At 43.7% G+C, this 144,179-nt stretch overlaps 1 protein-coding gene across 2 annotated transcripts; it reads left to right on the top strand.

Moving 5' to 3' along the window:
• Positions 1 to 37,551: 37,551 nt before the first annotated feature.
• SRFBP1 (serum response factor binding protein 1) lies at positions 37,552 to 138,907 on the top strand. Of its 2 annotated transcripts, XM_068247068.1 has the most exons (8): positions 37,552 to 37,688; positions 67,400 to 67,488; positions 70,861 to 70,933; positions 86,933 to 87,004; positions 113,010 to 113,091; positions 129,483 to 130,473; positions 132,500 to 132,534; positions 138,649 to 138,907. In XM_068247068.1, exons 1-8 carry the CDS (start codon positions 37,659 to 37,661, stop codon positions 138,831 to 138,833), a joined length of 1,557 nt encoding a protein of 518 aa, XP_068103169.1. In that variant the 5' UTR covers positions 37,552 to 37,658; the 3' UTR covers positions 138,834 to 138,907. The 2 variants fall into 2 exon arrangements, with proteins under 2 accessions (XP_068103169.1, XP_068103176.1); XM_068247075.1 differs by lacking the exon at positions 67,400 to 67,488 and having other exon boundaries at positions 37,553 to 37,688.
• The last annotated feature ends 5,272 nt before the right edge of the window (positions 138,908 to 144,179 follow it).

Genomic DNA, 144,179 nt, shown 5'->3' with positions numbered 1-144,179 from the left:
GTGTGTTTTTAAACATTTTCTTTCAGCTCTAGGACATGGCGGACAGGTGAGCGGTTAGGGAGGGACCCCTGTGGGAGGGATGCCTGCACGGGGCGGTCCTGCTAGCGACGCAATCTTGCGATGGCGTCCAACTGAATCCTTCCACCTGAATGCTAATGGCTGCTAGATGTGGTATGGCAGGTAAAGGGTGTATGATAGTGCATCCTGATTGGCTGACGAGCACCTGCTGACCACTTTAAATGTACCTGGATGCATGTACTGCTGTGTTCTATTGCTTGTGTGTGTTGAATTTAGCATTCAGTATGGAAGCAGTGTTGGTGGGTTTTCTGGATGTGAGAGGTCCAGAGCCTGGGTGTGAGAGGTCCAGGCCCACCTGCACTCCCCTCCAGGTATCGCATGTTGGCCTTGGGGCCCCGGCCAGTGAGAGAGGTCCGGGGCCCCTGGCCATAGTGCAAACCAATTGTGTGTTTTTAAACGTTTTCTTTCAGCTCTAGGACATGGCGGACACGTGAGCGGTTAGGGAGGGACCCCTGTGGGAGGGATGCCTGCACGGGGCGGTCCTGCTAGCGACGCAATCTTGTGATGGCGTCCAACTGAAGCCTTTCACCTGAATGCTAATGGCTGCTAGATGTGGTATGGCAGGTAAAGGGTGTATGATAGTGCATCCTGATTGGCTGACGAGCACCTGCTGACCACTTTAAATGTACCTGGATGCATGTACTGCTGTGTTCTATTGCTTGTGTGTGTTGAATTTAGCATTCAGTATGGAGGCAGTGTTGGTGGGTTTTCTGGATGTGAGAGGTCCAGAGCCTGGGTGTGAGAGGTTCAGGCCCACCTGCACTCCCCTCCAGGTATCGCATGTTGGCCTTGGGGCCCCGGCCAGTGAGAGAGGTCCGGGGCCCCTGGCCATAGTGCGAACCAATCGTGTGTTTTTTAAGGGTGGAGGATGTCTGTTTCCCTAGTCTGACAGTTTGAGGGCGATTAGTAAAGAAGTCCAATAACCAAGTACATATGGAGGGAGCAAGACCTAGTGCATGGAGTTTTTTGGGCAGCTGGCTAGGTACAATGGTGTTAAATGCTGAGCTGTATTTAACAAAGAGCATCCTAACATAGGAGTTGGGTTGGGCTTTTCCAGGTGTGAGAGGGCAGCATGTAGAGCTACACAGATGGCATCCTCAGTCGATCTATTTGTTCGGTAAACAAACTGGTGTTGATCTAGATTTTCTGGGATGGAGGCCTTGATGTATGTGGCTACCAGTCGTTCAAAGCACTTGGCGTTGACAGGGGTTAGAGCAACTGGCCGATAATCATTAAGACAGGTTATCCTAGGATTTTTTGGGACTGGCATAATGGTTGTAGATTTAAGGCATAATGGGACTACACCCAAGAACAGAGAGAGGTTGAATATTTGTGTAAACACTTTCACTAGTTGACCAGCACAGGCCTGGAGCACACGTCCTTGCACACCATCAGGACCTGCAGCTTTCCTGGTGTTGATATTTGTGAGTGCTTGCTGCACTTCATGTATGTGAAGGATTAAAGACTGTGAGTCTGTAGTGGGCCCAAAGTTGACTGGAGGCCATACTGTTGTAACTATTTTTATTAATGAAAAGCATAAATTAATGTTTGAAAAGCAAGTGTACACAACTATGAAGTACCCCTTTACAGGTCAAATGGTACTTTGGATAAACAATCTACTTTAGACTAGACTGTTTGAAGGTGGATCAGAAGTTTTTGTTATATTTTGAGAAACTTTACAGCACAGTCCAGGAAAAAATGGTCGGGGAGAAAACAAATATAGAGATTTCTGTCTTCTATACTCTTTACTTCCAGATTCCCCTCCATTCAGTAATATACAGAGTGAAGTATTGTCTGGAAACAGAGATTGCAGCTGCAATCACTACAGTGTGACAGTGCCAGAAGCCAGCAGTTGAAAGCTGTAAAAAGCAGTGCAGGAGCCAGGCATTGAGGGAGCTGTTACACAGCCAGGCAGGAGGTGGAGATCATTTACTCTCTCTGAGAATAATACATCTTTACAAACTGTTTTTTTTTAAGTTGTAAGAGTATGTTAATATGTAAACTTTGAATAAGGTACAGAAGTTGAATAATCACTTGGAAAGCAGTAACCTCACCAAGGCAGATATAGACCTTCAAACCATGTCTGCAGATCTATCCGCATCATCTGATATACTATTGCTGCAGTTATATTTCAGGTCATGATGGCCTTGTGCTGTTGCTGTTATTGTTGGGCAAAAAGATAAACATATAAACAAATAGAACATATACAAACATGTCAAGACCTATCATTTCATGAGGCCAGCTTCTGCTTACAGTAAAATAAATGACACTTCATTCAGGTAGGATGTCATCTCTGTAGACAAGCATTTAGCATGTCATCTTATGAATCCAGTCACAGCATGAAACCCCCGTTGTGCTTTTAGTTTTCCGTGTCTTTGGAAGAGAGCCACAATACTGTACTCTAAATGCAGTCTGAATTATTCTCTGCATTTTTAGCATGTTATGACTTTCTTATGACATTATTTTAATTTTTAGAAATATCATTGTTCCATAGTAGCTATTTTATTGAATGATATTGTAATACCAGTTTGGGCAAAATTCCCAATGTATTGACCTGCGTTGTCATTGGGCTACAGGGCTTTGTTACTTGTAATTAGACACAGAACATTTATACCACGCTTTTCTCCTGGCGGACTCAAAGAGCCAGAGCTGCAGCCTCTAGGATGCGCTCTATACGCAGTAGCAGTGCTAGGGACTTGCCCAAGTACTGAATAATTGCTGTCTTACTGAACAGGAAGAGCCGAGATTTTAACCCAGGTCTCCTATGTCAGGGGAAGAGCCCTTAAAGGATACCTGAGGTGACATGTAACATGATGAGATAGACATGTGTATGCACAGTGCCAAGCACACATATAACTATGCCGTGTTTCTTTTTTCTTTCTCTGCCTGAAAGAGTTAAATATCAGGTATGTAAGTGGCTGACTCAGTCCTGACTCAGACAGGAAGTGACTACAGTGTGACCCTCACTGATAAGAAATTCCAACTATAAAACACTTTCCTAGCAGAAAATGGCTTCTGAGAGCAAAAGAGATAAAAAGGTTCAATAGTTCATAGATTTTAGCTCTGGCATACTTCAATGAATGTGTCATTACGCAAAAACAATAAAACAATTAAAACTTAAAAAGTAGATTTAAACATAAAATAAAACTGTGGAATATCCTAAAAAGTCATTTTTAGGAGAAGGAAGATAAATACAATTGTTTATTTCATTAGTTTATTTTTGCCTCGGGTGTCCTTTAATAGAGATGGCCCGAACCTCCGATTTTTGGTTCGCGAACCGCGTTTGCGAAATTCCGCAAACATGCGAACTTCCGCAAACCGCAATAGACTTCAATGGGGAGGCGAACTTTGAAAACTAGAAACATTTATGCTGGCCACAAAAGTGATGGAAAAGATGTTTCAAGGGGTCTAACACCTGGAGGGGGGCATAGCGGAGTGGGATACACGCCAAAAGTCCCCGGGAAAAATCAGGATTTGACGCAGAGCAGCGTTTTAAGGGCAGAAATCACATTGCATGCTAAATTGGAGGCCTAAAGTGCTTTAAAACATCTTGCATGTGTATACATCAATCAGGGAGTGTAATTAGTGTACTGCTTCACACTAACATACCAAACTCACTGTGTAACGCACTGCAAACAGCTGTTTGTGAAATGACAGCCGTGCTGGACTGGTGCGCACCATGGCTAGAGTGCAGGTGATAGCGGTTTTCAAGCCCATATCGTCGCCGGGCTGTGGTAGCTCAATGACAGAACAACAGTGACTGAGTGTCCAGCTGATTGAATTTGGTCTGTCCACAATGAAGCAACAACCTTATTATCTATTTTCTTGGGTCAGGTGTGCCCTCCAACCCCAACACACTCATATAGCCGGCAGTCATTGCTTCATTGTGATACGCAAGACCCTTCACCGCGGCAAGGTAACGATCATGAAGGGGAATGGGCACATGTACATGCCTTTTGTTTTGTTGTAGCATCCGCAGTGCAGCCAGAAAAATTAGGCAGCCATGTACACGCACCAGAAAAACTATTTTAGCGGCCGCTGCTAGCAGAGATGCTGTGTGGGGACTGACTAAGTTTTGGGGCAGGCAGTCACATGGCGTGCTGGCAGAGATGCTGTGTGTGGGGACTGACTTAGTCTTCGGGCAGGCCTGAGCGTGCTTTACAGACCAGGCATCCATGGTCAGATGGACCCTTGACCCAACGTTGTGTGCCAGAGATGTCACTACCTGCCTTTCAACATCACGGTACAGTTTAGGTATCGCCTTTTTTGAGAAATAATTGCGGCCTGGTATCTTCCACTGCGGTGTGTGGCTTTGCTTTTGTGTGCTGCTTTTCCTCAGGTGGTCATCCCATTGCAATTTGTGCTTTGTAATCATCTGCCTTCTTAAAGTAGTTGTCCCTACGCTGGTCTTGGTCTTTCCACGGCTCAATTTTCGGTGGCAGAGAGTACAGATGGCATTGCTCTCATCTGAGGCAGACACACAAAAAAATGTCCACACCGCTGAGACCTGGGGTGATGGCACTTTGGTGGTGACGGCCCACTGAGTGTTAAGTGGGGTGCCAGAATCAGAGCAGGAGGAGGAAGATATGTCACGTTTCCGTGCGGAAGCTGAGAAAGATGAGGTGTTCTGTGTTAAATAGTCAACTACATCCTGATAATATTGGGGGTTGATGGCACATGCCTTCTTTTGAACACTGTATTTTGGTCGAGGGCCACAGGAAATCACGACAGCGTGGCCTCAAACAGACCTACCAGGTGGCCTGCCTATGTCTCTGCCTTTTGTTTTGTCCATATTGGAGGGGATGAAGTGTATGCACTGACTTGACTAATACAATGTACGGTTACACAGGTGCAGTGAACAGGTTGCAGTGACTGCTGGTACAACAATGTGCGGTTACACAGGTGCAGTTAACAGGTATGCACGAACTGGTATATAAAACAGCGTGCGGTCACTCTGGTGCAGTGAACAGATATGCAGTGACTGCTGGTACAACAATGTGCAGCCGTCACACACATAGGTACCATGAACAGGTGCAGCGACTGGTGGTGGTATATAAAACTGCGTGCGCTCATGTAGGTAGGTAGGTAGGTGCACTGAACAGTGAACAGGTGCAGTGATTGGGATTACAAATGTGCAGCTGCCTGTCACACACACACACACAGGTACCATGAACAGGTGCAATGACTGGTTGTATTAACAATGCGTGCGCTCACATAGGTAGGTAGGTGCATTGAACAGTGAACAGGTGCAGTGATTGGGATTACAAATGTGCAGCTGCCTGTCACACACACACACACACACAGGTACCGTGAACAGGTGCAATGACTGGTGGTATTAATGCGTGCGCTCACGTAAGTAGGTAGGTAGGTGCACTGAACAGTGAACAGGTGCAGTGATTGGAATTACAAATGTGCAGCTGCCTGTCACACACACACACAGGTACTGTGAACAAATGCAATGACTGGTGGTATTAATGCATGCGCTGTCGTAGGTTGGTAGGTGCACTGAACAGTGAACAGGTGCAGTGATTGGGATTACAAATATGCAGCTGCCTGTCACACACACAGGTAGTCACTGAATGTGCTGGGCCTGGCAGTGGCACAGTAGGAATTACCACCAAGGGGCCAAAGGCCAGCTGCGACTGACTGACAGGGCTGTATATAATGCAAATGGGTCACACACAAAAAAGAAAATAGATCACAAGAACAAAATTAGCTCTCAAAAGAGCTGTTGAGGGGTGCTTTTTTAGCAATAAGAATCAGCAAGGAGCAAGCTAACAAGCCTACAGGAGCCTAACTAAGCTTTCCCTATATCTCTCTCTGCAGCAGCAGCAGCTCTCCCATCTCTAATTACTGCAGGCACACGAGTGAGTCCAATGCCTGACACTGCCTGCCTTTTATAAGGGGGGGGGGGGGGGGGGCTCCAGGAGGGAGTGTAGCCTGATTAGCTACAATGTGCCTGCTGACTGTGATGTAGAGGGTCAAAGTTGACCCTAATGGTGTAGTATATGGGCGGACTGAACTTCTGAAAAAGTTTGCGGTTCTCCGTGATCACGAACCACCGAAGTTCGCTCGTTCCCATTTGCCGGCGAACTGTTCGGGCCATCTCTATCCTTTAACAGTACACAATCTAAAAAGTTGAGGGAGGTTGATGTAGCGTTCAATGATGCACGTCCATTCTGGAGACCTGGTGGTATGATTATTTCCAGATTTTAGGGTCTAAAAGCGATGCAATTGTTACACTTGCTTTTATGTTGGGTACACATCATGCGTTTTCCCGCTCGATCCGCGGGTCGATCGGGATCGATTCGTGCTTCGTTCCTACCATCAATTTGCATGTTAAGTATGCAAAATCGATGGCAGGAACGATCGAAGCCCGAATCGAGCATGTCCGAAATAGTCGAATCGATCCCGATCGACCCGCGGATCGAGCAGGAAAACGCATGGTGTGTACCCAGCATAAGACCCTAAAAGCAGAAATATCATACTGCAGTGAGATCTCTTATTACTTCCCTGGGATCCATGGCTACAATTCTCCCTCCATCCTCCGGGTGGCACTGTACCCCTATAGTGAGATCGGCATCTGTCATCATGACGACAAATGGCAATCTCACATGAGGGATCCAGAGCCTCTGAGAGCCGGAAGAAGAATTGCTGCCACGGTCTGGATTCTAGGGGAGGTGAGTTAAAACACCCACTGCGGTCTCGGGATTACCACTCCTGGCTTCTTTTTTCCACCCTGAGCCCAACTCAAAGTGGTTACTGCCCGAAGGTTACCTCCAAGAAGGTTATGAACACATAGCACTTGCAGTGGATTTCATACATTCCACATCATAGTGGTGATAGCATTTGCATGCCACTAACAGCAGCCCAAATAAGGAGTCAAAACTGCACCTGTCGCTTTTACTCATGGCTGCTGTATGAGTCAAGGAAACCCGGTTGTGTGGCGGTGGATGCTGCCACCACTTCAGCGGCTTGTCCCGCAATCTAGCCACAACATGTGCCTGACTTGCGGGGATCAGCTTGGGGCCTCTAGAAGCAGATCTCTATCTTTCCGTAGCTCCTCCCAGGAGCACTATTATTACCCTGCAAATTCAGGAAGTCTTTCACACTGCAAGCCTTCATCTCACACTTTAGTCACATCTGTCACAATCTGTAAAAGAAATAAAGGATACAATGAGCTGATTTTCTCAACATCATGCACTTAGGGACCAATGATGACACTGACAAAATTTCATCAATTCACCATAATAAGTGCCAGGTGATAACTAAAACTTTACGATACCCCTGGTGTATAAACATAACCACACAGACTGAGGCCCCATTCACACTAGAGCGCTTTGCAGCAATTTTGGCAAAACGCTCAAACGCTAGCGCTTTTTAAAAGCGCTAGCGTAATGAAACCCTATGGGCCTGTTCTTACTTGGGCGATTTGCGCTAATCACAGCAAATTGCCCAAAAACGGGCAAAAACGCGAAACGCAAACGCGTCGCCTGCACCATTTTCAGGCGATTTCCCGGCAATCGCGTTTCAGTGCTATAGAAGCGCTAAATGCAATCGTGGCAAAATCGCCGCAGTGTTCAGTGATTTTTCCGCAGGAAATCGTGGAAAAAAATCACTCCTGCGAAACGCCGGAAAAAATCTCCGGCATTTTGCATTTCTAAGTGTGAATGGGGCCTTATACAGATAATCATAGTGATCCACTGTGGATTAGCCTCGGAAACGGCTGTTAGGTTACCCATTATTTGCCCTGCAACCTCACCTATGGTAGGACTTTATCTGCTGCACGGAGTCATGTTTGTTTGGCTGGCAATGGCGCCATTGTGCCCTACATGAACCTTGCATGCAATTTTGAATGTGTTTGTGAAATATGGATTTTGATTAAATGCACAATTCCCCTGCAGTGCCAGATCTTTGTTTCTTTATGTGTACAGTCATATATGCGCCTACGGGAATAGACAGGCACTGAAAAAAGTTTTCTCAACAATATATTTTTTCATTTCATCCAAAAAAGGCTTTTTAGCACCTAGCAAGTGAAAAGGTTGTAAAAAGTAGTCGAGAAAAGTAACATCAGACTTAATTGATTTGGGAAAACATATTTTAACCACCTGGGCGGTATGGACGAGCTCAGCTCGTCCATCACCGCCGGAGGCTGCCGCTCAGGCCCTGCTGGGCCGATTTGCGCCAAATAAAGAGCAGCACACGCAGCCGGCACTTTGCCAGCCGCGTGTGCTGCCCGATCGCCGCCGCTCTGCGGCGATTCGCCGCGAGCAGCGGCGAAAGAGGGTCCCCCCAGCCGCCTGAGCCCTGCGCAGCCGGAACAAAAAGTTCCGGCCAGCGCTAAGGGCTGGATCGGAGGCGTCTGACGTCAGGACGTCGGCTGACGTCCATGACGTCACTCCGCTCGTCGCTATGGCGACGGTGTAAGCAAAACAAGGAAGGCCGCTCATTGCGGCCTTCCTTGTTTATTCTGGGCGCCGGAGGCGATCGGAAGAACGCCTCCGGAGCGCCCTCTAGTGGGCTTTCATGCAGCCAACTTTCAGTTGGCTGCATGAAATAGTTTTTTTTTAATTTAAAAAAAACCCTCCCGCAGCCTCCCTGGCGATCTTATCAGAACGCCAGGGTGGTTAAAGTGGCTGTTAACGATACAATCCCACAGCGATTGATCATTTCCGATCACCGCGGTAATCGATTGAAAACAAACAGTCATGTCCATTAGTGGCTGAAAATCTGCTAACTAATTCAATCAGATTAATGAAATCAATCCATCTTTCAGATCGAGTTTATCAATCTGATCAGATTGGTTAGTAGGTTTTCAGCCGTTTATGAGTAAGACCAATCACTTCTGAACGCTTACCGTGGTGAAATAATTGATTGCATCGTTAATGGCCAACTTAAGTAGTTCTTGATTTGCAATTGTTGTTGATTGTTGTGAGTGAAAGACTCACACACCTGCTCGTGTAATTGGATGGTAGGACACATCATTTGGAAAGATGTACTTTATGAATACTCTTAGAATTTAAAATGTAAATTGACTATAGGGCTCTTTTCCACGCAGAACGCTAGCGATTGCGATTCAGCAAAAGGTAAAAAATTCCCGTCGATTTCCCGACGTTTGCGATCGCGATTTTGCTATGCTATGCACTGCATAGCAAAATCGCGGCAATACTCGTTCCGCCGCGCGATCGCGATCAGGCAAAAAACGAATCGCGGTAGTGGAAATGACCTACCGCGATTCCTATGTTAAAAGCAAACTGTAGCGATTTGGAAAATCACTAGCAGTTTGCTTTTTTGCGATTCAGCCATCGCAAACGCCTTAGTGGAAAAGAGCCCTAACTGAAGTAAATAAATCCCCTCCAAGACAGAAGTATAAACATTTCCTTGCCTCTTGACCCTGTCCATCAATGTAAGCCAATGGGAGTTGCTTACATTGATGATGGGAGAGCGTGTGAGCTGCGGAAGGGAGACAGCGACAAGATCGGCAGGAGCGATGAAAGTGGCGAGAACGCGCGTCAGCGTTGATGTGAAATCTATGCCCTGGCAGGTATTGGAGCATCAAAACAGGGCGTAGATTTCAATCACCGCCGTCCAGAAGTAGACAAAAACAATTACATTTGGTATCCCCCTAGATGAATATCCTATTTCCATAGTAAACTTAAAGGGCTCCTGTCATGGGCGCCAGGGGGGGAGAGCAACTTGGAGGAAGTTCTATTTTACTTACCTACCTGGGAATTCTTGCAGTACCTCGAAGCCTTACAGGTCTCTTGGTTTCCTCCTGCGGTGCCTCTTTGAGCAGTTGAGCCCCACCGAAAAGTCACTAACTCACCAGTCCAGAGCTAACATGCATCTGCGGTCCTACCCGAACTCGCTCCCCACACGCTTAAAGAGGAACTGTAACATCAAAATGTCCCCTGGGGGGTACTCACCTCGGGTGGGGGAAGCCTCAGGATCCTAATGAGGCTTCCCACGCCGTCCTCCGTCCCTCGGGGGTCTCGCTGCAGCCCTCCGTACAGCGGCGACGTAAATATTTACCTTCCCGGCTCCTGCGCAGGCGCTCTGGTGGCTGTCGGCTCAGAAGTAGGCGGAAATACCCGATCGTCGTCGGGTCTGCTCTACTGCGCAGGCGCAAGTCTCCAGCGCCTGCGCAGTAGAGCGGACCCGACGGAGATCGGGTATTTCCGTCTAGTTCCGAGCCGAAAGCAGCCACAGCGCCCCCGCTGGAGCCTGCAAAGGTAAATATTGAACTGACAGTCGGGTCTGTCGCCGGCTGTTCGGAGGGCTGCAGCGAGACCCCCATGGGACAGAGGACGGCGTGGGAAGCCTCATTAGGATCCCGAGGCTTCCCCCACCCGAGGTGAGTACCCCCCAGGGGATCTTTTTGATGTTACAGAGTCTCTTTAATGCTCCAAGCAATGTGTACCTGTCAGTATGTCACCGGTCAGATTGACGCAGGGTAAGCCAAATGAAGGCTCACCCTGCTATCGCAAAACTTGCCAGTGGCGTTGAATATGATTTCCCTTCCGTCTCGTAGCAACTCACGGGAAGAAGTAATTCATGGTTCAGCGATCGTTGGAACCGCAAATTTCCTGTGTGCAGGATGTAGACTATAGCATTGCTGCTACAGTGGCACCTAACTCAGGCCCTACCTGTAAGGCTTCAAGGGGCAGGAAGAAGCCCCAGGTAAGTAAAATAGAACTTGTTTCCCTGTGACAGGTTTACTTTAAGAGCTGGGATACTAAATGTTTACCTACTGCTCCCTGCAAAGTTTTTAGTAATAGAGATAAGAACTCTGAAAAGTCTTCTATGCCAACCCATGTGCTGTTGTCATGGTAGCATCATTCAAATTATGCAGTATCTTTAAAATAGGGGAATAAAAGTTTCAAGCATGCATTATTTTTCAGTTTATTCTTTTTTCGTAATTTATCAACCAAACTGGAGTTTTTCTTTGGACCATATTCTGTGCAGCATGTCTTTTATGCTATATATTGATGGAATATTAAGTAAAAATGTATTAGCTTTAATGTTTTATTTGAAGCGTACACATTATTTCCTTCATAGCACACTGTTTTTCAACATAAAGTACTGATAATCTGAATACTTTGAGATTACGCCACTGAATATTGTCTTTCTGTGAGATAACAGTGCCCTCTTATGACCAGTTAATAAACTACAATCCAATTTTGCTAAAATAAAGCAGCTACCCTATTGCCCACTGAAGGTGATTACATTACAACCTAATTCAAGTTGATTACATTTTGTACATCTGTGATCTTGCAGTCAGTCCTGGGAATTTGTAGCTGGCTGCAGACAGAAATGATAAGATAATTTTTAATAACATAATATTGGAAAAACATTTGTACAGCCCAGATCTACATAGATAGCTAATATTTAGGGAGCCTGGAATGTATCTTTAAATTGAACCTTAACTGAGAGGGATATGGATGTTTCCTTTTAAACAAGACCAGTTGCTTGGCAGTCCTGCTGATCTCACTGGCTGCAGTAGTTGCTGAATCACACACCTGAAAAAAGCATGCAGCTAATCCAGTCTGACTTCAGTCAGAGCACCTGATCTGCATGCTTGTTGAGGGGCTGTGGCTAAAAGTATTAGACACAGGATCCGCAGGAGAGTCAGGCAACTGCTCAGTTTAGGTTCCCTTTAAATGCTATGGTTCGGTAAGTCGGCTTTGAATGTGACCAGAAAACACTGGGATGATAATCCTTTTCAATACCAGCCCCCTGCAGCTGCCCTATGCCCGCGCCGTCACTGAGGGATCCTCCAGTTCCCTGCAGCGCCCCTCTTCCTTCTGGATATGCGGCTCTGGTCTGTGCACCTCTTGATCGCACTCCTGTACATGGGTGAGCTCTGCGCATGCGCAGTATAGGGAGATCTCTACTGCACACGCTCCTGGCAATGGGAGTGCGATCGAGGCCATGGCCGCACATGCGCAGTGCCCGTCAACTGGCTGAGTCGCCTGGCCAAAAGATGAGCACTGTGGGGGACTGGAGGATTGCTCAGTGACGGTGCGGGCACAGGGTGGCTGCAGGGGGCTGGTAGAAGCCCCTAGGTAAGTTCTTTGGGATTTAGGTTCCATTTAAGCCTCCTAAACAACTACCAGCTCTTACATGTGAGTTTTTCTTTAACTTTTTTTTTTCTCCTTCCATAGTTACGTCCTTGTGTTCTTATTATGCAGAAGTTGGAAATAAAAAAAAAATGTTCAGCATCTGAGGAAGATAATACTCCGGAAAGCTGCTGTAATTTTTGATGAAACTACTGGTAGTGCAAATGAAGTGCAAATGAATGAACACACAATACTCAACATCTTTTTTTGATGCCACAAGTGCATCAACTTGCCTACAATCCTGTAACTCAGCATGTGTCAAAACAGTAGTTGTCCGGCCCTTGTTACATGGAGATTATGGTATGCTCTAATACTAAAAAGTGTCAGTGCTGAATATTCACCAAAAACACTTAAAGCAGACCATGCCTCCTTTGATCCTTTTTGTATCCAGCTTAGATTGTCAACCGAGCAGCACTATTTTGGAATGTTTCCAACCTCCTGTGTTTTACAATAGCCCAATTTTATCCTACCATCCTCTTACCATACTTTTGAATCACAGGAGTCAGACAGCCAGGTCTTTTGACAATGTGCAGAGCTGTTACAGGGTTACAAAGAGGCATTAAGGAGGGTAGGGGTGCAACATAACCCCTTGCAGTACAGTTGATAAGGATATTAGCGCTTGGCTAATAACTAAAGCCCTGTAATGCCTGGCAGATCTCTTGTTTTCCTTCAGCCACTATACCCCAATCTAGTGCCGTAGCTTTGAGCTCGGCCTACGGTCTTTACCTATAGACAAGTCCCCGCTTGAAGAGGTCACTGAATATGTCTCCTGACTTCGGTTACCCCCAGGTCTTAACGTGCAAGGTATAGCGGCTGAGGCTGGGAAAACCAGAGTACCACCAGAGCAAGCAAGACTATGCAGCTGGGTGATATTAGGTAATAGAGTGGAATGCCCTTGTGAAGGAGATTACACAGATCACACCAGGAGCTATGAACAAGGGAGCAAGATTGCTCAGAGCGACCGCAGCTCTGAGCTTCCGATAACCGCCACAATAAACAGACACAATGGTTGCTCAGTGCGACCGCAGCACTGAGCATCTGATGTCCACCACACTGAGTAACAAGGACAGACAACAGACAGACAGAAGGAATGATTGCCAATCTAATCGCTGTCTCAGCGATAGCAAGCACCCATGCAGGCATAGACAAGACAAACAAGTAGGAGCGTAACCAATAGCAACCGTTGCTATAGTTACGTCCACAGGGAAAAGACCAGCAGGAACAGACAGACAGAAGGAATGTTTGCCAATCTAATCGCTGCCCCAGCAATAGCAAGCATCCATACAGGCATAGACAAGACAAACAGGAAGGAACGCAACTAATGGCAACTACAGCTATAGTGAAGTCCACAGAAACATTACTAGTAGGAATACTACCAGTCACCAACCTGGTGAAGGCAGTCTCCAATCTATCAGGATAGTAAGACTTCACTGTACCCCCGCGGGTGAAGTGAACGTCCAAGCAAGCAAAGCAAGGTAATGCAATACAATTCAAATTTCACACAAGGAACCCAGAAGTCAACTAAGGCAAAGCTGAATGCTATGACAGGCAAGGTGTGAGAGGAGGAGCAGGCTTTTCTATGGACATCAGCCAATGAGAGCAGACATGCAAATTCCCACACATTGGTAATCACTCAATCCTGTGTTAGGCTGACTGAAGGCTGCAAGCTGACTGTAAATGGAAAGGACTCTCATTACAAATGCATGACAAATTATGCAACACCATGCATGTAAGAAATCCAGAGCCGTCTGGCTGCAGTTCAACTGCAGCAAGCCATAGGTGGATTCATGACAACATCCTGAGCTGCTCTGAACTGCAGAGTGATTGCAGATGGCAATGAGACTTATTGCAAATGCAATCAAAACTAAGTAACCAAATGCAAGCAGAGAAATCAAAACTGCTCGGTTGCAGCTCCACTGCAACCGACAGGACATGCTACAGGAGGGATCGATACAAGCCTCATATGTGAAGATTATGGGACTGCTGCTTTGATTTGTTGCTGGGTGTGAAGACAATGAGAACTGGAAATCTGAGTTATTGCATAAAGAAAACCTGTAACTAAAAAAAGTTCCCGCGTGGGGTACTCACCTCGGGTGGGGGAAACCTCCGGATCCGATTGAGGCTTCTCCCATCCTCCTGTGTCCCACGGTGGTCTCGCTGTGCCCCTCCGAATAGCGGGGATGTAAATATTTACCTTCCCGGCTCCAGCGCAGAAGCAGTATCGGCTCTCTGCTCGGAGATAGGCGGAAATAGCCGATACCTGTCGGTCCGCTCTACTGCGCAGGCACAAGTCTCCTGCGCCTGCAGAGTAGAGCGGACCCGACGGAGATCGGCTACTTCCGCCTATCTCTGAGGGCTGCAACAGCTCTCGTGCTGAGAGCCACAACTGCTCCCCCGCTGGAGCCAGGGAAGGTAAATAAATCAGCACTTATCAGGGGAGGATTCTGGGATGCTTCGAGGGAGCCAGCGCTGGACTGCCTGCAGCTACAGGGATGGGGGAAGCCTCATTGGGACCCTATGGCTTCCCCCTCCCAAGGTGAGTACCCCCCAGGGGATTTTTTTTTGTTACAGAGTCGCTTTAAGATTAGGCATGGCTTAGGGGGTTTAATGTAAGGGGTGTGGGAAGGGGAGGGGGTTAAAATTACTGCGTAGTGTTAGGAGATTAGGTTAAGGATACACATCAGGGAGTTGTTAACATGAATGTGTGTGTGTGTGGTGGGGGCCTTAGGATTAAGCATTAGGGCTGGTTCAGACGGACGTCTGCGTAGCGTCGCGTCTGGGGGCGTTGCGGCAGCTGCGCGGTCAGGCTTTCAGTAGCCTTCGGTCGCGTTCTGATGCGGCCGCGTTTTTTTTTTCCCCTAGGGGAACATTAGCCGTCGCGGTTGGCCGCTCCCTGGAAGCTACATGTTGCTTCCAGGGGCAGCCCGAATGCTCGCGAAAATCGGGACCCGAACGCCGCGTTCGGGTAAAAGCGTGCAAAAGCTCGGTGTAAACGCTCCCATTCACTTGAATGGGAGCGTTTACCGCGATGTTCCGAACGCTTGCGGTAAACGCTCCGCAAGCGTCCGTCTGAACCAGCCCTTAGAAAGGGGTTAACCTCAGTGGGGGTGGTGGTGGTTAAGGTTAAACGTTGTGATTGTTTCAACATCTGGGGAGGGGAAGTCAGGTTAGGCATCAAGAGGGGGTTTACATTGGCTGGAAGGTTAGGGGTAAGCATCTGGTAGAGGTTAATGTTGTGTGATGAGGAAGGTGACTTTCAATAAAATAGATGAGTCAGAGTTGGGGAATCAACAGGGGAGAAACAATAACACTGCCAAAAAAGTGGTGTATCACTAGAAATGCCCATAAGTTGGCAAGGGCTCTGTCAATACTTGCCACTCAGATGTACCAGAGAGGGTGGGTCTGTCTGCATTTTCTATCTGACTCCTTAAAGGGGTTCTGTAGGGGGAACCTGAGGATAAAAACCACCACTTACCTGGGGCTTCAATCAGCCACCTGTAGCAGTAATGTCCCACGCCGTCCTCCTCCCATCTGCCGTTCCCCGCTGCCGGCCCCAGTCTAGTGCAGCATGCAATCCAACTGCGGATGCGCGGCCTTGGCCTGCTCGCTCCCGCCCGCGTCATCGGAAGCTTACAAGAAAACTTCGTACTGCACCTGCGCAGCAAGCTTCCGATGACGCGAATGGCAGCACGCATTATTCGGCTATGTCAGACGAATAATTGCTGGTCTGCCGGTGGGGAATGGTGGATCGGAGGAGAACAGCGTGGGACATTACTACTACATGGGGCAGAGAGAAGCCCCAAGTAACTTTCGGTTTTTATCCTCAGGTTCCCCCCCTCCCCCTACAGGACCCCTTTAAATTCTAGTCAGATCTTAACCCAGAATAGGACAACTGATCCAGAAAATGTGAGAAAACGCCTGGCAGCTGCTTGGATACCATTCCGTGGACCCATAGCAATCCATACCATGCACTGATGAGAACCAGTAAATCCGAAACAGGCTGTACATATGTTGGATTGTTGTGGCACTGTCAAATCCATTAGCTATAGGCTCACTTTGCACCAGTGGTTCTGGATGTGAAACATGGTTTCAAGGGCATAAATAGATTATTTGCATATTCAGGAGTGATGCATCTTGGGAAACCACAGTTGCTCACTTACAGCTGAATGTTTGCAAATACTGTCTATTTTAGGAAGGCAAAATTACATCTGAGGAAGATAATACTCCTGAAAGCTAATTCTGACAAGATCAGGAGCAGGTGAGACTTTATATCACCCAAGCCACACAATTCTGCAACAGGAAGGGGCCCATGGAGAGGGAGAGGTGAAGTCAGGTCTCCCGCCCCATTTCGTTGAGCTAATTCTGCTGTTAACTGAAAGGAGGTGACACTATTTGTGTCAGTGCATTACCCCTCTCATGACTGCAAAAAAAGGTATATATACAAAAGGTATGAAACAAAAAATAAGTTTGTAACAGAAGGTACAGAGTCTTCAGAAGTTTAAAGATGGGAAAGAAGTAATTGCCAGCATCGCAAAATTTGTACTTTTCAAAACTATTTTGATAGGTGCATGTCATGGTATGTCAGTCACCTGTAATAAACATGATAGCATTTCCTGTGTGGGAGGTAACGTTTGTCATATTTCATATGGTGGAGGTAACGTTTGCTGCATTTCATGCGTCAGTAGTAACTTTTTCCGCATTTCATGTGACGGAGGTAACATTCCCTGCATTGCATGAGGCGGAGTTAACGTTTGCCACATTTCATGTGTCGAAGGTAATAGTTGACGCATTTTCATTTTATTTGATGGTCATAGTGGTTGCAGTTCATACTTTGGGGTTATTGATGCAGCATTTTGCATTTTGGGGGCTCATGATTAGTAAGTGGTATGCTAATACATGAATCAAAAAAAATGCAATGACAGAAAAATTGATATATTGCACTGACCACTTTATTAGGTACTGAGTTTGGTGGTACTGAGTTTGACCCCTTCCTGCCTTCAGAACTGCCTTAATTCATCATGGCATCCCTTAGAGATTTTGATCCACATGGGCACAATAACATCACACATTTTCTATCATCTGCACATCCATGATGCGAATCTCCCGTCCCACCACATCATGGGGGACACATTGGTTTCTTATGTGGGTTTTGTTTTTGTTTTTTTGTGGGGGAGAGAAACACTGCCTTATTATGTGTGTGGGTTTTTATACTGGGGGAGGGGGGGGGGACTTTTTCTAATTACCTCTATAGTGACTTTGCCTAACTGTGTTTTGGGAGGAAACTCGGGCCCACTACCTTTGGGTTACATTACAGTTATCTCCCTCTTACTGTCTCATTCCAGATCAGCAAAATGACATTCATAGGAATACCTAGCAGCAGAATTTTGCAAGGACCACACAGCCCATGGTCTAGCAGGGATGCAGCACAAATGGTGGATGCATATAAGAAAGGGTGGCTGCTGCCATGAAAGAGGGGAACTGCAAGTGAAATAAGAAGTGTGCACACAGATGTGGGTGCTCACATGTTGAACTCCGAATGGAAAAAAGAATTACTGCAAATGGAATAGGTGGCTGCATGTTGGGAGTGACTTCACATAGAAGAGAGAGCTGCAGGCACAGGGGTGCTGCACACGGAGGAAGTAAGTTGCTGCATATTAGAGAAGGTTCTGCTGTACATGAAGCAGGGAACTGCCCATTCTGGTGTGGGGCACTGGGCCTTATGGGGAAAAAAGTATAAATATCCATCCATGCCTAGACTTCAACATATAAATAATATGTGTGAAGATGTTCAGTTCTTTCATTAAAAACTACCAAATACGTGTAGATGCTCCGTCACATGAGATGCAGAAACTACACTTATCCAGCATCAGCCAATCCCATTAGTGCCGGATAATAGGGGTTTTACTGTATGCATGTTTTGGGGATTTGGCAGAAAATGGATGATCTTGGAGGAAACCCATGCAAACACAGGCAGAAGATATGCACATAATGTCCAGGACACTTACTGTACAAAGATTGAATGTTGCATGATACATTTATACATATAATTGCTAATTTGCCCCAAAATGAAATGAATGCTACCACAAATTCTGACAGTAAATTTTGCCCAGTCCCATGCAGGTGTGATGGTTGTGGCAGCAAATCCTATATACTAATACACAGGTGTAATTAGGTGGACACACTGCAGCCCGTTGACATGACAGTTAAACTGCCCAGCTAGCAGCCAATCTGCCAGGAATCCTATAGTACCACTGGCTGTAAATATGCACAGACCCAGAAGCAACTGGGGGCGGCAGCTAAGTGTGTGTGGCGCTGTTGTAGGCAGCAGTTTAGTGTGTGCAGTGCAGTTCTGGGCAGTAGCTCAGTGTGGGTGGCACAGTTGTAGGCAGCAGCTTAGTACAGTGGTTGTGCGGTGCCGGCTAAATGCACAATTCTTTTGAGAATCAGGGGTTTCCTGGTATTGGAGAATACATAAAGCATTAACTGGCAGCTTGCCAGCATCTGTGACATCAGCTGTGGGTGGCTCTTTAGGGGTTCTTACACTTATCAGTTGCTGTCCTTTATAACTGAATGGACAACTGATGCCCATAACTGAATGGACAACTGAAGGTCAGCTTGGGTGAAGGTAAAGAGGAACTTTAAAGAGAACCTGAACTGAAAATAAAGTCAAAATAACCATACACAGGTCATACTTACCTCCTGTGCAGTCTACTCCTCAATCTTTTTCTTCTCTCCTGCGTCCCATTTGTCCACTGTGATCAATGGAATTTTCCGTCCTCCATTTTAAAAATGGCCATTACCCCATAACAGCTTCCTGGTCAGCACACTGTTAAACTGTAATATCACCCATTTGAGCCATAGGAAAACATGGACATTACCTTGCAAATTCAGTTGTAACTGACAGCAGCTGATATTTAACTGACAGCAACTGGTCGGGCCAGTAAAAAACAGCGCATATGGCTAATGGACAAAAAGGGCGCCGCCATACACTGCAATGCAAAATATCGTCTATTTGGCGCCCGACAGGAAATAAGGGCACCCAGAGAAATAGAGAAATTGCAGGGATCGTGTTAACAAAAGTTTTCGTTTACAGTATAAGGTTTATTACAAATATTGTTTACACGTTTGTTTTAACTTTGTGGTTTACTTATTTTTTTGTTTTTAAATTTCGCTTATAGGAGCTTTTACTTATTATTCCGTTTTTAAATTTCGCTTTCAGGGCTGTAACAAGTAAATTTTCGTTTACACTTATTTTATCATTTAAAATTATTTTTCATTCGTATAATGCTTAAATATCGTTTTCAACCTTGTTCTATTGGAAATACATCGCTTTTGGTATTAACTTTGGTTTTTACACTTATAATGCATTGATTATAGTTTTCTAATATATCGCTTTTAATATTACCGTTATTTTAAGATTTTTAATGCGTACGTGATTGTAAGGCTATCTATTCTATTTCCTTTTTCTATTTATAATATTATTAATGTGTACGTGATATTAACGCTATTTATTCTATTACAAATATATAAATTATTCTATTCATGTTATTTATAGTGAAGTATTTTAAGGATTAAATATATTATTGTTTATATGTGTGTAAGGGTGTTTGTGCAGTGGGGATGGTTAGGGCTAAGCACGACCAGGGGGATAGTTAGGGTTAAGGACGACCAGGGGGATGGTTAGGCACCACAAGGGGAGATTTAGGGTTAGGCACCACCAGGGGGGTCTTAGGGTTAGGCACCACCTGGGGGGGGGGGGGGGTTAGGGGTTAGCACCACCAGGGGGGTCTAGGGGTTAGGCACCATCAGGGAGGTGGTTAGGGTTACGCACCACCAAGGGGGTGGTTAGGGTTAGGCACCACCAAGGGGTGGTAAGGGTTAGGCGCCACCAGGGGGGTGGTTAGGGTTAGGCCCCACCAGGGGGTTAGTTAGGGTTAGGCACCACCAGGGGGGTCTAGGGGTTAGGCACCACCAGGGGGATCTAGGGGTTAGGGATAGGTACAGGGAGGGGGTTTGTGTGAGAGTAGGGATAGGTATAGTTACAGTACAATATTTGTAATATATACAATTTATTAAATTATGTATATTTACACAAAGGAGGGGTCTAGGGGTTAGGGATAGGGAGAGCCTACAGTTAGGTATAATTGCAGTAAAATACCTGTAAAATCTACCATCGTATTACTATGCTTAATACAAATGTAAATATCGTTTTTTGTTATAGACGCTATTTGACGTTTCATTTCCGAATTCGTTTGTTGTTATAGACGGTATTTTGCCGTTTCATTTCCGTTTATTTAACCGATTTAGCACTATATTTTCGTTTATAAGCTATAAACGAAAAATATTGTTTTACATTACAACTTATAATTTCGGCTATATCCCGCGCCCTTTTTTCCAGGCGCCCTTTTTTGATATACACGCAACTGGTATAATTCAGTTCTGACAAAATATTGTCAGAACTGGAAGGGATCACTGTAAGAAGAAAATGGTGAGCTTCTGAGAGGAACTGACGGTGAGGTTAGTATGTAATATTCATTTGCAGCTACGTCATGTGTTTATTTTAAATAATTTTACTCACTTCAGGTTCCCTTTAACCTAATAAGTAGCCAATACCACCTTTCCCATTTGAAATATTTATCTCTTCAGGTATAGATCATCAGGGATGTTTGTATGGCTGGTATTGTGGCAAAACCCTTCCCACAGTTGTAGGTAGCGGTTTAGTGCAGTGGTTGTGGTGTGCAGGCTAATAGAGATGTCGTGAACCTCCAATTTTCGGTTCGCAAACTTTCGCGGAAGGTTCGGTTCGTGCAAACTTTCGTGAACCGCAATAGACTTCAATGGGGAGGCAAACTTAAAAATTTCTGCTGACTGGAAAAATGATAGAAAAGATGTTTCAAGGGGTCTAATACCTGGAGGAAGAAAAAAAAATCTGGATTTAATACAGAGCAGTGTTTTAAGGTCAGAAATCTTATTGAATGTTCAATTGCAGGCCTACACTGCTTTATGACATCAGGAATACCTCCTCCCTCACTCCCTTCTCCCGGAGGGAGGAGGGTCTCATCTTCCAGGGAATTGTAGTATTTCAAACGCCAGCTTGCATACCATGGCTGGGAATTGAACCCAGGCTGGGCTGGGAATTGAACCCAGGTCTCAGTGTGTGGTACGTAACTCACTTAACCACTACACCACCAACACTACATGCTAGAGATGTAGCGAACGGTTCGCCAGCGAACGGTTCCAGGTGAACTTTGGTGGTTCGCGTTCTCCTGCAGCAGGCGAACTTTTGCGGAAGTTCGATTCGCCCCATAATGCACTATGAGGGTCAACTTTGACCCTCTGCATCACAGTCAGCAGGCACATTGTAGCCATTCAGGCTACACTAAGCCCTGGAGCCCCCCCCCTTATATAAGGCAGCCTCCGTCGGCCATTACAGTCACTCGTCTGCCTGCTATTAGACAGACTAGGGCGAGCTGCTGCAGATTGTTCTCCTAGGGACAGATTAGTTAGATTCTTGGCTGCTTAGCTTGCTCCTGGCTGATTATTATTGCTTTTATAGCACCCCTCAACAGCTCTTTTCAGAGCTAATCCTGTACTTTTTTTTTTTCTGTGTGTCAAACTGACACTTTTGTTGCATGCACAGCCTTGCTAATTCATAGTGTGTGTGCCACTGCCAGCAGCCCAGCACATTCAGTGACTACCTGTGTGTGTGACAGGGAGCTGCACATTGTACTACCCAGTACTGCATATACCCAGTACCTGTTGTGTTTACTTAACCCACCTCATCACTGCATATACCTAGCTTTGTGTTGAGTGAACCCAGCTCACTGCATCTAACTACCTGTTGTGTTGAGTGAACCCAGCTCACTGCATCTAACTACCTGTTGTGTTGAGTGAACCCACCTCACTGCATCTAACTACCTGTTGTGTTCAGTGAACCCACCTCACTGCATCTAACTACCTGTTGTGTTCAGTGAACTCAGCTCACTGCATCTAACTACCTTTATTGTTCAGTGAACCCAGCTCACCGCATCTAACTACCTGTTGTGTTGAGTGAATCCAGCTCACTGCATCTAACTACCTGTTGTGTTCAGTGAACCCAGCTCACTGCATCTAACTACCTGTTGTGTTCAGTGAACCCAGCTCACTGCATCTAACTACCTTTACTGTTCAGTGAACCCACCTCACTGCATATAACTAACTATATAACAAACTACCTGTTGTGTTCTGTGAACCCACCTCACTGCATATAACTACCTGTTGTGTTGAGTGAACCCACCTCACTGCATATAACTACCTTTACTGTTCAGTAAACGGAATCACACCAGGAAGGGTTCCCCCGCCATTACCCATGGTCAGTGGTCACAATGGCAGACTTGCCCTCCATAACTGATTCCTGTTAAAGGATTTAAAGTCAACTCATTCAAAAAACAGCAGGGCCTCCCGAGTCCCGTATTGTTATTTTTAGTCACTACCTCGGGGTGGGCATGCCTGCTGCCCTTCTTGCCTGGATGTGTGGTGGTAGCCGTTTCTTAGGCTCCAAGTCCGGAACGCAATAGAAACCGGATTCCCCGGCCATTTCCCGTAGTCAGTGGTCACCTGTCACCATGGTACTTAGACTATAGTATCATCAAACGGTTTCACACAATTGAAAAAAATGGCAAACTTGCCCTCCATAAAACATTCCTAGCAAATGCTTTCGACTTGGTTTGTCTTCCGCTGGGTCAAGGGTCCACCTGACCACAGATGCCTGGTCTGCAAAGCACGGTCAGGGCAGGTACAGCATGGGTCTCAGCAGGCTCCCACTTCGGGCCATTACCCGTGGTGACAATGGCAGACTTGCCCTCCATAACTGATTCCCGTTAAAGGATTTAAAGTCAACTCATTCCAAAAACAGCAGGGCCTCCCGAGTCCCGTATTGTTATTTTTGGTCACTACCTCGGGCGGGCATGCCTGCTGCCCTCCTTGCAATGGATGTTTGGTGGTAGCCGACCGTTTGTTAGGCTACAACTCCGGACCGGAATCACACCAGGAAGGGTTCCCCCGCCATTACCCTTGGTCACAATGGCAGACTTGCCCTCCATAATAGATTCTCGTTGCAGGTACTGAACAGCAAGTAGAAAATATAATGTAAAAAAAATAGATGTAAGCTTTAACAATGGTAGAGAAAGAACCATCGACAGTTGATAAGGCAGACAGACATTACCTAACCAGACATCACTGAGTTAGGAAGAGCAATCCTTGCTATGGTGCGCAGTAGTCCAGCAAGGCCGTCACTACACAAACAGCTGTTTGCGGTGCGTTACACAGTGAGTTTGGTGTGTCAGTGTGAAGCAGTACACTAATTACACTACCTGATTGATGTATACACATGCAAGATGTTATAAAGCACTTTAGGCCTGCAATTTAGCATGCAATGTGATTTCTGCCTTTAAAAGGCTGCTTTGCATCAAATCCAGATTTTTCCCCGGGACTTTTGGCGTGTATCCCACTCCGCCATGCCCCCTTCCAGGTGTTAGACCCCTTGAAACATCTTTTCCATCACTTTTGTGGCCAGCATAAGTGTTTCTAGTTTTCAAAGTTCGCCTCCCCATTGAAGTCTATTGCGGTGTGCAAACTTCCGCGGAGGTTCGCGAACCGAAAATCGGAGGTTCGCGACATCTCTAGCTGAAGCCAGCCTAGCATGTACTATTATGATCAATTCAAGAGAAAAATTAGCTTGCTTAATCCACGGAATTGTACTATTTCAAAAGCCAGCTTACATACCGTGGCTGGGAATTGAACCCAGGTCTCAGTGTGTGGTAGGTAACTCACTTAACCACTATACCACCAACAACACTACATGCTGAAGCCAGTCTAGCATGTACCATTGTGATATACCCAAGAGAAAAATGAGCTCTCTCTCTCTCCCTCTCTCTCTCTAGGACTTGATGCCATTAAAGTGAATTTTCAGCTTAAAACCATCAACGGACGCCGGCAGAATTTCACAGGCAATTTTGGAATTCCGCCAGATTGAAAACGCAATTCCGTTCCGGCCAAACGGAACGGAATGACCAATTTCCACCTAAAATTGCGGAAAATACAATTCCGCGGAAAGCGGTGACCATCCCTACTAGAGAGAGAGAGAGAGAGAGAGAGAGAGAGATGAATCTACCTGGCTATCTGGGGTTTTCTTCGGACAACTGTTGAACACAAAAAGCCAGGCCATGCCTGGGTGGTCTTGAACCACCAACCTTGCAATTAACAGCCAAACGCACTAACCAATTGTGCCACACAGACTGTCTACCACAAAGACTGTGCATGTAGTTGCTGTTGAATGATTTTATGGGGATGTATGTGTGTCTTTTGGAGGGAGGAAGTAAGTCTGCGCCAAGAAGTTTCAGCATGTAGTGTTGGTGGTATAATGGTTAGGATAGCAGCCTACAGAGCAGTAGGCCTGGGTTCTATTCCCAGCCAATGTGAGTTGGCTTTTGACATGCTACAAATCCTTAAAGGGACACTGTAGGGGGGTCGGGGGAAAATGAGTTGAACTTACCTGGGGCTTTTAATGGTCCCCCGCAGACATCCTAAGCCCACGCAGCCACTCCCCAATGCTCCGGCCCACCTCCAGAGTAGGGAGGGAGGGAGGAGGGAGAGAGGTAGAGAGGGAATGAAAGAGGGCGGGAGGGAGGAGGGTAATATAAGGAATAACAATCAGCTAGGAACAAGCCTACAAGAGTCTAATTAAACTCTCCCTAGCAGAGTCTGTCAGCAGCTGTCCCTTAACTAATTACTGTAGGCAGACGAGTGAGTGAAACGGGAGGAGAACCTTGCCTTTTATAAGGGGGGGGGGGGCTCCAAGAGTGAGTGTAGTCTAAATGGTGACAATGTGCCTGCTGACTGTGATGTAGAGGGTAAAAGTTCTGCTCAATGGAGCATTGTGGGGCGAACGCGAACCACCTAAAGTCCGCCTGGAACCGTTCGCGGGCGGACCGTTCGGGACATCTCGACAGGCTAAGTGCACAATTCTTTTTAGAATTGGGGGTTTCCTGGTGTTGGAGAATACATGAAGCATCAACTGGCAGCTTGCCAGCATCTGTGACATCAGCAGTGGGTGGCTCTTATGGTGCCCGTACATGGTACAATTTTTTTCTTCCAATCTTAACATTTCCATGTAATATAAGGGAGATGCCTAAATTATCCTTTCAGTATATTCACTTAAAGTGAACATCCGGACTAAAAATCGACTCAGCAGTGCTGAAAAGGCTTTCTGTTTCTTAAACAGTTTCACAGCATCAGAACTTTGTTTCTCTTATACAAACCTCATTTTTAGCTGCACAGAAGAAAACTGCCCGGGCATTTTTCCCCTGATGCTGTGCAAAGCATGATGGGATTTCTGATTTTGTTGTTCTCTTTCTGCTGTTTTGGTGCAATTTTTTTTTTTTTTTACATTTTGAATTTGACATTTGAAGCCTAGCGTGTGCAGCTGGGAGGGGTAATCAGGACACAGGACAGTTGAAACTGTGTCTCCTGCTCCTTGTCACCTCCTTTCAACCAAAAAGATGGCTGCCCCCATGACAAAGATGGCAGCCCCCATGAATCACAAACATTTGCCTGTTCTTTTAAAACAGGGTGGGTAAGAGATTATATTACCTATCTATTCTAATTAACATAACTAATGTAACTTGATGACAGTATGTTTGTTTAGGCCGAAGTTCCTCTTTAATTTACCCTTACACTACATAGAAATAGTAAGATTGGATGAAAAAAATTGTACCATGTATGGAAACCCTGGGTAAAGGCAAAGAGAAACTTTAACCTATTCAGTAGCCAATACCCGTTTCCCTATGAAATCTTTATCTTTTCAGGTATAGATCATCAGGGATGTTTGTATGGCTGATATTGTGGTGAAACCCTTCCCGCAGTGCGATGTCAGGGTAATGGCCGGACGGACATGCACGGGCAGCTACACACGCTGGAAGTCATTCTAGCACCGTTTTTGGAACCGGCCTAAATACCTAGTGTGTATATATATATATATATATATATATATATATATATATATATATATATATATATATATATATATATATGCAATCCAATAAGAGTGTTATGATCGCTTCTGCAGCGTTTACTGCTGACTGCACTAGTATTGCAAACCAAGCAGTTCTAATGTCATTACATGCATTTGCTTGCATAGTTTGGTTTGCACTTAAACTAGTTGCTGATTCCATCTGCAGTCGCTCTGAAGTTTATGACAGTTTAATATGCTTTTGTGTAAACAAACATTGTCTGCTGCAGTGGAGGGGCGGTCCCTTTCCTGCAGGCTGCATATCATTGTCTGCCTTTTCCTGCTATCAGCCTGTGATTAATTACCATTCACTTGTGTGGGAATCTGCAGGTCTGCTCCCATTGGATGACCTCAGTATAAAGAACTGCTTCCTGCAATGCCTCATGGGCTATCATAGTTTCAGACTCTATCTGTTACTCTGCTCGTGCCCCACCTCGTTCCTGGTCCGTGTGGACTGCGCTGACTCCTGCGAAGGGGTCAGCGAGTCCTCCTAGTTCTGCTCTTGTTCTAGAAGTTGCTACTTGCTTGTCTTGTGTCATATATTGGTTCATCGCCAATATATACGCATACTTGCGCATTTTGTTATTTTCCTTGTATTCGTGTTACGTTAATATATCAGTGTCGCTGATATATACGTACACGAACTGTTTATTTCCTGTGTTCAGCTAGTCAGTTTTCCAGCACGTTTTGGTAGTTTGCGCGTATCGTGAACACCCGTGCTGAGCTAGTTATCCTGTTCCTGGTCCTGTTGGTGGATTGCGTTCATCTCTGCGAAGAGATAACGAATCCTTCTGAATCCTGTTCCTGGTCCTGTTTGTGGATTGCGTTCATCTCTGCGAAGAGATAGCGAATCCTTCTGAGTCCTGTTCCCTGTATTACTTCAGTCTTAGTCAGAGTTCCTGCTTATGTCATATATCGGTTCATTGCCAATATATACATATGTTAGTCAGACGTTACGAATAGTTTCATTGATAGCTGTAATTGTAATACGCTAGGAAAACATACTTATTGTATATTTATCTGTGTTACGTTCATCTATCTCGATCCTGCTATTCCTGTCTCTCCTGTCCTGTCTTTGTGAGGCACGCCATCGCCGCAACGCATTGGCTGCCTCATTCCAGTCTGTCTGGTCTTGGACGCTTGCTGTCGCTAAGTAATCGCTAGCTAGCAAGCGTTCATTCTGTCTACCTGTCCTGATCTCCTCAGTCCTGGTTTATGCGCTCAACGCTACTTTGCGCTGAGACGTTATTACGAAAGTGTTTGTGGCTGTTCAGATCTGCACCGGCTCTGTGCACCACAATCTCCTATTGGAGTCAGTCCTCTCCTCCACTAAACTGGGGATATCCTGATCCCTTGTGCTGGTGTGTGTACCTCCTTCACGTCAGCTTATGTGTTGTATGCTGACTGTGGAGATTACACCCCCAAGCTTAACATTATGATAGCCCCATTACCAATCCCCATTGTGGGGGGGGTTCCCAGCAAAAATGACACTGTTTGTTATGGTTCCTGTTCCTTTAAGAAATTTGAGAAGCTCAATTCTGAAACAGAAAATGAGTTTTTTTTTGAATGTGCCAGGTTCCTGGCCAATCCTGAGCTCCAGGCTACTCCTGTTTCAACGTGGGCCCCCCAGCTAGTTTATGTTTTATTTAAGGGAAGATTGTTTCAGTGGGCCTACGATGTCTTGGATCATACCAATTTAAAAGAAAGACCACTGGAATTTCTAGCGTTTGTGATCCATAACTGGCTGCGCAAAACCGATTTGCCTAGCCCTTTTGATAAGCTCCTGGCAGCTTGTCAATCAGCTGCTCCTTCTACTGCCTACAAAAATAATCAGCAAGCAGATAATTGTTCTGATAACTTTTCTTCTGCTAAGGCAGCAGGGTCTAAAGCCAAACGTAAACGCTCCAAAAGAAAAGCGTTACAATCAGCGGAGTCGTTGTCCTTGGCGACTGCGCATCAGATCTGTAACGAGACTCCACCATTAGCAGATAATGAAATTCAGTCACCATTCAGGGGAGTCAAATGGACCTATGAAACTACTAATGAACTTTCATTGCTAGCCAGGGAAAATAAAGGTTCTTGTTTAAATGAATTATCTGAATATGATTATGAAGATATATTACAGAGTATTGAACAGATCAATTTATTCGTGCAGCAAGGGAAATTTGCATACACTACAGTTCAATACTTGCTACAGGTATTGGAGATCCTTAGGAATAAGAAATCGGCCAATCACCTGCTAAATAACCCAATGTATGTTTCTGCCACTAACACATTTGCAAACTATGATCAGCCGGAATGCTCAGCTGTTAAATATGCATGGGATCCTCCATTTGAGAAAGGAGAGATGGAAGCTCTGGTCTATGAATGGAAGAAAGATGCAAGTTCATTTTGTCAGTTTTACAGTGCAAAAAGTGAATTAGTATTGAATGCATGCATTAAGTCTGCTTATAACCTAATAAAAACTGGTGTGTGTGGGTATGACTTTGTGGCTCCATTGATCGATGTGTGGAGAATGATTCTGGACGATTTTTATGCAATTCAATCAGTTGATACCAGGGAAGACACACTGTCAAGTGGAGATTGTTCCACTTCCTCAGTTCCTGAGGACTCGCCTGCTTCAGCACCTTTGGCTGATTCAGCGAGTGATTCTGAGCTCCTTTTGTGTGAAATTGAAGTTCCTGTAATTCCACCCTGTACCATGGATAACTCAGTGTTACTTCCCAGTAAGACAGAAATTACTAATACTTCCTTAATCTTGCCCTGCACAAATTTATCAGCAGAGGACCCAGAGGTCCTGCTGACTTTCGAGTCCAGCCTAGCCAGTACTCATGACTCTTTGTTTAGTGAAACAGACACCAGAAAAATCTTGCCTGTCTCTGCAAACACTTCTGCAGAAATTACCTGTGTTAATAAAGTTCAACTCCTGTCTGATCCAGCAGATGCCAATAGATGCACTACATCAGTTTCCGAGTCCCAGCAATCCTGTCTAGTAAACTCAGAACCCCAGCATCTGAATTTTCCAATTTTACAAATGAATGGTGATTCAGATGCGCAAACATTGTGTCTTGATCTTCCTGTTTCTACACCTCGCTCTAGTTTCGTGAATAGCTCAGAGCATCTGCTATGTGAACCTGAAATCGCAGAATTATTACCTTGTTCAGAAAATTTTCTAATAAATTTGCCCTGTACCATGAATTGTGCAGTAGATCTCTCCAATGAAACTCAGGTCACAGAATCATTATGCTGTCCAGCAGGTGCTTCCATGGTTTTGCCCTGCAATATGGACTGTTCAGTGATCCTGTCCAGTGAAGCTGTGGTCGCAGAGTCTTATGCTTCACCCAGTACTTTGGATACTTTAAACCCTTTAGCAGAGGAGGCTGAAGCACTGCTTACCTCAGTTGGTGTTGCAGTAATATTCACTTGTCTAGCAGCTGCTTTGGAATTACAGTCTGCTCTAATAAAACTTGATGAATTTCTGCCCAGCGAAGCAGAAGCCATTGAAATATTGTCCTCGTCAGCAAGTGTGTTAGATACCTTGCCCTGTACACAGTCTGATTTAACCAATGTTGTTGAGTCCCTCTCCAGTGTTGTAACAGCCGAGGAACTCCAGCCCTGTCCTCTGAATGTTTCAAAAGTCTTGCCCTGTAACATGGATAATTCTGACTCGCTGGAAAAAATAATAGAAATCTCAGAATTTCAGTCCGGGTTAATGAGTGTTTCTGAAACCCAGCCCTGTATCCTGGAAAATTCTGGTTCTCTGGCCGGTGTGGCAGAAGTTCCAGAGCCCCCTTCCTGTCCAGTGAGTTACTCAGTTTTGCCTAGTTCAGTGGGGATTGCTGCAATATTGACTTGTTTTGCAGCCCTTCATGAGCTCCAGTCCAGTGTATTTGATGAGTCTCTGTCTAGTCCAGAAGAAGCTATGGGAACCCTGTCTAGTTCAGTGCATACATCAGAAGATTTGCCCTGTCTTGTAAATGCCCCTGAACATGATTTGTTAATAACCCTGCTGGAATCAGCGACATCTAAGTCTGATCCTGCAGTTTTTAGTGAGAATCCAGTAACTATGAAGTCTAGTCATGATGAATTTTTTTTGCCCAGTTCTGGTTTCGGTCCTGTCTTGACTGACTTTGAGGTTCGCAGTTCCTTGACATGCCCAGAGGTTTCTCTTGTGCTGGTGTGCCCAGATGTGCTTCGTATGCCAGACTGCCCAGATGTGTCTGTGTTAGCGTGCTCACGTGCTTCCCTAGTGGAGACATGTTCTGATGTTGCCGGTTGGCCTGCATGCCCGGAGATGGTTCTGGTCCCTAAAAGCCCTGATCTTGATGTTTGTCCTTGTGACCCTGACTCTGGAGTTGCCCTGGGTTCCATAGGGGTTCTTGATAGTTCTCCATGTGAGCCTAAGGGGCGTTCTGACCTGTGGGGATCTCTTTGGAGCTTCCAAGTGTTCTGGGAGATCTCTGAGGAAACTTGTCCTGGTACCTTGGACTGGTTCAACGGTGGGTTTTGTGTTGGTAGGGACAGTTCCGGTGGGCATTGCAAAGGCTTTGGCGTTTTTGGACAGTCCTTGGAAGGCGGTGGGTATCGCGCAGAGAGTTTCTTGGGGTTGTTTTCTGGAAGTCGTGGTTCTGATGGGTGTCACACTGAGGCTTGTAGTGCTGACGGGCATGGTTCGGTAGGTTCTGGTTCCAATTGGTCTAGTTTTGGTGAGACTGATTCGGGAATTTGGTTTTGTCGGACGGATCCGACCTTCATGAATTTTCAGTCAGATCAGTTTGCTGGATTTCCCACTTCTGATTTTTTGGTTTGGGTGGTTCAGGAGAAATATGTCAGTTTTCATAGGCGTCCAGAGGCCGCGTTTAAGGGAGGGGGTACTGTTATGATCGCTTCTGCAGCGTTTACTGCTGACTGCACTAGTATTGCAAACCAAGCAGTTCTAATGTCATTACATGCATTTGCTTGCATAGTTTGGTTTGCACTTAAACTAGTTGCTGATTCCATCTGCAGTCGCTCTGAAGTTTATGACAGTTTAATATGCTTTTGTGTAAACAAACATTGTCTGCTGCAGTGGAGGGGCGGTCCCTTTCTTGCAGGCTGCATATCATTGTCTGCCTTTTCCTGCTATCAGCCTGTGATTAATTACCATTCACTTGTGTGGGAATCTGCAGGTCTGCTCCCATTGGATGACCTCAGTATAAAGAACTGCTTCCTGCAATGCCTCATGGGCTATCATAGTTTCAGACTCTATCTGTTACTCTGCTCGTGCCCCACCTCGTTCCTGGTCCGTGTGGACTGCGCTGACTCCTGCGAAGGGGTCAGCGAGTCCTCCTAGTTCTGCTCTTGTTCTAGAAGTTGCTACTTGCTTGTCTTGTGTCATATATTGGTTCATCGCCAATATATACGCATACTTGCGCATTTTGTTATTTTCCTTGTATTCGTGTTACGTTAATATATCAGTGTCGCTGATATATACGTACACGAACTGTTTATTTCCTGTGTTCAGCTAGTCAGTTTTCCAGCACGTTTTGGTAGTTTGCGCGTATCGTGAACACCCGTGCTGAGCTAGTTATCCTGTTCCTGGTCCTGTTGGTGGATTGCGTTCATCTCTGCGAAGAGATAACGAATCCTTCTGAATCCTGTTCCTGGTCCTGTTTGTGGATTGCGTTCATCTCTGCGAAGAGATAGCGAATCCTTCTGAGTCCTGTTCCCTGTATTACTTCAGTCTTAGTCAGAGTTCCTGCTTATGTCATATATCGGTTCATTGCCAATATATACATATGTTAGTCAGACGTTACGAATAGTTTCATTGATAGCTGTAATTGTAATACGCTAGGAAAACATACTTATTGTATATTTATCTGTGTTACGTTCATCTATCTCGATCCTGCTATTCCTGTCTCTCCTGTCCTGTCTTTGTGAGGCACGCCATCGCCGCAACGCATTGGCTGCCTCATTCCAGTCTGTCTGGTCTTGGACGCTTGCTGTCGCTAAGTAATCGCTAGCTAGCAAGCGTTCATTCTGTCTACCTGTCCTGATCTCCTCAGTCCTGGTTTATGCGCTCAACGCTACTTTGCGCTGAGACGTTATTACGAAAGTGTTTGTGGCTGTTCAGATCTGCACCGGCTCTGTGCACCACAATCTCCTATTGGAGTCAGTCCTCTCCTCCACTAAACTGGGGATATCCTGATCCCTTGTGCTGGTGTGTGTACCTCCTTCACGTCAGCTTATGTGTTGTATGCTGACTGTGGAGATTACACCCCCAAGCTTAACAAAGAGTGAGGGCTCGTTTCCACTATCGCGAATCCGCATGCGTCCGACGCATGCGGATTCGCACATGTAATGCAAGTGGATGGGCCTGTTTCCACTGTAGCGTTGTTGAGTTGCGTTTTTTTCAGCGGTGAAAAAACGCACAAAAGAGCCACAGAATTCACCTGCGAGTGGAATGCATGCGAATCGCATGCAATGTATTTAATAGGGAAATCGCATGCGATTTCCCCATGTGTTTTTTGCCGCGAATTCGCATAGGTACCAATGTAAATTCACACAGGCAGTGACATGGTTAAAATTGCATATACCCTCACCTATGCAAATTCGCATGCGAATTCCCGGCAAAAAATGCATGGGGAATCGTCAGCGGTGGAATCCAGGCGATTCCGCACCGCAATAGTGGAAACGAGCCCTGAAAGGTGTGTGCTTCTGACCAGTTTCACCTGACTTATATACTGGCTACCTCAAGTCTAATGACTCATTCAAATTTAAACTTTCTCTCATCTAATTAAAATGGCAAAGCGTTGCAAGCTGCAATCGCCTACCAGATTGTGCAGAATCTAGGCTACCTTCCTGACATTCCTGCAAGAGTTGGCCCACACAAATTCTTGCATCTCAACAGGGGCACTTCATCTCAACAGGGGCGTGTTCTCGCTCCCCCCCCCCTTTGGGGGGCAGTTGCGGCGCTCCCGGGCAGTGGTTGCTTTGTGGGGGTGTTTGCACTGCCCCTCATTTCCTGGGGGTACAAGGAGGCTTACACGCGGCGCCCCTGTTGAGATGCAAGAATTTGCGTGGGCCAACTCCTGCAGGAATGTCAGGAAGGTAGCCTTAGATCCTGCACAATCTGGTAGGCGATTGCAGCTTGCAACGCTTTGCCATTTTAATTAGACGAGAGTCAGTTTAAATTTGAATGAGTCATTAGACTTGAGGCAGCCAGTATATAAGTCAGGTGAAACTGGTCAGAAGCACACACCTTACACTCTCCTTGGATTGCTATATATATATATATATATATATATATATATATATATATATATATATATATATATATATATATATATATATATTATATCTTTCAGTAAAGTTCCTGTAAAGGTGCCCATAAATCTAGTGATGTATAAGCAGATCGACCAAGAGACGGTTTTCTCTCTGATCAAATCGGAGTTTGGTTGGCTGCCCATACGCCGCAGGCCAATTCCCGATCGATTTCAGTATCGGTCTTGTGACGCCACATTATTATTATTATTTATTTATAAAGCGCCAACATATTCTGTGGCGCTGTACAATGTAAGAAAACAAACAAGGGATACATAATGATACAGACAATGATATACATCAAATATGAACACTGATACAAGATACAGCACTGCTGATTACAATTTGATTTAACATGATGACTAAAATGTATAAATGTCTAACAGTTTGCAAGCAATTAAATTAATAACAGTTCATGACACAAAAGGGTGAGAGCCCTGCCCTTGCGAGCTTACAATCTGCTCCCCCCCCCCCCCAATGTTAATGTATACAGGCAGCCCCGGTGCCTGTGCATTCAAATCAAAATGTCCAGCTGCACCTTCCTCCTCATTTGCATCCCATATGGCTGCCGTGAAAAGCAGGAGGAAGCCTCAGGTAAGTAGATCTTATTTTTTATCCAGCTCGCAACCTCCCTTTAACTATGGTGACCGCTTTACCCGCTTTAAGCAGCGGGACGTCCCGGACTCTGGCCACTGTAATTGCAACTGGCAGCGGCGAATGTTGCCCACATTGCGTTTATTTTCTGCTAAAATGTTGCCCACATTGCGTTATTTACTGCTGAAATGTTGCACACATTGCGTTTATTTTCTGGTTAAATGTTGCCCACAATGCGTTTATTTTCTGGTGAAATGTTGCCCACATTGCATTATTTTCTGCTGACATGTTGCCCATATTGCTTTATTTACTGCTGAAATTATGGCCACATTGCATTTATTTACCGCTGAAATGTTGCACACATTGTGTTTATTTTCTGGTGAAATGTTGCCCACATTGCGTTTATTTTCTGATGAAATGTTGCCCACATTGCGTTATTTCCTGCTGACATGTTGCCCACATTGCGTTATTTACTGCTGAAATGTTGCCCACATTGCATTTATTTACTGCTGAAATGTTGCACGCATTGCATTTATTTTCTGGTGAAATGTTGCCCACATTGGCTATCATTCATAAAGCATTTACGCATGCGGAAATGCTTAAAACAGCTGACTTTACCGCACACGTAGCAAAATCTGCATTCATAAAGGCTCCTTCCGCATCAAAAGCTGACATTACCGAGCACAGCGATAAATCACCGCCTTGTGCGGTGATTATTGTAAAAAATGTAGCAAAATGTTAATTCATAAAGATCACCGCAAGCGGTGTGAGGTAGGGAAGTACCGCTCCCTCTGTGTGGCGATAACAATGTAAATGAATGGAGACACACAGACCTCCCAGGCAGCTGCAGCAGAGCGGAACACGGAGAAATGTATCAACTCGGCTGCTTCCGTGTCTACGCAAGCCTACCGCCAGCTTAGTTCGGGGAATCTCCGCACTGCTACCGCAACTGGATACATTTTTATGAATCAGCAACCAGAAGTCTAAAACACCGGCAGCTGTGTTTTCCCGCACTGATTCTCCTTACCGACAGCTCCTTTATGAATGATAGCCATTGCGTTTATTTTCGGCTGAAATGTTGCACACAATGGCTATCATTCATAAAGGAGCTGTCGGTAAGGAGAATCAGTGCGGGAAAACACCGCTGCCTGTGTTTTAGACTTCTGACTGCTGATTCATAAAAATGTATCCAGTTGCGGTAGCAGTGCGGAGATTCCCCGAACTAAGCTGGCGGTAGGCTTGCGGAGACACGGAAGCAGCCGAGTTGATACATTTCTCCGTGTTCCGCTCTGCTGCAACTGCCTGGGAGGTCTGTGTGTCTCCATTCATTTACATTGTTATCGCCACATCAGAGGGAGCAGTACTTCCCGACCTCACACCGCTTGCGGAGATCTTTATGAATTAACATTTTGCTAAATTTTTTACAATAAGCACCGCACAAGGCGGTGATTTATCGCTGTGCTCGGTAATGTCAGCTTTTGATGCGGAAGGAGCCTTTATGAATGCAGATTTTGCTACGTGTGCTGTAAAGTCAGCTGTTTTAAGCATTTCTGCATGCGGAAATGCTTTATGAATGATAGCCATTGCGTTTATTTACTGCTGAAATGTTGCACACATTGCATTTATTTTCTGGTGAAATGTTGCCCACATTGGCCTCTATTCATAAAACTGTTCCGCAAGTTTTCCGCTCAAAACAGCTGACTTTCCCGACCATTTAGCACAGTGTGCATTCTTAAAAGCTGTTTCCGCAAGAAAAGTTACAATTTCCCAGCAGAGCGATACATTTCCGCTTTGTGCTGTGATTTTCTAGATTTACCTAGAGAAGGTAACAAAATGTCCATTCATAAAGATTAGAGGAAGCGGTATGTGAACGGGAAATACCACTTCCTCTGATGTAGCGAGAACCATGCAGAGACCATGTAAGTGAATGGGACAGACCTCCCAAGCAGCAGCAGAGAGAGCAGCGCATGGAGGGACTCTGCCTGCTTCTGTGTTTCCGCAAGGCTCCCGACAGCCTACCGCCAACCTACAGCGGGAAATCTCCGCACTCTATTACAGTTGTCAAGGTTTTTTTATGAATGACCACCCAGAAGTCTAAAATACCGATGCGGTATTTTCCCTCCACGAATTTTTTCGCCCCAAAGGTTTTATGAATAGAGGCCATTGCGTTATTTCCTGCTGAAATGTTGCCCACATTGCATTTATTTACTACTGAAATGTCGCACACATTGCGTTTATTTACTGTTATGTTGCCCACATTGCGTTATTTTCTGCTGACATGTTGCCCAGATTGTTTTATTTTCTGGTGAAATATTGCCCACCTTGCGTTTATTTAATGCTGAAATGTTGCCCATATTGCATTTATTTACTGCTGAAATGTTGCCCACATTGCATTTATTTACAGCTGAAATATTGCCCACATTGCGTTTTCTTTTCTGGTGAAATGTTGCCCACATTGCAGTTTCTTTTCTGGTGAAATGTTGCCCACATTGCGTTTTATTTTCTGGTGAAATGTTGCCCACATTGCGTTACTTCCTGCAGACATGTTGCCCACATCGCGTTATTTTCTGGTGAACTGCTGCCCACATTACGCTTATTTTCTGGTGTCTGGGGAAACTGTTGCTGCATTTATTATTTAACGGTCATAGTTGGCTATATTTGCTTCTTTGGGGTTACGGCGGGTATACTAATAAATAGCATCATACAGTTTCTGCACACCCATGATGTGAATCCTCGTTTCACCACATCATGGCAGAAACACTGCTTTCTTATGCCTCGCTGTTACATCATTGCGTTCGCCCCGCCCACACAATGTCATGGCCATACCCATTTTTTCAGCACGGCGCAAACGCCCCCAATTTTTTTTGCCACGGCCTGGTCACTCTACTTTAACTGAAAGCTTTTTCACAATGCAGTGCTATGGAACAACTGATCAGTATGCATGTTTCTCCGCGTATGGTGTGAAAGCGGCCATGGGCTTGTACGAATCTCAGCAGTGCAATTTAAAAATACTGACAAATCGCAAATTGCAGGAGAGAGCAAATCTAGTGTTTGTGAAATGCCCCTAAATGAAAGACGTGGATAGTTGCGAGGAATGATGTTTGTGTCCGTCCATGTGAACATATATGCACAAAACTTATAGGAAGCGCTGTGTTGTGGAAGTACACTTCCCTCCCTCCGCATTCACTGGCGCTGCAGTAATCTGTAGCGGAGCTCGGCTATATAGCAGCATATCCCGTCCAAAGCCAAGTTGGTAGCATTGCGAGCAGGCCAGGTAAGCGCTACGCTTGCTGTGTGTGTATGATGGAGTTGTCCCACTCCCATACACAGGAAGCAAGCGTAGCGCTGCCTGCTCGCAATGCTACCAGTTTTACCCCTGGGCGGCTTCCGTAGCCGCACATGCGCGCCTCGTTTGTTTCGAAGGAACCCAGGAAGACACGTGGGTATCGGTGTGCTTGGAACAGGCAGTGGGGCTGTGATTCGGTGACTGTCAGGCGGAACCGGAGTGGCGATACGTCATGGCTCCCGTGCTGAACCTGAATAATGAGGTGAGGATGAGCGGAGCAGAGTGTGATCCTGTAACTACTACTGCACACCTAATACACTTCTGGCAGATGAGAGAAGCAGTGTGATCCTCTCTGCTACTGCACTTATCATACACAGCTGGCGGATGAGAGGAGCAGTGTGTGATCCTGAAACTGCTGCTGCACACATTATACACATTATACACTGCTGGCAGAAGGGCAGCATGCAGCCACGGCTCTGTGACACAAATTTCAATGCAAGCATTTAGCTGGCAGGGAACCAGAAGTGTGGAAACTCACTTCAGGTTAATCTGTAACCTAAAAAACATCCCCTGGAGGGTACCCACCTCAGGAGGGGGAAGCCTCTGGATCCTAAAGAGGCTTCCCCGTTCCTCCTAAGCCTCCGGGATCCAGTGCTGGCAGCCCCTGAACACCGCCAAGGTAATTATTTACCTAGCGTGATTTAGCACAAGCGCAGTAGCGACTTTTTTTTGACGGGGCTCAAGTGGAAATAGCTGAACTCAATGAGGTACGCACAGTAGAGCGGACCCGTTTGGGCTCGGCTATTTCCACCTGAGCCCAATCGGAAAGCCATTACTGCACCTGTGCAGAATCATGATAGGTAAATATTGCAGATATCGGCATCCTTGTGGGCTGTGGTTTTGGGGGAGCCAGCGCTGGATTCGTAAGGCTTAGAAGGATGGGGGAAGCCTCATTAGGATCCGGAGGCTTCCCCCTCCCAAGGTAAGTACTTCCCAGGGGGATGGTTTTTAGGTTACAGATCCTCTTTAAGGCCAGAAACCTACTAGGAGCGATTTTCTGAGTACTTTGTGATTTGAAAACTCTTGCTAATGTAATGCTATGGGTGTGATCTCACTTGAGCGATATGATTTTCTAAAAATCCCCCATAGCATGGCATTAGCAAGAGCTTTTTCAAATCACTAGTGCTTAGAAATCGCTCCTAGTGGGTTTCTGGCCTAAGGTTAGTTTCACATCAGGTTAGATACATATCTAAGTAGCAGGAAGGCTTTGGATACCCTAGAGCCCTCTGCCTGGTCAGACATTCCAGTGCCTGCTAGATCGAATACCTCTTTGGCACTCCGCAGAGTTTGGAAGTACTTGCATCCCTCACTACTTCAGACGCTGGGATGGACCAAGGACTGGTAAGGCTCTATGCTATCCAGAGCCTTCCCTCTACATGAGTATGCATCTAACCTGAAGTTAGATACCTCACTTTAAGATTGTTTTTAACACAACTGTTGCAACTACAGCAGAATCACATTAGGGTAAATTCTGATATAGTAAACTTCTGGCTATTGTAAACTCTCCCCATGATCCTGACTATGTGCCTGTATGACATCCTGATATAGTAAACTATTTGGCCAGATCCCTTGGGGTTTACTATATGTGGAATCTACTGTATATAGCTCAGTTGTGACATTTGTTTTCTCAAAGACAAGACAAGACAAGACAAATAAGACAAGACAAGTCAAATAACACTTATATCGTGCTTTTCTCCTGGCGGACTCAAAGCGCCAGAGCTGCAGCCACTAGGGCACGCTCTATAGGCAGTAGCAGTGTTAGGGAAACTTGCCTAAGGTCTCCTACTGAATAGGTGCTGGCTTACTGAGCAGGAAGAGCCGAGATTTGAAGAGACAGAGCCCTTAACCATTACACTATTCAGCCACTGACAGTACCTTCTGTTTTAAAGCAGCAGGGACAGCCATACTATGCCAGTAAAAAACATATAAGTTGATAACTACTTGTTCTACTTAAATAACGTATGTGTTGTACTGTCCATGTTTTGATTGCAGTGAATTTTATATAGTAAATAAAGAAAAATATATTTCAGGCGTTTGCCAGCTTGCTTCCCTCTGACTGAAGCCAATCCTGATGTCATTTCCTCCTTTGCTCTTTTTTTTTTTCTCACCTAGAAACTCATAGCTAGCTTGCTTTGTAAACACGAGAGCATAGCCAGCATAGATCGTATTTCAGCTTCACACTGAACTGCCCTTAGCCAATCAGTGAGGAGCAGAATGTGGGATGGTTATGACAAGCTTCCTTCTCGTTGTCAATGTACCAAATAGAGCCAGTCTGACTGAGATAACATTTATTACAACAGACACATTTCTGACTAGATTGGAATGCTTGCAATGCAGGGTCAGGTTGCATGCTGTATAATTAAACACAGGGCAGTGGGTAAATGGAATTTGATTTTGTGGCTGACAATTCCTCTTAAACCACTTAAGGAGAGGGCTATTGTGGAGAATTCTGTGCTGCGTGGGCTCTCCAGCCCACAGCACAGATTGCAGATTGGGAACCACGCAGGGCGACCAGACTTTCCCCCTTTTTTCTCCACTAGGGGCATGACCTGCTGATCGCCGCCGCTCCGTGTGGCCAAGCCCCCCTCCGCATTGATTTCCGCCCTCCCTTCCTCTCCATCCCTCTCCCTTTACCTATGGACTGCGCAGGACGGAAATCCATCCTGCGCCGCCTAGGATAGGCTTCAGCCTATCAAATGGCCAATCAGAGGCAGCGCCGTATTGATGTAAACAGCGGGGACTTCTTCCCCGCGTGTTTACAATTAGCCTGCGAGCCGCGATCGGAGGCTCGCAGGCTATTCACGGAGACACCCTCCATGAACTGACATGGGACTTCCATGTAAAACCACAAACGACCACCCGCCGCCTATCGGCGTTAGCTGGTCATTAAGTGGTTAAGAAGGCAAATTACATTGAATGTCTTTTTAACCTCCTGAGCGGTATGTCCGACACTGTGTCGTGCAGGAAAAATAAGCTGAAAGCGGTATGCCCAACACAGTGTCGGGCATGCCGCTCAGGAAGTTTTCTACAGCACTCTGTGTTCCCTGGATAAGTTAGCTAGCTAAACGTGACCCGTATAGCTAAGCTAACTATATGAGATACAGCATAAAGCCCCCTCCCTGAGTGAATATCCCCGCTGCCTCTCCCCATCTGTCCCTGCAAGTATTTATTCTGTCTCTCCCTCCCTCTACGCTCTATCATAAGGTGGCCATACACTGGTCGATTTGCCATCAGATCGACCAACAGATAGATCCCTCTCTGATCGGATCTATGGCTGCCTTTACTGGAAACAGATTGTGAATCGATATCAGCATGAAATCGATTCACCATTTGTGAAGCTGCCGCCACCCCCCGAGCCCCCGCATACATTACCTGATCCGACCAGCGCGAGTCTCCCGGTCTCCGCTGTCTTCTTTTCCGCGCTCGGCTCCAGGGCTCCAGCTTCCCTTCCTCTCCGGGGAAGTGTAAACAATAGAGGGCGCTCTACTGTTTAAACTTCCTGCTGGGACAGGAAGAAGTGAAGCCTGCCGGACTCGGAGCCCAGTGGAGAAGGAGCAGCGGGGACAGGCGCTGGTGGAACAGGTAATGTATTACCGCTGTATCGCGTCGGTCGTCGGACATTCGAACGCCGCTATCGACGCACTCCCGACCCGCCGGCAATCGAGCGAAATCTTCCACACGGACAGGAATGAAGGGAATGATCGATTTCGGTCGGAAATCGATCATTTGGTCAACGTTTGCTCAGCAATTTCACAGCAGATTCGATCACAGTAATCGAATCTGCTGTATATCGGCGGGAAAATCGTTAGGTGTATGGGCCCCTATACTCCCCCGGGTCCCCCCCCCCCCCCCCCCCCCCCCTGAGTGATTTTCCCTCCAAGTCGTTCCTCCCCCTTCCCCCTTTATGCTGGATCTCATATAGTTAGCTTAGCTACATGGGTCAGGTATAGCTAGCTAAATTAATATTGGGGGGGGGGGGGGTTTTGGGGATCAGCGAGCCCATACCTCTCAAGAGGGAGGGGAATGGAAGTAGTAGGAGGAAGGGATGGAGGCGCGGGGGGGGGGGGGGGGGGGTAGGGGAGAGAGAGATGGGGGGATAGATGATTGGCCATATGGCCATAGCTGCAGAGAGAGTGGTAAGCTAGGTACCCACGTTGCAATTTTCCCGGCGATTTTTCCTCCGACTAAGTATTTTTTTGAGTGCCAAGCGGTCGTTTCCGCGATATTGCGACGTGGGTACAGGCGGTCACTGCGGATCGGATCACTAGGATCCCCGACGCTTCCTGCACAAAGTATCGCGATCGCCTGAAGTCTTGTTTGCTCCTGGCGTGTAGCGTCGCATGACGCCGTGTGCACCCGCCGTCAGGAAGAGGCATCAAGGGACCCGTCGGGCGGCGAGTACGTAGCTTTAGGGCCCATTTCCACTAGGAAGTGATGAGTGTGTGGCTACCTAGCCGCATCGCATCTCTTCCGCTGGTGTCTGCGTCACTTCCGCATCTCCTGATGAGGAAGTGTATAGAGGGGACGGCGAGCGGATACGGCCCTTCTGAGAACCTGCAGCATGCTGCAGAGTCTCAGATTGCTCCGCACGCAATGGAAACTGTTTTATTGCCATGCACTGGTTTCAGGACTCGTGCGACCACTTCTAGTGGAAACAGGCTGGATGTGGGGGGGGGGGGAGAGATGGGGGGTATTTCAGCCAATGCTATTGCTAAAGAGGGAGGGATGGATGTATCGCTGGAGGAGGAGGGAGGAGAGGGGGAAATCGGTCAGGGGTGCACCTATACTAGGCCTCTTATAGCTAGCTAACTATGCTAAGGCACGTAAAGCTGGCTAATGAGACACCTACATCTAGCTAATGATACTGGGGAACCTGTAGCTGTATTACCTGGGCACCTAAGTTAGTTAACCTATACTGGGGCACCTATACTTGGCTGCCTATATTGCGGGCACTTATACTCATTGGCATGCTGATCCCTCGTCGTTTGCCTCCGATAGTGACATGTTCCCCGGCGATCGGTGTTGATGACACCAGGGAAACGCACCGTCAACATCTGGCGGCAGACTAACTTTTTATTTTATTTATTTTTTTGCATTGAATTCAATACATTAACCTGCGGAGAATTCCGAAGACAGGTGAGCACTAAACGGTGGGTGACACAGGACAGAATTTATGAATGCACACAGGGAGTGGAAAGGTGGGGGGGGTTGGTCAGCGGCGGATGTGGCAGACTCAGGCCAATTCCCAAGAGATTTCATGCTGAAATCAATCTGAAATCGGCCTGCGGTGTATAGGCAGCCGACAGATCTCTCTCTAATCAAATTCGATAAGAGAGACATTTGTCTCTAGGTCGAATGCCCATCAATGTTAGATGTATGACCACCTTTAGATTTGTATTAGTGCAGGTTGAGAAGCTGCAGCTCAGAAGTGTATATGATCAGAGATTTTGGGGAGTAATTTTGAAATTTTAGTTTTGATTTTATTTTGTGTTTCAAGCTTTTATTAAACTCAAAATGTTTACTAGACCCTTGCTTGACACATTTTGGTAAGTTACAGGAAAAAGGGTTATGAAAATTAATTGGATCACTTTTTGCACAGAAATCCATCAGAAACTGAGCGCCAAGGAAGTTAAAGGGACACTTAAGCCAGCTTCCTCCGCATTCCCGACTACAATTAGCGCTATTGCGGGCCGCAACGTGTACAAAAATACGCGTTGCTGCATATCAATGCGTTGGTAACGCGTATTTTTGTATGCCTTGCGGCCCGCAATAGCGCTAACTGCAGTCGGGATTGCGGAGGAAGCTACGCGTGGCCAGTCCTGTCGGCAAAAACGAAACTAGCTGGCAGCGGGGGACCAGAGGATTAGTGAGTGGCTGCGAGGGCACAGGACTGCTGCAGGGGGCTGGTAGAAGCCCCAGGTGAGTAAAACTCATTTTTTTTCTGGCCTTTTAAGTTCCGCTATACTTTCTGATGGTTCTGAGCCACCCTTTCCCAACACAGATCTTCGCATGTTCTGTACGACTGGGTGAGCTGTGTTCAGCACAGTTTGTTTTTATGATTAGTAAGGACTCGTTCCCACCGGGCAGAAATGCGCCCATATTTATATCTGCACTGATGCACAAAAAATGCATTAGTTTAGTGCAGATGAGTAATACAGTAATTTGCATTAAAGGATACCCGAAGTGACATGATGAGATAGACATGGGTATGTACAGTGCCTAGCACACAAATAACTATGCTGTGTTCTTTTTTTTTTTTCTTTATCTGTCTGAAAGAGTTAAATATCAGGTACGTAAGTGTCTGACTCAGTCCTGACTCAGACAGGAAGTGACTACAGTGTGACCCTTACAGGCCGGTTAGTTGAGGCTTTCAGTTGCCTGAGTTCCGGATAACGGGACTTTGCTGGACCTCTTTGTGTTCATATTCACTGCTTGAAAAATATGACTTGGCTTCATACAGGAAGAGGCAGGCTTTGTGATGAGGTCCTATCGCCTTCCCCTTCCCTCCTATTATCCTGATAGGAGGGAACATTGTGGTAAGCCTGCCTCCTCCGGTCTGAAAATGTAACTTTAGCCAAAAGTCACATTTTTCAAAAAGTGATTAGGAGAACAAGGGAAGGAAGGGCAATGCACAGAGGTATGTGGATCCAGCATGAACATACCTCTGTGCTTTGCCTCGGGTTAGGCATGAGCTTCCTTTTGCATTTCATTGTACAGAGAGTCCACGACTTACCAACACCTGATTTACAATTGATCTGCCGATACGATTAGTCAACCATTTTCTACCATTTTTAGTCAAACCCCCCCCCCCTTCTCACACAGATACAAATGGGGGAATCAGTTTGAATATAGCCCAGCCTCAGGGTCCAGCCATGTTTAGTAAGTGAGTGGCTAGCTGAAATTGCTTTTTATTTATTAGATGCTGTGGGCTAGCAGAAATTCATTCAGACCGCCACTGGTGGCCCTCACATTCCTGACCTACAACAGCTTGTTGTGTGCAGTAAAACACACTTTGCTATTTCAAAAAAGGCCTTGTAGTTTTTGAAAAGAAAAAAAAATAAATTTAAAAAAACTCAGTAAAATTACATTTTGCCGAGGGAGCAGGGGACAAAAGTGATATCGGAGGGGGGAAGATGTGGCACATAGGGGAACACTGCAGACACAGGGAAATAGAGGGGGACAGGGACTGTTTCAGTTTTAGAACGGCATCAGGTTAAACACAAGTGACAGGGACTACCTGTACTACTGTAAATAAAAGCTTGTATTGCAGCAGTTTTCCATACTGTTGCAGCTAATATGCTTCTAACTTTGCAGCAACCAGTCTTATCATGACATATTTATTTGGCCGATAGAGAGGAGGCAGTGATTTGTAAGGCTTGCTACAGACCAGTAATGATGGAAGTGTTTATGCTTGCAAGCCCAGGAAAATACATTAGTGGAGCTGCAAATGATAGGAAAACTTTTGACAGATAAAGATGCTTTCTTATTAAATTACAGGGAATCCATAATTAGGTTTCTTTACCGGATGCCTTAACCCTTTTAATAATTTTAAAGGGGGGGAGCAGGCATATTCTCCTCCGCCCCCTCTGTTAAGGCCTAATGCCCCCCCCCCCTTTCCCCAAAGCTACTTCTGGTTTGGGAGGGTCGGCGCACACTGCGCAGGCGCTGCCCAGCGACACACATCTTGATGGGACGGCCGGGAGTGCTCTGCACATGCGCACTACATAGTTGTCATGTAGTGTGCAGAGCACCCGCGAGCACGCGATCAAGGACGTGCGTCACCGTCCACCCTCCTGATCCGTAAGTAACAGAGGAGAACTGGGGGAGCGGTGGGCATGAGGAGAGCCTCCTTCCTACACATGCCTGCTCCCCCCATTTTTAAATTTTTAAAAGTGCTTACGGTATCCTTTTAAAAGATGCAGTTCCCTTGATCTAGCAGCAGAGTATTGTACTGTGTTAGCCATCTGTAAAAGCAAGAAGCTTTGAATCAGGATGATACCATTTATTAGACAATACATGTTATCATCTTTATTCTAAAGTTCTTTCTTATACCCTTGATCTACAGTATAAGCTTGGGTGACTTGTGTTACACAACTGCCCACTAGAGGGAGCAGACTGGTTGATGTATGCAGCTTTTTGTGTGGCTTCACACTCTTCATAATGCAGAACATGTACAAGAATGCTGAAGCCTAAAGATCCCTCCAGTAAGCTTTGCTTGGTCTCCATTTCTGATTTTTAAACTGAAAATGGGTACCAGGGGCGGTTACTGACAACTAACAGGCACTGCCGTTCAGGAAGATGGCGTCTTAATTTGCAGCCATGGCCACAGAATTCTGGCTTTTTCTTGTTTTTCTTCCCTTTTCCCTACCAATTCACCTTGTTTTCTCCCCTGAAAGTGTGCAGTGTAGCCTGTGACGTTGGTGCGGGCTGTGGGGATTTGGGACCTGGAGGTTTTTCTACCTTGCCGCTGCCTGGGTCCATTGCCTGTGCAGATACAGGCCTTGTGGAGTCCACCGCTGCTACCCAGGAGATCAGGGCTCCACTGAAGTAGGAAGACACTGTGCTGATCGACACACCTTTGGCCTCGCTGGATGCTGCCTCCATCCATCCATCCATCCATTGGCTGCTGCTGCTTCACCGCAGCAGGGACACCTTTGGATCAGCCCCTCCATGATGCCAGCCACTAAACCGGAAGTGAGGGCTGCCACAGCTGGACGCTTCTGTGATGGACAGATTATCTTGACCAGCCCAGCTGAATGCTGCCCAGGAGTAAGGATCCACCACACAAATGAACACCACTGCAGCTTCTGAACTGTAACACCTTGGCCAGCACTGCCAGATGTCAGCAATCATGATCCTTAGCAGAATCAGCTATCACTGCAGGTTTCTTTCATGAATAACTGGGTTGTCACTGCCGAACATTCACCTACCTCTGTCTACCCCCCTCCCCCCCCCCCCCCCCCCAATGTCTCCTTAGGGATGGCAGATGAGTGCGACTGGTGGTGCCGTAGTATGACAGCCTCGGATCTTGGGTTTCGGACATTATCCCCCCATCCTTTCAGAACCTGTATGAGCCAAAATCAGTTCTGGGTACGATCTCCCGTTTGTACTTGGAGCAATAAATTATTCGGATTCTGATATGAAATGGTATAGGGATACCGTACTTGGTTTTAAAATTCTGTTTCATTAAAAAGGCAGGAGGAGGGCATTATTATAATCTGTTCCTTTTAAAAAATGTTACATTTTACCTGTACTCCTTACAGGACTGTAAAACAGCATATGAGCATCCTTACTGTCCTCCCCACTGCACGGTGCTAGCTAAGGGCTCTTTCACACTAGGAGCTGATCTTTGCATTTTGACGGATCACTCCTAGATTGCGTTTAGAAATGTAACATGAACGTTTATTTGACTTTCATGTTAACTTTCACATTAGATGAAGCGTTCCAGAGCGTTACGTTGTAACGCATCTGGGAGCGTCATAACGTCCAGCCACTGCAGTTTCCCGTTGAGTGAATTAAAACTTCTGCCACTAATCAGCATCGCACCACAACTTCTCGACGTTCGCCGCAGGTCATACGCGTGCACGAAATCAGTTCATGCACATGCTCTGTGATGTGAAAGAGCCTTATTCACCACCCCTTCTTGTCCTGATATGTCACGCTTGTAACAGTGCAGCATGCAATTGTCAATCTATGTGGCACAATCCAAAGCTGCCAGGTTGCAGCAAATACCCCACTGTTTGTACCATTCTAGAGACTTTGTGTGGTGTCATATTTTAGAGGTGGCTGGCCTGGGATCATAAGCACAAAACAGGGCCAGCAGGTTACCTCAGTATGGCCAAAATTAAACTTTTCCTCTAAAACATTTAACACTGTACTGGTGGCCATACACTAATAGATGGTCACCAGATTTCAAGCATCAGATCAATCCCTATCAGATCAAATATGATTTGAGAGGGATCAAATCCACACACCGTGCACAGATTTTTAATAGATTTCAGTATGAAATCTATTGAAAATCTGTGGAGCCGCACACCACCTGCTGGGGCCCTTAATTCTTCCATGTGTAATGTTTACCCCCCGGGCTGTGCAGGGTGTTGTCAGTGGAGCTAACTCTCATCTGTCCGCTGGCATGCCTTCCTCTGTGTCTCATCTCCATGCCGTGGCACTCCTCCCTATGTCTATTCTCTCGTGGCACCTCTATCATGGGATAAATGGTAGAGGACAGACACTAGAGGTGTGGCATGAATGCCGCCGGGCCTCTAGTGTTGTCCTTGATCTGCTAGCAAACCTTCATACCAACCCATATGAACCAAACCAACAAGGTGTCAGCCTCGATGCGAAGAACTTCAATAACATCTTATATACTATAGCAGCTGGCTTCAAGCAGACCAACTTCAAGAGACCCACCAATAAGCAGTCCTTAAAATGGTTTGACAGTGAATGAAAGGCTCTACTAATGCCCTAAGGGCAGCCTCTGACCACATTCACAGAGACGCCAACCAGGATCTAAGAAAGGCCAATGACCACCTTCCAGAGGCAATACAGAGGTTCCCTCAGAAGGAAACCAACAGCCACACCTCCAACAGTTGCAGGACCCCTTCCTGGACAACTCATTCTGGCAACACAAAGCCCAAGAAAAGTCCTCTCTATATTTACATCTGGCTCCACTACTTCAGAGACCTATACAAGGGCATCCCAGAACTGAAACAAATAGCCACAAAACTTAGAGAACCTGAACTGCAAATAAAAAGTAAAAATAACCATACACAGGTCATACTTACCTCCTGTGTAGTCTACTCCTCAATATCTTTCTCCTCTCCTGCGTCCCACTGTCCACTGTGAACGAGGGAGTTCTCCGACCTTCATTTTAAAAATGGCCATTACCCCATAACAGCTTCCTGGTCAGCACACTGTTAAACTGTAATATCACCCACATGAGCCATAGGGAAACACTGACACTACCTTGCACATTCAGTTGTAACTGACAGCAGCTGATATATAACTGACAGCAACTGGTATATTTCAGTTCTGACAAAATATTGTCAGAACTGGAAGGTGTCACTGTAAGAAGAAAATGGCGAGCTTCTGAGAGGAACTGACGGTGAGGTTAGTATGTAATATTCATTTGCAGCTACGCCATGTGTTTGTTTTAAATAATTTTGCTCGCTTTAGGTTCCCTTTAAGGACATGTAAGAGACGTTCAAAGACTTTCAAAATCCTCTGGATGCACCAAACACAGTGCAGGAAATAAGAGAAAGAATAAAGCTGATAAAATGTAAGTAGGCCAGCAGTCCTGACTTCATCCTGCTAGGTTTTGGGAAGCTTGTTTCCTACTGAAATCAGTTTGAATTTAGCCTCTGGGTACTGCTGTGTTTAGTAAGTGGCTAGCTGATTGCTTTTTATTTATGTCATATTGCTATTGTATTTATTAGATGCTGTGGGTGGCTGTGGACTAGCAGGAATTCATGCAGACCGCCACTGGTGGCCCTCACATTCCTGACCTACAACAGATTGTTGTGTTCAATAAAACGCACTTTGCTACTTAAAGTGATTTATTTAGGAACAGGAGTCCTTTTAAATATGAACGCATTTTTAATCATACCACACAGATTAGAGAAAAATGTCTGTAGTACTGTGTGTGTGTATATAGGAGTGTTTCCAGCAGCTGTTTCTAGGTTGCCACATCATCAGCTCTGTGATACCACAGACACATCCAGCCTGAGTTCACTGACATCCCTCCCTCCTGGACTAAGAAAATCTGCTGGTATTGTTAAGTCGCAGAAAAAGCTAATGGATTCTTTGGGCACTGTATAATGCACACTTTGTAAGGCTGCAAACTCACTGTAGCAACCTAACAAAACTGTGCAGGGCATTGTTAGGTTATTTTAGAAAAGGATTTTTTTTTATTTTTTTAATCTATCATTATATAGAACACACTATTAGAGCTTACATAATTGTGTTAACAAGATTTGGAGTTTAAGGCATTTAACCATCAGCCAAACAGAGGCAACTCAGCTCTGACTTGGGCTGTTATGCTGTTGGATGGTTATGTTATGTGGTGGGGGGGTTATGTAAATATTTACAGTACACTGTTTGTTGCACTTCCTGATGAAGTCCTTCAGGGTGAAACATGTTGAATTTGTGTCACTGTATATATTTTGCACCCTCCAAACTAATAGCTTTATTAGTCGCCCCTCATATTGTGCTGTAGATAGTGGGCGGCTGTCTAGCAGAGAACATCCGTATTGTGGTGGGCCTGCATTGACTAGCAATCTCCTATTTGATTTGATTTCTGGGGGTTTTGTATTATACTAGTGACCTTAGCCCATTTAAAAAATGGGCTAGGTCTGTCACTGCGCATGCGCCCGCCCCGCGCGTGCACGTTGCGCATGCCGCCACGCACGCCAGCCATGCGTACGCCTGCCCCTTGGCCCGTCATCCTTTGCCACGCGTCACTCCCCCTCAGTGTCTCTGCATCCCTGCACATGCGCAGAGAGCAAAAGGGACACACACATAGACATGGGACACAGAAAAACTTGGGGATTATTATAGAGGATTATCTGTTAACGATCTGCAGATGGAAGTTATCATGTATACCATCTAAACGATTCTGTTGTGGTGACTATCGGTTCCTGACCTATCTGTGTGTTGGCTAGCTACACCTCTCTCTACATAGAGATCAGCAAAGACCCCCACACGCAATACAGGTGTTCTTTGAGACTGGCTGCAACTTACACTTGCTTCATTTATTTGCATACTCTCACCCAAATTTTATGTTTTTATACCAATAAAGTATACAGAATTGTACATAGTAGGGCTACCCAATATGGTGTACACTATTTATCCCCAGTACACCTTTAGGGCTCTTGCACACTAGAAGCTGTTTTGATGGATTTCTTCTAGGATGCGGTAAGCATGGTAACATGAAAGTCTATTGACTTTCATGTTACCTTTCACATTAGACAATAACGCTTCTGGGAGCTTTTAATCATACGACGCAGGTGTTTTCCCATCGGGTAAATTATATCTAGCACCGCTGATATGCATCGAACCGCAACTTCCCCAAGTGAGCCAACACGGGTTTGTTCACACATTAGCTAATGTGAAAGAGCCCTTACAGAAATTTTGTATAACAAAACCACCAGTAAAAAAAAAAAAAAAAAAAAAACTGGTGAGATTGTTCTACATTTTTAAACCTATAAATCTTGGTTTGCTGTACTGTAAGTTATAAATGTAGTTGCTGTATTTAATCACTGGGATTTGCAGGACTGGGCAACACTAGCCTTTTTATTTGATGTATGATGTAGCTACGTGTGATGTCAGTACACCTCTCAAACCAATGATGTCCTTCCTGAAAGTCCTTTATTCTGTCACGCAAGAACCTGTCAGCTTTCAAGCATACATTTGCAAGTATGGCTCTGCCATTTGGAGGAAAAGCAGACCCGCTGACTTAAGAATAAATATATACTTACGGTATTTACTTTTTCTGGAGTGTTTCGTGCTATCACAAGCCAGCTTTCTTGCGAACGTTCTGCTCAAAGGAACATTGTAATGAAAAAAAAAAATGGAAGCCAGCATCTTTGTGCCCTTTCAGTAAATGGCAGTTGTCAGATTGTCATACAAATTTTTTGGGCTGCATTTATTTTCAAGTCTTATAGACGTACAACGGTTTTCATCAGAAAAGATCAAGTCCCAGCCCCTTGGGTAACTGTTCTGGGGGGTGAGCATTGTACAGACGCTATGGCATAGTGTTGCGTTTGTTTCTGCGGAAAAGGGAGGAGGGATGACAGTGCAGCATACCAGTGAGTGGCTTCCAAATATGCTTATCAATCTTTCTCCTCTCCCATATCCTGTTCGCTGGGAGTGCTCTGCGCTTGCGCAGTTCGATTCTCTCTGCACTGCGTAAGGATAGAGCTGTCACGTCTCAGGAGGCACTGCACATGCGCAGTAGATCCCGGGCATGGGTCACAATCTTAAGGTGAGAGAGCGGAGGCTTGGCTCAGAGCAGAACTGTGTAATAGGACCTAACAGGCTTCTAGGGGGTGGAAGAAGCCCCCGGGGAATACAACTTTTTTTTTTTTTTTTTATTTATTGCTGGATGTATCCTTTAACACCCCATTCCATCATTGCCCACTGTTCCTCACCTACCCCTCATCAGCAGTGCTACACAAACCTTTATTTGATTTAAAAAAAAAAGTATAGATTCATATGTTTAAAATTAATTTAGTACACTAAATTTGACAACACCTCTGACGTTTTTGCCTTTCTATATCGTTGTTTTATCTTTTTGTTTAATATGTAACGTAACATAATGACTTTGTGTCTATAGCCTGCAGTTGAGAAGCGTTTTGGGTAGCTGTCACTTTGAATTGTTACAGTGTACAGTTTGTTCTGTGTCTCATGTTACAACTGCTCGCATGTGTGTTCCAGCTCACTTATATCTTGCAGATGGAATAGCAATTCCAGTCTATAGAAAACATGAGCATTACAAGGAAAGGCCCCTGGTTTTATTGCTGACTTTATGGTCATTGTAAAAATTTGCCTTTTTGTTTCAAGTTGTAGAATTCTTTTTAAAGTATCCATACACTGGTCATTTTGCCATCAGATCGACCAACAGATAGATCCCTCACTGATCGAATCTAATCAGAGAGGGATCGTATGGCTGCCTTTACTGCAAACAGATTGTGAATCGATTTCAGCATGTCTTCTCCGCGCTGGTCTCCGGGTCCGGCTGGCTTCACTGAAGGGCGCTCTACTGTTTAAATTTCCTCCCGGGACAGGAAGTTCAGTGAAGCCAGCCGGAGTCCAGTGAGAGAGAAGAAGACAGCGGAGACCGGGGGAGTTGCGCCGGCGGAGCAGGTAATGTATTGCCGCTAGCGTCGGATGTCGGGCATTCGAACGCCGCTATCAACGCACTCCCGACCCGCCGACGATCGAGCAAAATCTTCCGCACGAACGGCTCGACGGGAAAGATTGATTTCGGACAGAAATTGATCATTCTGTCAGCGTTTGCGCAACAATTTCACAGCAGATTCGATCACAGTGATCGAATCTGCTGTATATCGGCTGGAAAATCGTTAGGTGTATGGGCCCCTTTAGAGATTTGTATAAGCAGTACTGTAAGGCCTGTTTCACATTGGGAAATAAAGCCGTAACAAATCCAGTTTCCCCTTCACCGGATCTGTAAGGCTTGGTTCACACTGGCAAATGGATCCTTGAAAACGGATCTGATCACAGGTCGATCGGATCCATTTTCACTCCGTTGCCACTCCGATTGCTCCAGCAGCCGGGCGGGTGAGAGAGGGTTAAAACTTACCCAGGTTTCCGTCTTTAATTTCGGCCGGGTGGTAGGGAGGGTTTCTTCTAGGCTTAAATCTTCTTCTGTCTTCAGTTGCGTCCCACATCACGTCATGTGACTACCACGCTTCCTGCTGCCTGGTTAAAGGAGGAAGCATAGTCACGTGACGCGATGTAGGACGCAATTGAAGGTGGAAGCCTGGGTAAGTTTTAACCCCCCCGTCACCCACCCAGCTGCTCAGTACATTAGGCCCAGTTCGTGCCCCCAGAGTCCCAACCCCAGTGGATTTATCCCCTTAATGGTTCGTTTCTTCACTAGTGTGAAGAAATGTTCTGTTCTTTCATTGCCCCCAATTCAGGGCTTCATCATCCTTTTCCAGTCCGCTGGGCTCAGCTCTCCGGAAAATTTCTGCAGGGAGGAATCTTGTTCAGCGGATCGTGCAGAACGTATCCGTTTGAATAGATGGATTTGAATGGATCCATAGGTTAACATTGGATCTGTTCCGTTAGTACAGTGTCCGCTCCATTCTGTGAACTAACCGGTTTTTAACGCAAGTGTGGAACGGTCCACCCTGCAGAAAAGCTGCATTATCACTTTAACAGGGCTTCCTAGTCTTATTAATAGGGCTGTTCTGAGCCTTGGCAAGATCCACTCATCTGTTGGACTTACTACTATAAAACTCCAGCTATGCTCCCTACGAAGTCTAGTCACATCATAGATTAGTATCTGCAGCAGGGTAGAGGCTATAAGACAGTGGCTGGATAGTGTACTGGTTAAGGGCTCTGCCTTTGACATGGGAGACCAGGGTTCGAATTCTGGCTAGGTCAGTTCCTATTCAGTAAGGAGTTCAAGGCAAAACTCCCTAACACTGCAGGGTGGCCTCTTGAGCGCATCCCTGTGGCTGCAGCTCTTGAGCGCTTTGAGTCCGACAGGAGAAAAGCGCTATACAAATGTTTGGATTATTATTATAAGACAGGTGCTGGAGAGAGTATCCACTCCTTCTGAGCCACCAATCCAGTGGTGCAGAGAGAACAGTGGCTAGGAAGGAGCAGGACATGTAGAGGAGGGAGCATGTCAGTTTTCTGTTTTGACAATTATTGGCTTTCTAAAATTACATATCAAACAAACAGAGGTGGCAGGCACTGAGACACCGCTGTGTGAGTAAATATGTAAATGCGTCATTGCTGCAGCAGTATGATCGCCAGTAATGAGCAATGTGCTCAAGATAGACTTATGGCATCAGTGGTGGCTGGGTTGGAGGAGGCAGCAGAGGGTGCCAGGAGGTACACAGCCTTATGACTGCTTTGCAGGGTGTGAAAGCTAGCTTCTTCCACGGCCTATGTACACACAGCCACCATTAAAGGATTTCCGTGGCCACAAAATAAATAAAATGTTTACTTACCTGGGGCTTCTTCCAGCCCCTGGAAGTCATTTAGTGTCCCTCGCCGTAGCTCTGGTCCTCTCCGTCTCCCGCTGGCATTTTCTAAGGATCGTCAGCCCCGATGTATCTGCATATTCTGCGCATGCGCCAGCATGTGTGAGCTTCATTGGGAGGCACAGTACTCTCCCGGTGATGTGGGTGCACTCTCATGCGGGGCAGGTGCACGCGCAGTAGTCCTTAAAGTGAATCAGAACCATATTTAAAAAAAAAAATGAAGCAAATACTTTTCTAAGAAGAGGTAAGGCTCTGGGTCGTATAGAGCCTTCCGTCTCTTCTCTCGGTGCTCTCTATCCTGTGCTGCCCATTTCAATCCCCCGTCGAAAGGGTATTTGGAAGACGTGCGGCTCCATACTACACAGGCGTGAGTGTGCAAGAGAGCGTGCTTGCGCAGGCGCAGTACAGGGCCCTCTGGCTCCCTGAAGACTTCTGAAGCCTCCTTCGGCCTGGTAAAGCAGTATTTGACTAATTTAGTCAAATACTGCTACCGGGCGAGCTAGCACCGGAACGGCGGGACCAGGAGAGGAGCGGGAAGGCTCTATAGGACCCAGAGCCTTCCCTCTCCTTAGGTAAGTATCTGTCTCATTTTTATAAATGCGGTTCCCATTGACTTTAAATGTGATAAGTATCTCTGAACATTGCACAAAACTGTTTATTGTTCAGGCACTTTATATGTTCTCACACACTTGGTAATTAAAGCAGTAGTACCAGACAATCTTTCTTCTCTTGAATACTAAAATTACTGATAGCGTATAAAGAGTATGTTGCTTTTGTTTAAGATGTATATCTGAATATGGCACCTACATTTTCTCCAGTAGAAAAATGTTTGTGCCATATCTATTGTATGTTTGGCTTTTAGGAGGTTATCATTGTCTGCTTCCTCTGGCTCTCTGATGTGGCAGATCAGAACAATGCCTCAGAGGTTCATTTTGCAGCACTGCTTATCTCATGATGGTATTATGAACATATCCAAACATAATAATCTATTTTATAATTCCTCAGAACTTTGGCAGATTGCTCCTATGAGAAGGCGACATCATTAAGCCATATTTATTTATTCTGCTTCTTTTGCAGTGTTTGGGTTGTCTCATGACTTCAGATTTTGCTTCAGCGAATTTCAGAATTGCCTTATCTTATCTACTATTTTTGCAAAAGATTTGGCCATGAATTTTTGTGTTTTTTTTTGTTTCTTTTTATGAATTTAGCAACAATTTACAGAATAGTTGATAAAACATTTTATATAACTTCATAAAAAGCCACACTCTGTACGATGGTTCCAGACTGTAATAAGCAATATTAGATAATCTGTGGACGATCTATTGCTGGACATAAACCCAGTCTGACCCCCATTTGCGTATAATTGATGTGAGGGTTGCTGGTGTGGTGTGTAAGTGTTTGAGATGTGGCGGAGCTGGCCACTCCAGCTTCACAGTAGTTTTAGCCTGTCTTATATGTTTAGATTATATTAACCTTTTAGCAGCCAAATCAAGTAAAACTGATTTAGCTGCAGAGCCCAATTTTTCCTGACGCTGTGGAAGTGAGCCTTCCCCAGCCTGGCAGGCTAGTAGGACATGCAGAGTGGCAAAGGGATCGGTTATAGTCACCTGTTCCTAATGCCGGATTAGCTTCTCCTCCTTATCCACTCGCAGCGATACACTCCCGACATCCGCTTCTGACTTCCGATCACGTTATTCCATGTGTTTGGGGCTCAGAGGATAGTGTCTGTGGTACAGAGCCACACGGTGGTGGAAGAGGGGTAATGGAAGAGTCTCTTTCATCACCCCTCTTCCACCACCGGGTGGCGCTGCACGGCTGACATTATCTTCTGAGCTTGTGATCAGAAGTCAGAAGAGGATGTCGGCAGTGTATCGGCTCGGATGGATGAAGAGGAGATGCCTGTCCAGCATCAGGAACAGATAACAATAAAATAACGCACCCTGCGTCACTCTGCATGATTTCATTAGGCAGAACAACAAGTTCTGCCGGCTGAGGTTAAAATGAGTGCAGCATCTTCAAACTAGATATTTAGTTTAATATTGCTAACGGGTTAAAAAAGTATGTTTTTACTTTAATTGGTGTTTGTAGTTTTACTGGTGTCCTCCCTATTCATCTTCCTCAGAATTGTGTACTTGGCTTGATTATTTTGTTTTAATTTGCATGTGATTTAAAGGTTCCTCATGACACCATGAACAATGTTAGATGGATTACAGGGACATCATGTTGGAACAAGTGATCAGGTGATACTTTTTTTTTTAATCAGTCAGAAGGCTAGGTGAGAGAAATGCCAGTGGTTTTCTACTCCAAACTACCTGTATTAGTAGGACTGACTAATTCCAGTCAGGTGTAGCTAAACATTTCTGTAGTGCCTTCTAGAGCAGCTGCAGATATTTCCTGATCAGCATTTTCACTGGGGAATATGAAATGAGAATGGCCTCTGGTTTTCCTCCATCAATGTTTGGCTACGTTTCCTGTAAATAATCATTTCAATGATCATTTTGCTCAGAATGAAGACAAGGGCGAACATTTAGTATTGCCGCTTGGACATTTGGGGCAAATTGCATCGAAAGATTGCATCTGATGATTGGAACCTTAACTAACCTGTCTAATCCTACCACTAGCCTCCTCCCTATTAATGGCTAACACTAAACTCCCCCTCTTCTCCTAACAATATCTCCCGCCTCTCCACTGTCATTAAGCTTTCTTATTGCTAATTTAAATCCTAACACTAACCCCGTTCCTCACAATAACTCACAATACCTGCTGCTACAGTGTAGCAGAACTTATTGCCAATCCATGTGCCTATTTATAACCGAGTGCCAGTGCCAGAATTATGAGCCCCATAGTCACAAATTTGCACTGTGGTCTATAAGAGCACCGTAAAACAGCAGGCACTGGTGTGCAAAAAATAGCTGCTTCAATGACAAGGAGTGCAGAAAAGCCTCTGTGCAGCTGCTTTTTGTAATGCCTGGTACACGCCAAACAATTTCCCGTCAGATAGACGGGTCAAATTAATTATTTCCGACAGGGCCGATCTGATTTCCAATTTTTCTTTTATCAATTTTTTTTTCAATCATTTCACTACAAAATAGATCAGAAGAATGATCGGAAATCAGATCAGACCTGACGGACATAATCAATTTGACCCGTCTAGCTAAAGGGAAATGGCATGGTGTGTACCAGGCATAGAAAGAGGCTCTCCCACTCTATCAGATAAGACCAAAATTAGTAATGCAGTATGATTACATTGCTAATCAGGGTATTTATCAATCTTCATGAAAGAGGTTTTTTTTTTTAAATCTTTTCTTTTTCCTTTAAGGGCCCGTTTCCACTAGGGATTAGAATGCAAGGCGATCGCTGCATCGCCTCGCATTCCTCCACAGGTACTTCCGGTTGTCTTCTGGACAACCGGATGCAGCGTCATGTGGCTTCCTGTCGGCGGCTATGGGGACTCGGATGCGTGCTGCGGAAAACTGGAGCATGCTAGCCATAATTTCCCCCGCGTCGCATCGCGCTGTATCGCGTAGGTCAATTCGCTTCAATGGAAACCACTCCATTGACCTGAATTGGTTGCATTTTACGTGCATTGCGAAGCGGAGCGGTTTCCGCGTTGCATGCCACGCATTGCATATTTGCCTTCCTTCATATGTATTCCCCTAACAGTGCTAAACTGAAATTGACATGAATTTGAACTGTTTCTTTTTCATTGCTCATGATGACTGTTAGTGGGACACTTGTCAGTGTTTCTAATTCCATGCTTATAAAAAGAAATTCAAGATTTCTGCCAAAACATTTGTTTTTCAAGCGTCAGTCATAAATTTCCTGTTTGTTCAGTTGTGGGAATATGACATTTTGCCAGTATGCTAATGTTATTTTAATAATGCATTGCACACATTAAGGTATCAAATTCATCATAGACTGCAAGTATGGCACAAAGCATACACTCAGTGTATTCAACTAGTTACGTCAGTGATATACGAAGAAATAAGCAAACCTTATTCTTAGTGTTATTTGCTTAGTACATCTTTTACTAGGTGTACTTTAAACAGTATTATTTACATTATTAGATCTTAAAATGCATAGAGTGACGTGTCTGGTTTTGTTGTACTGTAGTCCCCTTGAACAGCTTGAGCTTTTGAACAGAATTTGTATCAGTAGTTTAGACACAGTTTTCCAAATGACTTTCCCATCGTCCAACTGGCTGTTCTTGGTTATCATATTGTAGAGAAAATAAATTATGATGTGCTGGCGTTACTCAGAGTGCTGAGGTATTGTACATTTACAGTGATGTAAAAAAGAATGATTCCCTTTCAGTTCCACTATGTTTAGCAGAAATAATTGAAATGTTTCTTATTTTTTATCTGTCTTTTATGTTGCTGTTGAGAAATTTTGTCTTGCTCTTCTTTGTAGGTTTGCTTAAATCAAACATTTTGGTGGGGTTTTTGTGCCTGAACAGCCCCTCAAACCCCCCAGTATAGTAGTAAAAAAAAACATGTGTACATGCAGAATGACAGACCTAGACTATAGTGAGAGCTGGTACTCAATGTACTCTGTGTGCTGCTGTCATGTATATACACCCTGACAAAGTCTATCTTTAGGTGGAACATGTTGGTTCTGTAGCAGTTTTTTTTGTATAATTTTTCATCTGCACTTTAGTAGTCGTTTAATCTGGGCTACCTCTTAGCCACCATGTAGTGGAGCAGCCATAGATGGGCAGATTTATACAAACTTGACCAGATCAAGCTGATTTCAGGCGTACTCATATGCGGTTATATCGCTGATGCCTACCAGCTGTCTTTTAATGTCATCACATCCAGTAGTCTTTTTCAAGACTCGGCAAGATATCTGATACAGTAGAGTATGCTGAGGCCCAGGAAACATATGTGTAATGTGTATGCCCATAATGTAAATTGTACAAATAAAAGTATACGTTGTGTTGTCATGAAGCCCAAGTCCCCCTTCGAAGATGTGTATTTTCCTAAAGTTTGCATAGTGTGTTATATTTCCTGTACAGACTCTGTAGCAAAACACGCTAATTGGCTCCTGCCATACAAAGGGAAGAGGGCAGATGCGCAAGGACAGACAACATTCGACACTATGATCCATCCTGGCAGATTGCAGAAGATATCAAAGGACCTCTCTGAAAGGTTTATGTTTCAGAGTGGAACGATCAGGATTCATGAAGTATTCCGTCCGATTCTGCCATGCCTCCTCCATATATAGACAGTCAGAGATCACCTGAGACTGCCGTCAAATCTGATATAAGGGGGGGGGGGACTGAACTGTGACACCTAGGTGGTCAGGAAGATCAGCTGGCTTGAGTATTTACCAAAAGTGTTCTGGAGAGAATCTGCAATACCTAGTAGGGGATAGATGCGGAAGTTGGTAGTCAAATCCATGATCCACCTATGGTAACTCATTTGAGCTAAGCATTTGTGACCACATCCAGCACTGCTAAGGTAGAAAGACTTCCTAATATCCAGCTGATGTAAGGTCTCTGAAAATAATAGCTGCTCACACTAAAGCTCAACACACACCATACAATCTTGGTTGTTCAATCTTACCACTTTCATGTAGTATAAGAGCTTATCCAATCAATCATACTAGGTATTTTCAATCTGTTGGCCCTTATACTACATAGATTTGGTAAATCTGTACAACCAAGATTGTATGGTGTGTGTTGAGCTTAAGGTAGAAATAAGCCACAATCAGACACAGTATACAATCGAGTCAAAAGGTAAGAGAAAAGTATGTTCCTCAAAACGTCTTGGTTCAATTCACTCATTTGCAACTGATGATTAAAAGAAGGTGATCCAAAAGTGTTTCAGAAACAGTTAGCCTCCTTGTTCAAACACTAGTGTGACTGGGCTAAATTAAGAACTAAATTTATTTATTGTATTTATACATCGCCAATATATTACGCATTGCTATACAATGATACAAAGTATGACAGATGTAACAAGGTTATACAACATACGACAAAGCTATACAAGGCAAACTGGGTACAAAATACATGATCATGCGATTTGGGCTGGTTGGGTAGGTCCAGTAATACAAGTATGAGGCTGTCATAGGAAAGGAGCACAATGATGGGGGCGCTCTATCATGTAGAATAAATTAGGGAAGGGAGGACCCTGCCAAAAGTTTACAATCTAAGGGGAGATTAAACAGAGCCTCTAGTTTACAAGCCTTTAAAATGTAACTGTCGGGCATAAAATCAAAAATCAATTCTTTATTTTTATCTGGTAAACAAGTAATAAGGATGCTAATCAGGCAATCCAAAAGTTAAAATTTCTATTACTTTTCTTGTTTATAAATAATGATTCCCAGTTTACCTGACTCTTATTTGGTATGTTGCCGCAAAAAGGAAGTTGCACGGCATGCTGGGTTGTCCTATTTTGCTTCTGTAGTTTAGTTAAGTCTGAGGGGAAATAAAGAAGCAAAAAAAGACAACCCAGCATGCCCTGCAACTTCCTTTGTGCGGCAACGTACAAAATAATAGTTAGGTAAACTGGGGAATGATCATTTATAAACAAGAAAAGTAATAGAGATTTTAACTTTTGGATTGCCTCGTTAGCATCCTTATTACTTGTTTCCCAGATAAAAATAAAGAATTTATTTTTGATTTTATGCCCGACAGTTACACTTTAACAGCATTGCTATGTCACTGACAACTTTCTGTTAAGTATCTCCATTCATTTCTATATATAGAACAATGTATGATTTGTGTGGTTGAAAAGACCATTTAAAAATAAAGTTAAAAACATGCTGTAAAAAAACATGACTCCTATTGACAGGCAGAGACATAGCTCAGGTAAAAATGTTGGGCGTTTGGAAAAGTGTAATGCATTATAAGTGACAAGGTGACAATGTGAATTTATTTTAATGTTTCACAGAGAACTGGAAAATGTGTTAATTTATTTGGTAAAAAAAATTATTTGGATGGAATTCATCTTGTTTTTTGTTTTGTTTTTAAACTATGTGCCGTTTATAATAGTTTTTATGTGAGAGTAAATGCTGTATAAAGACATTTTAATTTCATATTTCATTGTGCTGTGAATAAGTTAAAATGTAATCTACCTGAGAGTCTAAAGTGAGGGGGCTTTGCAGGCTCAGGGCTGTGGAGTCAGTGCAAAAATCCTCCAACTCCGACTCCTTTATGTTTATGATTCCTCTGACTCTTCTAATTTGCATATAACAATCTTGTTGATCGTATGTAACAGACAAGGCATTTCATTAGTGCCAAAGCTTAGGCATTTTACAACTATAGTTAGATGGCATCTGCTTTTGGGAACAAAAGGCTCTGTTACAAAGGCATTGGTGGAGGACAGCATGGGAACCCTCTGGAGGATCCAGATGCTTCCCCCTCCTTAGCTAAGCATTTACTTTTTTTAGGTAGTTTTTCGCCATTCATTCTCTTTAAGCAAATTATTTTTAATAAATACTGGTTTTGCAGATTACACTTTTTTGATTGTGTTTGCTTCCCATACATGTTCTGTCTTGTTTATGGTGTTTTTGAGAAAAGGAACTACAGTATTGGAGCACACTGCAGATCTTGAACTGATTTTAACCTTGGCATTTGGGAGTTTTTACATTGAGCAAATTCCGTTCTGATAACTTTGGTCTTTTGATAGCTGGTAAACCTTTTGTACTTTTTGCGGTGGGTACCTTATGAAAGATTGCACTGGTGGTAAAAAATACAATATTTACAGTGTTCTCCCCCAGCCCATGAATCTTGACAGCTGTACTTATTGTAAGCATATTAATGCAACTGAGCTTTTTATAACTCATGCCAGCTAAACAGCCATGTCCAGTCCTGATTTTTTTTTTGTAAGGGTTTGTTTAAGATAAGATTATTTAATGTATTGATTTTTTTCCTGGTTAATTTACGGTAGATTTAACCACTCCCAGGGCTGAGGAGTCAGAGCAATTTTTGGTACCTGGAGTCAGCGGTTTAACAAATTGAGGAGTCGGATGATTTTTGTACCAACTACATAGCCCTGATAAGTATTAGACCAAGGAGTTGAGGAGATGGAGCAATTATGGGTAACTGGAGTCGGAGTCAGTGGTTTCATAAACTGTGCCAACTCCTCAGCCCTGATCACTCTGATCAAATTCCATATCAAATGTAATTTTGATCGATTTTTTTTTTCTGGGGGTATCTTTGAACGGTGGTGGACCAGCAGCACATAACGTTGCACACTTGCACTGCATTGAGTGTGGAAGGTTTTGATCCCTTTCTGATCAGATTCCATTCAGAAGGGGATCAATCTGTTTGCCACATTGGGTGTTTATAATGGTTTATAATGGTCAGTCCATCGTAAGAATTTGTTAATTTGTTTACAAAGGGAGATGGGAGTGATAAGCCAAGTCAGATTCCATGATCATCATAGCCATCAGTCAGAGATAGATTAGATGGATTTACATAGTTACATTTTATTAAAGGATACCACAACTGACATGTGGCATAATGAGATAGACATGTGTATGTACAGTGCCTAGCACACAAATAACTATGCTGTGTTCCTTTTTTCTTTCTCTGCCTGAAAGAGGTAAATATCAGGTATGTAAGTGGCTGACTCAGTCCTGACTCAGACAGGAAGTGACTACAGTGTGATCTTCACTGATAAGAAATTCCAACTATAAAACACTTTCCTAGAAAAAAATGGCTTCTGAGAGCAATAAAGAGATAAAAAAGGGGGACATTCTTATCAGTGAGGGTCGCACTGTAGTCACTTCCTGTCTGAGTCAGGACTGAGTCAGCCACTTACATACCTGATATTTACCTCTTTCAGGCAGAGAAAGAAAAAAAGGAACACAGCATAGTTATTTGTGTGCTAGGCACTGTACATACCCATGTCTATCTCATTATGCCACATGTCAGTTGTGGTATCCTTTAAATTACATATCTTTACATTTTCTTACTAACAACGTTAGAATCCCTGTCTAAAGGGGTTTCAACTTGTTAAGAATTGGAATAGCCTTTCAATCATGACCATTGCTAGTGGTATCTTTTCTCCTGCCTCTACAGTTAATGAAAATCAGCTGTAATGGGTCAAAGCACTCTCTGTTTGGCAGGAAAGCAAAAGATATTACAGCACATGCATTGGAATGTCTTTGATTTCACTGTCACTTGTGAAAATTGGAGAACTCCCATTTTTTTCAGTGTTCTGACACAAGTCAACAGTAATTTTTCACTCGAATGAGCTTGATGTTTTGACCCAACGTAGTATTTTGGTGTTCATTTACCACAGTCTGTCTCAGTTCTTTTAAGTTGTAACTTGTGTGGCCACCCAGAAGTGTGGAAAACCATGACTTGTAGCACTAGCATCTGAAGAGTAGTACACCTTCCAGCTAACTGAGAAAATAAGACACCATTCGACACAAAAATGTCTAGGCAAACAACACTTTTTTGCATATGGACAGAACACATTGTCCCGATCCCCCTTGGGGCGACATCACTCAAAAGTATGTATGGGCCTTTATAGTGGCCCCAGAGGCGCTCTTCCCAGAGGCGCTATTCGTGACCTTGAGACTGTACTGTGTACTCCTATCTGTTTATTGCCTGAGGAAGCGGGAATATACCCGTGAAACGCGTTGCGGTTCTGTTCATGGAGGATGTGAATAAATTGTCTTTATCTTAAGCGACAGCATCGAGTCTATTTCTGAGTGGCCGGTCCACCGCCGCCACCCGAATATTTTAAACATTTTAGCATATTTTATCCTTTTGGCGCCTCTGTACATCTACTTGTCAAGATATCCACCCTTGGTGGTTGGAAGGGTGACAAACCCTCCTTTCCTTCTTCAGAGAGCGACATCTTATTCCTGAGTGGGGACAGGTCTAATCTCCCCACCTGCCTATATAGTGGTTGCCTAAACAGTAACCCATGTTTGTAAGTATAATACTTACTCTACACTAATTCTCCCTCATCCAATACATACTACACTATATTGGGCTCTCGGTTTCTCTGCTTTATCTCCCTTTAAATGCAGGTATAGAGTTTGCCGTAATGACTTCCTGTGGCAATGCATTCCACATCTTAATCACTTTTACTATAAATAACCCTTTCCTAAATAAATGGCTAAAACGTTTTTCCTCCATGCGCAAATCATGTCCTCTAGTCCTTTGAGAAGGCCTAGGGACAAAAAGCTCGTCCGCCAAGCTATTATATTGCCCTCTGATGTATTTATACATGTTAATTAGATCCCCTCTAAGGCGTATTTTCTTTAGACTAAATAAACCCAGTTTAACCTTTCTTGGTAAGTGAGACCTTCCATCTCACGTATCAATTTTGTTGCTCGTCTCTGCACCTGCTCTAAAACTGCAATATCTTTTTTGTAATGTGGTGCCCAGAACTGAATTCCATATTCCAGATGTGGCCTTACTAGAGAGTTAAACAGGGGCAATATTATGCTAGCATCTCTAGTTTTTATTTCCCTTTTAATGCATCCCAAAATTTTGTTAGCTTTAGCTGCAGCGGCTTGGCATTGAGTATGATTATTTAACTTGTTGTCGATGAGTACTCCTAAGTCCTTCTCCAAGTTTGATGTCCCCAGCTGTATCCCATTTATTTTGTATGGTGCTAGACCATTGGTACGACCAAAATGCATGACTTTACATTTTTCAACATTGAATTTCATCTGCCATGTTTGTGCCCATATAGCCATCCAATCCAGATCCTGTTGCAATATGACACTATCTTTCTGAGAGTTGATGATGCTGTACAATTTTGTATCCTCTGCAAAAATAGCAACATTGCTCACTACTGCATCTACTAGGTCATTAATAAATAAATTGAAGAGCACTGGACCCAGTACAGACCCCTGTGGGACCCCACTGCTAACAGTCTCCCATTTTGAGTACGATCCATTGACCACAACTCTTTGTTTTCTGTCCATTAGCCAGTAGGGGGGCAGTGGCGAAACAATAGGGGCTGCAGCCCCTGCACCAGCGGGGGGCCTATGGCCCCTCTAGGGCCTGCTCAGGGCTGCTTTGGTGAGCAGGAAGGGTCGTAGCATGAGGGGAGAGCATTGTCCCCTACATTAGCGGGGAGGGGGGTCCACTGCAGGAGTCCCATGCAGGAGGGGAGCGCGCTGAGGGGGAGAGCCCAAGGTGAGAAAGGGGGGTAGCGGAACCCCCTCCCCGTTGATGTGGGTGCCAATGCTCTACCCTCATGCTACGACCCCTCCTGCCCCCCAAAACAGCACTGAGCGGGGCCCGGGGGGGGGGATCCAGATTTTTCCAAATGATCGGTCATTTGGGCGTCAAATCCGAAGTGTGTACAAACGGTCGTTCAGCTGGATTTGATGGATCCGCTTGGCGGATCGGTCAAATCCAGTGTTGTCAGCTGAATGACCATTTGTAGACACGCCCGATTTGACGTCCAATCGACCGGTTGCTTGGAAAAATCCGACGTGTGTATGTACCTTTGCACCAATTTATCTCTGTTTGATAACTCTGGTTAATTTGTAGCTTTGGTTTTATTGGATTCCCTATTTGAGTTGCTATCAAAAGCTTAGTAATGCAGCTGCAAAGTCCTGGCATTGACATCATGTAAGAGACCATTTTATAATAATAATGGCAGTATTTGTATAGCGCCTTTCTCCTGTCGGACTCAAAGCGCTTGCGAGTCAGCCACTAGAGCGCACTCAGTAGGCAGTAGCAGTGTTAAGGAGACTTGCCCAAGAAACTCCTTACTGAAATAGGTGCTGGCTTACTGAACAGGCAGAGCCGAGATTTGAACTCATGTCTCCTGTGTCAGAGGCAGAGCCCTTAACCATTACACTTTCCAGCCATTTTAGTGGAAAGCCCCATGATCTGTTTGTTGGTAGGGAGAACAATATAAACACATATGAAAAATTTGAAATGGCTGGAAATTTCCATTATCCTCTATAATAATATGCAAGTGTCTCTGTGTTGAGTGGAGGGAGGACGAGGCCAGAAGGGGCGGGCGTGTGTGCACGAGTGGCGGGTGCACGGGGGGCGGGTGCGTGCACGAGCGGCGGGCGGGCGCGGAGTACAGACAGACCTGGCCCGTTTTTAAACGGGCTAAGGTTACTAGTAAAGCTATAAAGGATTCCTGTTTTTATATAAGAATGATTTCATTTGACAAGTGAAGTGAATAGGCAGAGTTACTCATCTCTACTGCCAGAGCCATACAGCTGGGTCAACTAAGTGATACTTATGGCTTAACTCTGGTGGGGCTAAGTGAAGCCCATGTATCAGTCTTACATTTTGACTGCTACACATTTGTGCTACTGTACTTATGGATTTACCATCAGTTGCAGGTTTGTGTTTCATTACCTTTTCCTTTCATTTCGATCAACAACTTTTGAGATCAGGTTCCAGTAATGAATTGGACTAATGTTGGCTATTGGCAGTGTCGGTATGTTTAGGCAAAAGACAATGTTTCTGTACCATGTTAGCCAAGAGAATTTTTTTAATGGCTAATTAAACAAAAAAAAATATGCGATAGGCTTCCAAGGATCAAGTCCTATTTGGTCATATTTTCCATGGTGAGCTGAAATATTAACTAGTGCAATTGTCATTGACACCCCTGTATTTTGTCTGCCATTTACTAATTGTGCCACTTTTATTAAACAATCTAGATCAACCTCCCATGTTTAATGTAAATGATGGCTAATTTGCATTACTTAGCAATACACAAAGTTCTGTTTGTTTGCCGGGCTCTATTTATTATTATTATTATTATTATTATTTAGTATTTACATTGTGCCAGCATCTTCCTCAGCACTTTACAAAGTATAAATATTCTTGTCACTAACTGTCCCTCAGAGGAGCTCACACTCAAATCCTTACCATAGTCATATGTCCATCGTAGTTTAGGGCCAATTTGGGGGGAAGCCAATTAACTGCAAGGCATGAGTGCTGTGCTATCCTCTATGTCACTGTGCTGCCCACTCTACTTTTGTTTCCTTTAAAAATGACAATACAATCTTATTGAGGAACCAGTCCAAACTCCTCCTTCTAGGCCATCTTTACCCACATTAGACAGGAAGGATCTGTGTGCCCCGTACACACACCTCAAGCCAGAGTGATGAGAAGTGTAGTGGGATTTCTAAACACACTATGAAGGATGTGAGAAGGATTTAATGCTTACCCAGTTATTTTGCCAGTTTTTGTGCGAATTACTCCAAATATTCTTTGTTTCCATAGGTAGTCAAGATGCGGAAAGATGTGAAGAAGGTCAAAGTTCTTATTATTCGGAAACTAACAAGACACATTTCAAGGCTGAAATCTAAAAAGTTAGTGCAAAAAACATTTTATGGAGACATTTTGTTCTCTGCAATAACAATTTGATATTTTTGCATGAAGTCCAAAATCTTTTTCCTTAATATATTTAGATCTGTGCTAAGCACATATATTTGTAGTTTATATTGTTCAATCTGTTTAGAGTATGGAAATACTTGAGAGTTGGCAGATGAACTTAAAGTGAACCCGAGGTAGTGGGGGTTGGGCATGTCCTGCTCAACCCCCACGGTGCCATGCATGGGTCCTCTGAACATATCCAACAAGAACTTGTTGGATTTGTTCACCAGCAGCCCTGGTGAATTACAGCAGACTGAAGTACAGTAAGAGCATATCTGCGGCCTCAGATCTGCTTATTGGAAAGGTATACACTGTATGTTTTGTTTTAAATGAATTAGAAATTAGATTCAGTAAACAATAAAAACATCTACCGGAAATTAATTTCAAGATTATATTGTACGGAGACTTTTTTTTGTTTTGTTTTTTTTTTTGTTTTACAAAATCAAGGAAAAGAGAGTGTGTTCTGAGGAGAAGAAGAGGAGATAAGTAGAAAAGGGGGCAAAAATCCTCTTAACCTGTCAGTTTTGTGTAGAAAAAGTGCCTCAACAGCATGGGAGGGATCATGTTTACTACTGGTGCACAGGGCTAGAGGGTTGTTGAAGACACGCCCCCTTCTTCCTTGTATAGATATCCAAGTTTATCCAGATCACTTAGTGACCTGTTTCACACTGAAAATCCCTCCATTATAACCTTTATTTTGCAGAAATTCTGTTTGCAATTTTCATACAGAGAATGGTTATTGTTTCCTGAATGAGAATTGCAAATGCAGTCATGGAAAAATGTTGCCACAATTTTCAGTATGAAACATGCTGCTTTTCACACTGTTATGCAATTTCTATTTCTCTGCTCTCCACTATGCTGCCATGCCAATGCTGTGTCTGATCCTGTGCTGCTGCTGTCAGAATTCTAGCGGTTTTATTTATGCAGGAAAAGCTGTCATATGTGTATGTTTTAAATTGTAATGTTCTATGCAAAATTTCATTGTGAACTGTAAGTACTGTGAGTACTTTATATTTCTATGTGACATCTCAGCATTTTCCAGGCTGTGAGGCCTATAAGATTATTCTAGTTACAATAAGCCAGAAAATTCTTGTTTATGTTAGATGTTAGCCTTGACATTTACTGTGCAAAGACTGACTGGAAGCAAGTTAAACTCACATTGCTGCAGCGGACGTGTTGTATGTATGTATATGTGTATATATTTGCTCAGTTATTATACATAAATATTAATAATAAATACAGTCCTTCAAAAGAAAGAAATAATTATTGTAAAACCCTATATAATAGAATGTAATACTTTGAAATATATTTTAAAAAGCTGGATTCTCGTGAGATTGTTTTAGTTTTAGAGGGTTGTTGACATTTACTTGTTACAAGGCCAGCAAGAAAAGATAAACATTTCCCAGACATAGAAAGTCAAAATATGAAGAAAATAAAACAAAGGTGTTATCCTAATTAGTTAAAGATGAGTCAATGATGCCACCTGGCGGTTTCATAGTCTTATAAAATTAATATTATTTGTTATGAAAGACTGACCTCTGCCGGTTGAAGTTATTGTATTTACTCATGAGAAAGGTAAATATATGAAAAATGATTTTATATTATTAAGATTTAATATGCAATTATTTCTTATATGATTAATTGTTTTAAGAAGAATTATATAATAAGCTTTATATTTAAATAAGTATATTAGAAGCCCTGTATGTTTCAATAAGCCTTAAATTGCTGAAGACTCTCACAGGTCTGGTTACAGTGTCAACCTGACCAATCTCATGTCTGGGGAAGTACCAAGACATTCCAATCTAATTAGCAGTGAACACTTTATCAGAAATGTGTCATGAATGACATTGTTTAGTCTCAATGTCTGGGGCAGCCAGCAGACAAGATTGCTCGTGACGTCCATTTTTAATTAACTGCGTCAAATATGACCTTTTTATCAAATGTCAAAATGTCAGATGACGTTATTTCCCACAAGATAAGGTAATTAAGAATTTATAAACAATAATATTGTGATTTAGGTATTCAAAACATAGATAGCGTTTGACGCACGGAAGCTTTAGCCAATCAGAACCTGGGATCCAGGGAAACTCCAGATTAGACAGCCATATTGCCTCCTATCCCTATAAAAGTAGGGTCTGGAAGCTCATAGTTTGCAGAAGCCCAACAATCTCCTGAGAAGACACATGAGGCAGAAGCTACCTTCCCACAAGTGGTTCTAGATGCTGAAGAGATGACAGAGAAGGGGTAATATGCTTAATATTCTGGCGATTTACTTTATTTTTCAGCATTAAGTTTTGTTAAGATGTTAGCAAAAAGTTTTTTTAGAAGCTATTTTTTATGCTATTTCTTTAAGAAGATTACTACAAGTTTTACACAACTATGATATACACAGCTATTGATACAGATGAGACTACTTTTGATCTTATTCTACATAACACAACTGTTATAATCTTTTTTTGAATGTACTTGGAATATTGATGAATGCTTGGCTATAAAGGCCTTGATAAGATGGAATACTGTTAGAAGGAAACACTATTTAGAACTGTTCATATTTTGTATATATGCTGTATGATAAGCAAATACAATTTTTTATATAAAATCATATACTGAGTGCTCTGATTCATTTCAAGGTATACCGTCAATCTATAATTACTGTTATAGAGGGTTCAGACCCTGCTATGCTGGATTTATATGCTAGCAACGCTTTAAAGGCTGGTCCTTTATTGAGTTAGCAATCATGAAAAAGGCAAGAACCGCTTGGGTTTTTGACACTGCTATTTCTCTGCTCTCCTCTAGGTTGCTATGCCAATGCTCTGTCTGATCCTTCTATGTCTACAGTATTATATTATGCTACTGATGCTCCAAATGTTGTTAGTAGGTAGGGGTCCACCCTCTCCCCCCCAAAACTACCTTTGTGCCAAATTACAGCCCTCATCCCATCTGGTTCATGAGCTAGGGTATATCAAAGCTATCTTGTGAACCAGTTGGGCTGGGGGCTGCAGCTTGGCAGGGAGGTAGTTTGGGGGGGGGGCCTTCCCTAAAAAACTGCTCGTAAAAGGAGAATAGCAGTACAAGGAAGATTACATTCTTCCCCTTTATTTGCTACTACAGTACTACAATAGTCTTACCATTAGCTTATTTTTACATTACTGCAAATGTCCTTCCTGTCACAATAGGGTTGAAAGTATGGAGAGTTACCTCTTGTTCTACAGACTTTGGTTTCAATATTTGATGCTGCTTGTTTTATTTTTCTCACGGAACTGAAATGCAGTATTGTATTTTAATACCAATTTTTATGATGCTATCAGGGGATCCGAAGAACTAATCCAGAAGAATCAGAGACGAGTACAGAGACTGTTGGAAGAAGTTCAAACTATTAAGGTATGTTTTTCTTTTAGCTTAACATAAGATCCTCAGTGTTCCACCTTCACTGTGCTGCACCATTTGTAACTCAGCCTGGCCTAGTACACATATTATCATCTAAAACATCTCAGCTATTTCATTCCAGCATTTCTGTCTTTTTTGTGATATTTCTTCCACGGCATTCACTTATGTTAAACATATGCGTGCCATGTTAAATGTATATTTACTTAGGAATGCAAGCTCTAATTCAGTCTGCAGTATTTGCTGGACATCCCCTGGAAAAAAAAGGAAAATTCTTGCCTTACTAGACGTGTGGACTGCAGAGCTGTATGCTGACATCATATTCTGTCTACAGCTAGTGCTTCATACATTTTTCAGTGATGTTGTCACTACTCCATTTTGCGGCCAGAGCCCGGGAAAGGTTGTAGTGTTTGCTCTAAGCATACGTGAGGTGCGCTGGAGACAAAATACCATTAATGTCTGCAGATAAAGACCACATGCTGTTCTGCCTCCTCCAGTTTTCTAGTCACATGTGGTCTGTATTACACAGTTGATTTGCTCTTCACATACATTTTCGGGTTATAATTATTGCCATACCGGCTGGGTTAGAGTAAAGCTATGGCTGCACTTTCCTATTTCTAATTATTTGTCACTCTTGTAAACATTGTTGGACCCTAATACAGTTGTTTCATGACAGCTGACTGCTTTCTTTGTATGCCTGTTGAGACAGAACAATAAATGACCACATTCATAAAATGGTACATGTCTGAAGTTTTATTAGCATTTGTGGGTAAACCCAGGCGTGTTTCTGGCATGTGCATGTAAGTGGGTTGGAGTGTTTATTATGGGGAAGAAAAATTCAGGCAGACTAAAGTAGATCTCGAGATCATAAAACCAAGTTTCTCATATGTTATAGCTAGTAAAGATTGTCAATTTATTCCACGAGAACTCAGAGAAGCATTTAAATGATTTGATCAAATTATTGAATGTAAGAATGTGATTGGCCTGTTTTTGGAGATCACATGTTCATGGTCTCACCTTTGCCTTTTGGCTTGGCCTAGCCATGACAAAGCAGTTAAAAAGGTGCACGTTGCCCGCCACCATAACCCACAATGTAATTACCAGCTATGGCAGCACCAGGAGGGTGATTTTGGTGCAGGGAGCCCGTTGTTGTATACAGCCACTGTGGCTGTGCAGTAGCTTACTGTATCGCCCCTCCACAGCTCATTTATTGGGGTCCCGGGCATACATGCAGCTCTGTAGCTCGTCCCCACATCCTGCTTTGTGCTCCTCTAGTCATTAATATGAGCACTGGGCATCCGATATCGTTAACATCCCCTGGGGCAATTTCAGTATGTGCAAGGCAGTGGCTTTCGGTGCTGGTGGAGAAGCGGCAAGAGAACAGAGGGCCTGAGGATAGCGGTGGGAAGCTGAGAGACACCAACAGGATGCTGGGTCACAATGCCAGAGGACAGTTGCATAATGCAGGGTGCCTGAGGACCATGGCAGGTGGCAGGGTCACAGCTCTGGGTTATCACTGGTAAGGCATAGCAGCCGGTTATCATAGGTAAGAGGGTTAGCACATAGATAGGGGAGAGTTTAGTGCTAGGAGAAGACTGGGGAGGTTAGTGTTAGGCATAGATAGGGGAGGGTTAGTATTAGAAGTAGATTAGTTAGGCATAGTAGAATATCGGGGACAGCAGGATAACAATAAAATAATCAATCTTTTACAATTGGGATTACCTTATATACATTTTACCGAGCGCTCCTTTTAAATGTACGCACACAAGTCACTAAAGCCTCATACTCACGAGGCACAAATGTAGCTAGTCGCCCCCCTCCCCCCCAAAAAAGCAACAGCTCGTTGCTAGGTCCCTCTGTGCAACAGCCGTGCGCACAGAGGGACAGAGATTCGGCGGAACCTGTCGCTGAAGGTCCCTCTTCCCCCCCACTCCGCTCACTGCGTGTGTGTTGTTGTCGCTAGTCTGCATACACACGGCGGACTAGTGACAGTTGCGGCGACAGCTGTTGCTGGCGATTGACCATGTCAATCGCCTGGCGACAGCTCTTAGTAGCGATGGTTCGGGGCGCGCGCCTAATACACACGGGCGACCTGTCGCCGCAACAAGCGGCGACAATTGGGGCCCGTGTGTATGAGGCTTAAGGTGAATCATGAAGACGTTATTGGGGCAAGTGAATGGAAGACAGATATTAAAATTTTGATGGTCATCCTAGGTGTAAGGTTGACAAGGATGACTTCTGGCACATGCTTTTATTCCTGTCCAGTAATACAAGATTACTGGAAACTGATTATAGAACGATTGACCAGACTCGTGGCGTTTCCTATTGTCACTATTGACATGTCTCTGTGGAATGCAAGACAAACTGTTTTTGCATCATTGCAGAATCTTCCTTCAGTGATCCCTATTCATTGTTAGAAAAGCAATTGCCCTGAGAGCGATAATTCTCACCCCATCCACTCAAACCCGGTAAACAATACTATACCGATGATTAATATAGTGTATAAAAACAGATGTTGTCCTAATAAATTTACCAAGGTCTGGGGCTTCCACTGTATGGTATATCTACGCTGCATTTAACATCTGTTTGATTAAAATTTGGGATTTTAACAGTTGCCCACTCCACCTCTGTTAAGGTATGTACACATGTCCAAAAGAGTCCATCACCAACACCACAACATGACCGACCCTACAACAAAACAGTTTACACGACTTGTATTTTCTTCGCACCAAGCAACCAACTCATTAACATACTGCGTGCACAAGAGAAACGGTGGGCTGCTTGACATGGCCATATTCAAAATAAGTACGTTGTTCAAACAACATTGTGCACTTGTGGCCAACTGCACGATATCAGCCCAGCAGTTGTGTGAGCTGATCTGTTGGATAAATCGGGCAAACTGCCTGTTCTCAGCAGCCATTCCAGTCGTTTGCCATGCGTACACACACCTGATTGTCGTCCAACAGACCAAAATTGGACAACAATCGAGGTTTGGTTGAGCATATGTGCAGGCTTTTACCTTGCCACGTGCTATTGCTATTCTGTACTGATTATACAGGCATTTGTGTCTTCTCTAGCAGTCAAAGCGCAGATGACAAGCAGTCAGTCACAGCAGATATGATTCAGGTTATTGCTGTGCCTCAGAACAGCACAGAGTTTTTTGATGTGGATCATGGTCAAAATGATCTGTTCTGATTCCCAAAATGATCAGAACATTTTCAACCAGCTGAAGCCTGATGTCCGCACCTAGCTTAATAAATCAGATTAGGAAATCCTTGTGGAGAACTTAGGTAGAATAAATTGATGATCTCTTTTAAAAGGCTTGGCATATGAAAAGTCTTCTGGAGGTAATTATCTGTCTTGGGAATCCTTGCTCTGTGGAATTTTACAAGGCAGTTTTTCTGTGTGATTATTATGTTCTTGTTGAACTTCAAAAAAAGGATCGGCTGCATCTTTTGGACTGTGGAAATCACTTGTTCTCCTACTCTAAAGAAAACATTTGACCAAATATAGAGTTATGCTTTGAACAGCTATATTTTTTTCTTCAGTGTTTCACCTGAGTATTTTTATTTTTTTTTGGTTTATTTAATTTGTTTTAGTGGATTTGATGTGTTCAAGAACATTAGAGCGGTTTGAACTTAGAGAAGTTTATTTGGTTTGTTTACGGAATAGATGTTGATGGACCGAATGAGGAGACCTATTGATTTACTGAACAAAAATATTACAAGTGATCTGATGACAGTCTTGGCAACAATAGAGAAGCAGTTGTGACCTCTGTCCTGGCACTGGCTACATTAAATTGAGAAAGGGTACCATGCCTTAAGCGATTGTTGCAACCTTGGGTTTGCATCAGCTAGTAAGCTTTCCATTTTTATGGTAGTGGGAACCCCAAAGTGATCAAGCATGTGTTGGCTTTTACCGGCTATTGCACTGGGGTTTTTTTTAACTAATTTAATAAATAAAAAGTACTTGTAGACTCCAGCAACATTGTTTTTGTGATTTAGATGTTGTTTTATGAGAGCTTTGTTTTATTATTTTTATTTAGTTAAGGCTGGATCCTAACATTTAATGCTCACGGTCCACAAATGGTTTCCATGTGTTGAAAATGCCAATAACAAAGAAATAGCATAGTCCATTTTAATAGAAAGGGCCAGAGCTTCATGGATGCACAAACTTAGACTATTGAAATGTGAACATTGAAAATGGATCTATATGTGATTTGTACCCATTGCATGTTTACTTTATAAATGCTAAATTACCAGCAGAAATCCTTGTTCACTCTAGGTTGTGCCCTGGTTCTTAATGGCTGGTGCACAAATATTTTAAGCCCATTCCTACATCTCTATGACCCATAAGTCTCCCCTCTCAACTAATGTGCGTCTGGCTGGTCTCTTACTCCGACATGATTACAGAAGTGCCAGTACAGCATGTCAGTCCCAGCTGTTTGTCAGCATGGCACCGACAGTGATGTCACTGGGCATGCCACATTATAATAGAAGATGCATCAGGAATAAAATGTCAATACACCAACCCACCTAATATTTTGTTAAACTGGTGGGCTGGATACACTGTAAGGGCCTATTTCCACTACACGCAGATTGGATGCAGAATTGATGCAGAAAAACTGACTCCATTGAATGCCTATGGGAAATCTGCATCAGAAAAATCGTGTTTAGTGGAAACAGGCCCATAGACATTCATGCATCCATTCTGCACCCAATCTGTGTGTAGTGGAAACAAGCCCTAAAGAGCAACTTCAGTTTTGTTAAATATACATTTATTTATTTATTTTAATTTCAGTGTTAAATAGATTTCCAGTTCAATTTTCTGGCAGCTATGAATTTCCAAAACTAACAGCTCAAATTAAACTACTTTTCAAGAATGGAATGTGTAAGGTCTGTCAGTCAGCTACTGAGGGATCACCAAGGACAGTAAATGTGTAACTTTGTAATCTGTCCATGTGAATGAGTCCTAGCTGAACAGTCCTGTCAGTCTGACCCCCCCTCCCCCCCCCCCCCCCCTCATGATAAAACTGCAACAGAGTAGTGCATTGAACTGTGGAGAGGTTTGTAAGATGTGGGCCTGTTCCTACAAAGCGTGGCTGGCCTACTGCTGCGATGTGATTTGAGCTTTTCATCTCCGTTTGTTTTAGAATGAGATTTTGAAAGTAACTCAGTCACTGATGCCACTTAAAGAGGCATTGTAGTCGAACACGGCAAATCCAGCGCAGGAGAGTTGGGCGCAGCCGGAGCCACCATAGGCCGTAATAGGAATTACGGCTATAGCAGCGCACAGGGAGTAACTTCAGTGCCGTCAGAAGACGGAGCTGAAGTTGCTTTTAAAACAATAATTCTGCTTCCAGCAATAGCTGGAAGCCAAATTATTTCATTCCCCACCATCCATGGCGGCCTGGAGGGGGAATAGTAATTAACACGGCCTGGACTTGTGCGGCAGCAGTATCAGCCATATACCGGCTGTGTCCTGCGCCAAAGTCCCCAGCGCCGTTATCTCTTGTACGCACTGTAGTGGCTTATAGTATAATGTAGTAAACTATTCAGGAAACCCATTTGTACATTAATTATCTTGGTTTTAGCATCAGAAAGACTTCTTATATCTATATATTGGTATGTAGCCCATGATACATTTCAGAATGTAAATCAGTGCATTGTTCTCCCCAGCTGGGTGGCAGGAAAATGTAGCCAGGTAGAGCAGAACAAGGAAATGGCGCTTCTATGAGGGCAACCTGGGTAATTGCCAAGGGCCCCAGAGCTAACAGGGGACACAGAAATCACACAGTACACACAGAGGAAAAACACAGTAAAACACACAAACACAGACGCAACACAGAGAAACAAACACACTGCATACACACAGAGAAACACACACACTACACACATTGCGGAGTGGGCTTTTCTCAAACAAAGTTAAAGTGGATCCGAGGTGAACTTTTACTCATTGCATATTTGTGTTCCTTTCCTATTGTTTATAGGGCATTCCTCAAGCCAAATACTTTTTTGTTTTGTTTTAATACTCTAATTCCCTATAAACTAAAAAAGCCACACCCACAGGTTTTCAGAGAGCCTTGGCAGTAGCAAGGGCTCATGGGAGCTCAGTCTGGGCAGGAGGAGGTATTACTAGCCAGAGATTTCAGAGGCAGAGGGGAGGAGGGAGGAGGGGGTATTAGGTTTTTTCACAGGCTGAGTGCTCAAGATGCAGATAAGCCTGCCTCTGTGTAATGTTTACAAACAACATGGCTGCTGTCATTGTATCACAGGAAGAAATAATCATTTTCTATTAAAGCTGTTTACAGCTAGATTTGCTGTGTAAACTATCTAAACTTTAGATAAGATATATAGACAAGTTACTTGTTATAGTTAGTTTTTCATATCGGATCCGCTTTAAAGTTCAACCTGGGCACTTCAGCAGCAGTGTGAGAAAGATAATCTGCTATACCAGTGTATAGCACTGCTGCCCTCTAGAGGATGCCGGCTAAATTATAGGAGGGGTGTGAGGAGGAGAGAAAGAAAGAGAACCGATGACAGCTGGGTGCTCACCAAAATTAGCTCGGCGGAGCGTCTGGGGCTTGGGGAGAACACTGCAGGGAGAGGGAAGAATGAGGAAAGATTTTACAATGGGCAAATACGGACTAAATCGCTTATAAAGTAATATTGTAAAAAACAATCTAATGAATTACGATATTTTCAGTGCAGTTCTTTTTTAAAACTGCCTTTCTGCATGGATCCTTACACAGTTAAAAGAGAAAGGGCTTGTTTACACTAGGGACGTTTTCGGCATTTTTTCAAGCGCAGATGATTTTTAAAATCGCCCACAAAACGCTTGTGCAATGAATGTCTATGAGAAGGTTCATATCAGCGCGGTTTGTGCGCCATGGATTTGGCAAAGCGGTGCCTGTACCATTTTTAGTGCATTTTTGCTATAATGGAAGGAATTGGAAGAGGGCGATTTGTTTACAAAACTGCTTTATGCGGGAATAGCGTTTGCGGTTTCTTAGAATAAATACATTGTATTATTTTCTGAGTCAAAGAGTTCACTTCCTGACTTGCGTTAGGGAGTGAATGACAAAACCGCTCTGGAAAAGCGCTTAGCAGTGTGCATGGGGGGCGCAAGAGGGGGGGGGGGACAGCGCACAAAAACGCAAACCGCTTGCATTTTGTTTTTAGGTGTGAATGAGCCCTAAGAGAACAGGGAGGGTCTTTAAAGGGAAGTAATCCATTAAAAGTGTTTGCCATTGGGAAATTGTACTCTGTACTTTGCCCTTCCACTTTGGCTTTTTTACTTATTTCATGGACAAGCCCAATGGCAGATTTGAAAAGGCGGTACATATGTCTTAGATTTATATATTATAGATTTGACTGGAAATGTCCAAGGCTTCTTAGATGATCTTGTTACTGTTTCAACACACATGAAAAATTATGGAAGAAAGAACAGGCAGAAAATATGTACACAATTGTGACAGATGATATTATCTACAAAGCGTTGAATTGCATAGTTAGTTATAATTCCTTATGTCCTGTCAGTCATTGCGTAGACTTTGTGACCCATTCCAAGTGTTCTTATTACACTGGAATGTGAGTCAAATGAATGGAATGTTGTACTTACTTACATTAAAATTATGCGTGCAGCTATGCCTGACATTATGTAGTATATAACGATTAACCATCATTATGAATGATTAGCGATATTTAAAGCTGTAATTAATTATCTGAAGCCAAAAAAAAGCAGTTTGTCTCTAAACACTGCTTGGAGTTGGCCATCTATCTTAACCTTGATATATTTTTAGTAGAATTACATCTTTTCTGCACAAATATTTACACACTAGTAGATTTGTGACTGCCAACCACGCTAGAATTTCCATGTTTGCAATCACTGCAACTCATCAGCATGCCATGTGTGAGGTTGTGAGAACCAGGAGCTAAAGCAAGCTAAAGCAAGCCTGCCATAATGCAGTACAACCTACTCCTTGGCTGGAAGGATTAGGGACCTTTAGTACAACCTCCTACTCTGCTGAAAGGATTAAGGAATTTCAGGCTTTATCCATTTGGGAATGGTGATTCCAAGAAATAGGCGATAAGATCAAAACACAAATATTAAAAAAGGTATTATTATGCAATGGATGTCTGGATATCCACAGATACCATCTGGAATATCAAATTTATCTATTCCGTGTGTAGGCTAATCTCTGCCTATGGACTGGAAGACCAGCACTGCTGAGGCTTCCCGTGTCCTCACCAGACTAGCCCCACTGCCCAGGACCCTCTTGAAGTTCTTCATGCATGAGTGTTGCCAATGCTGTATCCGTACAAGTACAGCTGCGCAGTAGCATGGAGCTTCTGGTGGATGAGCAGCTCCAGCTTACTGCGCAGGCGTGACCATACATGCACAGGCGCAGTATGTAACATTCCAGGGGTCCACTCTCTAGAACGGTGGGGGCAAGGAGGACACAGGAAGCCCTCTGGAATATCAAGAGGCTTCCCTCTTCATAGTTATGTATTTGTTTTATGGATCACAATCCACCTTGAATACAGTCAGGGCTGCATAGCATGAATCCTTTCCAGCATTTTGGTATGAGCAGCCCATTTAAGGAATGCTTCGAAGAAGAGAACGTCTTTAAAACTGATGTATACCACTCCATATAAAACTGTTAGATAAATCAGTACACAGAGTAAGCTTTAATTATGGAACAGAAACATCTGGAAATGTTGGGAATGTTGGAAAAGCATGTATGCTCAATTGAGAATTATTCCTAACAAATATAATATGCGTTGAGGTCCTTGAGATATTACCCACAGTACGATGTACTTGGCCATTGCAGTCATTGATAAAGAGGCACATGCTATAATACTGTTGAGAAATACTAATTCAAATTAATCTTATTTGACAGACAACGTGGATAAAACTATTCTAGCCCCCTTCCCAGTCTTTTAAAATGTGATTTCATTGCAGTCTGTAGCTACACTAAATAAGATTTCTAATAACCTCCTATACCAGTGACACGGGTCACAAGGCAGGAAGTGCAATGAAAGCCGACCACAGCAGTAAAGACATAACAGAGATTGTATCCCATCCTTACCGTGTCCAAACCCCCTGAAAATGGGAACATTTACATTGTAATGTGTTTTCTCATAAAGATCTTGTAACGATCGGTGTCAGCAACCAGAGAGAGAATCTGATCCTTGGCAATCCGCAGTATCCCCAAGAATAAAGATATACCCGATTATTGAGGATCTGCGGAATCGTCAATAATCAGATATGTCTAACCTCTAGACACCGGAGAGAGTGTGTTTGGTGCAACAGTAACAACTCTGAGTAAAAGACCACCAGAGGAGCTGGCGGCCTATACTCCTGAGGAATTCACCCCTGAGCGGTGGGTGATATTCCTGTAGCCTGTGGACCCCTGGGCGAGGGACCAAGGCTGGGATGCAGGAAGCCCTGCTGCTAATATGTAAGGTTTTGCCCTGAACTGGGCTAACGTAACACAGTAATAACACAACCTAGTCTGGGGTGTGAGGTCCGTATTCACAACACCCTGGAACTACTCTGAAGCATAACATAAATGATAATACAATTCCCTAGTCTTGGGTGTGAGTTCCGTGATTCATCAACACCCTGGAACTAGTCTGGAGTATAACATAAATGATAATACAATTCCCTAGTATTGGATGTGAGGGCCTTGATCTCCACACCCTGGAACTATGCTAGAGAATACACAGAAGATACACAGTATTCCTAGTCTGGGGTGTGAGGGCCTTGATCTCAACACCCTGGAACTGGTCTAACAAATAATACAATACAATTAGTACTTTAAGCTATCAAGAATCTGACTCAGTGTGGATTCCCAGCTCCAGCCGGTTCTGGCACACTGTCGGGTCTAGCTAAGGTCTGAGTGCCTTCACGCAAGTGTTAGCAATGGCAGACAACCAGCAACTGACAAGCAGCAGAATATATAGTTGCTGGACTCTGCCGCCCCGCCCGAGCCATTCAGCCAATCATGAGTCCTGTAGGAATCAGCTGATCTTCCTGATCAGCTGACTCTTCCCCTGCTGGTATAAAGGTCCTGAGTTCAGGCCCACGCGCGCGTAGCTCTCCATCTGCCTATGTGCACTAACAGACCCAGCCACACCAAGCGCATGCTGCTGCATGCAAACCGCCGCGTTGAACGCGGAAACAGCCGCTTTGCTGTCAGGACATGCGGCGACTTTTCCGCATTCCACCATACTACCAGACGCGTGTCCATGCGTGCAAACCGCCGCTTTGGACGCGGAGTCAGCCTCGCTCTTGGCCTATGCGGCGGCTTTTCCGCTTTTGTTCACAGATCTCTTCTTTGAGATGCAAGGAAAGCAGCAAAACTACTAAGACGGTCTGTTTTATTGTTTTGCATCAGTCAAGGGATGGATTTCTGACCATTGGGTTCAAGCCAGAAGAACATTTTGTTTACTAAGACTTATCCATGGAGCATATTACACAATTGTGGTTTGGCAAACTCCGTGGTCTATGAGTTTCTCTTTTCCAAGTGTGAAGTCATTTCGATAAAGGAAAAGTAGAAATCACTAGAAGATTTCATTGTGACTTATATTATCTTAAAACCCCACCAGAAGCATTACTCTTCTCATCTGTACATGTAGAGCAATCCAGTCACAAGTCCGTATGCAACAGGCAGTAGTTTTAGTGGTTTAAGGGTGATGTTCAGAAGTGCACAGTAGTTACATACTTGTGAGGATAATAAATCCGTACCTTCTTCTTGTAGTCAACAATCTCAATCTGGGCCACCGCTTCCTATACCATGACTTACTGCTCACCCTCTCCTAGAAAATGGATAATCCATTTGTCATTCATTTTCAAGTGTTTTGTCTTTTCCAGGTGTAATGTCATGGGGGTTCATTTTATTTCCAGGCTCCATCTGCAGTAGATCTTGTTTCAGGAAAAATACTCAGGAAGTACAAAGCTGCACGACCTGTAGAATCATCATACACATGGGAATCTGTAAAGTAAAACAATCATGTACATTGACTAAAACATAACTTACCGTATTTTTCGGACTATAAGATGCACTTTTACTCCCTCAAAAGTGTGTGGGGGGGGGGGGGGGGGGAAGTCAGTGCGTCTTATAGTCCGAATGTAGTGACCGTGCCTATGTTTTGTACTAGTCCCCTTGTGTGTGGTGTCCCCATGTGCAGTTTCTTCATGTCCCATTACATGTCCTATTAACATCCGTGAATAAGGAGACCCCCAGATAGCGATCTAGTGCTGTAAAACGTGCGCTGAACCAGCGCTGAGTGAGAGATAAGGACGTGCATAAGGAAATATGACAGATCGCTGCAGAAGCACTTTGGATAGCTTACCGAAGAGGAAGAAAATGCAGCGCGAATCCACCACTACCGTGCAGCTTTCTCCTGGTTAGATGATGAACAAGCCTTAGACCAATCAGGTGGAGGAGCGCTGCCCCATACAGCCAATCACAGCGCTCACGGCTACTGCCGGTTTGTTACACCACCCGATAGTCCCGCGGGTGGGATCATGCTCATCATTGCGACCAATCACTGCACTCCCAGCTACTGAGGGAGTGCAGTGATTGGCTGCAATGACGAGCATATACAGGCTGTTTTTCTTTCAATCTCTCTGCAAGTTTTTTGGCAATGTGAGCATAAGGGTTGTTCTTAGTTCTTTAGATTTTTGGTACAAAAAACATACCAGTGAAGGGTAAGTTATAAAAGTTATAGGCACAATCATTTCTACACCTCTAGACATTAGTATAAAGGCACTGTAGTAAGTGAGACATGGTTCTTGTGCTGTAACATTTGACTATAGAGTTTACTTTTTATTAAAATTTCATTTTGAATCCCACCACTCACTGCCCCATAAAAACAGCATTATAAAACTGTATGGATATCTGAAAACTGCAAAATTCCAGTTTCTCCTTTAAAGCGGACCTGAATTTAGAACTTCTTCTCTGCTCTAAAAGATAAGCAACAGCATAATAACCCTAAAGTGGACCTGAACTCTTGAACAGGACACAAGGAAAACAACAGAAATGCACCCTGTATTATTTAACCTCTTGACGACCAGCTAACGCCGATTGGCGTAAACTGGTTGTCTGTGGGTTTCCATGGAAACGTTCCATGTCAGTTCACGGAGGGTGTCTCCATGAACTGCCTGCGAGCCTCTGATCGTGGCTCACAGGCGAAATGTAAACACGTGGGGAAGAAATCCCCGGTGTTTACAGTGCACGGCGCTGCAGCTGCAGCAGCGCCGTAAAGGAGATCGGCGATCCCCGGCCTCTGATAGGCTGGGGATCGCCGCCGTCTGATAGGCTGAAGCCTATCAGAGAAGGTACAGGACGTATCGCCGTCCTGTGCCGCCCACAGAGCTAGGGAGAGGGAGGGAAGGAGAGGGAAGGGGAAATACCCCCCCCCCCCCCCCCCGCAAGGCACAGCAGAGCGGCGACCATCAGATCCCCCCAGCAGGACATCCCCCTAGTGGGGAAATAAGGGGGGGAAGTCTGATTGCCCTGCCTGCAATACGATCTGTGCTGCGGGCTGGAGAGCCCACCCAGCACAGATCAATAGGAAACCACTTGGTTGGCAAGTGGTTAAAGAGTTTAGCTTGTGTAATCCCCCCTCATTTGTGTCTAATCACTAGTTGTAATTTGATCCCTCACCTGTGTCACATGACTGCCTGTGGCAGATTCGCAGATAACCCGATTTGAAAGTACAGGATGTAAACCATATGTCTGCTTCCATGAATCAGGAAGTAGTACCAGTGCAGATTTATTTTAGGATTTGTATCCGCTGTAACAAAGAAATGTTTTTTGTTTGGAGGTCATTATGCTGTTATGTATCTTTTAGAGCAGAGAGGAGTTCTGAGTTCAGGTCCACTTTAAAGAAAAACATTTCTTTGTTACAGCTGATATAAATCTGTAGTGTGCCTGCTTCCTGCTTTCATGGAAGCGGACATAGGGCTAACATCCTGTGTTTATAAATTAGCTGCTCTGACAGGAATGCCAAGATTCCTGAGCTGACAGTTGAGAGAACAAATTACAGTTGTGATTAGTCATAGATGAGGGTGAATTAGACAGGCTAAACTTAAACTACATATAGGTTGCATTTCTGTACGTTTGTCTCCTTTACTGTGCAAGAAGTCAGGTCCACTTTAAGGAGGTCTTTTATGTTCAAGGTTGTTTTTCGTGGAAATCCATAGTTGTGTGGTCTTGTAATGCCTGTTTATCAGTGTATGTTCCACCACAGTTACACGAAGGGATGTTGAAGCGGAGAGATTCGTTATGTATTTTACAGCAGGGATTAGTCAGTGCAGCTTTTGCAGACATGAAGAAGAGACAGATGTTGCCCATGTACCGAGGGCCTGGTCAGCTACTGTACAGCTAATTAGAGAGGGCAGTTCTATTTTAGCTTCCCATGTCATCCTTGTGGCCTGTAATAGCAGATTGGTAAAGCTGCCCTATTTGCTTGCATGTGGAAATAAGCAGGTTTAGGTTCATCTGGTTTGCATATAGTCTTTGAACAGAATTTGATGTCATTCTTTAAAGTATTTAAAGTAGTGGAGTTTTCCCGAAGGGGCTGTTTTTTAGACCTTGACTGGTTCTCTAATTCGTTCCTAACGTCTACAAGCACGCTAAACTTGATAGTCACGCAGCTTATCGGTCAGATATGTTGCCTTACATGCTTTTGCAGCTATATATATATATATATATATATATATATATATATATATATATATATATTCTAATACTGTACAAGGCGAAAAATATTTCAAAATCACATATTGTCTTCATACCCCCTTCATACTTTATACCCCCTCCTTTCGTATCACCACCCCTCCCTTTGGATTGTAAGCCTTTGGCAGGGCCCTCTCCTACCCATAATATGTGAACCTGTATTATTAGCACTACCACTCCAGTGCATGATCTGGCTTTATATTACTACCTGTATTGTGTTGTGTATCTTAATGCTTATTACCTGTATTGTTGTATCTATTGTCTATTACCTGTATTGTGATGTTGGTCACCCCTCTTCTCATTGTCTGTAATCCTATGTATTGTACAACACTGCGTAATATGCTGGAGCTATATAAATCCAATAAATAATAATACAATAACAGCAATGTCTAAACGACTTTCACAATTTTTAATTACAATAGCACTGTCTATTTTTCCCATTTGAAATGCATAGACGTTTAAAGTGTACCTAAGATGAGCATGATCTCAGGTTCCATACTTATCTGGGGCTTCCTTAAACCCCCTTAGGGCTGCTTGTCACTCGCCGTCTCCATGGGTGGCTCCGGTCCCTGGCAATTCAGCCTGAAAGCCTGGCCGAGTCACGCTTCGTCGCACATGCACGACTGAGCCAGGCGCGCTCTCCCATCGTGCACTCCCATTCCTGGGAGCAGTTTGCACGCAGGCGTAAAGCGCTCCCAAATATGGGAGCGGGCCTGGCTAGGCCACGCATGCGTGATGAAGCACAACTTGGCCAGGCTTTCAGGCTGAATTGCAGGGGACCAGAGCCACCCGGGGAGATAGCGAGGGACAGGCGGCCATAAGGGTGTGCCAGGTAAGTATGGAACCTGAGAAGCTTCTCATCTCGGGTTCCCTTAAAAACAAACAAAAAGCCTGCTCTGTTCTGTGTATGTATGTGTGCAGAAATGTGGCATCATAAATATTGATGAAGTTTGTTGAGTTCAGTTAAAATGGTTTGGTCTATAAGGATAAAACACCACGTGCGTATGGTTTGGGCGCAGGGAAGCCCCCAAAAGCCTACTCTCCCTGCAAATTAAATATATTTCCCTATTGATTAACTAATGTGTCCCTTGACCGCATAATTCGGGGTCTTGCTATTGCCAGCACCTGAACTACGTAACTCGGGTCTGGCTATTGAGCAAGTGCCAAAATAACCCCATACATGGGAAATGGCTAAAAAAATAGAGATGATCAGTTTTGCTGCATACTTTCACTTGTCCAGTGCAATTCTATAAATATACCATGAAGCACAAGTTTCTAATACTCAATTGTCTTAAGGTTGCTCATATCTTAATTTATTGTTTCAGATTTTCCATTTGTATTTCATAAAGTAATCCCACCAACTTTCCCTCCACCCCATTAGCTTGCCTGGTCTTCATTAGAAAATGACACTTTGGACGTTCTGTCCGGAGCACCTGATCTGTTTGCTGGCTTCCAGCTAAAGCAGACATGAACATGAATATGTATGCACATTTCCCGTCTTCTGTAGAAACATTTTTATTAGTTGTAAAGTTATTTCTATTTCTGTAGCTAAAGAGCATCAGATCAGATTACCTTGTGAACATGGAGGTACACATTTTGAATGTGTAGCTCTTAAACCTTGAGTATATGTTTCATAAATTGCACGTTTTCAGACTCTCCCACTTTCTTATGCCCCATGGTACACTTGTACTATTCTTAATCCATATTACACTCCTTGCGATATGTATGCGATATGTATGTGTTACGTTTCAGCTGCCCCGGTTAATTGCAAAGGACACACTTATCCTCTAGTGCTTTAGGATAACAGAATCACTTGCAATGCAGACATGTGAACATATGATCATTGAAGTCTATGTAATTGTATAACACAATGTGCATAGTGTGAACGAGGCCTTAAAGCATACCTGAACTGGCATGTAACAAAATTAGATCAACATGGGTACGTATAGTACCAATCTATTTGAAACTCACTTGAGTAGAAAGTCAGCATTTCTACTTCTACACTATCAACACAAAAGGTTTACTTTCAAGTAAATGAGAACAGAGACCATAAACAAACCAGGATTTACCATATCTCCTTGAAATCTCTTTTTTGATTAACAGTGATGAAGCAGTGCTGTATTTGTTCACCCTGCATGTTTTATTGTAAAGTGTAATGTCCATACTGTACAGCCATTCTGCTTAGACTTAACATGCTTAAGAAAACTGCAATGAGAACAAATGTTCTCCTCTTTTTTTTCCCCCAGAAACTGAAACCAGATGATGTAACGAAAACTGCTCTACTAAAAGAAATCAACTTTGAGAAAGAGTGCAAAAAGGTAAGCCTATTCCTGCCCTTTTGTTTACAGCTGTTTTATTTCACCATAGTGTGTGCTTGAGCACTGCTGATATGTCTGTGACACACATTGTGGGATGGGATTGTTCAGCACAAGAGAGCCAGCCTGCTATCCTCGGCATCGATTCAAAGAGGAACCCCAGCTCATAATGCTATATACTGTATAAGCAAGACGTTTTGTATCAGGATGATACCATTTATTGGCTAACTAAGAGTAAGCAAGCTTTCGGTTATAAAGCCTTCGCCGGGCTTCAATGCTGTTTGCTTGCAAGCTGATGGAACAGACAGTACAGTACATGCAACATCAAAAGGTGATACATAGATTTTTTTCAAGCATAAATACATGTCATTAAAGGGACCCTGAGCAGTAGCTAAAATCAAAAATGTCACTTACCTGGGGCCTCCTCCAGCCCACCGTAGGCCGTGAGGTTCCCCGGCGCCCCCCTTGGCTCCTGTCCTATACAGGTGGCAGCCATTAGCAATTCCTCCTTTGCCAGACGCCACCTACTCCACCAGTTTGCCGGATTCTATGCCGGAAATATGAAAGGAGGGGAGGGGTTCTTCCAATAAATGTAAAATATTTTATATTTGTCATCATGCAGCTGAAAAAAGGCTGCTATTTATTATTATAATTTAGAAAATAAATTTTATTTCTGAAATCTTGTATTTTTAATTTGGGTCCACTTTAAGGCATCTTAAAGGGGCCCTGAGCAGTAACTAGAATAAAAAATTTCACTTACCTGGGGCCTCCTCCAGCCCACTGTAGGACGCGAGGTCCCCCTGCGTCCTCCTGGCTCATGTCCGTGTCCCGCCGGCGGCTCATGTTAGCGGCGACACCTGGGCCGGGTGTCAGGCGACTCTTCCTGGATCTTGACGCACATCGTCATCACGCTGGCCGCTACAGATCATCACCGGCGGCTAGCGTGACAGTCCTGCGCATGCACGGTTTAGAGTTAGAAAACCGTGCATGCGCAGACCTGTGATGACGGTTAGCGGCCGGCGTGATGATGATGAGCGTCAAGATCCAGGAAGAGTCGCCCGACTCCTGGCCCGGAGCCGCCAGCGGGACGCGGACAGGAGCTAGGAGGACCTCGCGGCCTACAGTGGGCTGGAGGAGGCCCCAGGTAAGTGAAATTTTTTATTCTACTTAGATCGATGAATGGGAAGTATATTCCCATTCATTGATCGGCAGGCGGCGGGAGCACGCGCGCCTCAGGCTGCAGGAGCAGCACAGTCTATCTGGATGGATATATCTGTCCAGATAGACTTAAATGGTTAAGGAAGTGTCAGCCTGACACTCGGCCCAGGTGTCGCCGAGTGTGTATTCTGCAGTGGGACCGGGAGAGGAGCCAGGAGGACGTCAGGGGACCTCCTGACCTAGGGTGGGCTGGAGAAAGCCCCAGGTAAGTCCAGATTTTGATTATTTTTACTGCTCAGGGTCCCTTTAAGTTCTTACTTTTTCACTGTCTCTGCTCAATTTACATACATTAAAGTATGCTAGAACTAAAATCCATGAGCTGTTGAGCCTTTTTATCTATTTCCTGCTCTAAGAAGCCATTTTCTGCTAGGAAAGAGTTTTATGGTTGTAATTACTTATCAGTGAGGGTGACACTACAGTCCGACCGGGACAGAAACTGTCATTTGCATTCCTGATATTTGACTTTTCAGGCAGAGAAATAAAAAAAAAAAAAAGGAACAGAGCATAGTTATTTATGTGCTTGGCACTGTACATACACGTCATCTCATCATGTTACATGGTACCTTGTGTATCCTTTACACAACTTGTGCTCATTTTCTCACATCCTTATCCTCCACTGTTTGGATGCTTCAGATCATCCCTGTTTGTAGCTCTCAGGAAGATTATATTACAGAAGGGGAAACTGTGACCCAAGGACTGATATCTGCATATATAATACATCCCTTTTCCTCTGAGTGACTTTGAAGGGAAGTAGATCTATTTGCTTGTACAAGATTAGGTAGGAAACAACATTACTGAGAAAATATAGGCTTATAAAGCTTATTGTAGAGTCCAATTTCTTGCAGCTTCAGAAGTAAATTTAGATGTATCCAGTAGTACTATAAGGTGACATTGCTACTTCAGAGTCTGCAAACTAGTAGCCGAGTTCTGGAACAGCTACAAGTCCCTGCTTCTAGTTTTATGTATGACTTTCTGCTCTGCTAATCTACACTGCAAGCTACAGCTTTCAGAGAGAGATCAGTAATTATTTCCAGAACTTTGCCTCCATTAGCTATTACCAGGGTGACTGCTTTGCTAGCTGGCAGCATGAGCTGGGTGGCCTGCATCAGCAATGCCACTAAGAAGGGTACATACAAGAAATGTCAATGGCGTACTGATACTGAAAGGTAGAGCAGCAGTACAGTTGTTTTTCAAACACCTGTCTAGTGTGATCACTGCTGGTGCAATGTTATACTAAATGTCAGTTTCTTAAAGCGAGGTTGTCACCTTAACAATCAAATTTCAACAGCAACTGGTCTGAGTGTATGAAGCGATAAAGATGCTAATCCTGCATTCAAAACTTTCAAACCTTTTTCTGCTGTTATGGTTTGGAGTTATCACATACCTTAGGAGCACTGGCCATTGTGTAGTCAATGCCAAACAGTTGCATGCTGGGGGTTCTTTTTATCTACTATATATTCCTCCTCTTCCATGTATTTCCCTGCCTAGCTGCTTATCTCAAACACGATACTCTGCTCACTTGTGTTTACAAGCAAGTCTGAGGTGACTCAGTGATTGGAGGAGAAAAGTAAAGGGCAGAAATGACATCAGGATTTAGCCTAAACTGTGGGCAAAAGACATGGTTCCCACCAGGAACAGAATTCTCTTCATTTACTATATAACATTCACTGAAATCAAAACATGGACAGTAGTATTTATCTACTTATAATACTGTATGTTTTTTTTTTTGCCTGGCATATTTTGGCTTATTTTATTGCTTTAAACAGTGAAATAAATTAATGTACAGTTTTTTTTTCAACATCTGTCGGGGTGGAGTGTTTTGGGTTGCTAATCTGTAGAGCACCAAAAGGCAACAGTATGTAACAGTGGAAAGCGGAATAAAATTAAAGTGTTTAACCACTTAACGACCGCCTAACGCCAATAGGTGTCGGCGGGTCGTTAGTGGTATAGCATGGAAACGGCCGCTCGATCGAGCGGCCTTTCCATGCTAGTTCACGGAGACTGCCTCCGTGAACAGTGTGCGAGCCGCCGATCGCAGCTCGCACGCATAATGTAAACATCCGGGGAAGAAATCCCCGCTGTTTACATCACACGGCGCTGCTGCGCAGCAGCGCCGTGACGTAGATCGGCGATCCCCGGCCTCTGATTGGCCGGGGATCCCCGGCATCTGATAGGCAGAAGCCTATCCGTCGCAGGACGGAACTCCGTCCTGCGCCGCTCACAGGGTAAGGGAGAGGGAGGGAAAGCCGGGGAGGGCGGAAAGCGCTGCGGAGGGGGGCTTTGAAGAGCCCCCCTCGGAAAGTGCGGGTAGCCGGCGGCGATCAGACCCCCCCAGCAGGACATTCCCCTAGTGGGGAAAAAAGGGGGGGGGGAGGTCTGATCGCCCTGGCACATACGTGATCGGTGCTGCGGGCTGTAGAGCCCACGCAGCACCGATCACTGCAATATCCCCTGGTCCTTAAGTGGTTAAAGAGGAACTTCAGCCTAAACAAACATACTGTCATTAAGTTACATTAGTTATGTTAATTAAAATAAATAGGTAATATAATCTCTTATCCACACTGTTTTAAAAGAACAGGTAAATGTTTGATTTCATGATGGCAGCCATCTTTTTGGTTGAAAGGAGGTGACAGGGAGCATGAGACACAGTTTCAACTGTCCTGTGTCCTGAGCACCTCTCCCAGTTGCTAGGCAACATGAATAACAACATAGGAAATCCCACCATGCTCTGCACAGCATCAGGGAAAAAAAGCCCAGGCTTTCTTTCTTTGATGGGTGGAGCCTAGCTAAAAATGCAGCTAAAAATGATGCTTTGGTAAGAAAAACAAAGTTCTGATGTTGTGAAACTGTTAGAGAAACACCAAGCCTTTTCAGTGCTGCTGAGTAGATTTTTAGTCCGGAGGTTCACTTTAAGGTAATTAAATATTAATATTAAAATTAAGGTTTTTATTGGGGTAGTCGTTAAAAATTAGCATTGTAACGCAACTGCTATGTTGGACTGGTATCGTAAGTAAATATGTACTAAACTAGCGTACCTTCCTAGGAAGGGAGGGTCTCTATTTTGGTAATATAATACAGCTAATTAAGGGACAATGTGACCCTGCAGTAGTACAGTGCCTAACCAATTTGTATGCACACTTCTACTTAAGTTACTCAGCACAGGAGGACTCAAGGATTTCAATAGCTGACAGTTCTTCTCACTGTACTAGGTGCAGTTGACAGCTAGCAAACAAGCAGCATGACTACTAGTACCTTGCTGTAACTGTAACTTAGCACATTTCTAACCTGTGTAAATCTGCACTGAATAAATCATATACTGTAACTTCAAACTCCAAGCATCAATTGGGGGGACATATTACGGCGTTGATCGGTCCACAAAATCGCAGCGACCTTCTTTCGGGCCGGCGAGTCAACGCCCAATGCGCATGCGCGTCCTCAATCATGCTCCCGTCACCGGGAGCGTTCTGCATTTGCAGTAGAGATTTCCCCATACTGTGCAGAGCACAGTGTTCTTCCCAGAAATTATTTCCAGCCGGGTGACAAGAAAAAGAAGCCGGGTGGCATGAAAAAGTAGCCAGGTGGGGCAAGATGAGAGAATGCAGGGCCGGTGCTTCTGTGCACAACTCGGGTCACAGCATAGGAGAAGGTGAGCTGATAACAGCCGGGTGCTCACCAAAACTAGCCGGGTGTAGCACCCGGCAAAAAGAGCCTGTGGAGAACACATCCACTGGAGCACGATCAGGAGGCGTGCGGTCCGGGGCTGTGCATCCAAACAAAAGAGGGGAGTTGTGTGACTGTAGAATCGTTCAGTAACAGCACGGGCACAGGGCGGCTGGTAGAAGCACCAGGTAAGTGAAACTCGTTTCTTACAGTTTGATTTATTTTCAATTTACTTTAAGGCAATGAAATTAGAATAAAGATCTTATACCTAAACCACAGCATGCCCAGCCACTGTCTCGTTATAAACACAGTCCTCTATTCATCTTGCCCCATGAGAAGGTTGCACAAGACAGCAGTAGCGGCGCAAGAGAGAGGTGTCAGTGACACAGGTTTGCTGCTATCTTTTATTGCCTCTCAAATAGATATCAGTAGAACAGCATATTTGTACTATTGATCATGACCAATTTGTAAGCATTGAAATGAAATATGAGGAAATACCTAGTGTCTTTTAATATATTAAATGCTGCCTCTGGCTATTTGCTTCTATTGCTAGACTGGCTTGCTGGTTTTATTGGAATCCCAGGTCGGTGTTCTCTGAAATGCTTGATTTAAAATGCTTTCCATTTTTTACATTCCTAGAGGAAAGAAATAACTTAACCTTAAATGCACTTTTGATTGTTACATGTTGTAACAAGCTGCAAGGGATGTGCTGAAATCTAGCCACGTGGAGGCTCTCTGTAGGCAGTATAATGACTCTGTAATTTATGGTAATTTAGCTCCCGATCACAGCTCGTTTTAGTGGCTGTGCTACAGACAAGCAAGCAGCTCAAATAGGCATTTTGCATCTTTTAAATTAAACAACTCCTAAAAGGTTGAATTAAAATGACCTATATGTAAACAATCTAACTTTGTCAACCCGCACACAGATTTAATTTTGAAGAGAATCCTTCCTAATGTTGTTACTAGTAAATGTATATTCATCATGTCATTCTATTTAATGAGATACAAAATATAAAAGAACATACATTCCGCACTGCAGGGTAGAGGAAACTGTGCTTCTCAGGTACAAACCCACCCAAACTAGTTTTCCAGCACCAAAACTGGTCCTTGATTAGATGATGTCCAGTAAATCACTTTTAATATGATATTCTGAATTAAATTGGGTGGTGGTGGTGGTGGTGGTGGTGGGGGGGGGGGGGGGGGTGTTCAGAGCTATGCATCACAAAGCGGTTTCCAAATGTTAAACCGGGATTGTTACCATAAAAATCAAATTTCAACAGCAACTGGTCTGAGGATATAAAGTGATAAGGATGCTACTCCTGCATTCAAAACTTTCTAAACTTTTTTCTGCCGTTATGGTTTGGAGTTATCACATACCCTTGGGAGCACTGGCCCTTTAATTTCCATTGCCGCTGGCTGGTAACACAGTTGTATGCTGGGAGGTCTTTTTATCTATAATATATTCCTCCTCTTCCCTTTATTTCCTCCTCCTAATGACATAAGACAGTGCACTTCCTAGTATAGACCTCAGTGGGAGTGTCTGAAGACTCTGGGAGGAGGGCGGGTAACAAATACACAATTAGCAAGAGGAGAAAAAGAATGAGGGAGGAAATGTCAAGATTAGCTTCATTCAAAGGTAACCAAGATGGAAACTGTCTAGAATAGGATTCTCTGCTTTTCCTTTATAAAATTCACTGGAATCATTACGTGGATAGCACAATACATCTGTTATGTACGTAGAACTGGTATTTATCTACTTATAAATGTGTTAGCATGGGTGTCACTTGTTCTTTAAAGAGACACTGAAGCGAGACTAAATCTCGCTTCAGGTCTTATATATAGCAGGGGCACGTGTGCCCCTGCTAAAACGCCGCTATCCCGCGGCTTAACGGGGGTCCCTTCACCCCCAACCCACCCCCCGCAAAAGTTGGTCGTAAAATGGTCGCTGGTAATCTTCTTCCTGGAGGCAGGGCTAACGGCTGCAGCCCTGCCTCCCAGCGCGTCTATCAGACGCGCATCGCCGCCTGTACCCCGCCCCTCTCAGTGAAGGAAGACTGAGAGGGGCGGGGGAGAGGCGGAGATACGCGTCTGACAGACGCGCATGGGGCAGGGCTGCGGCGGTTAGCCTTGCCCCAACCAGGAAGCGCTCCCCCGCTGCACGGAGGGGGTTTGGGGGGACAGGGACCACCGTTAAGCCGCGCTATAGCGGCGGTTTAGCAGGGGCACGCATGCCCCTGCTAGCTATGAGGTCTGAAGCGAGATCTATTCTCGCTTCAGACTCTCTTTAAGTTTACTTACATTTGTTGCATCTGCAGAAACTACTTTAGCAGGATTAGTAACTGCACAATAAGCTGTTTTATGGAATTTAAGTAACCTTCCAAGAAAGAAAGAAAAAACAAACAAACCCCTGGGAACACACAGAGCCTGATATAGTCCAGTAATTTGGGTGTCACCAGGACATATGTAGCTTTTAAAAGTGTGTATGGAGAAGCCCAATGTCACTCTCTGGAATAAATATGAAATTCATAAATTGAACCTCCCAGCTGAGGTAGTAACATAAATGCAAAATACTATGAGGCGCCCATGCATGTGGTTGATCTGACCAGAAGACTGACTTGTAGGCCTCTGAATGGCTGATTGTGACAGTCTTATTTCCAGTTCCTGTTTACTTTGTGAAGCACTTTTGTAAAATAAATCAATCTCTACAGAAGGAGAAAATATGTGTCTGGTATTCGCTAGTTCTATCGGTCACAGTGACATCAGTGGTATTGGGCCAGTGGAAAGCCGCACAGTTCAGGACCATTTACAAATGATGCATCTCTGCGTCTCTGTGAGGAGGCAGTGGGAAGAAATGACCTTTAAGCAGAGACGGGCTATCTGTGGTTCATCACCTGCATCTGTAATGCAGGCACTGCGGGGACACACGTCATGTATAGATTTATTTGTTTAAAAATAAAATCGTTTGGTGAAACTGTCTTGCACTATCTACTCTTGTAGCTAGCAATACATAGGAGAGCTTCGTATTTGCAGTTCCAACCCCCTTTAAAGGACACCTGAAGTGAGAGGAATATGGAGGCTGTCATATTTATTTCCTTTAAAACAATGCAAATTGCCTACCTGTCCTGGTGATCCTCTGACTCCAATACGTTTAGCCATAAACCCTGAACAAGTATACAGAACAGATGTCTCTGACTGGATTAGCTGCATGCTTATTTCAGGTAAGTGATTTAACACTACTGATGAATAAAAGATCAACAGGACAGCCAGGCAGCTGATATTGTATAGCAGGAAATAAATATGGCGTCCTCCATATTCCTCTCACTTCTGGTGTTCTTTAACATCTATATTCCACTTTTAAAGGCCCATTTGTACTGAAAACAATGCAATTTCAATGGAATAGTTTCCATTGAAAGTGTTTTTGTGGTCTGTTATGCTCTGGGACGTCTATGGCTTGCATTTGTGAAGATTTTCAGAAATCCTACAATCTTTCTAGATCTATATCTTCAAATAAACCTTTTTTTACAAAAATATGTTTTTATACACTTTTTCAATGTAATTTAAAGCATTTTGCTTGGCTTGATAAACACGTGTGTATGGGCCTTAAGACTTAGTTGGAGAGTTAATGGCTTGTTTGCATAGAGATAACAACTGGAGTTTCTTAACTCTTCCTGTACTGGAAACAATTAGACTGATGTATCTGATCTTAATGTTTTATTTCTTATCTGTACTACACATACAAATCATAATATCATCATTTTTTTTTCGCTTCAGTGTCTCTTTAAACCAGCTTCAGAGCTGCTTCTTTTAGTATTTTTGTCTGGGAAGTTTTCTACGTGGAATGTGTTTCTCATTTCTCCAGTTCTGGAAAGTGGTTAATGTCTCAACTTTCCATTTTTAATATTTTCTTACGGTATTTTGGAAGTGAAAAAGATTTCACCGTACACAGGTTGAACGGAAAGTTTTAGCTGATATCATCATTTCCCGTCCTATATTTGACAATTTATTTTCCTTATTGTTTAGGTGGATTACATTTTCTGTATCTGTACCTGTTTTCTTAAGTTTCCCATAGTACTTTAAAGAACTTTAAAGAGACTCTGTAACAACATTTTCAGCCTTATTTCTTCTATCCTATAAGTTCCTATACCTGTTCTAATGTGGTCTGGATTACTGCAGCCTTTTCTAGTTGCACTGTCTCAGTAATATATCTAATCTTCTTCTCTTTGTCAAGCTTTGTCAACCAAGGGAGTAATGGGCTGCCTCTGTTGTAATGAATACAAGTTATGCACGCCCCCTGCAGGCTCTGTGTGCTCTGTTTATTCGTGAGGGGGAGGGAGCTGCCTGTCACATGCAGAGAAACTGTGAGAATCCCAGACTGGAGTGCAGATAATTCACTATGTAATAAAAACTTGTAGTATACTGTAGCATGTGTATGTATGTGTATGTATGTATGTATGATGTACACACATCACTTCCCGGTTAGTGGCCATGTTTTTTGTTTGTAAACACTGCCTAAAACTGGCGATTAAAATAGCATTGTGGCGGAATTGGCAAAGGGGGATCCAGGAGACCACAGTGACTTGGTATGTTTTTTTTTTATTGTACAAATCGGACAGTACAGATTCTCTTTAACCGAAGATTGAACTTCATTCCAGTCAGTAACTGATGCTCCCATTCCCACAAAAAAAGACTTTATATTTTCTCAAATAGATCATCCATTACCCCTGTTTCGCTGATATTGTGTTGAAACCCCTCCCACAGTGTGATGTCATGACCATGGTCCTGACAGTTTGCTGTCTGTGAACCTTGTGGGAAATAATGGCTGTTTTCAACTGCCAAGCAAGGAGCAATCTCCCTATATGCATAGAACTCTCAGTGACAAACATTCTGTAGAGATCACCTGGATGTCACCACCAAGGATAAATTACAGAATGTCAAGTCAGAAAGTCAGGGAGAGGAATAATTTTACAATGGGTTTACTCTGACTAAATAATCTTTAATGGACCATTATCACGAAAATTTTTAAAATTTAAAATACATTTAAACGTATAGAAATAAGGAGTATGTTTCTTCCAGAGTAAAATGAGCCTTAAATTACTTCTCTAGTATGTTGCTGTCACTTATAGTAGGTAGTAGAAATCTGACATTACTGCCAGGTTTTGGGTTAGTCCATCTTTTCATGGGGGATTTCCAGCAAGGCTTTCATTTTTTCATAAAGACATTCCCTGAAAAGTACTAATACAAAGATGCTGGCCAGCCTTCCTGCTCGCTGCACACTTTTATGGCAGTTGGAAGGAGCAACTGCCATTTACTAAGTGCTTTTGAAACTAAAGTAAACCCTGAGAATACCCTATGAGGAGATGGGCTAGTCCAAAACCTGTCGGTTCAATCAGATTTCTGTAAGTGACAGCAACATAGGAGAAAAGTAATTTATGGCTCATTTTACTCTGGAGGAAATGTATCTCTTATTTATGTGTTTACATGTATTTCAAATGTTATTATTATTATTTATTTATTTATAAAGCGCCAACATATTCCGTGGCGCTGTACAATGTAAGAAAACAAACAAGGGATACATAATGATACAGACAATGATATACATGAAAATATGAACACTGATACAAGATACAGCACTGCTGATTACAATTTGATTTAACAGGATGACTAAAATGTATAAATTTCTAACAGTGTGCAAGCAATAGAATTAATAACATTCCATGACACAAAAGGGTGAGAGCCCTGCCCTTGCGAGCTTACAATCTAAAGGAATGGGGTGGAAACAAGAGGTGGGGGAAGTATACAGTATATGTACAGGCAGTGCGTAATTAGGTTATTTAGTGGGTGCATGGCCTAAGCTAGAGAATATGCTTGTCGGAAAAGGTGGGTTTTGAGGGAGCGTTTAAAGATTTCAAAGGTGGGAGAGTGGCGGATGTGTTGTGGAAGGGCATTCCAGAGGAGGGGTAAGGCACGTGAGAAGTCTTGTACACGTGAATGTGAGGAGGTAATTGTAGAAGAGGATAGAAGAAGCTCGTGTGCAGATCTGAGATTGCGGTTGGGTTGGTATCTGGAGACTAGTGAGGAGATGTACAGGGGAGAGAGATTGTGGAGAGCTTTGTAGGTTATGGTTAAGAGTTTGAACTGAATCCTCTCATTAATTGGTAGCCAGTGAAGAGCTTGACAGAGAGGGTCAGCAGAGGAAGAGCGAGAGGAGAGATGAATGAGTCGAGCAGCAGAGTTCAGTACAGAATTGAGCGGTGTTAGTCGGTTAGTTGGAAGTCCACCAAGCAATATATTGCAATAGTCCAATCGAGATATAATAAGAGCATGCACTAACATTTTGGTTGTGTCATGGGAGAGAAAAGGTCGGATACGTGCTATGTTTTTCAGTTGGAAATGGCAGGAGCTGGTTAGGGAGTTAATGTGAGGAGTAAATGAGAGAGAAGAATCAAATATTACCCCCAGGCACCGTGCTTTGGGAACTGATGTTATAGACGTGTTGTTAACATTTATTGTAATATCAGGCAAAGGGGTGGACAGGGATGGTGGAAAGACTATTAGTTCAGTTTTATTCATATTGAGTTTTAAGAAGCGAGAGGACATGAAAGAGGAGATAGCGGACAGGCAGTCGGGAACCCGTGTGAGGAGGGAGTTAAGGTCTGGGGCCGAGAGGTACAGTTGTGTATCGTCTGCATATAGGTGGTATTGGAAACCGAATGAGCTGATTAAGTTACCAAGACCGTGCATGTAGATGGAGAAGAGGAGGGGACCGAGGACAGAGCCTTGAGGTACCCCTACAGACAGAGGATGTGAAGAGGAGGCCTGATCTGAATAAGAAACAGTGAAAGACCATCCAGACAGGTAGGAAGATATCCAGGAGAGAGAGAGGTCCTTTATTCATATAGATGAAAGGATCTGTAGGAGTAGAGTGTGGTCGACAGTGTAGAATGCTGATGACAGATCTAGAAGGATGAGTATGGAATAATAGCCTTTGGATTTAGCTGTGAGGAGATCATTAGCTACTTTGGTGAGTGCTATTTCTGTGGAGTGGTTTGGCCGGAAGCCAGATTGGAACTAATCGAGCAAGGAATTTGCAGATAAATACTGACTTAGTTCAGCATGGATGTGGCGTTCAAGTAATTTAGATGCAAATGGAAGAAGTGACACTGGGCGGTAGTTAGCAAGTTCGGTGGGGTCTAGAGATGGTTTTTTAAGTAGTGGTGTTACAACAGCCCTCTTGAGTGAGAAAGGAAAAATTCCGGAGGAGAGGGATAGGTTAAACAGCGATGTTAGGGCGGGGATGAGGGATGTGGATAGCTGTGGAATGAGATGTGATGGGATAGGATCCAAAGAACAGGTGCTTAGATGGGATTTGGAGATAAGGGAAGAGAGCGAATGTTCAGAGAGTGGAGAGAAACTGGAAAGAGAGCAGTCAACAAGAGGAGTGGAGATGGAGTTTGATGTCTGCGTGGAAAACACACTACGGATTTTTGCAATTTTATCTGTAAAGTATGTTGCAAATTCTTCAGCTGATAAGCATGAAGAAGGAGGAGGAGGGGGTGGACGGAGAAGGGAGTTGAAAGTACTGAACAGGCGCTTTGGATTGTGCAAGTGGGAGGATATGAGGGAGGAGAAGTATGATTGTTTTGCAGAAGAGAGAGCGGTTTTAAACTTGTTCAACTCTTTTTTGTAAGTAATGAAATCCTCATTAGTATTAGTTTTTCTCCAACGGCGTTCAGCTACCCTAGAGCACCCCTTTAGCTGTTTAGTAGCTTTGGTCAGCCAGGGTTGGTGACTGACACGGTGCGGGCGGACATTGGTGAGGGGTGCGATTTCATCCATGACTTGCGTGATTGAGCAATGATAGTGTGCAGCTGCTGAGTCAGGGTCAGTGAATGGTTGTGTGAGGAGAGGTGCCAAGGCATCAGAGACAGATTGCATGTCTATGTTGCGGTAGTTCCTGCGTGTATATGAGCGTGCTTGAGGCAGGGTGGTAGGAAGAGAGGAGGAGAGAGAGAAGTTTAGTAGGTTATGATCAGAGAGCGGGAGAGGAGAATTAGTGAAATCAGTGATAGAACAGAGACGAGTGAATATGAGGTCAAGTGTATGACCATTAGAGTGAGTTGGAGCAGTGGACCACTGAGACAGGCCGTAGGAGGAAGTAAGTGACAGAAGTTTAGTGGCGGCAGAATTGTTGGTGTCAACATGAATGTTAAAGTCGCCCATAATGATGGTAGGGATATCGGAGGACAGGAACTGGAGGAGCCATGCAGAGAAGTGATCTAGGAAGAAGGAAGGAGGGCCAGGAGGGCGGTAGATTATTGCGATCTGGAGGTTAGAGGGAGAGTATAGACGGACTGCATGGACTTCAAAGGAAGGTAGAGAAAGAGAAGGAATGGGGGTGAGTGGCTTGAAGGAGCATCGATCAGAGAAAAGAATGCCCACACCACCGCCATGTTTATTCCCACTTCTAGGCGTGTGACTAAAGTGGAATCCCCCATAAGAGAGGGCGGCAGGTGAGACAGTGTCAGAAGGCGTCAGCCATGTTTCTGTGACCCCAAAGAAGGTGAAGGCGTTGGAATTAAAAAGGTCATGGATGAAAGGAAGTTTGTTGCAGACTGAGCGGGCATTCCAGAGAGCAGCAGAGATAGGTGGGGGAGGAGGGGGGAGAAGAGGAATATTAATAAGGTTGTGGCAGTTTTCGGTGTGCATGTGGTTGGCTGTTTGCAGTGCGATTAGTGTGCAAGAGTGAGGAGCGAGCCAGCAGAGAGGGTCCGGGGTTTGGTGAAATGTCACCTGCAGCAAGGAGTAATAGGAGGCAGAGAGAGCGGAGGATAGGGTGGGATTTAGATTTATGGGTAGTTGGAGTATGAAATGTATAGCGCGGTTGTATAAATTAAGAAAGTTTCGTGAGAAGCAACCTGTGGAGATGATAAAAGAGAGGGAGAAATGTAGAGCGTGTTGCTGACAGCAGGAGGATGCAGTGAGTGTACAGATTTGAGAATAGCAGGGGAAAGCGGGCTAATCATGAAGAGCAGAGACAACATTATTGCACTAACCGTGAATCAGATTGCTAAAGTCTTGTGTCTGTTCCTTCTGGTCTCTTCTGGCTTAATTGTGGTGTAATTCGGTCGTTCTCTTTGTACTTAGAAACCGGTGTACTTTGAAATACCGGTGCATAAATCGACCAAGGTCTAATCGACTGAAAGTTGCATTTATATAGTAAGCCTGATAAGTCTATGCTTAGCAGGCCTGATTGTAGCCTGACTGATGCAGGTGAGGGAATGAGAGCTCAGCCTGTAGCAGATCACAGTAACTCAGGTAATTAAGCAGGAAGCTGCTTGATTGTCTATAGGTGTTGGGGCCAAATTAGCATGGAGCCAGAGGAGAGCAGACTAATTCATGGAATATACAAAGCCAGTCACTTAGCTATAGTAAAATGCAAAGTATTACAGAACTTCAGAATATTCACAGATTGCAGTAAAATCGATAGTTCAAATAAGCGCAGATCATACCATAAGAGTTAGATTGCGTTCACAGAAGGATTGCAGTAAAATCGATAGTTCAAATAAGCGCAGATCATACCATATTTTTGCGATAATGGTCCTTTTAAATTATTATTATAAAAGAAAAAAAATTAGCAATTCAATTCATTATGTTATCTTCTCTACAGTTCCTCTTTAAAATGCACCTTCAAGCCATTGGCTCCCTCGCCGTCCTCCCTGGCTGTCTTGATTCTCTGCTAGCTGTCCATCTAAATCTCCCAGTCAACGCCACTCGTTCACATACTGCGCATGCCTGGCGGCACGTGCACCTCCATTGTGCTCCTGTCGCCGGGAGTATTCTACACCTGCGTAGCCGCAGCCCAAATCACTAAGCCATGCCATGCGCAGCTATAGTGATTTGGCTGCAGAAATCTGCAGCATGCCCTCCAGATTCACCATCTGGACAGCACGCAATGAAATAGGTAGGCAGCTCGCACGCTGCAGATTCTGCCCAGATTCAGGCTTTGTGAAAATAGGCCCTTAATGCATAATACAGCTGATTTGTAGCATTTTTATCCTAGACTGCAAGGCCAATCTGTGTCCTGATCTTTCACATAGCATCCCCATTATCTCATGTACAACTGGGGAAGGAACATTGGCCCTTATTCAATTTGCTTTTCCTCATAAACTTTCTCCTAGGAGATAATTTTTCATCTTCTGTTTACAATAACTTTTCAGTACTCTGCAATTGAAAACGTTCCAAAAGTAGGTGAAACCGTGCCATTGGAACTATTCTGAGTATTGTCTTGCCTGCTGATAGCGTTAAAAGGCATTTTATTGATAAGATGTGCAAACATCACCTAGGAGAAATAGTGAATTGAATAAGGGCCTTAGTTTTATTCTCTTGTATCAAATATCAGTGGTACAGATTAGCCAATAGCAACAAATAATTGGTTTGCTTTAATCAGCCATAAGGTGCTTATCATTGATACAATCTTTAGTGTACTCTACAAACTTACCAAATATATGTAGGAGGACAGACTGAGTGAGGGCTAATTGCAACGGCGTTTCAAACCAATTTCCACTAATGCGATTGAGCTACTATACTCAGTATAGTAGAGCTCAATTGCATACAAAATCGGCAGGACGATGATTGCGCTCGGGCCAAAATCGTGACGCAATCGTATCGCACTAGTGGAAATCGCCTCTGCCATTTCCATTTGTTTTACTGTATCCTTTGTTTTGCTATCTGTTAGAAACTGAAATCAGATCACAAAACGCAGGGTAGGTGGAAAAGGGCCCTAAATATACTTTGAACAGCTACTTTAGGTAGTCCCTCATATTAAGCTGGCAATGCACTGGTCCCTGTGGCCAGCAGATAGATCCCTCTCAGATCATTATCTAAACAGAGAAAGATCTATCTGATCGAATCCCTCCACACACTCTACACAGATTTTCAACATATGTCAGCATGAAATGGATTAAAAATCTGTGTGCACTGCCTGCTGGGTCCCCAGACCCTCTCTGGCCACGCACAGTAGTTATCTCTTACCTGTCCGTCACTCATCTTCTCTCCACCGCTGGACTCTGCTTCTTGTCTCTTCTCTCCTGGGGACCTGTGTCACATGATAAACAATTAGAGGCCAAACACTTCAGTCATTGTGGCATGTACCACCCTGGAGGCCTCTAGTGTTTGACCTCTAGCATTTGTGATGTGACACAGGTGCCCAGTAGAGAAGAGACAAGACGCAGTGGTGGACAGTTGAGTGTAAGCTCCCTTGCTGCGCCTGTCGTCATGAAATCGAAAGCCACTAGCGACATGCTTCTGACCCTCTGCCTATCAATCAAAATATCTAATCCAGCGTAACTGACTGACTGAATTTTGGCCAAGGATCAAAAGCATCTGTTTCTAGAAGATTCAATCAGATTATTGAATTGGCGGGATATTGATGCAAAAAAAAAAAAAAAAAAAAACAGTGTATGGCCACAGACAAGGTAATGTGGTATCATTAAAAGGGACCTTTAGTAAGACAACATCTGAAATTCTGATTGGTAGTTGTCGGTTGGTTTAAGCACGATATAATTTCTTGTACTATGTTTTAAAAGTCTTGAATTCTCATCACTATTAATAAGTTTGCATTACTCATGTCGAGGTTCTTTTTAGTTGCTTAGTAATGTTTGACTCATTGAGAAGATTGGCACACAAGACCATTTGTTTTAGTAAGAATTCCTGTAAGCTGTTGTGTATTCATAATCATTGCCTAAGTAAAAATGTCTGTCCATCTGTAGTTCCTAATGTAATTCACGTATTAACCGTGGCCTTTGGAAGAAGACCAGAAACCCCATCAAGGGTGATAATGAGCATTTCCAACCATTGGAAGTAGGTGTTATGCCATACAGAGATCTCACTGTATTCAGGGCTGATCTTTCCCTTTTTTTGACAAGGAAAATAAGGAAGGTGTTAAACATGTCTTCCGTTTAATGAATCTTATAAAGCTACTGCTGATTAGTATATGACAAATTCTTTGATTATGGATATATATATATATATATATATATATATATATATATATATATATATATATATATATATATAGTTGTGAATGATGCATCTCAGCCGCAGTGTGTGGAAATTATCCAAGACCAGTCATCTTTACTGTGAAACAAGGTGTCCGTACTCATCAACACATTGCTGCCCTGTGGTCGTCCTTGTCTGGCTTCTTATCTTTTTAGGAACACAATAACAATACCTTCTTACTGGAGATCCTGACTCATACCTGTTCATTAAAGGGTGATTCCACTTCTGTTAAATGTAAGTTTCTTAAAAGTGATCATACACTAGTTGATTTTTGCATCAGTATGCCGCGATTAGATCATTTGAACCAATCCCTATAAATTGGTACTGCAAACCATTCCCGATCAACAGATTTTAGGACAAAATTGCTTGGTCCGAATAGTCAAGATGGAACATTTTGGTTGATCGTTACCGTGACACTAGCAGTCCTTAATTTTTTTTGTTTTATTTTTTTTTGACAAGTGACCGACGAAGCAAGAGCTTCTCTCGCCTGTTTAATGCACAGTTCCGGTGTCTTCTCTCTCTGCTGGCCGCTTCCTCACTCCACTCCTCAGTCCCCGGATGCTGGTGTGTGATGTAACTAAGAGACCAAATACTAGTGCTCATGCTGCCCCTAGTGTTTGCACTATATAGTTATATCACACATGCTCCCCGAGAGTGAAGAGACTGGAAGGAGCAGCCAGCAGAGAAGACATTGGGACCATGCTGTGGAAGGTGAGAGCTGCCCCTACACCGCACTTAGAAACCTGACAAGCATGCACACGTTTTTAGGTGAAATCGATTGAAAATCTGTGTGTAGGGTGCGGAGGCATTCGAGCAGATAGATCAATCTCTGATCCAATAATGATTAGAGTGGGATCTATCCATAGCCCACATTGACCAGTGTATGGCCTTCTTTAGTTTGGCTTTATGTCTTGCAAGGATTACTGTATGTACATTTTAACCTGCATGTAATATATAGAAATGAAAACAATTATAAGCAGGAACAGCCATATTGGTATGTCACTACCTGTTACTCAGACTTGGTTGTTCACACCGTGTTTGTTGGGTTGTGCTGCAGCAGAGGGGGTCAACAGATAGACTCTTTCATACAAGTCCATGACAGGTCCATGCACTGAGGGACAACACAACCGAACATTTCTATTCTTAAATGGCATCTATCTACACTCAGGCAACAATGGACGCTGCAAATAGCGGACATTTCCGCAACACACATTAGGGAAACCAAGCTTTAGTAGAAGTTTATAAGGAGAGTAACAAGGGCTTCTTGATTGTGCAGCTGGTTTATTTGAAATATGGCAGTTTCACGGCCCTCTGTATTCCAAGCTTGGTATTGGTGCAGTGGTTGCAAAGCAGTGCAGTTTGAGTTTGTCCGTTTAAGCTGTCTCAATAGTGTTATGAAAAAAATAATTTTAATAATAGTACCAAACATTAAAAAACATTTATTCATCACTAAGTCCGTTTATAGCAAGTTTGAACAAAAAGAGAAGCTCCCTTTACAGAACTGTGCAAGGTTGTCTTGTCTTTCCCATTGTGTTCTACAGTGTGTGCCAACAGTTGAGGGAAAATGTGTATTAGCCTTGCTAGATGGAGGAGGTTGTAATTATGGAGGTGGAATAGGTCTTGGAATATGGAAATATAAAATTGATGTGTAGGTTTTACAGGGAACCTGAAGTAAGAAGAATATGGAGACTTCCATCTTCATTATTTCTTTCTAAACAATGCTTGGCTGTCATGCTGAGCTTTTGACTTAAAGGGAACCTTAACTGAATGGGGAGGGGGGGGTAAAGAGTTTCACTTACCTGGGGCTATTACCAGCCCCCTGCAGCAGTCCTGTGCCCTCGGAGCCGCTCTGGAATCCTCCGGTCCCCTGCTGTCACTTAGTTTCGTTTTTGGCGACTCACCAGTCGGCCGGCCGCCATGCGTATTATTGGACGCATTCCCTACCGCGTACAAAAATATGCGTTTCCGCATTCTGCACGCGTAGATATGCGGCAACGCGTATTTTTGTACGTGCTGCGGTCCGCAACAGCGCTAATTGCAGTAGGGAATGTGTCCAATAATACGCATGGCGGCCGGCCGACTGGTGAGTCGTCAAAAACAAAACTAAGTGACAGCGGGGGACCGGAGGATTCCAGAGCGGCTCTGAGGGCACAGGACTGCTGCAGGGGGCTGGTAATAGCCCCAGGTAAGTGAAACTCTTTACCTCCCGTTCAGTTAAGGTCCTCTTTAAGTTGTTTTTGAGTCACACACCTGCAACAAGAATGCAGGCAGAGAAGTCAGACCTGAGGGAAAGCCTTTCATTTCCATGCTCACTCTGGGCCAGTGACTTAAAGTATTAGTGGCAGATCATCATCACATAAATCCAGCAAATGGCATTGTTTATAAGTGAATGAAAATGTCAGCCTTTATATTCCTCTCACTTCAGGTTCCCTTCTTTAAAGTGTACCTGTATACGGAAAAACTACCTCTACGGAATATTCACCTGGGTTGCCTCTTCATCCTGGAGACGCTTTTACCGGCCCATTCCAGGGCTAGGACCCCTGAAAAATTGCTTGTTGACATCTTGCGTACCAGCACGGATGCGCTCGGTTGAGCCCGATTGGGTCTGTGCTACTGTTCAGGCGCATTGTGGCCACCCTTGGGAGGGAGGGGGGGGTCTCATTTCTAGATGAAGCCAGTGGAGGAGGGGACCTTCCTGAGGTAAGTATGTTTTTATTTTATATTGTTTGCTGAGAATAAAGTGTATATTTATATAAACTCATTTTTGCATTTGCCAAGAAAATGTTCCACGAAAGCTCTCCAGAAACGTTCTATTATTTTAATTTCTGGCTGCCACAATCAAAGGCAAGGCTCATGTTTTTATCTCTAGGGATTTTTTTTTCTTCTGAACTCGATCCATACATATGAAATAGACTTGTCTATTCTTAGAGAACAGTCAGTAGTATACTGCCCAGGATAATCATTCCCATGATGTAGGAGGTTTCCTAGTGTTCATCGCTCCAACACTGGAGAGAGATACATTAGCCTATTTAGCTCTGTAATTTATGACAGCTGTGCTGTTTCAAAATATGTAGCTTTATTGGAACATATGTCAGGGAACACATAAAATATGTTACTTCATTTTGTGGGGGTTTTTTTGCAGGCCTGGATGTATCTCCAGGTGGGATTTAAACCAAAAACAAGTGAGGCGTGTTATTCATCGTGACAATGGTTTTAGGCCTCGTTCACATCTGCTGCGCTGAAAAACGTGTGAAAGCGCGTGGTAAAAAACGCATGCGCTTGTGCGCGCTTTAGTGTGCGTTTCTGTGCGTTGCGCTGCGCTTCTTTAAAGCACGTTTTGCTTGTTATACCAGCAGCAGTTGTCAATAAAACTTTGTTTTTGTATGTAAATGTATTTTTTTCTCCAATTAGGGGTAAAAAACGCATGCGCTTCTATGCGCTAAAAAAGCGCTTCTATGCGCTAAAAAAGCGCACCCATTCACTTGCATTGATGTGCGCTTTCCAGCTCAATGCACAGAAATGCATGCAACCCTACGTTTCTGTAACGCTGCTCAGCGCAGCGCATAGATGTGAACCAGCTACATTTAGTTACATGGGAAAATAAATACCTTGCTGATCGCACAGGGCAGTGCGCTGTAAAAAGCGCACAGAAACGGCCCTGATGTGAACGAGGCCTAAATTCTCAAAGCTTTTCTCTCTACTTGCCGAAGTAGAGGGAAGGCTCTGGATACCATAGCCTCCCAGGTACTCTGTGTGTCCTGTCGTTCTTGCACCATGCCCAGTTAAGGATATTTGTTCTACTTAGCCTTCGGGCAGTTTCTGCCGTCCATAAGTAGTTCCCGAGGACGAGCACATCCAACAGGCTGCCCGAGGAGTACTATTCTACCTAGAGGGCCTACAGGGCCAGTGCTACAGTAATTGCAAAGGGGTCAATTGCCCCAGAGTCCATAGGGGCTCCCCAGCGCCATTCTCAAAATTAAATTTGGGTGGGTACTGCGGTGCCGGTGTGTGTGCGTGGTGCAGTGATGGAAGTGAGGTGGCAGCAGAAGGCAGAAATACATTACCTGAATCCTGGGCCGCTCTGTCTCCTGATCTACGGTGTGACCAGTGTCACGGTTTCCTTCCTGGACCTGGCCGCAGCGGTGCTCACCCCGACATGGTGCAGGCATATGACGTCACGTCAATGCGTACACATGCCTGCGAGGAGGGAAGAAATGACCCGATGTTGCTGGGAGTGGACGCAGACAAAATGTGTAGAGTCCTGGGCAGCTGCATCTTTGGTGAGTGATGCTGCTGTTCTTACGGCCCCTCCACTCTGCATGCTACAGCCCGGCCTCTGCTGGCCACACACCCACCACTGTGGGAATGGTACTAAGGCCTATAGTCTGTGGGGTCAGGGAATTAAGGGGGGGTGGCACCCCTGCACCCACTAGACCACTATCACCAGGTCACCACTATTGGAAATGTTTTGGAGGGATGGGTGGCCCACCAGGCTGCCAGGGGGTAATGTAGGGAGATGGGGGACCACTGGGCCGCCAGTTAGGAGACTATTGGGGGGGGGGGTTCCTCAGCCAGATCAGGGGCCCTGGGTGCTGACTTTGCTGTGGGTGGGGAAAGGCCCTCCAGGTCAACTCTGCCCCTGGGACCAAGTTGCCCCCCCCCCCCCCTTCTGCAGACCTATCAGGTTGAATAACTTCCGGGGACGGAGCAGGAATGACAAGATGAACCGAGTATCGGGAAGGCTATGGTATCCAGAGTCTTTACATTACTTAGCTATGTATTTAATTTCAGATTCTCTTTAATTGCATACAATGCATTAGATGAAGAGCAGCACAGTGGTGTAGTGGTTATTACTCTCGTGCTGGATCCCCAGTTAGAATCTCAGCCAGGGCACTCTCAGCACAGAGTTTGTTTGTTCTCCCTGTGTCTGTGTGGGTTTCTTCCGGGCACTCCGGTTTCCTTCCACATCTCAAAAACACAAAGATAAGTTAAATAACTTCTCCCTAAAAATGTACACTACACTATGATGGACATATGACTATGATAGGGATTAGACAGTTACCGGCACTGTATGTACCCTGTAATAGTAGTGCAGAAGATGTTAGTGCTATATTAACGCTAAATACTAATTATAATGATGTGCATGTGTACACCCTGGATGTGGTGGGCTGCTAGTCCAACTGCCTATCTGCATGCATAAAGCACTTGGTTTATTAACACTTGCTGTGACAAAAAAAGAACACAGACAAGTTCTAAGTGCGATTGTTACTATATGCCCATATTTTTCATCATGTCCGTTCAAGTACAGATCTCTTCAGAATTGTAGTTATCATTGTATCAGTTATGTAAGGAAACTATGAAGTTGATTTAGTATATAAGTTCACCGAGTATATTTTTATTTTAGTTTTGAATAGTGTGGAGTGGTGCTGAATATTACAGCTGTCTTTGACTGCACTGGAAAGACTTCCCCTCATTTACTTTTTTTAGCCTCTCTGTCACAAGAACAGAATGTGAAGTAAATCTGATCAAAAAGACATGGCAACGAAAAGCCTCATCAAAGTTATAACCCTCAAACAGAAAAACCTTTCTGTTTTTAAAGATCTTAGCATTGGAGAAAGTCAGCCAGGAAAAATCTCTGAACCTCTTGTTCATAACTAGTAAAAACCGCTTTGGCGGGAGTTGCACTTAAAATACTGCAAGTGTGCCCTAATGAGGTGGCATGGGCATGAAGAAATGCTTCACCACTCCAAACACAACGACACTGATTCTGTGACCGTTGTCAGGTAATATGACCACATATCACAGATTGTACACTCAGTGTTCCATTACTGTTCTGTTCATCTATAATGTATTGGCGTGCTGGGGCGTAAAGCAGACTAGCGCTCCTTTGCAGCAGTCTGAAGACATTGCCTCATGTTTATTTACAGGATCTGTCAGGTTTGTGTATTGAAAAGCACTGGAAGCAGAATTGTGTACTGCACAGTGAATGAGCAGCCTGTGTGCCTGAACAGAACACAGGCCAGCATTGTCTGGCAAAACACTATTTTCCAAACCTAAACACATAGAAAACTGTTTAGTCAATATGCGCAACCTGATTGCAGGGAGTGGATCTAATGACATAATGAAGCAGCAATCAATGGTTTACTGTGATGTGGTCAAAGGTAGCTCTGCTTTGAGTTGCAAATTGAATTGCATTCTGTCTCTTTCCCCTCCTGGCGTCTCACTTCTGTGCTGATTGTCCTAGATAAAGATTTATTTTTTATTAAAAAAAATGATATAACATTTCTTTCACAGGAAGGAGCTAGTTTTGATTTACTGTGCATGCCAATTTGCTATAAGTGGAATTTAACTGTAGTGCGGTTATGTGTAAAGCACGTAGGATAGATTTTAGGTTTTTACAAGTGTTGGTAACATCCATGTAATTGCAACTTGGATGAACTAAGCTATGTAAAACTACATAGAAGCTGGTATCTGTGGTTTGCGTAATAGAGCACATTAAACACACCACTTTTTTTCTTCAGTGGAAAGCCCCTTGCTGCTTCTGGTGGCAGCGGAAGAGGTGATAACCTAATCTTTTGTTTACATTCCTCTGTTGCTACAATTAGTATATAGCCAGTAGCCTGCTGAAATTGAGCTTTACTGAGCTGAGAATTAGGGAGAGGTTAGAAATGATAAATACTTGATTTCAATATATAAATACAGCAGCTCTGCAATAAAATGCAATGGCAGCTTTCAGAGCAGATCAACTGTACTTTGGGAACTTGTAATTTGTAAACAAGCAATATTGATTGTGTACAAAAGCAAACATAGTAAGTGAATGGATAATAAAAAGTAGGAATACACATTTTTATTGACTGTTATGTCAGAGTTTTATCCTGCTTTAGGTGAAACATTAAGCACATTCATTATTACTCATGAAAGTCTGCAGGACATTTTGGCGTCTTAATCAATATGCGTCCCGTTTTCCATCAATATGGTTTTCATGTTATAGTCATTTCCTTTAAAATGTGACATGTTACTTTGCTTCCAAGACATAACCTGCTCAGTACATTTTATGTGTCTGAATAAATTGTAATTGTTTTCCGAATGGGTAAAATGGGAAACCTCTTTTGTTGCTGATTCAGAGATTGGTCATTCTGGTAATTACGGTATGAAATGCTCTGGTTAAGACATAAAGCTTAGCAAAGCTTAGTCATCCTAAAGCGTACCTGGACTCCTTCAAATCATAGTGAGACCATCTAATCAGCCTTATTATCCACCCTGGCAACATTCTAACTGTGTTCCACTTTTCAAGTCCTTTAGGCACGGGCACAATGTATTGGTAATGGCAAAGTATTACTGTACAGCACAGTTTTTAATAAGGTTTTGGTGCTAGTCTTCTGTAGTTCATCCGAACTCTAACCAATCTCCTTAATGTTACATACCATTCTACCCCCAAATGTTACCCACTTTCTATCTTCTAACTCAATTTCTATCCAAGCTCATGCCCCAAAGTACACGTGATGATACTGCTCTGCATTGATGTCTAGCATACCCTAAGCACCAATCTAGAGTGTGGTGGCAATGTCACATTGGGGAGGATGCAGTCATGTGAGCCTTGAGGAGTGGCTAGCTTGACTTTTCAATACTGCTACTACTAGGTTGAAGATAGAAGCTGCAGACAATAAGACTATCTGTAGTAGAGAATTTTACGTATATTTAAAAAAAAAATGATTTCCAAGGTTTAATCTCCCCCCTGACCCCTCCCCATCTTCAGTGAAAAACTATAGGGAAGTGCAGACATAACCACCCCCCCCCCCCCCTCAAAATAGTGTACTCCACATGTACCAAAGAATTTACTCTATTTAGTGGTTGTTCCTGTATTCTGTGGAGGGTAAAAGAGAACTCTGTGTAAGGGGTAGAGCAGCACTATGTAAGAGGCAGAGGAATACTAAGTAGACCGTGCTATCAAGGGCAGAAGAAAACTCTGTATATGGGCCAGAAGTTGAATATTCTAAAGAATACTCAGCTGTAGTCTCTGTAAGGCGTAGATAAGCACTCAGCAAAGCACTATGTGGTGCAGAGTCGTTCTTTCATTGCAAAATGTAATGCGCTCAGGAAAATGGCATGCAAATGCAATAACCAGAAATACAGCTTATGTGTATTCACAGTTCAGCAAGAAACGCATTACACATGTTGGACCAACAACAAGCGCATTCTATGAAAAAGATCTTGTCATTTCAGTTCTCCCAACAACTTAAAGCGAACTTGTAGAGAGAAAATAAACACATTGTTTTACTTACCTGGGGCTTCCCCAAGCCCCCAGCAGCCGTCCTATGCTGCGCCGTTTCTCGACAAGCCTCCGTTCTCCTGCCGCCAGCTACTTTTGGTTTCGCCGCCGGGCCACTGCGCCTGCGCGTCTCTGGCCACGCGTATCCTTTCTTCGCGTTCCCCGCTATTGCAGAGGGGAACGCGAGGAAAGGATACGCTTGGCAGGGCTGCGCTGGCATCGACTTACAAGTCGAGGTACGGGACGGAGCGGCGGCGGGAGAACGGAGGCTCGGGCAGGACCGGCGTGGGACAGGACTGCTGCTGGGGGCTTGGGGAAGCCCCAAGTAAGTGAAACAATGTGTTTATTTTCTCTCTACAGTTCTGCTTTAAGGGACAAAAGAGTACTACCAGTGAGTTAGCACTCTATAAAGAGTTGAAGTATAGCTCACTGTAAGGACCCAATGCTTAGTAAGGTACTCCAAAGAGGCTGTTGGAGCATTCATTTACACTACAAAATGCAATCACGAAGCACTTAGCAATTGCAGTTATCAGAACGATTTTTAAATTAATGTACATTTTTGGGCATGCCTTTGGTACCGGGACCCCGTTTTCAATTTTGTTAAAATTGAAAGACTGCTATGAGAACACCCTCATAAGGTGACACTGCTGTAGCGCTTTGGCAATCGGCCAACTGAACGCAATCGCTCATAGTGTGAACCAGGCTTGAGAGGCAGTAGAGGCATCCCATTTTTGTTGAGCATTCAGAAATATTTGCTCACAAATATTGGTTGTACATGTTAATATTTTGTTTTTCTCATTGTAGCCCAACAGCACTATTGAAACTCGAGCGGTAGCAAGGCTCGCCACACACCCATTGTTGAAGCAGAAAATAACCAGTATCAAAGGTAAGCTAGAGAACAGAAACTGCTAATTGAATGTATATTAATAGATTTCACTAGGTTGATCCCAACATTTTAGTATTTATATGATATATGGAGCAGCACTTAATCTTCTGCAGGGTTCAAGACTTCTTTAAAAAAAAAACGTGTAGTGATCAGAATCAGAATCCATTTATTTTGCCAAGTAAGTTTGCACTTACAAGGAATTTGTCTTGGCAGTTGCTTAACAAACACAAACCAAACCAATACAAGGGCAGACAGTGTGTATATTACAAGTCAAGGACAGTATGTAAGTATAGTGATCAAGGACAGTATGTAAGTATAGTGATCAAGGACAGTATGTAAGTATAGTGATCAAGGACAGTATGTAAGTGATGAGTGAAATAAATAGGCCATACTATTATTGTAAGCTTTTTTTTTCTTTACAGCTGAACTCAAAGCAAATACAGATGAGCACACATTGCTTAGAAAACTAAAATTACATATATTTTTATTTGCAGCCAACAAACTTACCATACTTTACTAAGTTGTTTACTTCCGTTTCCTACAACCCCCCTCACAGCATCAATGAGGCTGGCAGAGGGAGGGCTGCACTTTGAGTCAGTCAGATTCTTCTGCATTGCACAGTACTGCCAGGTAGTAGAGCTTGTTTGCAAAGAAAGGACAGGAAAATGAAACTGCCTTGCCAATAAGTAGACTTGTTGGGCTTTTCACCATGATGTGTTCAGAATTAACAAGAAGAAACAGGAGTTTTTTTTCTCCTGGCTGTGCTGTGTGGCTGAGCTATCTGAATTAAAATATTGTTCACACACATTATATTCCATCTGGATATCCAGCATCTGTACCTTTAAAGGATACCCGAAGTGACATGATGAGATAGACATGTGTATGTAGAGTGCCTAGCACACAAATAACTATGCTGTATTCCTATTTTTCTTTCTCTGTCTGAAATAATTAAATATCAGGTATGTAAGTGGCTGACTCGGTCCTGACTCAGACAGGAAGTGACTACAGTGTAACCCCCACTGATAAGAAATTCCAAATATAAAGCCCTTTCCTAGCAGAAAATGGCTTCTGAGAGCAAGAAAGGGATACAAAGGGGAATTTCTTATCAGTGAGGGTCACACTGTAGTCACTTCCTGTCTGAGTCAGGACTAAGTCAGCCACTTACATACCTGATATTTAACTCTTTCAGGCAGAGAAAGAAAAAAAGGAACACAGCATAGCTTTTTGTGTGCTAGGCACTGTACATACACATGTCTATCTAATCATGTCACTTCGGGTATCCTTTAACGTCTTATACACAGCGTGCAAATTTTCCATCAGTTGGACAGATCAATCAATAATTTGCAGCATGTCCGATCCAATTCCATACGAGAAAGAAATCAATTTTGAGAACAGTTCTGCAGAAAATTATCATTTTCTCAATCGAAAGCAGATCAGACATGCTAGAAATGATTACTCGATCTGATGGGGAAAATTGCATGGTGTGTGTAAGCCATTAAGCACACCTTAAGTGAGAGGGATATGGAAAAGCAACAGTTTCTTTTGTTTACAATGAGTGATAACTGTTCTTGGCTGGAACAGTGATCATTCGTTCATTAGACACTTTCATTGGCTTTGGGAACGTATGTTCCCATTCACCAATCTGTGCACTGCCGGATGAGCACGCAAACACGCGCGCCACTCGTAAACACACAGACTAGTATCTACATCCCCGGGAGCTGAAGTGACGTTTTCAGGGCTGTAGATACATGTGCCATGGGAAAGGAACTGGGTAAGTAAGCTTGTTCGTTGTTCGTGCGCTATATGTAATTGTGCTTTGTAGATCTAGGTCTACCGATAGCAAAAAATACTTATTTTAATTATATATAAACACCCCAGCTGAGTAAATCGATTTTTGAAATCTGTCACATTGTAATCGTGGTTTTAACATTTGCTAAAGTAATAAATCTGAATGTCTTCCCCTGAAATGTTAACATCCTTTCCATCTCTAGCTCCCTTAGTATCTCCTTTGTATTTTTCCTTCCATTCATTATTTTGCTTTCTCCTAGCCCCTGTCGGTCATAACCTCAGTGCTATTTTCCAGTCACGTACAGTTTGGTTGTCAGATCTTTGCTCAATTTATAGTCTGTCTGCAAGTCTCTTTCCCTTCCACCTTATTTTAATTAAATTTTTATCTTCCAATTATACTTGTGAATATATCAGTTTGTTGCATATGCTTGTGAATTGCATTTTCTTCCTCAGTAGTCCTGAATTCACTGCAAAAAAAAAAAAAAAAAAGTTTAAACTGTTATGTCATCTCCTGCAACTTCTGAATATTTATTTTGGTTACTTTAAAACTCACCCCCACTGCTGAACGCTAAGGCCTGGTTCACATCAGAGTCCGTTCCCCAATCAGAAGGGAATTAATCGTATCGGATGGGAACGGATACAATGTTAACCTATGGATCCGTTCACATCCGTCCGCTCAAACAGATCCGTTCCACACGATGCATTGAACGGACCGCACGTTTCCTGCTGTAACAATTTTGCCGGACCGCTGAGCCCAGTGGAATGGAAACGAAAGCTGAAGTGGTGCATTGGGGGCAATGAGAAAATGGAATGTTCCATCACACTAGTGAAGAAACTGACCATACTAAATAGAAAAATACACTGTGGGAGTCTGGGGGGGGGGGGGGGGGGAGGGGTGGATATGAAGAAACGGAGTGGTAACAGAGTGAAAACCGATCCAATCGACCGGCGATTAGATCCGTTTGCCATTTTAATGCAAGTGTGAACCGGGCCTAATGCCAGTCTAAGTTTTCTATGGATGTTCTATAATAAGTGTATCTATTACTGTTCAGATAAAAAATGGTCAAACTGCAGCTATTTTCGAGTGGTTGTGGACTTCTGTGTAATTTAGCACACTTTCATGTTAGGGACAAGTACTTTTGATAAGTTGGGTGGGATACTCGTGTGCGCAGGAGTTATGCTGGTGTATAGTGAAATAACCCATTCATTTCTCAATGACCAACTGTCACTGGCAGTAGAGAGTTAGGCCATTATGTTTATTACAGAGCTGAGTTGTAAAGTTGCTTCCTCTCTAAAATTGATATTTTTATGAATGAGAATGTGTTCTTTTAGACCAGGTGTATGCTGCAGACGATGGATAGAGACAAACATATACAGTTGTAAGAGTTAATTAAAATGTCATTTGTAAGAAGCGCTTTAAAGAGACCCTGTAACAAAAAAAACGGCCCCTGGGGGGTACTTACCTCGGTAGGGGGAAGCCTCAGGGTCCCAATGAGGCTTCCCCCTTCGCTGTAGCTGCAGGCAGTCCAGCGCTGGCTCCCCCCAAGGGTCCCGGAATCCTCCCTCGACAAGGCTGATAAGTGCTGATTTATTTACCTTTCCTGGCTGCAGCGGGGGAGCTGTTGCGGCTCTCCGCACGGAGATGGGCGAAAATAGCCGCTCTCCATCGGGTCCACTCTACTGTGCAGGTGCAGGAGACTTGCGCCTGCGCAGTAGAGCGACCAGACGGCGATCGGCTATTTCCGCCTATCTCTGAGGCAGAGAGCCGATACTGCGCTGAAGCCCGGGAGGTAAATATTTAAATCCCCGCCGTTCCGGGAGGATTTTCTCCGTCACCGTGGGATCGAGGAGGGCGGGGGAAGCCTCAGTAGGATCCGGAGGCTTCCCCCCCACCCGTGGTGAGTACCCCCCAGGGGAGGTTTTTCTCGTTACAGGTTTTCTTTAAAAAAGCTAGTGTAGGTTAAGTATACATGTCATATAATACTTTAAAGGGGACCTGAAGTGAGAGGGATATGGAAGCTGACAATTTAATTTTAAACAATACCAGTTGCCTGGCTGTCCTGCTGATTCTCTGCCTTCTAATACTCATAAAGTGTGAAACTGTTGGGCATAAAAATCAAAAATCAATTCTTTATTTTTATCTGGTAAACAAGTAATAAGGATGTTAACCAGGTAATCCAAAAGTTAAAAATCACTATTACTGTTCTTGTTGATAAATGATCATTCCCCAGTTTACCTGACTCTTATTTGGTACATTGCTGCAGGAAGAAAATTTCAGGGCATGATGAGTTGTCTTTTTTGCTTCTTTACTTTCCTCTCAGACTTAACTAATGCAGCCTGATTGGCTGAAGCCTCTTTCCCTACTGTTTTTCTCGTCCCACACCTCTGTTCCTCTCTGATTGGCCAATATTTCTAATGCTGAGACAATGCACTTTCTATTGCAGAGCTGGGTGGGAGTGCCTGAAGAGTGGTAGGAGGGCGGACAATGCATACACAATCAGTCAGAGGAGAGTAAGGGAGGAAATGACATCAGGATTGGCTTCAAGATAGACATAGTTAAAATGGAGACTCCTAAGAAGGATGTTCCCTTTTTTTACTATAGAAAAATGACCAAAATGTGGACAGTGCAATACATATGTTATGTACGTACAGCAAGTATTTAGCTACTTATATATGTGGGGGGTTTTTCTGAGAGAATATGGCTGACAACTCCACTTTAAGCCATAGACACTAAACATTCATGCATATCCGTTTCTGACTGAAGTGTGACTGGATTAGCTAGTTTCAGGTGTGTGATTCACACTGCTGGTGCAGGAATGATCAGCAGGATGCCGGGCAACTATCATTGCTTAAAAGGAAATAAATATGGCATCCTGCATTTACTTCTTGCTTCAGGTTCCATTTAAAGCACAGCTGAAGTGAGAGGGACATGAAGGCTGACATATTTATTTCCTTTTAAACAATTAAAGGGGCCTGGCTATCCTGATGATCTTTTCCATCTAATACACTAAGCCACAGCTGTCGAACTCCAGGCCTGGAGGGCCAGTTCCATGCCAGTGTTTAGGATGGACTGAGAAAGAGAGGAATGTGTTCTACCTGATGGACCACACATTTCCTGATTCAGACCCATCAATTCATTTGAGCTGTGTCAAAAATGTGTGAGGACCTCGGCCCTCGTAGGACCGGTTTGACATCCCTGCACTAAGCCATAGAACCTGAACAGAAATACAGTTCAGATGTTTTGATGAAATCTGACTGGATTGCCTGCATGCTTCTTTCATGTGTGTGATTTAGACACTACTGCAGCCAAAGTGATCAGCAGGACTGACAAGCAACTGGCATTGTTTAAAAAGGAAATACATATGACATCATTCATATATGCCTCTCAGTTTAGGTGTACTTTAAACAAGAAAGGAGTATAATGGAACTCCAGAATAGTGTAGAATCAGGTAAATGTTAAAGGAATACTATCGATGTATGCATTTATTTTTAAATGCTGTATGTTGTAGCACACATTAGGGCAAGTACTAGGAGCAATTTGATTCCTCACACAGCTGTTCCTCTCAGCTGTAAAATCCTCCGTCAGTTTTGGTGTCAGTGTTGGATACAAAATGTATCTAATACTGACTGCTCCCAGAGGGCTAGACCATGTCTCTGTAAAGGGGAGATGCTATCAACTCCTCAGTTTATAGTTTCATTATCACCTTGCTGAAAGAATCTTGTTGATATGGTGGTAAGGGGTTAAAGATTCTAGCAATGTGTGTTTATTATCTTTGCTTCTCTTTACTGATAAAGATACTAATAATGCTAATTGTAGACAGTGGTCTGCCCCTCTCAGCAGCTTGTAAAGTGGATGCAGCCTGGAGTGAATCGCCTCAAGCAGGCAGCCAGTCTGAGTGTAAACACAGACTAGTGGTATAGCTTGTTTTATTCCAGCAATATTCCAGCTCATTTAGTTACCTGTTACCACCTCAGATCAGCCTATTTCTCCTCATGTCTGCTGCATGCTGTGAGTGACACAGTGAAATATATTTGTGAGCTGTGTGACAGAGTAACCAAGCAGCTCAGGGTGACCCAAACTACTATGAGCTGTGTGAGAAATGAATTTTTAAGCAGGGATAGTGAGAGAGAGACCTGGATGAATAAATAAAGTGCCCCTAGCACTAGTGGTAATGTGTACACTAATATAGAGTATTAAAAAAAAAAGTCGTTTCAATCGATAGTACTCCTTTAAGAACAATAAAGTATTTTTATCATAAACAAAAGCTTAAAATCGTGCTAGAACAAAACAAGAAGTAAAATGCTTTTTGCAAGACACCTTTAACTGGCACCATAGTGAGATTCTTTAACATACTACATAAAGTGAGTGGCAATAGAACTAAACAGAGAGTAGGTAGTATACGTAGAAAAGTTGGCTAACACCCTATTTACATTGTTACTGTGTTGTGTTGAGTTTCATCCCATTAAATCGGGCCTAAAGTAGTAGATGAAGAATAAAGGTGACTGGCACTCGAAGAGGGCTGGAATAGGCAGTCGGAATTGATTGCCGAGCAGACTGTGCTCTTTACCTAGTGAAGATATCACGATATATTTGCTGAGAAGAAAAGCAGGTCCGGCACCAGTCTCAATGCTTCAGTGAAAATTTATTCCAACAGGTACAGTGAAAAAAGGCACATGGAGGTACAAAAGGACGGCCTGACAGCCGTTTCGCAGGTCTCCCCGCTTCGTCAGAGGCCAAAAGTGGGGTGTACATACATAGCTCCATATAAATAGCCCCCATATTGCATAAGAATTAACTCACCCCCATCTCGTCTGGCTCCAAACAGCGGCAGTGCGGAATCCGCCTCTTCCGGGTACTCCCACTTGCCGCTGCAGCCAATCACAGAGAAGAATCCGTTAGCCAATCGCGGCCGAGAGCCCTCGGCTACGTCTGGCCAAGCGTCTGTGAAAATACGTATTGAGAGGGGAGGAGTAGAGGAGTGATTCATCTGGTTGCCTTAGCAACCAACACGCGCCGGGCGCAATTCCAATACCAGCGCGTAGCAGATGGTTACTTGCCATCCCGCTATCTGATGAATCACAACTCTTCTCATGTTCTAACTAGAGGGTCTATTGGCGACAGGGGGGTATTTTTCTCTCTTACAGTATACATATAGTTGTAAACAAGACCGAGACCCTCAAACACGCCCCTTCTATTACGTCAGGTGGCTGTGAAGGAGCTAGCTTTCGCTCTCCAATTAGTCATCAGTCAAATATACCCCTCCTGTCCAAATAACTTTATTTACATGCACACACTCCTATTTCCATGACAACAAGAAACGCTAACATTAATTCATGTAGCATTTTAGTGGTTGCGTCCGCTTACAACTCCCATACTGTCACAGTGCAGAGATATGTCCAATTGTAAGGAGCTTTCTGTAACACCCTGGAAGCCAAACAGATAAGAGAAACAGATTAAAAACATTTATATAAAAGCAATATATAAAATATACAGCGAGGCGAATATCAAATCAGGCAATTCATTATAAAAACTGCAGTTATTGTCCATCACCTATAGACCAAAAAATTTTGTTGTTGTTAATATTTCTCCAAAAAACACCATAATTCATTTCTCTCATTTAAACCAAGGCGTCCGCAAGCTTTAGTGTGAGAAATCAATCTTGCTTCCGCTTGCCTTAGAAGTCTTTCCCAATCTCCCCCCCCCCCCCCCCCCTTCTAGGAAAATCCACAACCTTCAAGCCCGTAAATCTTAAAGGGGCAGCTACATCACTAGCTCCTTTTCCAGTATTTAATGAGTTAACATGCTCTTGAAATCTTGTACACATTTCTCTCGTTGTCATCCCGATATAAAATCGATCGCAGGGACATAAGATTGCGTACACTACATGTTTTGACCGACAATGGATAAAATCCCTGATCGGGATTGTTACACCACCGAGTGTGATTCTCTTACCCGGTATACACTTGGTGCAGTGGTTACAATTTCCACATTTAAAACATCCAGTCGGCCGTGCCAGTGTTAACCAGTCTTTCTGTTTAATGTCCCTGCACTCACTCCGCACCAGCATGTCCCCAATAGTTTGGGCTTTTCGGAAGGTAATCAGGGGTCTTGGGGTCAAGATTTTACTATAGGTAGTATTTCCTCTCAAATCACTCCAGTTCTTATGAATGAAAGTTTGCATTTTTTTAGCCATAGGTGAGAATTCAAAAATAAAGGGTATCACATTCCCTGGGTTTTCCCCTCCCCCTTCTTCTGATTTTTTCTTTTTCCCTTTTCTTTTCAACAATTCCATTCTGGTGGCGGGAGTTTGCCTTTTTAAAGGCTTCTACCACCAGTGGTAGAGGGTAACCCCGGGAGAGGAGTCTTAGGCCCAGATCATAACTCTGTTTTAGAAATTCCGATTCTTTGCTATTATTTCGTTTTAGTCTGACAAATTGGCTGTACGGAATTGAGTTTTTAACATGCTCTGGGTGATAACTGGAGTACAATAAAATGTTATTGGTTGCTGTGGGTTTCCTGAATCCCTTCGTAATTATATTACCCTCCTCAATTGTAATAGTGAGGTCAAGGAATTCCATTTTGTCACCCCCCCACACACCAGTAAATCGCATATTGAAGTCATTGATATTCATCCAATCGATGAAATCATTGAACTCCAATTCCCCACCCTGCCAGATCAATAACACATCGTCCATAAACCTTAGCCAGGATTTAATAAACGGACGATAGGGATTAGCACTCTAGAATATACAACGGTCTTCCCACCCTGCCAAAAAGATATTGGCGAAGGTTGGGGCTACCGAGGTCCCCATCGCTACGCCGGAAGCCTGTCTGTACCAGCAATCCTGAAAAAGAAAGGCATTGTGAGATAGAATAAAGTACAAGCATTCACAGATGTAGGTTGCCCAGTCATTATCTTTACCCTTTTTAACCAAAAAGTCCCTCACCACCTTCACCCCCAATTTTTGGGGGATTCTTGTGTATAAACTTTCGACATCTATTGATGCCAATGTATACCCATCCTGCCATTTCAAATTTGGTAACTTTACCAAGACGTCCAATGTGTCAGCCAGGTAGGAGGGGATTTGGATCAAAAATGGTCTCAAAAGGTACTCCAAATATTTGGATAGGGGTTCCGTCAGGGACCCTCTGGCAGACACTTTTGGGCGCCCCGGAGGCTCCTCCAAATTCTTATGGATTTTTGGCAGAAAGTACCAGACCGGTTTTTTAGGGTAAGGTGGTAAGAGATCCTCTCCTAATTTCTTAGGCAGCCACCCCAGTTCCACTCCCCTCCGTAACAAAGTTTGTAACAGGCTTTTATAGTGGTAACTGGGGTCTTTGGAGAGTTTCTCATAAAATTTATCAGGGCCTTCCAGCTGTCGGAGGGCTTCCTTTACATAGTAAGTTCTTGACATGACCACCAGGTTTCCACCTTTGTCGGCTTTCTTTATGATTAATTTGGAGTTGTCCTTTAACCAATTTAATGCTGCAAGTTCCTCAGAGGTAATGTTCAAGTTCACATTAGGATAGACCAAAGCTTTCATCTCATCTTGTACTTTTAGATCAAATTGATCCACTGCCGAGCCTGGTGTGCTGAGAAACTCCCTTGTAGACCTACATGCCCTAAAGGGTACTCTAGATTTCTCTAGTGACATTTCCCTTTCGGGTGTATTTGTCAAATTCCCCTCAATCCATAGAGCCTGTAGGTCCTCCAGAGCCTTTAAATCCTGCTCTGTTGGAGTGAATCCCAGTCCTCCCTGACTCGCCTCATTCGTTTCTGGTTGTTGTTTCCATGTGTCCTGCTGAACAGCAATGTTTAAACGTCTAATTGCACAGTACCAATCCACTTCAAATTTAAAATCATCATAAGGTGCACTTAGGGCAAAGTTCAGGCCTTTAGATAATAAACTCAAACAGCCCTCAGGGAGATTTTCACCTGAGATGTTTATTACCTGCAATTGGTCCTCCGCTTGCAGACCAGTTATTTCTTCCTGTAATAGCCCCTGCCACGGGTGTGTTTCTTCCACCTCACTTTCTTCTCGTGTGGCGGTCCTGTGCTTCCTGCCTCCCCTCCGGATCCTTCTCCTAAAGGGGCTCTTGCACATGGTGAGGCACCTTCTGTTGGTTTCAAGGTGGGTTTAGTCGGTACCTTCTTCTTTGCTGGTTCTTCAGAGCTAGAATCCGAGCCGGAATCTGTGGTCCAATATCCTCTATTTGGTTTGGACCTTTTTCTCCCTTTCGATCTTATTCCTTGATTCTGTTGTCCCCAATCAAAAATTCGGCCTTTTGCAAAGTCGTCCTGATCCCTCCTGAACTTCCTCAATTTTCGTTCTTTAATACTATTCTGAATTGGAGCTAAACGGGCATCAATTTTCTTAGTGATCTCTTGTAGTTGTTGTGGAGTTGTTAGAAGGGAGAGTTCTTGTTTACAGACCTCAATTTCAGCCGTTGTGGTGTTATATTCTTTTTCCGTTCTATCCAGGACAATTTTTTGGAGTTTCAAGGCGTTTTCTAATTGTTGCGACTGCCACAGTTTCATGAAATCTCCATCATCTTGATATTCAGCTGCCTCGCTGTACTGTCTAAAGCCTCTGGCGGCTATTTGTTTATCTTCATATCTTTTCAGTGTGGCAACTGTCCAGAACAGTTTTACCTCCCGTTCAGATATGCGGTTAAGTTTTTGCTCCACCACTTTTACCCCCAGTGCCTTACTTGCCTCTGTACCTAAGGCTGTTTCCGTTAGAAACGTTTTCCAGTCCGATCTTCCGGCCTGGATGGCCGTGGGGCCCGGATTCCCCCCAATCGCAGGTGTCTCCGGTATCAGATCCCCATTTCCGCCTGAGGCTTGCATCGGTGCTCAAGTCTGAAAACAGATTCCGTATAGTAGATGAAGAATAAAGGTGACTGGCACTCGAAGAGGGCTGGAATAGGCAGTCGGAATTGATTGCCGAGCAGACTGTGCTCTTTACCTAGTGAAGATATCACGATATATCTGCTGAGAAGAAAAGCAGGTCCGGCACCAGTCTCAATGCTTCAGTGAAAATTTATTCCAACAGGTACAGTGAAAAAAGGCACATGGAGGTACTAAAGGACGGCCTGACAGCCGTTTTGCAGGTCTCCCCGCTTCGTCAGAGGCCAAAAGTGGGGTGTACATACATAGCTCCATATAAATAGCCCCCATATTGCATAAGAATTAACTCACCCCCATCTCGTCTGGCTCCAAACAGCGGCAGTGCGGAATCCGCCTCTTCCGGGTACTCCCACTTGCCGCTGCAGCCAATCACAGAGAAGAATCCGTTAGCCAATCGCGGCCGAGAGCCCTCGGCTACGTCTGGCCAAGCGTCTGTGAAAATACGTATTGAGAGGGGAGGAGTAGAGAGTGATTCATCTGGTTGCCTTAGCAACCAACACGCGCCGGGCGCAATTCCAATACCAGCGCGTAGCAGATGGTTACTTGCCATCCCGCTATCTGATGAATCACAACTCTTCTCATGTTCTAACTAGAGGGGTCTATTGGCGACAGGGGGGTATTTTTCTCTCTTACAGTATACATATAGTTGTAAACAAGACCGAGACCCTCAAACACGCCCCTTCTATTACGTCAGGTGGCTGTGAAGGAGCTAGCTTTCGCTCTCCAATTAGTCATCAGTCAAATATACCCCTCCTGTCCAAATAACTTTATTTACATGCACACACTCCTATTTCCATGACAACAAGAAACGCTAACATTAATTCATGTAGCATTTTAGTGGTTGCGTCCGCTTACCACTCCCATACTGTCACAGTGCAGAGATATGTCCAATTGTAAGGAGCTTTCTGTAACACCCTGGAAGCCAAACAGATAAGAGAAACAGATTAAAAACATTTATATAAAAGCAATATATAAAATATACAGCGAGGCGAATATCAAATCAGGCAATTCATTATAAAAACTGCAGTTATTGTCCATCACCTATAGACCCAAAAAAATTTTTGTTGTTAATATTTCTCCAAAAAACACCATAATTCATTTCTCTCATTTAAACCAAGGCGTCCGCAAGCTTTAGTGCGAGAAATCAATCTTGCTTCCGCTTGCCTTAGAAGTCTTTCCCAATCTCCCCCCCCCCCCCCCCCCCCCCTTCTAGAAAATCCACAACCTTCAAGCCGTAAATCTTAAAGGGGCAGCTACATCACTATGCTCCTCCCGCACATGTTGGATTAGGCGGCTAGCTCCTTTTCCAGTATTTAACCACCCTGGCGTTCTGATTAAATCGCCAGGGTGGCTGCGGGAGGGTTTTTTTTAATAAAAAAAAAACTATTTCATGCAGCCAACTGAAAGTTGGCTGCATGAAAGCCCACTAGAGGGCGCTCCGGAGGCGATCTTCCGATCGCCTCCGGCGCCCAGAATAAACAAGGAAGGCCGCAATGAGCGGCCTTCCTTGTTTTGCTTATATCGTCGCCATAGCGACGAGCGGAGTGACGTCATCGACGTCAGCCGACGTCCTGACGTCAGCCGCCTCCGATCCAGCCCTTAGCGCTGGCCGGAACTTTTTGTTCCGGCTGCGCAGGGCTCAGGCGGCTAGGGGGGCCCTCTTTCGCCGCTGCTCGCGGCGAATCGCCGCAGAGCGGCGGCGATCAGGCAGCACACGCGGCTGGCAAAGTGCCGGCTGCGTGTGCTGCTTTTTATTTCATCAAAATCGGCCCAGCAGGGCCTGAGCGGCAGCCGCTGGCGGTGTTGGACGAGCTGAGCTCGTCCAGACCGCTCAGCTGGTTAATGAGTTAACATGCTCTTGAAATCTTGTACACATTTCTCTCGTTGTCATCCCGATATAAAATCGATCGCAGGGACATAAGATTGCGTACACTACATGTTTTGACCGACAATGGATGAAATCCCTGATCGGGATTGTTACACCACCGAGTGTGATTCTCTTACCCGGTATACACTTGGTGCAGTGGTTACAATTTCCACATTTAAAACATTCAGTCGGCCGTGCCAGTGTTAACCAGTCTTTCTGTTTAATGTCCCTGCACTCACTCCGCACCAGCATGTCCCCAATAGTTTGGGCTTTTCGGAAGGTAATCAGGGGTCTTGGGGTCAAGATTTTACTATAGGTAGTATTTCCTCTCAAATCACTCCAGTTCTTATGAATGAAAGTTTGCATTTTTTTAGCCATAGGTGAGAATTCAAAAATAAAGGGTATCACATTCCCTGGGTTTTCCCCTCCCCCTTCTTCTGATTTTTTTCTTTTTCCCTTTTCTTTTCAACAATTCCATTCTGGGCGGGAGTTTGCCTTTTTAAAGGCTTCTACCACCAGTGGTAGAGGGTAACCCCGGGAGAGGAGTCTTAGGCCCAGATCATAACTCTGTTTTAGAAATTCCGATTCTTTGCTATTATTTCGTTTTAGTCTGACAAATTGGCTGTACGGAATTGAGTTTTTAACATGCTCTGGGTGATAACTGGAGTACAATAAAATGTTATTGGTTGCTGTGGGTTTCCTGAATCCCTTCGTAATTATATTACCCTCCTCAATTGTAATAGTGAGGTCAAGGAATTCCATTTTGTCACCCCCCCCACACACCAGTAAATCGCATATTGAAGTCATTGATATTCATCCAATCGATGAAATTATTGAACTCCAATTCCCCACCCTGCCAGATCAATAACACATCGTCCATAAACCTTAGCCAGGATTTAATAAACGGACCCGTGGTGAGTACCCCCCAGGGGAGGTTTTTCTCGTAACAGGTTTTCTTTAAAAAAGCTAGTGTAGGTTAAGTATACATGTCATATAATACTTTAAAGGGGACCTGAAGTGAGAGGGATATGGAAGCTGACAATTTAATTTTAAACAATACCAGTTGCCTGGCTGTCCTGCTGATTCTCTGCCTTCTAATACTCATAAAGTGTGAAACTGTTGGGCATAAAAATCAAAAATCAATTCTTTATTTTTATCTGGTAAACAAGTAATAAGGATGTTAACCAGGTAATCCAAAAGTTAAAAATCACTATTACTGTTCTTGTTGATAAATGATCATTCCCCAGTTTACCTGACTCTTATTTGGTACATTGCTGCAGGAAGAAAATTTCAGGGCATGATGAGTTGTCTTTTTTGCTTCTTTACTTTCCTCTCAGACTTAACTAATGCAGCCTGATTGGCTGAAGCCTCTTTCCCTACTGTTTTCTCGTCCCACACCTCTGTTCCTCTCTGATTGGCCAATATTTCTAATGCTGAGACAATGCACTTTCTATTGCAGAGCTGGGTGGGAGTGCCTGAAGAGTGGTAGGAGGGCGGACAATGCATACACAATCAGTCAGAGGAGAGTAAGGGAGGAAATGACATCAGGATTGGCTTCAAGATAGACATAGTTAAAATGGAGACTCCTAAGAAGGATGTTCCCTTTTTTTACTATAGAAAAATGACCAAAATGTGGACAGTGCAATACATATGTTATGTACGTACAGCAAGTATTTAGCTACTTATATATGTGGGGGGGTTTTCTGAGAGAATATGGCTGACAACTCCACTTTAAGCCATAGACACTAAACATTCATGCATATCTGTTTCTGACTGAAGTGTGACTGGATTAGCTAGTTTCAGGTGTGTGATTCACACTGCTGGTGCAGGAATGATCAGCAGGATGCCGGGCAACTATCATTGCTTAAAAGGAAATAAATATGGCATCCTGCATTTACTTCTTGCTTCAGGTTCCATTTAAAGCACAGCTGAAGTGAGAGGGACATAAGGCTGACATATTTATTTCCTTTTAAACAATTAAAGGGGCCTGGCTATCCTGATGATCTTTTCCATCTAATACACTAAGCCACAGGTGTCGAACTCCAGGCCTGGAGGGCCAGTTCCATGCCAGTGTTTAGGATGGACTGAGAAAGAGAGGAATGTGTTCTACCTGATGGACCACACATTTCCTGATTCAGACCCATCAATTCATTTGAGCTGTGTCAAAAATGTGTGAGGACCTCGGCCCTCGTAGGACCGGTTTGACATCCCTGCACTAAGCCATAGAACCTGAACAGGAATACAGTTCAGATGTTTTGATGAAATCTGACTGGATTGCCTGCATGCTTCTTTCATGTGTGTGATTTAGACACTACTGCAGCCAAAGTGATCAGCAGGACTGACAAGCAACTGGCATTGTTTAAAAAGGAAATACATATGACATCATTCATATATGCCTCTCAGTTTAGGTGTACTTTAAACAAGAAAGGAGTATAATGGAACTCCAGAATAGTGTAGAATCAGGTAAATGTTAAGAACAATAAAGTATTTTTATCATAAACAAAAGCTTAAAATCGTGCTAGAACAAAACAAGAAGTAAAATGCTTTTTGCAAGACACCTTTAACTGGCACCATAGTGAGATTCTTTAACATACTACATAAAGTGAGTGGCAATAGAACTAAACAGAGAGTAGGTAGTATACGTAGAAAAGTTGGCTAAGGCCCTATTTACATTGTTACTGTGTTGTGTTGAGTGTCATCCCATTAAATTGGGCCTAAAACAAGAATGTTAATCGGAAACCTCATTGGGACATTTCGTGGCCAGAGGCCCACTTGCTCAGAGGATCTATGAATTGAAGGCTATTGACAAGTGATCAACAGGTTAATGCCTGAAATACATAATTGCCATGTGCAGAGAATCATAACACTAAAGAAACCATCTTTTAGAGGTGGACTGGAAGTATCTTATGTCCCCAGGGTATCTAGAAACACATCAGGACAATTTATGAGGAACATATGTGTTGCAATCAACTTCTACTGCCACTACGTGTTCTGTTAAAGTTTAGATGTATTGTATTGGACTTGCACTGTATGTCTTTGTTGTGTTAGTACTATGCTACATTTTTCTGGAGTTAGTACAGGTAATATTACCAGCGCTTTGTGCATCAAGCCCATTAATCTCCATAATCACTTGTAAGACCTAATTTCAAATTCATGACTACTTCATCCAGTGCTCCAAGCTATTGGAGGTGGTACATAGATCGATGAATTGGCAACCTCAGAACAAAGGCCACCATCTAGAAACTTCACAATGAAGAATCTGTTTTCAAGATATCGAACGATAAATACACACAATGCAATTTCCTGTCCGATTGACAGAAATCATGGGGATTTTTTACTACATTTCCATCCTGCTTCCGTTTAATAACGGGATCGATTTTCCAAAGTTTTCATGGGAAAGTCCATCCTGTTAATGGGGAGCAGCTTGAACATGTACACATGATACAACTTCTTGTCAGATTACCCAGCGATCTGACGGGAAATTGAAACGTGTGTCCCCAGCATAAGGTCTCTTTCATCAGGCAGTTTCGTTTGTGATTGACAATATCTTCAACATTATCTTGAGCTACAAAACTTTTCTATACAGATAATAGCAATGTTTAGTATACCTTATCATGCAACACAGTCAAGTGTCTGACGGAAGGATTTTTCTTGCTGTCTATAATAAACAGGCAAGCGTGATTTTATTCCTTCTGTTTATAATACTGAAGGAAAGAATGAAAATAATTCTGATACTTTTTTATTGAGGAAGTTAATAGCATATTTTGTACATGTTTATTTGATTCATGTTTATGGCTGAATAAACTTTTTGTGTATGTTTTTAGATGCTATCAAGGCTTTCAAAGAAGCTAGAAAAAATAATACAGAGCAGGAGACTAAAAAGGAAGAGACAATCATGGCTTCTCAGGATTCTGATATTAGAGAAAACATTAGCAAACAACCAGAGAAACCTTGTAAGCAGGGGATAGCAAAGCAGAAACTAAAAGCTGTGGTCACAAAACCAGAAGAAGGATCCTCAGAACACCTTTCACGTAAAACTCTGCCTAAAGATAATCCTTGTATTTCTAGCAATCAGAGATCTAAAGTGGCTGCTCTCAGTGCCCAGAAGAAAGGCCAAGTGCAAGCATCCCCTGTCTTTCCTGAACCATCAGCTGACAAGAAACCAACGCACAGTCCAGAGAAGACCATCGATGATAAACCTGAAAATGCAATGCAAGGTGTTCTAGAGAAGACCATAGATGATAAATCTGAAAAAGCAACGCACGGTGTTCTAGAGAAGACCATAGATGATAAATCTGAAAAAGCAATGCACATTGATGTAGAGAAGACCATAGATGATAAATCTGAAAATCCAATGCACAGTGCCCCAGAGAAAACCGTAGATGATAAACCTCAAAATGCAATGCACAGTGTTCCAGAGAAAACCATAGATGATTCTGAAAGTGACAATAGACTTGAGAAGAAAACTTCTCCTTTACGTATATCTGAATCAGACCTCAGTGATATGGAGGACTCTGGCAAAGAAGACAAGGAGTATTTTGATGATAGTACAGAAGAGAGGTTTTATAAGAAGGGCTTTGATTTTGCAGAAACCAGTAGTGACAGTGATGATGACTTTTTCTTGGGGAAAGTAAGGCAAACAAAGCAAAAAAAGTCACATAAAAACTCTTCTAAAAAAAAAGCCGAAAAAGAGATACAGCCAAAAGAAAGTGCAAAATCTTTAGAAGGGAGCATGGCTCCTAAGACTAGGAAACTAGAGTCTCAGTTCTGCGGGTCCCTATCGGTCACAAAGCAGAAGCCACCTTTTAAGAAGAGGTAAGTTTACATTAATAATGGTTACAAAGTAATACGGGATGCTTCTATGTTTGGTAAAATGCTGTCTGCCCAGTTTTCAGTATAATGCTTTCATAGGGGAATTCAGTACTGTTATTGTTATTTTTTATTATTTATATAGTGCTGACATCTTCTGCAGAGCTTTACGGAGTATATTGTTTTGTTATTAACTGTCCCTCGGAGGTCACACTCTAATCCCTACCACAATCATATGACCATCATAGTCTAGGGTCAATTTCAGGAGAAGCCAGAGGAAACCCACGCAGACGGGGAGAACATACAAACGTACATACTCCTGTGCTATCCATACTGGTATGAACAAAGCAGTGCATTTGTGTCAATATGGATTATAACAGAACTCAGGCCAATCAAATCCGTATAGAGCTATACAGCACAGCTTGTCTCATCACTCATCATAAAATAAGCAGCAAAGCAATGTAACCTCTTCTGTCCATTAATGATTTTACCACATGTACCAAAATATGCTTTGTTTTCCATAGTGTAAGAGAACAGTGAGCTGTCTCTGTGGCTTGCAGTTATGTCTCCTGTTATTCATATATGCTTACTGCTGACTTACTACTTTTATTTCATTTTTTTACTCTTTTTACGGTGGTGTAGTGGATAGCACTCTCTTCTTGCAGCACTGGGTCCCTGGTTTGAATCCCAGCCAGGGTGCTACCTGCATGGAATTTGTAGGTTCTTACTGTGTCTGTGTAAGTTTCTCTTGGACATTCCAGTTTCCTCCAACATCCTAAAAACATACAGATGAGTTAGGCCTTGTTCACATCATACACGCTGCGGTGCACATTTCGGCAAGAGCAGCAGAAGTGCCTAGACAGCACTTCTGCCATTCCCATCATATGCGCTGCGCAGCAGTGCAATGTGCTATTGCACTGCTGCATGCATTTTTCGGGAAGCGCAGCGCTGACCCATACTGTGTAGTGAATGGGATCGGCATAGCGGCGCAGATGGCGTGCAATTGTACGCTTGTGTAGTCCAGAAACTGTCTGTTCTGTCAGAATTCTACTATCTACTGTAAGTGACAGCAGGATAGGAGGAAACTAATGTATGGCTCATTTTACTCTAGAAGAAACAGATTTCTTATTATATGCATTTTAAAATTTACAATTTTTCGTGATAGAAAAAGGTTTTATTAGATCAATCCATAGTGATCTTCTTTTTTTTATTCTAATAGCCATTGTGTCTGGGATGAGCTTTTTACTGAAAACTATTGAATCCAGCCAGGCCAATCAGAAAGGCTGTAATTAGTTGTAATTAATTGTTAGGCAGTTTCTGTAATTGATTCCCTAACATTGACTAGGAGGCCTAGTTCACAGTGCTCAGTTGCACTGCAGAATAATTCTGCATGTCCACTCACTGCCCATACAATTCTATGGGCCTGTTCACAGTACTGCGTTGTAACAGAGTGTTATTCTAACTTGCTGCATGCAGGCTTTGGTAAAGTGCTATACCTGGATGTTAGGAGGTCGCAGGTGTGGGCGCCAGTGCACCCACTGGTGCCCACACCTGACACCTCCTAACACCCAGGTGTAGCACTTTACCAATATGTGAAAGAACTTTTCATGCATTTTTGGATGTATGTCAGAATGCATTGAACTTTTGAATTTACAACTGCATTTTTCTGCACAAGTTTTTATATCCATTTTTGATGCTATTAAACTATAGTGCCAGACTTCTTCTCTCTCTCCTAGGTATTTTTGCATAGCTTTTGCTATAGTCTTGAGCATATAGTAAACTGGGTGTTTACAGCACAGCAATTTGCTAATACCAGTGAACCCGAGTGCCTGCCAGTTCTCCTTGTTTTTGTATGCATGCACGCTTTGCATTGAAGTCTATATCCAGTCCCTATTGCAGTTCACACACATTATAAAGCATGTATTATGCAATGGAACACAGTAAACCCAGGCTCAGGTCCCTGAATTCTCTCTTCGCCTTATCCTGTATTAATGTTGTATTTCCATGTTAACAGACTATTTTTTCTTTACAGTGAGCCTAGGTTCCAGCCCATCAGGAATAGGAATGGTATGTTTGCTATCTGCTATATTTATGGTTATGCTGTTGCCTGTAATTTTTCTGGATTATTAACAGGGAAAGTCTATTTTGCTAGTTGCCTTCTAAGAGCCCTTTACACTTAATGCGTTAGTATGCGTTAGTGCGCATTTTTTCCATAGCAGTGTATTGTGAAAAAGCTTTCAGTTAAAATGTGTATAGTGGGAACTGTGCCATAGGAAAACATGGACATTAATTTTAAAATCAGTTGTCCTTTCAGTTATAACTGAGAGCAATTGATTCAGTGTATAAAGGCCCTTACAGTGTTCAAATAATCCTATATTATAAAACCCCCTGCGTCCCCTCCTATCCCTGTGTCCGTGCTTTTGCGATACTGCGCATGTGTGGCACGCGGGCGGCCATTGGGACAGGAGGAGGACGGGGCCAGGGGCGGGCATGTGCGTGCTCGTGTGTGGGTGCGCAGGCGTGTGCGCGCATGCGCACTGACATGCAGCGCTCACAGGGGAAGGGGGTTGTTGTGAGTGAGGCCTAGAGCCTGTTATGTTAACAGGCTTAGGTCTGCTAGTAATAATAATAGTCCTAACATGCGTGACTCGGCCAGTCTTTCGGGCTGAGACTCTTCTCGTCTCAGGTACACTTTAAAGAGAATCTGTATTGTTAAAATCGCACAAAAGTAAACATACCAGTGCGTTAGGGGACATCTCCTATTACCCTCTGTCACAATTTCGCCGCTCCCCGCCGCATTAAAAGTAGTCAAAAACAGTTTTAAAAAGTTTGTTTATAAACAAACAAAATGGCCACCAAAACAGGAAATAGATTGATGTACAATATGTCCACACATAGAAAATACATCCATACACAAGCAGGCAGTATACAGCATTCCTTTTGAATCTCAAAAGATCATTTGTGTGTTTACCTTCTGTCCCCTTCTTCTCTCATGCACTGAACATTACAGGCTTCCTGCAGACAGCTCTGCCTGTGTTTGTAATTCCTATGTGTCAGCCAGCTACTTTCACAGCCTAACAGAGGAGGATTTTTATCCAGCTCTCTTCTATCACTGATAAGATAGCAGAGAAGCTGCTGGCTTATGTAAATAAAACACACACTGGAGTGTGCATAGAGGAACAGATCAGCATGGAAGAGTTGACAGCCTTCCAGACACAGGCAGACAAGTCTGACAGGGGAAAGATACATTGATTTATTACAGAGACCTTGATAGTACAAAGTGCTGCAGTGAGCCAGAACATATTAGAATAGGTTTAGGAACTTGTAGGATGGTAGAAAAAACGTTGTAATTTTTGTTACAGAGTCACTTTAAGCATTTCTGCCTGCAACCTGAAAGAAAAGTATTTGTGAGTTTATACCTGTGTCTGTACATATAGCGTTGTACTAAGGACTATGGTTTGCAAACTGCTGATATTGGTGCAGTGTGGAATTTGTATTTATATATATCAAGCACAGCTATATGCATGTTAACTGGCTCTCACAAACACTCTATAATGATCATGAAGGAACTTTTACCAGCGACTCAGCACCCACTTTGATTAAATCTGTACTGGTGAGCCCATTCACATTGCCAGCTTCTCTAGCCACACTTACGCAGTGTACTTTCAGGTTGTTCACCAGATAAGAGTGTGAAGTTTGTGAGCTCTTTTGTACAGCTGTTTGGGAAGTAGACACATTAGTCCCCAAATTCAGAGTTATTTTAAGGGAGTTTGCCATGCTTATCAAGGTGAAGTACTGCTTAATCTGATAGGCAATTCAAATCTACACCAAGGTTGGAGTCCTGCCAGGGTGTAGATTTCACCGTCCTGTCACCGCCCGCTGCTGTAACTATTGCTACACCGCTGCTCCAGCTGAGCTCTGTGCGCTAGTCAAAAAAAGGTGGAAAAAAGGCAAACCTGAACTCCCAAAAAAAAAAAAAAAGCCTTCCCAGATCCTCCATGACCACTCCGCAGCTGCTGGGACCATCTTCATCTTCGCGGCCGCATTCCCCTCCACGTACAAGTGCGGCCGCACTACGCAGGTGCCAGGCATGTGCAATAGCACAGAGCCACTCATGCACGGTGGAATAAGATTTGCACAAGCAGCTTCATGCTACTGCGCAGGCACGGGCCATGCTGTGCATCGGTGTAGTGCGGCCATTGCTCGTTCATGGAGGGGAGTGTGGCTATAAGCAATATTCAACATTAATGTCAAATTTTATAAAGAGGGTCCCAGCACAAGAACGGAAGGGCATAGCCGCGATCGCACGCACCCAAGAGGGGAGATTAAGCTGTCAAAAGACAGCTGACCTCTTCCCTCACCGATCAGGAGCCATGGTGATTGGCTCATGATCATGTTATCACTACAATCGCTGGCTGATCGTAGTGATCACTGAAAGCAACGGCGGTAGGAGGAGAAGAAGGGGACCAGGATTCACCTTCCTTACGTTCCTCCGGCAATTGTCGCTCCCCCTCTGCTCTGCCCGGCATTCGTCCTCGATCTGCCTCTAGTGTCGGGTCCTGGCTTGATGACGTCATCAAGCCGGGACACAGAACTTAGCGGCAGTGTGAGGCTGTATAGCGGCAAGAGAGAAGGCGGGGAGAGCTACTCATCGCTGGCCCTGGGCAGGTGAGTAATGGCTGCTGCCTATACTGGGGAGACCTATCTGTACTGGGGACACCCATGCCTAGCTATCTATACTGGGGATACCTCTGCCTGGCTATCTAAACTGGGGACACCCAAAAATAGGGTTTAGAACTTTAGACGTTGGTCCTGAAGAGGTTACTCAGGCACACGCCGGATGGACTGTGAAGCTATACACACACCACAGCCGCTGTCCGCCGCTTGCCTGATTAAACATGCGGGGTTCTCTCTCTCTTATGGACTCTCCTTATGTATGTACTTTAGCCCTAGTCCCCCATGTCTCCCTCTCTCATAAACTCTCCCCATTTACTCAGTTTAGCCCGAGCGCCTCAGAAGTCAGTGTTACAATACCCTAACATTCTTCTATCATTTTATGATGCCCAGTCAGTTATTTTTAAAATGAAATAGCGTTATTTATTATTATTTTTTAATACTATTTAATCATGTTTATTTATTCAGAACTAATATATAGGTTGCCTGAAGATCTGGAGCAAATGTAGTTTTATCTAGCAACCATTGAGGCTTCAACAAAATTGACTGGAAATCAGAATTTCCCTTTAATGGGTTGTTTTTTTATGTTTACCTGAGGTTCTGTATCAGCATGTCTACTACAGAAAAAGATGAGATCTCTTAACAGTGACACAGCTTTGGGATGTCCGGGGCCTACTGGGGAATGTTTCATATTTCTAGTTTGCACAATATTGCAGCATGTAGACCTCTGATCTGTCATCCTTGTACTCTGTTTTCTAACAGATGTAAACCTACCTACAAACAAATATCCATTTAGTTTGTATTTGAGGTAGATAGTGAATATGAACGTTTAATTAGATATGTGTATGCTTCAGAATGTAGATGAGTTACGCCAGCATGAGATGGTCATGGTGAACTAAAAAGAGTACCAGTCAGAGGTAGTACAGGGTTACAAAGATGCCAAGTTCAGAGCTAGTACAGAGTGAGAAAATGGGTAAGGGGTAGCCCTAGACGCCCGTTGGAAAGGCCAGAATAACTGTGCACATAGGGTGTGTAGTGTGTTCATGAGCAAAATGCTTATGGACTTATGCAGAACTACACACTACTGTGATGTCATATCCTGTAGGGAGTAATGAAAGTTTGCAATCATCTATAGAATGTTGCCTCGAAGATCAACCGTATCAACACCGAATAGCTGGCCATACACATATAGATCTCCACCTAATGGTGCAAAACAGTGATTCTTTACTAAGCGGCATCAATACCTACCATATACAGCACTTTGATTTTCAATGGATTACAGCATTGGTTCTATTAAAAATTAGTTCATCTGCTGTGGGCTGTTGATCTACTGCCACTCTTGCCCTGTCCTCAATTGACTTAGATTTTACATCCTGTCCTATCAATTTTTGGTCAAAACAGATCAGATCATTTTAAGAGAGTGGATTCCCATGCGATTTGTTCAGAGTAATCAGATAGGCAGGGAATCGAACAAGAAAATCAGTATGTGTTGGGGCACCTTATGTGAGTACCGTACTATCACAATGGCTACTCAAATCTCACCCAGCTGTGTCAACAAAAATCACTACTAATGTATGGCTGCTGAAAGGAGGGGACAGGAAAAGTACCTATTAAACCTTTAGGTTATGTATAATTTTAGTAAGTTTGAATGACATGCTAGAGGTAAAGCTTCCTCCATAGACCTGAAGGCAGTCACATATGTATGATACATTTGCTGAAATCAGCAATCCTATGAGCATGCACTTATGGCTTTGGCGAGCATGTCCATGTCTATGAAAGGTCATACGGGTCAATGCATTAGGAGTTAAATTCAACATCGAGAGTTTAAAAATTCGGCGTGCACGCGCTGTAGTGCTGTGCAGCGTGCGCTCCTATTACTCGCGCTGCTTTCAAGTGCCAGGCGCTTCTTTAATCTGCCCCGAGATGTGAAGGATTGCGACCGCGATGCTTCACGAGCAGCTAGTGAAGTATCACGGTCGCAATCCTTCACATCTCGCGGCAGATTAAAGAGAGTCTGAAGCGAAAAATAATTGCTAAATTTACCTTTGCATTCGCTTCAGAACTCTCATCAGACACAAACCGCTGCATTCCCGGCGAAAAACGAGGGCTGCAGACCCCCCAAATCCCCGGGGGGTCTAAGGACGGCGCTTCCTGGAAGGGGCAGAGCTCTCTGCTGTAGCTCTGCCTTTCCTGCCATCAATCGGCGGCGATCGACAGCAGGAGAGGCGGAGCTACAGTGAATAGCTCTGCCTATCAGGGCAGCATAAATCACGACCAAGTTGGTTGTGGATGTTTGCCCGGGGATATGGGGGTTCTGCAGCCGTCGTTTTTCGGTGGGGATGCGGCGGTTTAGCACTGGTGAGGCTTCTGAAGCGAATGCTAAGGTAAATATAGCAAAACAAATTCGCTTCAGAGTCTCTTTAAAGAGAATCTGTATTGTTAAAATCGCACAAAAGTAAACATACCAGTGCGTTAGGGGACATCTCCTATTACCCTCTGTCACTATTTCGCCGCTCCTCGCCGCATTAAAAGTGGTTAAAAACAGTTTTAAAAAGTTTGTTTATATACAAACAAAATGGCCACCAAAACAGGAAGTAGGTTGATGTACAGTATGTCCACACATAGAAAATACATCCATACACAAGCAGGCTGTATACACCCTTCCTTTTGAATCTCAAGAGATCATTTGTGTGTTTCTTTCCCCCTGCAGTTCTCATGCACTGAAGTTTCAGGCTGCTCGTTTCTTCCTGCAAACAGCTTTGCCCTTGTCTGTAATTCCTCAGTATGTGAAAGCCCAGCTAGCTCAGAGGACGATTTATCCAGCTTGTAAAAGAGAAGAGAGAAGCTGCCCTAATCTAAATAATACACAGGCAGTGTGCATAGAGGGGCCTGGAAGGGGGAGTTCATAGCAGAACCAAAACACTGAAGAACTTGGCAGCCTTCCAGACACAGGCCGACAAGTCTGACAGGGGAAAGATACATTGATTTATTACAGAGACTGTGATAGTAGAAAGTGCTGCAGTAATCCAGAACACATTAGAATAGCTTTTGGAACGTGTAGAATGATTAAAAAATAGGATGCAATTTTTGTTACGCGCATAGCATACGCACACTGATTTTTTAACTCACTGCTGAATTCAACTTGCGCTGTTTTAGCAACGCAGCTTAATGCATCGACCCCATAGTCTAATGCCAGCAAAGAGAATACAGATATACTGAGAAAATGTAACCTTACCAATCATTTGCACCCGTAGAAGCAGGTTTGGCAAGGGGCAGAAGCCATACTTGGTCATTTCCTGGTCCAGTTGTAAATGGTCATACTGGGCTGGGTGATGATTACCTAATGTTTGTAAGTAGCTTAAAAGGAAAGAATGCACTTTAATTGTGCTGTGTATGCATGCTGCATGTTTCAAGCCACATAGATGTATTTTTAAATTTGCCTTTTTTTCCCCCATCCCTTAAACCAGTACTTTTTTGCAAACCTATAATGCTCTTGTTCCTGTTTAGCTGTTCCACAGGGAAATAAACCAACAGAAAAGCCGCAGCCGCAACCCACCAGAAGAAGTACTGCTGTGAAGATGCCGGGTAAGCCAGAGCCAGCTCTCCATCCGTCTTGGGAAGCCAGCAAGAAGCGCAAAGAGCAGTCTCAGATCGCAGTGTTCCAGGGGAAAAAGATTGTATTTGACGATTAACTTTTCAAATGTAAGATATTATTTTATGTAAAGTCCTCTGTACATTCCTATTAAACTATATTATGATTACACAAGTTGTACATTCATGTTTTTCTATTCTTTTGGATGGGGGGAGGGTGGGTTTTTCGCATTTAGAAACATACTTTAAAGTTGATTGAAAGTAGCAAAGCCTGTGCTTCAGGCAGAGCAAATTTGCAGGATAAAATGGAGACAGTAGAATCTCGTTATAGAAAACTCTGATATAGTAAACCTCTGGATATAGTAAACGTCTTTCTTAGGTCCCAGCAAATGCATCTGTATAAATATACAATGTATAAACAATTCTGATATAGTAAACTATTTTTCTTGGTCCCTTGGAGTTTACTATAAATGGCTTCTACTGTACTATCAATTTTTATTAAGGTGCGCAGTACAGACTCCTTTCTAACCTACGTGCTAGAAACACACTTTGTTGCTATGAGGGGGGGGGGGGGGGGCAGAGGGAGAACCTGGCGATGCAGGATTGGTAAGGTGGAGAGGAATAGCCTTGGCCGGTGCTCAGACAATATTAACCCTCAATATTAACCCAGCAGAGGCGGCCTCGGCCGTCCACCTTCACTGAAAACCGTCTAGCATGTGTATAGGGCTCCAGAACAGGGTTTCTCTACCCAGTCCTCAAGGCTCACCACAATGCATGTTTTATGGAAATCAACAGAGGCAGTTAATCACTGCTGAGGCACTCATTACCTCACCTGTGAATAACATGGGCTGTTGGTGGGTTTTGAGGAGAGGGTTGGGAAACGCTGCTCTAGAATGTGAGCTATTCAATGAAACTTTCTCAGTTGCTTTCTTCCCTTCGGCTTTTGAAAAACACAATCGTACATCCTGTACAGGAGGAATTTTCTCTTGCCTCGCCTGTCTCGTATTTACTTACAAGCTGCTAGAACCTCCTTGTGTACAGTAGTCTAACCCAGTTTCTCAACTTCTACTCATTTGAGCCTATTCAGCCTGGCTGAGAGGGGCCAGATCCAGATTCACATAGGTTTGCATACATTGAGATTATTTCATATCCAAATGAGGCTTAATCTAGCTTCACCTGGACACATTTCAATGCAGACAATCATGAATTTGTATGTAGGTCAGAACACTGCGCCCCTCTAGTATCCCCCTTTGTCCCACTACACCTTCACTGTGTTGCCCTGCGTCCTGAATGTCCCATGCTGCTCTGACAAGCTTTAAGTGTCTTTCAGCTTTCGCTCTCCTCCTTCTTCAGTGTGAAAATGATATAATTGCGACAGGCATGCTATTTGTTGGTAACTCAGGGACTACCTGTATTCAACATTCTATTGCAGATTTTCCTAATGCTATATGTGCCCTGGATTTTGTGTTTCTCCTTTGCCTCATTCTGGGTCAGTGACATCCTGCCCATACTGTATCCAGAATAGGTACCTTTTCAGCTACCTTTTTGATGGTACAGTGCCTTTTCCAAGCCCTAGGTCAAGCACCACAAGTATTTCTCTCCCAGGTGCATACTAGAAAAAGTGTACATTCCCAGGGGCAGGATGTATGTTTATGCCTTGGTGTAGCACCTGAGTGTTTGGCACAGTGACATCACAGCTGTACTTCTTGTATGTCAAGAGTGGACTCGGTCTTGGGCTAGGCCAAACATTAGATATCAGATAAATAAGAAAAAGACAGAGGCGCTATTCGTGCTACTGACGAGGTAGTGTTTGTCCCCTATCTTATTGCCTGATGAAGCGGGCTGTGCCTGCGAAATGCGTTGCGTCTTTTGGGGTACCAATAATAAATGTATTTGTTTAATTCAGACAGTATTTTGAGTCTGCTTTCCGGATGGTAAGTCCACCACTGCCTCCCAGCAAATGTAAAAAATGTTATTACCTTTTATCCTGCTGGCGCCTCTGTTCTCTTACGATATTAGATATCAGAGCTATTTTCCACTGTGAATCGCAATTGCATTGCAAGGTGGTGAAAGAATTATATAATACTTTTTCGGTTAAATTGCATAAAAGATAGCAACAGGGTAGTTTCATTATTCCTTTCAATTTTTTTTCTAATTTTGTCAAGCAGATGCTTAAAGCTTAAATCTTCAAAATCACTGTCCTATCTTCCATTGCGCCATAACTTTTCAAACATCAGTAGCCACTTCCATTCCCCCAACCAATTCTGTCCACTGTATAAGGTATGGCCCATACACATGCTAGACAAAACTTGGTCAAGGCGGCCGATGACGACTGTTCCTTCCGAGAATCCCGTGTGTGTACAGCAGCTCCTGATGGCCACGCCTGAGAAATTTGTTTGCCATCCACCCTGTCACGACTGGTGTGAGTCATGTTCAGCACAGACCAAGTTCCCCTTTAACACAAGGCAATTCAGAGTTATTCTGGGGAACCAAATGAAAGGGGCCCATACACTGGTCGATTTCAGCTATCGATTGCATAGAATCCATCGATCGGAAATCGATCCTTTCAAATCGATCGATTTGCAGCCGATTTCGATCGATTTGATGTATCGGACAGGATCGAAAATCTAGGTCGATCTGCTGCCAGCAAATCGATGGCCCATAGAGTTGCATTTAATCGAATGGTCCAATAATGCATTTCATTCTAAAATCTATTGGAAATCTGTTCCTAGTGTGTGGCACACATCAGATAGATTCCTGTCAGATTCAACTTGACAGGCATCTGACAGAAATATATCTGATGGTCGAATCTGCTGAAAATCTATAAGTGTATGGCCACCTTAAAGCGGATCCGAGATGAAAAATTAACTATAACAAGTAACTTGTCTATATATCTTATGTGAAGTTTAAATAGGTTAAACAGCAAATCTAGCTGCAAACAGCTTTAATAGAATATGGTTGTTTCTTCCTGTGATACAATGACAGCAGCCATGTTGTTTGTAAACATTACACAGAGGCAGGTTTATCTGCACCATCAGCACTCAGACTGAAAAAAACCTAATCCCCCCTCCTCCCTTCTGCCTCTGAAATCTCTGGCTAGAAATACCTCCCCCTCCTCCTGCCCAGACTGAGCTCCCATGAGCCCTTGCTACTGCCAAGGCTCTCTGAAAAACTGGGCGGGGCTTGTTTAGTTTATAGGGAATTAGAGTATTAAAACAAAAAAGTATTTGGCTTGAGGAATGCTCTATAAACAATAGGAAAGGAACACAATTATGCAATGAGTAAAAGTTCATCTCGGATCCACTTTAAAGGGACACTTAAGCCAGAAAAAAAAAGAGTTTTACTCACCTGGGGCTTCGACCAGCCCCCTGCAGCAGTCCTGTGCCCTCGCAGCCACTCACTAATCCTCTGGTCCCCCGCTGCCAGCTAGTTTTGTTTTTGCCGACAGGCCCGTCAGGACTGGCCACGCGTAGCTTTTTCCGCATTACCGACTGTAATTAGTGCTATTGCGGGCCGCAACGCGTACAAAAATACGCATTGCTGCATTACGAACGCATAGATATGCAGCAACGCGTATTTTTGTACGCGTTGTGGCCCGCAATAGCGCTAATTGCAGTCGGGAATGCGAAAAAAGCTACACGTGGCCAGTCCTGACGGGCCTGTCGGCAAAAACAAAACTAGCTGGCAGCGGGGGACCAGAGGATTAGTGAGTGGCTGCAAGGGCACAGGACTGCTGCAGGGGGCTGGTAGAAGCCCCAGGTGAGTAAAACTTTTATATTTTTTTTTCTGACTTAAGGTTCATTTTAAGCCAGTACACAGTTTTTTACATTAGAGCCAGGACACACACCTACAAACACATGTGGCATTGTAAAAGCAATGAACACTCCAATGAGAGAAGCTTTAAACTGATCCCTTCTAGTGCATTTCCTGAACTTCCCAGACTGATTGTCTCTCACCTTTTGTTGTGTACCGATACATCCAAGATGAAGCTGTATTATAGAGTGATACAATTCATATTGTATTCTTTTTAAGGGTAACATGAACCAAAAATACCCCAAAAGGGTCGTGTTTGAATAATAGTACAATGTACTAAATGAGCCATAATTTACTTTTCTCCTATAATGCTGCCACTTACAGTAGGTAGTAGAAATCTGACAAAAATAACGTTTTGGACTAGTCTATCTCTTCGTAGGTGATCCTCAGCAAGGCTTTTATTCTTTATAAAGAGGAGGACACACATATTTGACAAAACTACATCTCAACACTGAAAGCCTCAGGTCTCCGCCTCCCATGCTCGAGCCTCACTAGTGGTTCAAAAAGTTCTTGGAATACATTAGGACCTGGCCTTCCACTTACCATAACAATAGGATCTACGCCAGGAGCCCTCAGGGGAGGTCATAGAGAGACAACAAAGACTTAACAAACATGCAGATCTATTGGAATCCAATGCTGGACAGACAAAAGCATCTGACTGCACAAACCTAGTTTATTCCACAAACCTTGTTTATTCTACTGTATACAGCAGAGTCCCTAGTATCCGGCACCAGCGAGATCGCCTGATGCCGGATACATGTGCTTTCCGGTTGCTTGAGCAACTAGCTGAAAAAGCACAAACCCCCTGCTCTGAATGCATACCATGCCTCCAGCTATGTTTAGCAGCCTTCCTCTTGCACCTAGTGAGTTTCTAGCGGCTTTTGGTTTCCTCCGTGCACGGAAGCTGGAGTGTCACCTGACCTGCATCAGGTCATGTGACACGCTGACTTGCGTGCATTGACGCTGGAAGCTGCTAGTAGCCCACTAGGTGAAGCAGGAAGGCTGCTAAACATCGCTGGAGGCTCAATAAGTATTTTAAAGGCTCCAAAACTGCCCAAATCAAAGTCCCGTTATCCTTCATGCATGCCGGTTAGTTGTGGTTTGGAGTCTCAGGGCGTTCACAGGAAGGCCATGTAGTGGCAGAGAAGAGCACACAGAATAAGGGCTCTGCCAAATATGCTTACAATCCAAGGGTGGGGGAAATTAATACATACACATAAGGGGCAGTGTAAGTCCAAGGGAAGGGATTGGTGCTATGAAGATAGTGGGTAAGCGATGGTGAACATAATGATGAAAATAATCCTAATGCGGCAGCATGTCACCAGAAAAAATTCGTAATGCAACAATGTTTCACCTGAAAATAATTGTGATGCAGCAATGTTTCACCAGAAAATAATTGTAATGTGTTCAGCGTTTCACCAGGAAATACTCCTAAGCAGAGCTCCTCCCTTCCCATTTGTTCTCCTAATAGCCCTGGTGCTGCACCTGTTTGTTTGTTTGTTTTTTGTTTTTTTTTAAAAAGCAATTACTCACCTGCAGAAGACTCCTCTCCTGGCACGCAGCTCCCCCGATCATTTTCACAACTCCTGCCGAACGCCATCTTCCTGTAACCCTGCTCTGCCTGCCGAAAACCA

The sequence above is a fragment of the Hyperolius riggenbachi genome, chromosome 1 (assembly GCF_040937935.1).
Source record: "Hyperolius riggenbachi isolate aHypRig1 chromosome 1, aHypRig1.pri, whole genome shotgun sequence".
NCBI classification, from domain to species: Eukaryota; Metazoa; Chordata; class Amphibia; order Anura; family Hyperoliidae; genus Hyperolius; species Hyperolius riggenbachi.
Note: the sequence above shows the minus strand (reverse complement) of the source record. Positions and strands in the feature narration are given on the sequence as shown.

Excerpts from the sequence above, each read along its gene's own strand:
- SRFBP1 (XM_068247068.1), top strand. The coding sequence starts at position 37,659 with ATGGCTCCCGTGCTGAACCTGAATAATGAG. Across the intron at positions 87,005-113,009 it reads TTGAGAAAGAGTGCAAAAAG|CCCAACAGCACTATTGAAAC; the intron begins GTAAGCCTATTC and ends TTCTCATTGTAG. Across the intron at positions 130,474-132,499 it reads AAGCCACCTTTTAAGAAGAG|TGAGCCTAGGTTCCAGCCCA; the intron begins GTAAGTTTACAT and ends TTTTCTTTACAG.